Raw genomic sequence first — 114,414 nt, 5'->3', positions numbered from 1 at the left:
ATGCTAATCATTTGCTATGGTAGCATTAGCCTTCAGATAGCAGACGAAAGGCTAAGCTATGTGGTTGTTTTGAATACACAACTAGTAATTCTCTGTTTTATGTTTAGTGTGACAGTAAACTTCAAGTGAGAGTGGCAATGAACGGCTTGAAGCCTGTTTGAACTTTGCGCTCGCAAGTCAAAGCAAAGAAAACCCCAAAAAACTGCCAAACTACGGCTCGTATCTGGAAAACCACGTTAAGTGGGGTCCCGCATATCTCAAGGCCCCACTGTGTCAGGTCCAGCTGCACAATGTCCATCCGGTTCCTTTCTGATATTTTTACACATTTGTTTTTCGAGATACCAACCGTCACGCTGTCTGTTGTGCCCGTCACATTCAAATTACGATGTATCTGAAGAGAAGTGGGGAGATAATGAAACACGGTGACACAATCAGCAAGCTCCCCGAGCTTTTGTCAACACAGCTTTTGATGGAAACAAAGGTCCTCTTAAATGATCAAATATTATGAAGAGACCAATTTCATTCTTACATTTGATCCACTCAAGGTTGTTATGTTTGTTGAATTTCCATTGCAGCCTTGAAGAAAATACTTTAATTAACATCTGTGTCAGTCGAAGAGTTTTCCAATTAATTCCCCCCCCCAACTCTTCATGTCTTTAATTACACAGTGTTCCTAGTGCATGGATAGACACAAACACAAGCCAGCCTCACTGTTTACAAAAGTGTAACAGCAATGTAAGAAATCAATACATTTCATTTATTACTCAACTCTCCAAATCAATTCTACAGTCAAACGTTAGAAAAATCAATGCAATTTATTATTTCGCAACAACAACCTAGCAAAAAAGAGAACTGTATCTGTTAAAAAACGTAATTATTTAAATCACGAATCAATTATGAACACTACAATTTGTAGTTGTATGTATTTCCATTTTCTATACTTTTTTTCCCCCCCATAAGGACTGCATTCATTTATCCTAAAATTGCTTGTTGAAGTTGTATTTATTCATTAATGTTAAGAAGTAATTGCTTAATGGATTGTAATACAATAATACATATGGGCTTTTCCATCGAATCGGTTTCATGTTTGTTTATCGCTCAAAAATAAACTTTTTTTCGTTTTATTTTTTCAACTCTAAATCCGATAATGCACATATTGAACGACTCAATATGTGTGTTGGCCCATCTCAGGCAAATGTATTATTATTTAGATTTTTTTTATGTCTTTGGGGTGAGACTCGTCTGAACTGAAACTCCTCTTTTGAGTGACAGGACTGAAAGTAACACAAGTGAGTTTTTAGCATATTCGCATTAGCAAATTCATGAACTCTAGCCACATGGCATTCAGGCTAGTAGCATGCTGACACTAAACATATTACAGTGACTTAACAAAAGCAAAATATTTAAAAAATAGACAAATGAAATCAATAATTTAAGTAACGGGACTGCGGAGATTTTAACCCCCCACTCCCAGTTGAAATATCCTCAAAGAAACAGAAAAATCAAGAAACAAATCCCTTATTTACAACTGACCTCTTTCTGTTTTAAAATTCAAATGTGGCCCCTGAGCACAAAAGTTTGCACACCCCTGCTCGAAACCTTAGCACATGTCAAGACTGCGTCCTACTAAATGAAGATGAATTGCGTCATAAAAATAATAAGCAGCTGTTGTACTGAGAGCCGCCTCGCAGCAAATTCTCTCCACTTCAGGTAACTATGCAAAAAGGAGCAATATTATTCTAGTCATGAAGCGATACCTTGAAGGTTGGAATAAAACAAGACCAAAAGCAGTGATGAAGTAATGACCTTTTACACTCTGTTCTCTTACCGTTTGTACTGTGACTTAAAACAACATTGGTTTGATCAGAAAGAAACAAAATAAATTCTGAAAAAGAAGCGAACAACAACCAAAAAAAAAAAAAAGAACTATATGAAAGCCACGCAGCAATAAAACATTCGACCTTCGTTTTAATGACGAAAGACAAACAAAAAGAAGCACCGCTGAAAAGACACCCTCTCTGGCTGAGGCAATGACTAATGCACTATGGCTTCATTCAATATGTGGCTTTTGTTATATATGGCAGCTGCAAGATGAAGTCAAACAAAGTCTTTTTTAGATGTGTCACAAGGGTGACACGATGCACAGCGCATGACTAATGGCCAAAGTGGTTTTGATCCCTTTTAAGATGCTACACACACACACACACGAGACTAATTAGAACTCCCCTTTCTTCCTCTGCTCCTGATCGTATTCAATCAAAAAATGCACAGCAATCGCCATACATGAAACTCACCTTTGGTTCCTTTGCATACTTTTTGTTTATGCCCCCCACCCCTACACTGCCAGCTCACAAGTTTGCCATCAGAGAGACGAGCTGTGGGAGGAGCACGCAGTTTGTATTCAGAGTGTGTGACAGGCGGCAAAGCAGCAATCTTGTCTTAGGAGGGAGACAATGATTCCACAGCTGCCATGTTGTGCACACAAATGTGCTGCAGGCATTAGTCCGGAAATCTGTCACCTTGCGATGAAGTGACTAAAAGTGCGAGAAGGATAAAATAAAGCAGATCCTGCAGTGGGTATTTGAATTTTTTAATGCATACGACATGCATCTAAAAGTCTGCTTGTGCTTCATCTCCCCCCATGATGCGACCGCAAGACAGACAGAACTCTAAATCACCACCCAAAGAGGTTGTGCCCACCTGATTATGTATTTAATCATTTGATGCTGTCATGACAAAACTTGCCTTCCCTGTATGACAGTCATAACTCTGAATCATATTTGCTTGCGTTGTCTTTTCAAGCTGTCTCTGCTGGATTATGTCATTTCTCATCATTCCAAATTATGGATATGATGCAGTAAGAAGCACTCAGAAGTTCTTGAAAATCAAACAAACAAAACGCAGAAATATTGTAAAGGAAAATTTGGTTTTAACAAATTGATGTCATTTTGGATAGTAAGAACTCAACAACGGAGATGTTAATTTGGGAAATAGCTTTGTTCGAGAATACTTGCAGACTATTACATATATTATACGATCATTTTGACAAACACACATTTGAGAGTTAAAAAAGTACTGACACCAAATATAAAGTGAAATAAAATAATAAATAATACGATGTAAAGAATGCTTACCGTTGTAACTATATAAAAAGCATAAACTGATAATACATTGCTTTCCCTTAAAGGATTATAATAAGTATAATTTAATATATTTAAATACTGCTACTACTACTAACATTAACAAATGACATCGACTTGCAGGACACTTTGCTGAAAGACTCACATAAGAGATCAAAAAATGTCTTGTAAATTTGACACACCACATAGAAGAGTATCGCTAACAAGCCGGACAATTCATGAATGAATCCAAAAAATTGGAAAGGATGTGAAATCAGACATGGTCGAGAATAGACGCATCGTTTCAGCTTCCGGGCGTGTTGATGAATGCGCTGAAAACCCCCTTCCTCCCTCAGCTGTCAATCAAATATGCGCACACTTTCTTATTGCACACGCTCTCATGCGCTGCAGAGCAACCCCGGCGTAATGACCAGCAGCAGGAAGATTTTTTTTTTTTTGCCCCTCCTCGTACGTAAAAAACACATTACACATCAGGGAAGATGTATTTTTTCGAGTTGTGGGCATAATTTAATGGCTAACTGCACACTATATTTCTAGAACTGGGTCGTTCCTTATGAATAAGGAAGTGGCAATTCCGCCGAATGGCCACTGCATGGAATAAGGGCGCTTGGTGTTTACATATTGGGGGCGGGCCGACTCATGCCGATGTCTCGTGACGTCAACGCGACCCCGTTTTATCGCCACCCAAAAATTTTACAAAATATAGAAGGTGAAAAACAGTTTGAAGCTGTACCTCAACAATTCAGCACGAAGTTGTTCGCAGTCTTTGCACACATTTTCATCATCGGCCTTCACACACATTTAAAGTATTTAGAAACAAAACACGCACATGACATGGGTTCATCTGGAGTGTAAAATGTATTTTATAATAAATTTTTTGGGGTGAATTTATAGATTTTATTTCCTGGGGAAGCGATTGCCACTGATTCATATTTCATTTTTAAAATGTATTTTCATTTGCACACACCAGGAGCAGCAGCACAATGTCTACCGAACTGAAGCAAAAAAATGTGGCAAAACTTAATTTACATTGTATTTAATTACGTCAATACTGTATATTTGTAGAAAGTATTATTTTTCTTGTTAAAAACAAATTACAAAAATTTTTGTTGTTTTTTTGGGGGGAGGCTGGAATGGGTTAATGGTGTTTGCGTTCATTAAAAAAAAATCGTGAAAATAATTGAATTAAAATCGTACCTCAAGGCGCCACTGTTTTATTATTATTATTATTATTATTAGTGTTTTATGTCTGAGTTGATGTACGGGACTTTGTTTCAGCCATGGTAGTTCTTTTTTTTTTTTTTTTTTTTTTTTAAAGTGCACTATAAATGAATAAAGTTGAGTTGCGTTACCATAGGGAGTCAGATTATCAAAACAGGTCACACACGTGCACAACCATCCATGTCTAAGCTACAGCGACAGGCCAGACAGAAAGCCATCATGACCACCACAGGGTAAAAACACACGTAAAAAGTCATTATTTCCTGCACGCCATCATCTCCATTTTAATGGGCGAGCTCCGCCCCAGCGCCGCATCTCAGTCAAGACTCAAGCTTTTTAGCTCGGTGTTCTCCGTGATTAAAATTCCAAGTCAGCCATCAATCTGCATTATAGACTGGTTTCCCCTTGTCTGGTGCGGGCTAACTGAAACAGATTGAGACAGCTCGTGCTCGCTGCATCGCTAATGGCTGCCAGTGAAAGGCGTCTCTGTGCTGTTGACCCCGAATGCGGATCGGGATCAGCGGTGGGAGGAACACGACTCAATATGAGGAGTCTCTTCGGCATCGCTCACCAGTCAACAGCATCCTCTATTGACTTTACGTTGCCCAGAAGTAGAATCTAATCGCTCGATGCAAACGGGCCACACTTCTCCTAATGGTTTAACATTATGTGCCTGGAACCCAGCCCAAAGTCGAGAAATATGACAGCACACGCCCAGGCGGGTATATTGTTTGGCCATAATGACGTCCCAATTATCTTCGGCGGTGGGGCCGACGCCGGGATGTTTTACACAGCGACGCCGCAGCGAGCTTACGGCTCACCTTTGACTTCTCGTTATTTTATGTCGGGTAATAACCTGAGAAGAGGGCGCAAAAACAAGGAGTCCTTTTCAGATGAGGTGTGGAAAAATGCAAAAGTAACAATCCATTAAATGTGACCCAGTCCATTCGCAGACTAATGCACTCCCAAGCAACAAGATGACGCTATCATCCGAATAACCCCCGCGAGCTATTTCTGACAATCCGAAACCCGAAGAAAAACATGTCCAGAAAAGGAGCAATAACAATAATGGAGGATTGAGGAATCATATGCATGAAGCGATGGACTTACCCCTGAATATCACACTTGAACCTAAAGTTATCCAAATGATACAAGTAGAGTAATGCAGAGGTGGAAAAAGTACTCACGCTCACACGCCTCCAGAAAACTCAAGTGGATGTTTTTTTAAAACCAGTGGTGGGAAGTATAAATACTTTGTTTACTGTACTTAAGTTGATTTTTATTTATTTATTTATTTTATTTCAATTTTAAGGTATCTGAGTACTGCGTCACCCAAAAAGTGATCATAATTCCACCCATCCATTTCAATCATTTGCTGTGCGCTTGCTGGCACATTCATTGCAGATGCCCCCATGCAGTCTCACAAAAACAAAAATTTCCGACATAACATTTATTGTTACAGTAACCCTCCGCTACTAAAAAGTGGCTCTTCTGCGGTAACGGCACAGAACGAGGCTGTTTGGGTTTGTGCCCGCAATGACTGCGCGCGGCAAATGATTGACACCTCGCGATTTACGCTTTTTGCCTCCGATTGGTTGTTTTTTCCTCAGGCGTGGTGGTTTCTTGCATATCGAATTAGAGGCACAAGAATGGGGCCAGATTTCTCATGTACATCTGTCAAGTCATAATGACATGCCATGTTTTTTTTTTTTTTTAATCAAATATCCTTTTACCCAAGTCTTATTGTCATGATGATGATGATTATTACACATCTGGACCTCTACGTAAGTATAGAGCTATGTAGTACTAAGTACTATGCCACCTAAATGGACAACTAAGTAAATAAATAAATGAGCCTGGCTGATGCAGGATCCAGCCTCCAGCTCCTCCTTTCCCACATCAGGAGGGGAACACTTGCTGCCTGTACCGCCCCTCCGCACATTCACCGGCTCCACTCCACCAGGTGGATGACACACAAACGCACCACTGCAGCCCACCCCCTCCACCCCCACCCCCCCAAAAAATGATGAAGCCTTTCTAACCCCGTTTTAGCATGGAGCCGCGCTTCGCTTTTTGCCTCTTGTTTTTGTTCTCCTCCGAGTGGACGCTTGCCTTCTCCGCCTCAACTTGCACGCCGGACGTAAGGTGCAGTTCCTCCGGTCATTTGGCGCACATCAGCGCACCCCGCCGGGAGCTCCGTCCCCAGGATTTGGCGCATTCGGGAGCGCTTCAAACCGGGGACTTTTTCGGATATACCGGAGGCGAAGCGAGCTCCGAAGTCACTGCTGAGATCACAGAAAGTTCAACAAAAGTCGAGCCCCCCTCCGGGTGGGTGGAAGACGCATGTTGCCCCCAAGAGGAGGCGACGGACGGCCGCTCCAAACTTTCCCTCCCTGATTACCAAAGCGATGCGGGTAGCCAGGAAAATTGGGATGATGCGGATTCTAACGCGGATGACGCCCGGAGGAGGAGAAGCGCGAGGGGAGCAGAGACTTGGGTCGATTTGGGAGGCGAGGGCGCGCACGAAGCTTCGTATCCCGACCCGGTTGAGGTCCAGCTGGCCAGCACCACCTTCGCCCTGGCCGGGGACACCGCGCACAACCAGGCGATGGTGCACTGGTCCGGCCAGAACAGCAGCGTGAGTGTCTGCGTTCGAAACGCGCTCGAAATTTACGCACGGATGTGTTTTGGCGCAGTGGAGGCGCTCATTTTTGGGGGGTTAACTGACACACAAGCATTCATAGTAGTCAGAATAATGAATTACATGTGCAGATTTAACCGGAATGTATATAAGATGTCAGCACCTTCGTTGTGGCACACTTTGTTCACTACGCCAGTGTTTCCCTACCTTCATTATCTCAAGGAAAATGACAGTATTGTATATGGGGGGGAATAAATAAAAATCTTACATGAAATAATATCTTGAAACTCTGCAAGACAAAAATGTCACAAAAAGTGGACACACGACACAGATAATTGAATTGTTCCGCTTGTTCCTATAAGTCGCTGGCATAGATAGATGAATAAAGATACATTGTTTGTAGTAAATAAATAAACATGTTTCAGACCAATGAAGTGACATCGGACAATTTCCCGTGGCCCACCTGATGATCTCTTGGGGCTTTACTTCAAGTTGAAAAAAAAACAACAACCAACCTTTACAAAAATAACAACGATCTGCTTCATCAGATATTAAGATTTTTGTAAAAAAACAACCATAAAATTACAAATTATTGTTGCGGTTGTAGTGCACTGCATCACGCTGCGAGCTCAATGACAGAAATCAAAATATCAGAAACAGCCCTGAGTGCAAACCAAAACCGCATTAATAAATACCTTTCTGACAGTGTCCATCAAATCGGAGTGTTCTTGAATGCAGGTGTACCTAATGGTATGGCCCATGAGTGCAAATGAAGTGCTCTTCAATAAATCCGTTTCATTGGGTCCGTGTGATTATGTGCTTTTAATAATTCAACAGGCCACTTGAGAGAGAGAGAGAGAGAGAGAGAGAGAGAGAGAGAGAGAGAGAGAGGCGCTCCAGTGATGTTGATTGCACAAAAAAAGATGCCACATAGCCTCTTGGAGATTTCCACACCAGCAGGAGGGGCTCAGTTCAAATCAATTCTATAGCTTACGGGCACTGTGTGCGACGTTCAGGCTCAGAGGAATATGTTGCCTTTTTCTTTCTTTCTTCTGTAAAGAAACCAAGCAGCAGACTCAGGGCAGCCGGTCCCGGTAATCCCATTAATAGGGTTTTTCGTGCGGACCGGTGAAAAGGGCACTAGTTTATCCCGGGCCTCTTCAAATATGCATGAAAATGTTTTAAGGCATTTTCTTGCTCGCTTACGACTGACGTGGCCTTGCTATAAAGGAGATGCGCCAGGATGGTTTCAAAGCGGAATCGGAATGGAAGCCAATGCGGCATCCCAGACACCTGTCAATCATCTAGCTAGCGGTTCTCAAAACTTTTACACCGAGTACCGCCTCAAAAAATACTTAGCTCTACAAGTACCGCCACAACGGCCAACATTAAAATATAGTACAGCACAGTAGTAGGCCTAAGTACGGCATTCATCAAAAATGAGGCAGCGGTTTATGCACATAAATTCGAAAAAACAAACGGCTCTTAAAGATTCAATGGAAAATGCATTGCCCTTCAGTTAAATACAAGTGAAATTTACTTCATCAATGTACTGTATAAAAGATAAAAAGGTATACTGTAACATTACGCACACTTTAAACATTTAATTCAGTGATTCTTTTGTGTACCACGAAGGGAGCCCATTAGAGAATCACTGATCTAGCTAAAATTCACATACCACAAAGATGGCGTATCTTCCCCCTAGTGGCCATTGCTAACTTTCTTTGAAGCATTTTACGATTAAACTTTTAGTAGAAAGCCCCGCAGGTGTTTAGAATTTATTAAAAAAATTCTTGGGATGCTTGCAAAGTTAACGCAGTGAACCTTCGCTATGTCAAAGATTTTTAAGCTATCGTTTTCTTTGGGTTTTTGCAGTACAGTGTTCACCAATGGACGTCTCCCCACCCAAAAGATTTATAATTGCCTATATATGCCACACGATGGTGGCAAAACGTTGCACGAAGCGCCTCAACCAACTTCAACATAGTTTCGTATCACCAAGATTCCACAAGATGACTCCAAAGTAATACCTTCATGTTAGACAAAGCACAAACCTAAGTTTTTCAGCAAATAATGGAGGATAGCTTAAAAAAACAAAAAATGTGAATACGTGCATCCGCGAGTAGCCAATTGCAATTATGCGGCAGATAACTGACTACAGCCAAGTCGAAATTTAGAGTTGCGCACCTTCAGTGTGGTACCATGTTGTGCTGGAGCATGCCAGGCAGCACTTTGGATGTACTGCAGATGCGCCATAGTTAAGAGCAAGAACAAAAGGCAGGGAAGGTCCCCAACTAAGCTCCTGTAATAGTCATGGTTCCCACAGAGAGAATGTACTGTATGCCTGTGAGTATGCTCTGTATGTAGCAATTGTTTAGAGGTTTGTAATTAGCATAATATCCATGCTAAATTCCATGAGCCCGTCTATGGTGTTTCACATTATATGTTAGCATCAAGCTAGCGGACTTTAGTTAGACAATGTTTTATGGTTTGGTTGAACATTGTGGTGTTTGTATGTATTGCCTCTCCGTTTGTGTTAAAGTAGCAGTTGTTTTAAGGTTTATTATTACAGTACCATCTATGCCAATTTCTGTTAGCCCTTCTATGGCATTTTGCACGATATGTTATTCGTAAAATAAACAGCTTTAAGCAAGCACACTTAGGTTCTGATTTGGAGAACTGTGCGAGCGAGAGAACATTTTTTGTTTCCTTAAAGTGAATTTTTTTTATACAACTTCACATGCGCTCTCAATAGAGTGTGCATGTATCTGGCAATTACAGCGGTGGAAGCTTAGTCGCTTGTGTATTAAAATGCAATTTGTGTACGCGAGTGCAAATTTCACCTCGCTGAAGGGCTCATCGCTCTTGATTTAAAATGTTCCTGATCATTTCAAGGTAGCGTTGCATGTGCACATCTATCTCGATGCTCGGTCGGTCTGTCGTGTCTGTTTCCATTTAGTTGCACCCCATTTGTTCATAGTCGCTGCACTAAGCAAACGGCATGCTTCGAGGTTTCACAAGTGAGCCCGCAGAACACTGAGAAGACGTGTTTGAGTGTTTTCTTTATTCGGGAGTAAAATGTAAGTTTAATTGAGGTGGGGGGGGGGGGGGGGGTGGATCTGGCACCACCTTAAGCTTAAATGATTTGCCAACAGCAGCGTGTTTCATTGCTCCAACTTGCCAAAAGGGCGAATATTGAGCTGATCCCAAAAGCTTGTGGCTTCTTAAAAACTTTCATGTCGGCATACTGTGATTGGTTTATCCATCTTTTGGCTTCCTTATCTTGGGTTAAAAAAATATATATCTTTTTGCCTGCCTCGAGCTGCCCTGGAGGAACCTAAGGCCAGATTTTTAATAAGCTGCCTTGATCTCCCAGCCTTAAACATTCACGACCAGTTCTGCTCCTCAATTACAGCGTTGAATTTTAAATTCCTCTGTTTTTAACCAATCTTGCCGGTTTGCTTCTCATCACTTCTTGACATTATTTGATGGATGGAACATCACAAAGTATAACACTAACAAGTCATAGCCTCCTAATCTTCTCTTTTTACTACCAACTGGCTGCATTTTTAATGCCTTGAAGCCCCATTTTCCTCCAGTAAAGTTTTGTATAATCGTCCATTTGTGGCCGTTTCATCATCAGAAGCCGCAAAATCTACCAAAATAATGTATCTTTTTTACTTTATAGGACCACTCCGTAAGAGTATGTTTACATTGCATTATGACTCACGTTTCTGTTCTACCACCACCTTTTAGCTATGGTCGCTCTTTTCTCAATAAATCGGATGTTGTTTACGCTATCGATATATTTTGTTGAAGCGATCGTTTTTTTATCATTCATTTATTATTCCACTTATCACAAGTTCCGTCATCGAGTACCGCATTGTCTGGTAACTATATATATTTTTTTAGTTTTTCATTCTAGTCTGATTCAGTATAAAAGTCAAAAATGTCAATGCAAAAGTAGGCCTTTTTCGAGTCAAATTTATATTAGCGGGGTGTATCTCGTATAGGCGGAACGCTACATGCAAAACACGTCATATCTTGACTTTAAATCATTTGAAAGGCCAAATGTTAAGCGATTGATTCACGTGGCTCAGCAGCAAAGTTAACAGCACTGTCCAACAAGGATGAATGATCACTTAAAGGGTATGTGGAAGGAGGGGGCGGGGGGGGGGTTCAGAGCGGATGCAAATGTCATGCAGCGGTTTACCTCGATGCTGAACTCTCCGCACGTCGGGAACATTTGACTCTTCAAGAACATGCTTGAGAGGATGTCGAAAAGCAATCAGCTGGGTTGGGTGATATACGGCAGCGCGTGAACTTTAGTCTTACAGCATCTTGGGGAGCCAACTTTGGTCTAATAAGGACTGACATGGAGGAGAGTGACACTTTGCATACATACTGTTTTAGAAGAAGAGCATTCTGCAGCAGGTTTGCAGGTGTATAAGAGTTGCTAGACGAAGTAGCATCCACTTTCCACGTATTGAGCCGACCCGCTCACAGCGTTGGTGAGTGGAGACAACAGTTAGATTTTTCAGGAATTTCAGGCCTCATTTTGTATAGCGGTACTTGGGGATATCTTTCAAATTTGGCAGGGTGGTTAACAACACTCTTTTCTGTGGTGTGTCCACTCAATAAGACTTATTTTCATCTTCCAAGTAAAGATTCTGAAATGTACTTACAGTAAGTACAAAAGTAAATACCTGTTCAGACCCACACCCCGTGGCAAAAACTCAAAAGGTTTGCAATCTAGCGTCTCTCCATCTGTCTTTTCTACGCGGTTCAAAATTGGTAACGATTGGATAACCAGTCCGAGGAGGAGTTGAAGTACCACCACTTGAAATGGCTAAACTTATCTCAAATTGGCTACTTCAACCCATAATTGCTGACCTCTTCATTTCGCAGCATGGATTTGATGGACTTTTTTTTATTTACATTTTTTCCCCCTCTCTTTGCGTCACAATAGACATCGCTACAATTTTAGCAAAACTATTGTCGGAAGCCATTTGAACAGCCATAATAATAATATTAATAATGTGCAAATTTTGTGCAAAGCCAGATTGAATTTTAGGCAAACAAAATCAGTGGGAATGTAAGGTATGTAAAATAGACGACAAGCCTTGAAATGAATAAGGCCGCCTGTGCTTTGTTATTTCTGATCCCTTTGCAGCTCCCGCCTGAGACAGCAGTGCGCATAAATGTTTATAGATAGAGTGACAATGTTATACGGGCGGCACTGTGCCTTAGACAAAGAAAAATACTACATGCGGAATATGATTAGTGCTAAACATATGCGCTGCTAAGTAGATTTAAAGCACAATAAAGCGCAAGGGTCTAATAAAAATGTCTTAGCAGTGTGCAAAGAATATTTGCAATGATACTGTACAGAAATGTGCTTGCAAAATAAAAGTAGTGCCATATTCTTTTCGCATTAGCCCATTAATTAGCCATGCATGTTTTGGGGATGTGGGAGGAAACCCGAGTGCCCGGAGAAAACCCACGCAGCCACGGGGTGAACATGCAAACTCCACACAGGCGGGGCCGGGGATTGAACCCCGGTCCTCAGAACTGTGTGGCAGAGGCTCTAACCACTCGTCCACCGTGCTGCAATTCTTAATCAGCTTTGTACTATTTAATGCTTGCTGCCTTCCCCACTGTGAGCAGACCCCTCAGACAAGTGGAAGCTTATGGATATGTGGACAGGCCCTCCAGGTGTCTCTGTGATGGACAGGCTGTAGAGGGTTACAACAGGGTTTAGCATCAAAGACACCAAAAGGAACAAGTGCATTCATTGAATTCTCCAAGGCAGCTAATACAACTCTTCGACTGCGGCATAGACAACCTGAGAATAAAAGATGTGCTTTTCTTGACAAGTACCTGTTTTGTATGAAATAAAAAGGGCTGTTTTAGGAACAGCGGTCGGTTGAGTTCAGCTCTGCAAATCCACCACGCCTTCCTGCGGTGAAGTTCCCGAACGCCTCGCCATCCTGCAGTGTGTGCTGTTTATTGGCAAGTTTTCTTCCGTTCAAGGGCTCTCTCGCTTCTTCGCTGAAGGCTGAGCAGAAAAATTCCATAAAATCAGGTTATGATGATTTGGATGGCGTGTTGTATCAACTTTGTGCTGCAGTGCTACACTCTGTCTCAACCAAACCTGTTCTCATTACGTCTGATTTTAATGATGCTCTGTTGTGCAATGCTCCCCAACGTTTATTGAGCCACAGCACGTACAGTGGTGCCTTGAGATACGAATGAAATTGTAAATTAAAAAAAAATAAACCTCAAATCATCTTTCCCATTTGAATAGAATGGAAATGCCATTAATTTGTTCCAGCCTCCCAAATAAACCCAAATCTTTGTAATGTGTTTTTGAATAAGAAAGATATCACTACAATATTGTACTTTATACAAATACACAGTAATGGCACAATTAAATAGAATGTAAAGAATGAAACAGCTTTTTGCTACCTTTTTGCGTTAATTAAATGGACATTGTGGTGCTCATTCTGGTTGCAGTATAGTGCAGATAAAGGGACAGACACAATGAGTTAAAAAACTGACTGAGTAGTTTGCAGTGATATTATTTTTTGAAAAGGATAATGAATATAAGCCTGTGAGTATTATATTGTCGGTCTACATGTGTTACTCTACAGTTTGTGTTCAAAATATCCATTGCTCAAAGGGTGATATCACCGCAACGCTGATATTTGTTTACCCTTCTATGGCATTTTATATATATATATATATATATATATATATATATATATATATATATATATATATATATTTTTTTTTTTTTTTTGGGGGGGATATTAAGCTCAACAGACTATCGTAAAGTAAAGCTTCAGTGGTCGTTTTAAATTCAGATGTAATTATTTTTGTGTTCAGTGTGACAGTAAATTTCAACTGGGAATGGCAACAAACAGCTTGAAGCCTCTTTTTAAACAATTCACTATCTGCCAAACTGCTGCTTGTTCCAAAGTGAGTTGAGCTCACTGCCACCATATAGTGCTTGTATATAAAATTTTTGCTCTCAAGTCAAAGCAAAAAATTTACCAAAGATTACAAACTCTTAGTTTAATTCTCACTACACTAAACAAGTGTGTCCCTGCATATTTATGAGTATCTACGTGCGAATTCACTTCGTTACTGTTTTTTTTTATTTTTGTTTTATTTTTTTAATAACCTATCCTCTGTTATTGCCTGAAAAACTCCCCTATTTGCTGTTTTGTGTCAAGGAAGTATGTTGAAGTGATACGTCTTGACTGTTCTAAGATCTTTGTATTTCAGGGAGAATGTAAGATTAGCCTGGGTTGTTAGCGTGGAGTCTTGGCCGCATGTGTATGTTTTTGCTCTGTGAGTGGCTATTAAAAGGCTCAAGCATCTGCAAGGCATTTTTTTTTTGGGTAATACAATATGAACTTGAGATTATGTTAGGATGTTAGTTTTTTGGGGGATCATAGTTTGCTATATTTACGATTTAAACCATTAATATAGGCAATTATAAGAAAAACATTTTGGTGGCCTCAATTTTTTTTTGGGGGGGGGATTACTGTATACTGAAATAACAAGGCACACATCTCAATTTACTCCACCAAATTTTCTTACTGTGTTAAGAAATGAGTAGAACTTTCGGCTGATAAACTTACAGATAACCATGATTTAGTCTTTGGTGGGTGTGGCAACAGGTGGACACACTGCTTAATTGTACCTTCTCGCATTTAATGGAAGAGCATTTAATTGCTCAGCCATTCACTGGCATAGATAGATCAACTAAGATTCATTTTCAGTCAACATGTAAGTGCTGCAATGGGTCTAATGGACATTGGGTAGATGTGCTCGCAGTGTAATTACCGTCATTAAAGCAACTACTGTATGTCGAAAATAAAAAGGGACAGAGTTATTTTTATGGTACATTGGCTCGTCATTTAATGATGTGCATTTTTATCATTACCGTGGCAGCTATGGGGAAATGTATTTTGTTTCATCTGCTATGTAGGCGGTCCAGCCAATTTACTGCAATGTTACTATGATAGTTTTATTTAATGCTGTTGTAAGGAAATTCATCAGATCCTTAACAAAATCCTCTCTATCCAACGTCCAGATGCCTCCAATTTTGTAAGAAGCAATTTCCATCCAGCTGACTTTGCAAACATGTTTTAGTATACGCAGTGGGCGCCACTGTACGGTTTGACTGTCTAATCTGGCCTGAACTGATCAACCTTCCCTCGAGCAGGATAAAGGCTCCACTCTCAGCAGGTTGCTTCATCAGCTCGACCTCATTTAAAAGTGAGAAGCAAACTGTTTCGGATGGCTTCTCAAGCATGTTTGCGTTCAGGGATGCTGCCCTCACTTCATTCGCCCACTGAAGCCAGACTATCGGTCACAAGCAGCTGTAGTAGTGTCGACTTGTATTGCTGCTCATTATCTTGTTTGTGTGCAACCCACCGTGTGTGGTTTGTGGTACAATCCCTCCAGAAGTATTGGAACAGTGAAGCCAATTCGTTTACTTTTGCTGCAGACTGAAAAACATTTGGGTTTGACACCAAGCAACGTGAAGCGAGAAGTCGACAGAAACATTTTGCCTGCCAATTTAAAGGCCAATGCAGCCACCCTGCAGCCCGATAACACAAAACACACTCCCAAAACGTCTTTCACCAGGAGAATAAGTGGAATGTTTTAGACTTGCCCAATGTAATCTCCAAATTTAAAGCCTATAGAGCATGCATATTAGTTGCTAAAGATGAGAATGAAAGGAGTAGCCCCCCCCCCCAAACAACAATTATGACCACCCCAAATATTTCCAGCAAAAATAAAGGAATAGGCCTCAATGTTTAAATACAGTGGTGCCCTTCAGATGCAAGCGCTGTATGTGCTCAATTGAACTCGCTTCACAATAAGCAGCAGGTTGGCATATCGTGAACAATTCATAAAAAAAGGTTTCAAGCTGCTTCACGCCACCTCCAGTTGAAGTTTACTGTCCAACTAAACATCAAACAAAGAGAATTACATGTTGTGTATTTAAAACAACCCAACAATTTTGCCTTAAGAATTGCCCGCCAGCTTAATGGTGGCATACTGTATAATGAAACACACCATTGACATGCTAATGGTTTGCACTGATAGTTGCGGTTTTAGAACACTTTAAGCAATGGACTTATACACAAACAGTGAAGCAACACATGTAGACAGATAATAAAAACAATACTCGCATGCAAATATTCTTTATCCTCTAGAAAAAATATTTTAGCATTTTAAAGAGTCACAGTAGTTGCAGATGAAGACGTACCATTTTTCTTTGATTGTGTCTGCATAACTATATTATACTGCTTACTGGTGGCCAAGAAAGGAAAACCAGGAGGACCAGCACAATGAATTGAATTGCAGCAGGGAAGGTCACACATTACCCCCCTAACGCAAATGGGGAAGGAGAGCCACAGTTGCCCATGCACTTTCCGCTGTTTATTGAACGTGACAAGGAGTCAACACATACAAATACAAAATGAAAACACTGGCAAGGACCTCCTGTAGGCCACAGCTCACGCCCAGACACTCATGATGAACTAATCGGGGTCAGTGCACCGTTCAGTACTTATACAACTGACATCACTCAATAGGCCACACCCCTTTCAGGCACACATCCAACACACACTGATACTACAGTATGTACAGTAACTTCAATTGGGGGGGAAAAGGACAGCCACAGTCGGCAGGGAACCTTTTCAGCCATTTATTGAAGGGAACAAGCAGTCGAACACCTACATACAAAATGAACGCACTCCTAAGGAGCATGGAGAGGCGTTACCCGCTTGGAAAATGGCTTAACATTAGCTGAGTGCGCCTTAGGTCACTCATAGCCGCACCCCCCTTAAAGGCACACACACGACATGAACTTCATAAACCAACCCTGAAAACGCTTATTGGAAATTTATTTCCACTTTTTTTTTCCAGATTTTTATAGGTAAAATATATATAAGATATCCATCCATCCATCCATTTTCTGAGCCGCTTCTCCACACTAGGGTCGCGGGCGTGCTGGAGCCTATCCCAGCTATCATCGGGCAGGAGGCGCGGGGTACACCCTGCACTGGTCGCCAGCCAATCACAGGGCACATATCAACAAACAACCATTTGCACTCACATTCACACCTATGGGCAGTTTAGAGTTTTCAATTAACCTACATCAGTCGACCCCCATGCAGCCCATATATATATTTTCAATGCAATTATAATGGCCGTCATTTATCCGCTGATTTTCCTAATTCGCAGTCCGGCTCGTTCCCTAGCTCCTGCGAATAGCGGGGATCCACTGTACTAGTAAGTTGGGAATTCATTCAACTCGTAAGTAAACGCACCCCTGCATTCGGATTTACTGTAGGTTGCAAGTGTAGATCGGCGCTTCCGATAGTGTCGAGGCCAGCATAGAAGAGTTGCAGGTCCTGACTGCATATTCCACCAAATTCTGGAGGGTTGAAGGATGGCCCAAGGAAAAAGCCATCAAATGGTGTATAGGATCCAGATGCAGCACTGTTGATTCATTAAATAATGAACACTTCTGGAGCCTGTATTTCCCATGTTGGGTGCGGACAGCTTGCCTAGTCCAGGGTCGCAGCGGTGGTAGCGCGTATACACGCGTTGGACCCGATAAATATTTCTTATTTATTAATATTCCCATCATCAATGCCTGCTCTGATTGCTTTCATAGAGTCATCCATCTGTTTAATTTCAGTTGCCTAAAGCAATGACACTTTTATTGATGAGCCAACTTCATTCCAATGGCTGATAGGAGCGGATCAGCGGCTTACTGGGCGTTGTGGTGAATTTTAATGCGTTCGGCTTCTCTGCTCTCATTTGTCACAGGTGTTCGTTCATACTTGACTAATAGAAGCGAGACCCCCACTACCCACCGGTATCCCCTCAACAAAACACCCACCCCTTATGCTTTATTGATAACCGTATGTCGTTCATTCTTTTCCCCGTGCAACACCTTCGTTTGGCGCGAGTCATCTCTCAAGCCTAATCCCTTTAAACCTCCATTAAGCCTCTATTCATTCCTGCATAATGACTGCACGCATCCCAGTCCATTTAACCTCCAAGGTTTAAGATTTACAAAGGATTACAGATCGGAGAATCTATTTGCTTGCTCTTGTATGTTCGGTAATCCATCGGATATGTTGATGGTACTGCACTTGAATGGGCGGCGCAGTGACAGGGTCGCTCACATTAAATATGACACCTTTGTTGCAAGGCAAAGGGGAAATATGTGCTTATAAATAAGACATCGGGTTTGAATTCAGTGCCATGCCCGCTGTGTTGTGTGATTTAATGTTGTGTTTGTCGAGCTGCTTCAAACACCTGCTTCTCTCAGAAACATCTACAAAGTGAATAATGTATCGACGCATTGATGTGTTTAAAATTCCCCCGCCCCCGGAAAGTTTCTGCAAATGACGCACGCAAGTGAGATTCGGATTAATTGCGCCCAAATAACTGCAGTAAAATGACTGACACACTCAGGGGGTGGGTGTTTGAACGATATGTCCTCACGCGGGACTTTTTTTTTTGTCGTGTTTTGCAATGAGTGTGTCATGTCCATCAGGGAGCAGCACATGGAGGATGCAACGGGCATTTTATTGGAAGTGGGTTCCAACGGATTTTGATGTGTTGCGCCCAAGCTTGGAAAGTGCTCCAGTTTCAAAAAAAAAAATGTTTTTTTTTTTTATATAGTGCTTGACAAATTCTAACGATAGTGCCATACAGAGATAAATAATTATACTATTGATTATAGCATCATTTTAGGTTAATACAAAGTATGTCATAAAAATTCCAGGACTCCTGTCAAAATAGGAGTATGCCCATCAGTCCAGTGCTTTTCTGATACACCTTGCATGGTTTATATTACTTACCCCAAAAGACTACATGCTGTAAGTAAAGAAAAATCAAATCACATCAATACCTTATTCATTTATTTATTTTTACTATTTATTCTTTCTTGTTTCTTTTAAAATGTTTACTCTGTGATACTGTGTTATCGATCCCCCTGGGGCTGAAATAAAGAAAAAAGTAAGTAAGGCATGCAAAAGGTAATGTAAAAATGTATTGTTTGAGATCTAAATTTATATCCGCATGCATGTTATTTATAGGAATAAATAAATAAAGACTACACAGTCAAGTGTGTCTATACAGCACATGCCAGAGATGATTCTTTAAAATTTGAGCTTGGTGAAGTAAATAAAAATGAGTTACCAGCCTGTTTCTTTCCACAATGAGTCATTGGTCTCTCGTGGGGCATCACACACCCTCCAAACAGTCGTAACAATTGATAATCAGAAGATGGAAAGAAAAAAAAAAGAAGCAGAGGAAGCACAATGGAAGCGAACACAGGAGAGCGATGCCATCAGCAGATTTTATGATTGCTCCGTGCGGGACGCGTCCCCACTCGAGATGTTAATTTGTACGTAAAGGTGAAGGGCACAGCGTTGACGCACTGCCTCTGTGTTACTTTTGAGGTCTGGTAAGGACTCGCGGAGGGAAACGAACTCTTGTGATGTCACCATATTAAAACTCACCTACTTTTAGCCTGTTTCTCTCAAAGCATCCAAGACAAAATAAGATCTGCTGTTTGCAGTTTATTCACCTTAATACCGTAAGTCACGAACAAGAAAATGGACAGTTTTACATGCCCATACAGTAAAGGCATGTGCATCCTGTGACAGCTTTTATGATGGCCTACTTGAAAAGATGTCCCTGATATTTACGAGGCCCACTGTCCGTGCCAGTTGAATGATGGCGTCATTGCTGTGACAATGTGAATATATGACATGGTTGCATGTATTTTTAGATATAAAGAGAATAGATTCAAAGTGAAGATCAACTCAATATAGTAATATGTGTGCTGTGTTTCCTAGGTGATCCTCATGTTGACCAAATACTACGACTTCAGCTCAGGCAGAGTGACGGAGAGTTCTTTGTGGAGGTAAGATCCTCTCCAAACAAATAGACGGAAATAAAACTTTGCAATCGGACCACATCCTGTTTGAAGATGGATGTGTAAACTCTTAATGCTGTAATTGTCTCTAATAAATCGAGTCTTGTATCTGAGCGGCTTTGAACAAATGACGTCCCAAGTAAGCTAAGAAAATCCCTCCATCCATCCATTTGCTATAGCGCTTGGTCTCATTATGGTGGTGGGTGAGAGGCGGGGTACACCCTTTTTCTTTTTTTTTTAATGAAGTGCAACATTATACATTTTGAAGCATCAACAATGTTAGAAGTCAAAAAGTGGGTGGCCCCAAGCATCAACACTAATAATAATAATAGTAATAATAATAATACAAACCCATCCCCTCACTATGCATGCTACACGGGATATTCCTGTTTATTTTGATAATTAGAGAAATCTCCATTCATCTAGCAAATTGCCTCCTGACTTCTGCTGTTGCAATTTTCCGCCTGCCTGACATGCGTAATGATACCATCAGCATCCTAACCGCTAGGTGTTGCTCCGTTCTCTCCCCTTCACCGTATCCCTAATTGAATTTTAGATCCACCGATTACGGCACCACCTACGAGAAACTTAATGAGAAAGTGGGGCCCAAAACCATCCTGAGCTACTTGTACGTCAGTCCCAACAACAAGCGCAAGGTAAGTATTCCCGCTCTTGTGAAGGGAAGAAAAAAAAAATATCTCCCCTGTCAGAGCTCATCATAACTGTGTGCGAGTTGCTATCATTTTCACTGCAAAGCAGCCCCGCGGGATGCTGCGGCATGAGTGTGTATGTATGTGTGTGAGTGAGAACAGCACACTGCACGAGCGCAACCAAGCCCTGCAGCGTGGTAGCTGTCAGGTTGGGCCGCTGATCCCCGCCGTCTCCTTTCTCCTCTCATTTCAGATCATGCTACTGACCGACCCGGAGGTGGAGAGCAGCCTGCTCATTAGCCTTGACGAGGGGGCGTCCTATCAGAAACACAGCTTAGCCTTTGATATCCTCAGTCTTCTTTTCCACCCCGAGCAGGAGGACTGGATCCTGGCTTACAGCCACGACCAAAAGGTAACACCGAAAGCTGTCGGAATGTGTCAAACCAGGGGGGGGAAAAAAAAAGCAAGAGTTAACGCAATGTCTGGATGGGAGCAAAAGGTGATGCTGATCGTGCGCTTGTTAGTTCAGTCAGATTTTAAATCACGTGTCCCACAAGGGCAACGGATACAGCGGTGCCTTGAGATACGAGTGACCCGGCATGCGAGTTTTTTGTCCGATTTTATTTCATTTATTTATTTTGTTTTGACTTGCGAGCGCAAACTTGATATACGAGCGCTGTATGGCGGCAATGAACTCAACTCACTTCACAATAAGCAGCACTTTGACAACAACAATTCTTCAAAAAAAAAAAGAGGCGTCAAGCTGCCACTCCCAGTTGAAGTTTGCCATCAAACTAAACACACTGTAAAACGAGGAGTATTACACATTGTGTATTTAAAACAAACACATAGCTTAGCCTATTGTCCGCTTACTTAATGCTATTCCATAGCTTAATGTTAATGCTCATTTTGCCTGTGCTATGCTGGCACCACTTTGCGTGCTGGTTTGTGCCCGCCTTTCAGACGCGCTATTTAAAGACACAAAATCAGCCCACCGCACTTCAGCTCAGGTTTGAGAAATCACATTGCTAAATTCATCTACAGGTATTTGCATCTACTCCTCTAGTAATACATAAAATGAACAGCGCAGAAATTTAGAGCATTTGATAGACACAATCCAGGTTGAGCACGGTTGCTATATCAGCTTCCAAATCTGTTTGTGTGAGCAATCGAGTTTTTTTTTTTTTTTTTTTTCCTTCACAAAATCAGGCCTCAAAAGTATTCTTTTTGTCATTGCATTCCGTGGTTCTGGATCTTCCACTGACATAGCTGCCAGATAGCCCATTGAATATTTAACACCCCACCTAAGAAGGTTTATAATTGCCTATAGATGCTACGAGATGGTAACAAAGCACAACTTGAAGCTCTCCAACTGACTTCAACATAGTTCTTCGGCACCAAAACAACACTTTTATTGCTATGACCTGAGTATGAAAGGTTGTTCAGTGCATAACAGAGGATAGGTTCCCAAAACAAAAATCTGCGAATAGGCAATTTTGGTTATTTCATTTTCCCCTTGATGGGTGGGCAGGCACTCCAGAGACCCAACTATTTGTATGCAAGCCATTAAAAAGTCAATTTTCCATTTTTTTCATTTAAATTTAACCGCTTGAGCGCAGTTAACATGCACTAATGGTCACATTCTCGAGGCATGTTCTCATATTTTCACAACACGTCACAAAGACTCACATTCGCTTTGTTTCCATTAACCCCAATAATAATCTCAAATCAGGTCTTCATGCTAAAATGTAACCGCTGGTGACATCACAGCCAGAATAAATGAGGGCGGGGTTACCACGTTGTGACCTTGCAAACGACTTTATGTGATATTGATGCACGCACGCACACAGGCAAACACAAACACGAACGCGCATGCAGCCTTCATTAGTTGGCGAGAAGCCCACTGTCTGCTTCGCTCAACACCGCAGACATCAAACCGTGGCCCCCCCAGCCGGCTGTTGTACGACTTGATATGGAGAGAGCCAAGCAGGCGAGGGGTGAGAAGTGAGATAAATGGTGCGGTGAGGAGATGAAAGCCACATGGACAAACCATCCACCGCCCCAATAAAGATGCACTTGACAAGTTTTCCCCCGCGGTCATTCCGTATGTCTTTGTGAAGCCCAATTTCAGCGTTTCTTTCATCACTCCCGGGGCGCGATTACTCTTGGATTGGTTTCATTTTCCATTTATCGATTGTCTTGTCTTTTAAAAATTGCAAGTGCTGCGATGAGACCAAAATGATGTGAATCCTCGTTACAGCCTTTTGCCGCTTACAGGCAAACTGTCTGAATAGTTAAACGGGCGCTTTCACAATCCCTTTGGTTAGTTTTCGTTTTCGGCGAGAAAGCCTAATTGGACTTTGATCTGAGCCACATCGCAAATGAACCAATTAGGGTTGTCCCTATAGCATCATGCTGATGATGTAACCGCATGTAAATTGTCAGACCCTTAATTCACCAAACACATGTGGTTTGCTTAGCATCTCTTAAATGAGTGAAGGAGAATCATTTGCTTCTGAAAAAATGACCTGCATCGGCCCCGCAGTAGAAGGGGGCCGGTTGGGCGGTGTCTCATTTGCACGAGACAGAACCGCCCCCTTGAAACAGCCTAATTTAAATGAGACTAGAACCAACGTAAAGTCTGTTTAGACTTCCCGCATGCTTTAAGCCTATTAAAATTCACGGGAACTTTTTAAAACACACTTTTCAATACATTGTAAATGTATTTGAACCACAACTACATAGCTTCATCTTAGCTTCATGCTACAGTAACCCTTTCAGCAATAGATATTTGAACTCAAATGGTGAAACAGCACACGTAAACAGAAATATAGTCTTTATCCTCTGCGAAGAGCGACTAATATTACTCTGGCTTACTGAGAAATGAAATGTTCATTGAATTGAGCCACAAAATGTGACAAAAATGTTGACATTCTATTTAAGTGTGTCATTACTGTTTGTTTTTATAAGTTGTTATGAATATCATTTTAATGAAAGTTAATCAAGAAATCTCAATTTTACTGTTTATGAGCTCTCGCAACTGCACTAATGCTTCTTTCTTTTGACTTTGTTATGACCGTTAAGAGAAGGGACGGTTTGTTGAAATGCATTTTGGTAGCCATCGACTGATTTGTAACGGAAAACTGCAACTGTAAAAGCGCCAGAAAGCTCGGCATGCACTGTTCGAATGAAACCCGTTTCAAGGTTGATTTTGAATCACCTGGATGACTTTTGAATTTGGGTCGATTTCAAGCCGCATTGTGCAGTGTACTTGAGGGGACGAAGAGTGATTGGCGGCACAGGACCGGCCGTTTGAGAATGGGCTGAAATTCAGATGCGTCAGAAACCCGGTAAACCTTGACGACGTGTGCCTGCTTCAGAGGTGTGACAATAGAGCCCGTATTTTTTTTCTGACTGCGGCTTTCAGACAGAACTCACTGACGGGGGTCAATGATGTGCCAGAAGTGTGATTTCATATGCCCGTATATGTATATGTGTCTTACTTTTGGGTTTTCAGCACAGATCGAGACCTTGTTGGATTAGCTGATGGTGGAAGCGTCGTCTTGATTTGTTTTGAGAGTCTTTCAGGATAAAACACACGTTTCTGACTCTCATGTTGTACAGTGGTGTCTTGAGTGACTCAACTCAAAATTAATCTCAAGGCACTATACTGTAACAGCTGATGGTTAAAACGTCTTGATCTGGACAGTATTTATGTAGCAAACACACATTACTGACACCTACAGGGATTAAGTAGAATAGCAACAATGACAACGTACAGTACATCGTCAAGTCGTGACTCTCTTACTGTGCCAGCCGTCGGCTATGACTTTCTGTCGCGCAGCGTGGGATGGAATTTAAAAACATATTTTTTTTTTATCGACCGTTTATCCTTTTAGGCGTCGCCGGGAAATTGGAGCCTATCCCAGCCGACTGGAGGCAAAATGCAGACTACACCATGGATTGGTCACCAGTTTGGCAACCATTCACAAGCACAGACCCTGAGTGGGAATGTACCCCACTGCACTATAGGTGACCTCGGAATTGAAAAAGAACAGTCCTAAAAATAGAACGGTGTGCAAATTCTGAGAGCCAGGAAAAAAAAAAAAAAGGCATCTCGTGGCTCAGCAAGGAGGAGCGAAAAAAAAAAGTTTACAATGACAGAAAAATAATGTATTCCCGCTTGCCAATTAATAAGCTGGAAGGCCGCTGAGTCAGTGGAGGAAGACTTTATAAACACAGAAGCAGATTTGCATATCAAAAAAAGCGCCGCCTTTCTGCAGAGCATTTCATCTTTCGCGTTCAATTCGCACTACCGGACTATTTTTCATCTTCTCGCATCACTTTCCTAAACACATCGAATCGAACAAATCCGTTTTTTTTTTCTTTTTTTTTTTGCAGCGCGAGTTGGCCGTGATCATCCTGTGAATGCCATCTTTGAATGTGCTCCTTTCTTTCCAGCTGTATGTCTCCGTGGAATTTGGGAGGAGGTGGCAGCTTGTGCACGACAACGTTGTCCCGAACAGATTCTACTGGTGAGCCTAAAAAATATGCACACGTAAAACGCATACAATGCAACACTACCGTCATTTACATGGACTCTCCCCCCAGCCCCCCTCCCTTTTTGGTTTACGCACACAGCATCAATACACTACAGAGGAACTAATTGTACTTACATGCTCCATAAATTGCGGAATGACTCATACTGCAGCATTGCGTACGCTCCGAATCGATGAATTTCGTTTAATCTGATGACATTTAGCTGTAAGAAATACAAATTGATTTAAATACCGTTTACAGTGGGTAATTGTACATAATAAGATTACAGAAGGCACTGAGAAGGAGTTTAGGGAAGGACTTCTTATTTTGGAAAATCATATATCTCTCCCTTCCTTTCTTTTATTATTATTTTTTTTGCATAATGTAATGAGCATCTACTTTACACACGAAGGTTAATATTTGATGCGGTAAAAACATTCACCTCATGAAATATCAAGTAATCATGTCCATACGCTGTCCATCCCGTCTTTTGGGTTTGGTAGCGGATGAATATTCATAACTGACCCGAGGCGTCTGCGCACGTCGGAGCGTTTTATCAGTGTAAATACGAGGATTAAAAGGGCCACGATGAATGTTTAATAGAAAATGCCTTTTTTTTTTAAATTTTATTGTCGGTTGGAGAATACTGAAGGGGAAGTGTTGAGGACTTGTGAATTTGATGCCCAGCTAAGCACAAAGACAACGTGGAGCTAAATACTGCAGACGGCCGCAAACAACCCAATTACAGATTCGAAGAGAGGGAAGTATTAAAGTAGGTCATGGTTAAGGTGTTAAAGCATTACTCTGCACTGGCACACTCTTCTTTAATGGCCATTTGCAGCTTTGTAAGGTAAATAAGGGAAAATAGGAGTCCTGTTTGCAATGCATCCTGGAAATTAGGGTTTCAAGTCAAGGTTGAGGGTTTCAAAGTAGGGTTTCATTTCAGGGGGAGGGTTTTAAATTAGGGTTTCGAGCCAGGGTTCCATGTCAGTGTTAGGGTTTCAAATTAAGGTTTCAAGCCTGGTTTAGGGTTTCAAGTTAGGATAGGGTTTGAAATTTGGGTTTCAAGCCTGTGTTATGGTTTTAAACAAGTGTTAGGTTATCAAAGTAGGCTTTTAAGCCTGTGTTATAATTTCAAAATAAGATGGAGTTCAGGTTTCAAATTTGGGTTTCAAGCCTGTGTTTAGGTTTTAAACAAGGTTTAGGCTTTCACGTGAGGGTTTCCAGCCAGAGTTAGGGTTTCTAGCTCGTGTTAGGATTTGAATCAAGGGTTAAATTATCCAGCCTGTGGTAATGTTTTAAGCAAGGGTTAGGTTTTGAAATACTGGTTTTAATGCCAGGGTTCAGGTTTCAAGTTTTAACCCTGTTTTAGGGTTTCAAATTAAGGTTTTAAGCTGAGGTCTGAGTTTCAAATTTGAGTTTTAAAACCAGGTTTAGGGTTTCCAATCTGGGTTTCACACCCATGTTAGTGTTTCAAATAAGGGTCGGGGGTTTCAAGCCTGGGTTAGGGTTTTAAAAAAGGCTTAGGGTTTCAAATTGGGGTGTCAAGCCAATGTTAGGGTTTCAAACCTCAATTGGTTAGAGTTTTAAACTAGGGTTAGGGTTTCAAATGAGGAATTCACACACATGTAAGGGTTTCAGACAAGGGTTAGAGTTTGGAAATAAGGTTTCTAGACATGGTTAGGAATTGAAGTCAGGCTTTGGAATTCAAACATTTGTTGCTCTTTGGTATTGCATCGTGAAGTCAAGCATGACGAACGGCCTCGTTTTTATGTCATATTTGATTTCTCCTCAGGAAGTAAATTCAACGGGAACATTCCCATAAATTCTCTTTAACATTGAGGTCTCTATGAAGGAATTACGTTGTTGCATCCCTGCATCCCCCTTTTGTGTGTGTGTGTGTGTGTCTGCGTGGACACGTCCTTTGTATGTGTGTATTAGTTATGGGCCGGTGGGCAGTTTAACATCGCCGGGTTTCCACCTCGGAGCAAGGGGCTGCTGTTTGCTGATAGAATAGGATGAAGTATTGGACAGAAAGTCCATTAAAAGAGATGGAGCTGGGAAGCAATTACAGAGTGCTGAGGGAGGCAGGACGCCGGCTTGTTATATTAGAGTCCGGGCGCGCTATGGAAAATGAGAAGAAGCCCGCCGGTGTGTCAAAACAGCCGCTATTAATACAACAAGTGGTCACTGCCGCCAGTCTGCGCATTAGTGCCGGCTTGAAAAACCTCCCCCAAAAGCCCTGTGAAATGGACAAATACACCTTCGCCATAAAGCACACTTCAGCTCACAAGTCCATCACTTTTATACATGAGCCGCTTTGTATTAGTGCTCCCGCAAGGACACTCATTATCACATAGATTCATCAAATAGGACAGCTAAATATGGATTGCATAGACATTTCAGACATTTATCCAACAATGACAGATTATTATTTATTATTTACCTGCATTTTTATTACAACCCACTGATGCATGTTTCATTTAAGGAGTGAAAAAAACTGGTACTGGACACTTCATTAGGTACACCTCCACACCTCCATAATATTAATGAATATATATCTTTTATTATTATTTTTTTGTACTGTATTTGTGAATGTTTAATACAGCTCTTCTGTTGGAACTAATTATAAGTTGTACCTAATGAATTGTCTGTTTCCCGCTGCTTAAATTTGGTGTCTTATATTTAAACTTGAAATCAGATTTTTTTTATATTGATTGCATCTGGCCAATACTTTCTTTTTAATGAAATGCATACAAGTCTAGAGCGCCAGAAAATTATTCAGCTGTCACCTTTCTCTCCGTGGACTTGCTTACGGTCCGGTCATTTCGGACAGCTCCTGGTTGCTACGGTAACACTGTTGTATGTATTGCATGTTCCCCATCTGGCATGACTTGCCTTATTGATTTGCTGTAATTCAGCTACTTCACTTAAATATGAGATGGATCCAATAATGGATGCTCTCAGCCTCTATTTGAGTTAGACATGAAGTGTTATGCGGGCAGAGGGAAAGACAGGAGCAGACTTCACTCCGTCAACTGTGTCATCTTTGCTCACAATTGTGACACACACTTTCTCCTACCTACCTAGCTGTTTATACCATACATATACTGTGCGTACTCTGTTCAAGTGTGAGCTGCCAAAACTTGTCCATCCTCCGTGTTGTCATTCCTCTCTCTCAAAATCAATGTGACAATTCTGAGATTGACCCCCTAATTGTTAGCTTCTACTCAAAAGCTGTGTTGATCACAAATCCATACGCCGCCATCTGCAGGACTCTGTTTTCGACATTATGGTGGTTTTCAAACCTGAATTTCAAATCTACTAATTAACACATTCACTGCCATTGACGGCTTTAGAAGTCAAATATCCATGTTAACTGGGAAGGCTGGCAGTGAATGAGTTAATTACTAATTAATGACTTACTTCGTTAATTACTAGTTAGTTTTCCTGTGTTTTTTTTGTTTGTTTCAGGTCCAGATTGGGATTGGACAAGGAGCAAGGAATGATCCACCTGGAGATCAGCGTCTCTGATGGACGTCAGTAATTGGTCTACCATCTCTCTTAATGTGTCCATAAACCTTCTTTTTCAATGCCCTTAAAAATTGGACTCTCTCCCTCGACTGAAATGGCAGCTCTTTGGTTGGATTTATCTTTATTAATTTATTTTTCAAAGGCCAGGCTGCCACTTGGCTCTTTTCTCGGCCGTGGTGCAGAGAGAAGGGCACTCCTCTAAAGCCCAGTGTGTTAATGTCGTGTCCCCGGAGATGTCTCGTTAGGCTGATGCTAACAACCCGGGACAGCTCTCGCCACTTTATTCGTGAGAGCCAGTCGCGACCGCCAAACTTTTCGCCACTTAAAGCATCAGCATTAGCATAGCTAAAACCTTGATCGTGGCCCACACGAGTTTGTTTGTTTTCTCTTTCCCCCCTTTGTTGTATTTTTAGCACTCTTGTCTCGCTTTGCCCACAGGGTCGCAGTACATCACTTGCAAACTTCAAAATTGTTCCGAGGGAAACAAGGGCAAGCCTTTCCCCGGGTTTATCATCCCCAACTCCCTGGTGGTTCAGGATGAATACGTTTTTATCCAGGTGGGTTTTTTATTGCAAGGTCTGGCTTCATTAAAAGTCAATTAAAAGCCGTAAAAAGCGTCACATCTAATTGCGTCTTAATGCACAGTCATGTTTTTCATTAAGTCAAAGGGGGGCATTATCCTGGGAGGGGAGGGCGTGAGATTGGAAATGTCTGTTTTGCTTGTTAAAGCTCATCTCCCTTACAATGCGCCACGTCCTAATCGGGCACTTTTTAGCACAGTGTGACTTGTTTGACACACGCTGTGAACATTCAAGGGTGCGCGGTGAAGTTTGTCAACACTTGGCTCAAATGTGATTACCTGTGTTCCTTTTTCTAGGTGCTGACAGGAGGGCAGTCCGTCCATTATGTGTCCTATCGAAGGCACTCGTTCTACCCAGTCAAGCTTCCAAAGTACACGCTGCCGAAAGTAAGATGACACGACGCGGCGTTTGCCCATCGAGCCTTACTGTATTTCTGGATGGTTTGATGTTTGCACTCTTGCAGAGACGACACTACAAAGGATTTGAACTAAATCCGCCAAATCCGTTGAGGTTTCTTGTCTACTTGTTAAGATTCTCAAAAGGGATGGGTTCCCGCCGTGGGTTCCCGCCCCTACGTTGAGGCATAAACAATAGCAGCGGCAGCCGAGACAAGACACACGGGGGTAGATGAGTCGATAGCTCAACCCAGGATTACTTCTGTGCCAAGACCTCTTCTGATTTGACATGCTGTCCGACACTAAATCGGTCAAAATGCTTCGTGTTCATTTTCAGTGCTTTACCAAGCAGGGGCAGACTGACCATTAGGCAAACACAGGCAATTTCCTGGGGCCCCCAAACATCTCATAAAAACTGGTTAATAAAATGTTCTTCTATTTAAAACGGTTATTATTGTTTTAGTCTTAATTCACATGCTGAAAAAAAAACTAATTCTAATGTATAATCTATCATGATCTTTTCAACTGCTCCCCCCTCCCTTTTCATGCAATGGGCTATTCCAGCTTCTTACTGAGCGTGTGCAGACTTGATTCAGGAAGAGGGGTTGCAATTCGCAAAAATTCAAACTACCAAAGGTTTCAACTTTTGTTTCACAGTTGCACCGAACCTGCGTAAACCTACAACAGCAAGAGCCAGGAACTCTTTCCGGTAGTAGTAGCGCTGCGGTTAGTGTCAGCCGAGGAGGATGCAAAATAGAGATGAAGTGGAGCGTGACACGAGTGACACAATTCATCATGAAGCTGCGAGTTTCGAGGCAGTTGAAATGTTAAATTATATTAAGTCTTGATTAATGTTCTTATCAATTACATTTAATGTGTTGAGATCATTTACTTGTAAGATAATATCATGAAGAAGGATTTCAAGGACGATCCGCCTCAGGAAATAGGAGAATTTTCCCAATTTCACTTTTTAGTTTACGACATACATTCATTTTCAAAATGTTTGCAGTGCATGGATGGAGAGGGATAGTTGTTGCATTACTTTCCTATATAAAAGCCCAAACCTGCTTGTTTTAAAATAATATCTTTAATGTTGTTATTTATCGAACAACATCAAAAATGGAAATATAAATATATCATAATTACCAGAAATGCTTATTGTTAAAGATGTGTTTTTCTAGTTGAATTTGACTTGCTCTTATTAACCAATCAAAGGACAGAAAAATGCTGACGTTATTGATGGCCAGGTTGGAGGGCTTGGGAGGAGGAATTTGAAATGCGGTTAAAGAGCAGTTTAATTGCTCATCCAGTTTGTTACGTGGGCCAGGACTACTGATTCTGAAGGCCCTGGGCAAATGAGACTGTCATGGAAACTCATAGAGGCTGAAATCTGATCGAGGAGGGAAAAAAAGACCCACATCCACGTGTTGGAACCAATGCAGCCAAAAGAAATGCTACGAAATGATGATAATAGAATGTTGGACTTTCAGACTTACTGGCCTGACTGCCTGCCACTGGTTCAGATTAATAACCCTACTGAGTTTGAATTATGTCACTCTGGTCCAATATACTTTAAGTACTAAAGTCATATTGGATATTTTTTTGTTTTCTTCCAAATTCTCTAGTCCTCAAAACTACAGGATGCATAATTTACCTGCATGGTGGCGGTCCTCTTACAATTTTCTTAAATTCATTCAGACTTGAATGGTTCTGTGTGTGTATGCTCCCCCACATGCCCAAAGGAGACTTTTGAAGCTGAAAAGCCCATTTGCATTCGAACTGTGTTCTTACACCATTTAGTGCGGAATCATGTAGTGCATTAAGATGGTGGGTGTGAGACGGGGTGGGGGGGTCGAGAGAGTTGCAGCATAACATTGCACATATTCATCCATCTTTGTCACAAACCCGAGGACGCTCATCACCGGACATTGTTATTTTCGATGACTGTCAATTATCATTATCTGACTGTCAATTATCAAGTGAAAAATCACAAGCATGTTCCACTGTGCACTACGTCTTTTGACTCCAGGGCTTTGTTACTTTGCAACACCTTTTCCCGTTTAGGACTTGCAGATCATAAGCACGGACGACAACCAGGTGGTGGCGGCCATTCAAGACTGGCACCAGAACGACTCGTACAACCTGTACATGTCCGAGTCCAGGGGTCTGTTCTTCACGCTGATGCTGGAGAACGTGGTGAGCAGCGGAGGACCGGAAGGCAACATCATGATCGACCTTTATGAGGTGGGTGGCCGCTGTGATGAATTCATCTTATTCTGGCGCTCGGTCTACTGTGATCGCTCACGTTTTACAGTACAATTGAAAGATGTCACAACGTGTATCATGACACACGTCTTCTTTCAATGCTGCCTTGAGATACGAGTGACCCAACATTTGGGTTTTTCGAGATACCAGCTGTTTAGCCGATTTTCTTTGCTTTGACTTGACAAGCGCTGTATGGTGGTAGGGGACTTACCGTAATTTCTTGTGTATAATTCACGTCCCCCCTAAATTGTCAATAGTGCGCATTATACATAGGTATAGGGGAAAATGAAAAAGACTTTCACATTTTATAAATGTATGCCGACATCGAGAGGTTATGAAAAAGCTATACACTTTCATTCCAATATGCCACCGCCCCCTAGAGGTTATGAAAAAGTTGTACACTTTCATTCTAGTATGCCACCCAGAGGTTATGAAAAAGGTGTCGCCTACACTTTCATTCCAATATGACAGGGGTGCATATGACTGCATATATGTACAATTGTGCTCATAAGTATACATACCCAGGCACAATTTGTGAAATAATATTTGTATGTATTTATTTAGTTTTTAAAATACGACTGATGACTGAACAACAACCATTATTTCTTTATGGTTATGTTTTGTTTAATGATTATGCTTTTCTGAAATGCTACACAGTTTAATTAGAATTTATTTTAATGGGATTCAATGTGTTTCGCCTGGTCCTTCATGTTTTCTTTCAAGAATTGTACACATCACGCATTACACGCGCGAAATTACGGTAAGTGAATTTAAAACTACCATATTGCGTTGATCTAGGAAAGTGTGCTGAACTTAATGCTAATAAACAATGCAAGACGCAATAGACAGGCTAAAGAATAGCATCAGTGTCGCAGTGTTTTAACCTTTTAAGGAAGGATATTTTAACGCAAATGATGGCGCAACACATGTAGACATATAACAATATTCACAGGTGTGTATTCTTTATCCTCTGTGAAGAACGACTAATATTACTATTACTGGGAAGGCAAATAACAGGAGGAGAAAATAACTTTCCTAAAATACGTTCCGGTTGATCACGCAACAAAAAACAAGAATCTGCCTTTGACAAGCACAGAGCATCAACAGGGCATCACAAGCGTCTTCACTTATTCTGCTGTGTTTTCGCTATAATGGAACAGATGCTGATGGACTGCAAGTTTTGACTGTGCCAGCTCCTCTTATATAAGGAACAAGTAGGTTTGTGTCAGCGAGCAAGCACCAGCAGAAGCAGCAGCGCTTGTAGCCACCAGGCCTGCAAACTGCATTTTCTGTGGATGTGTGTTGACAGATGTCAAGTGAGGTCACACATAACTGCGTACTCTTGTTTGTGTGTAACAGGCCTGATTAATCCCTGTTTGCAATTTAACACTCAAGCAGCTCGGCTGGCGAGTGCGTCATTCATTGACCACTCCGCCCGCAATTATTTAGCTGCTGTGACTCAGCAGCATGAGAGTGTTTAAAAAAATAAATAATAATAATAATAATGTGATGACGCTTCATTCAGTGCAAGGGGTGTCACACTCATTTGCATCGTAGGCCACATCTTGATACACTGCGTGAGGCAAATGGTGGTCACACCAGTCACAGATAGGGACTCCAATCGTGTTCTGACCGCCCCCTCCCCTACATCGAAATAGTCTTAGAGCTTGGAATTCAGGTCAGGAAAAATGACAGCAAAAGCAAAACTGTTGCATTTATATTTTTATTCAGTGCGGTTTTGAAATCAGAAATCTAGGAACGTAGTTTGACACCGGTGCTCTCTTGTGAGTCGCCATCTCTTTGCACGTGAATTATAATAATAATAAAATCATGTCTAAATATCTTAGGGCTACGCCAGATGTTGGTTTGATTCCGCACAGTCCTACAGATGGTCCGAAATAGTGCTCCCTGTCAGGGAAACATCTCATCTCGTTCTGACGTCTTTCTCCCCAAACCAGAGCTCCAGTTGTCTTTAGTTTGAATAATATATGCTTTTTTTTTTTTGTATTTCTTCCCCTGCCCCAAAGCACCTTTTTTTTTTTTTTTTTTTTTGTATGTTATTTTTTTTCTCCACTCCGCTCTTGTGTTTGTTTTGCAGGTTGCCGGGATTAAAGGGGTTTTTCTGTCAAATAAAGTTGTCGAGAACCAAGTGAAAACTTACATCACATACAATAAAGGCAGAGACTGGCGGCTTTTGCGGGCCCCGGCAACGGATCTCCAAGGAAAGTGGGTCGATTGTGAGCAAGTAAGTGGGCCGCTGCCAGTAAAATTCTACTCTGTCTTTAATCTGCTAACAAGACAATGGACATAAAACCGAACCCAAGAGTGTAGTTTGCCTTGGGCGTGATGATATGTGCGTTTTCTTACAGCCGTACTGCTCCTTACATCTGCACCTTCACGTATCTGAGAACCCGTACACCTCTGGAAACATCGTGAGCAAAGAGACAGCACCTGGAATTATCATCGCGTCAGGTGAGGATATTATTCTTCTTATCCTAAGACTCGCAAATGTTAGAGATATTCAGCTTTTCCGCCCGTTTTTCTTTGGGTGAAAAATAAAACAGACAACCCGATTGTTGTCCTGTTGTTGTAACATTTCCTTCTTGCATAATAATCAACTCTACCTTTTTGGTTTACAGGTGTGGTCGGACCCGAGCTCTCCACCACTAATGTCAGCGTCTTCATCACATCTGATGCTGGCAACACGTGGAAAGAGGTATAGAATGATGCGTGTCGAAAAATGGTCAAGCTTGCTGGCCTGTTAACTCAAGTAAAAGGGAGACACACACACCAAGGTGGATGTTTACTACAGCTTGAATCGATGTACGCACTGCGGTAATTTAGCCCGACAGAATAGCCAGTCGTTAAAAATAAAAGCCATCTGCACACAGCATATAAAGGAAACAACGTAAATATGCATTAAGTACAGATAGACCAATATATGACAGAAATCTGAACAGGAAGTCGGCCATTTTGGCTTAAAGCCGCCATTTGGAGAAAATGTTAGGCCTCTTACTTCCGAAAGAAATCAACCAAATGAGCCCCAACTGGAGTCAAGTATACAAGACGGATGGGCAACGCTAAATTGTGAAGCCTTTTGGCGTTATATAATGCGGGTGGAGCACGGCGTCAAAGTTTGATGATCATTTTGAAAAGAAAAAAGTGCATGACGGCTCAGTCAGCACTGCAGCTTTAATTATCTTCATTTCTTTATTTACTCTCATGATACGGTGCCTAATGAATTGTCCCGTGAGTGTAGATGAAATGTATTCCATCGCCAACTATGACTCATGTGAGAGTGCTCATAAACGATGGCTGATCCCCTATTAAACTGGCAGTCGGTATTAAAGGAGAAATTGAATGCAACTTCATCACTGTTTGCTTTCTCGTTTCCCAAATAAAAAGAATATGGAGCTTTCAAAAGCGAACAAATAAAACGGAGTGAGCGAGCAGATTTTCTTTTTTGCCGAGGGCCTGATTCTCTGTAAAGTCAACCCAACTCGATGAGCTCTTTAGTTCAAACAACCGAAGATGAGTCGGTGTCTTGTTGTTTCTTCCATTTAAGTATGCACGTTTGTTAGGTCGTCGCCAGCTGCTGCGAGAATTTAGAAGTAAAAAAAAAACCAAACAAACAAACAAAACAACCCTAAAATAAAGCTGTCTGTGTATGTGTACAGGTTTTTCAGGAAGAGTACAGCGTGTTCTTTCTGAATCAAGGAGGATCTCTGGTGGCCATCCGACACACACCTCTGCCTATTAGACACATTTGGTAAGCATCCCAGTCTGCTACCACGCCGACCATCAATCTTCACACGAGACTGCAGCTCTTTTTGTGGCTGGGCTGTTAGTGATCCATCCATCGTTCTCTCTTCACTCTTCTCTCCCCCCCCAGGCTGAGTTTTGACGAGGGCAGAAACTGGGACAAATTTAGCTTCACCTCCTTGCCGCTGTATGTGGACGGGGTGCTGGGGGAGCCCGGAGAGGACACCCTCATCATGACGTAAGAGATGAAGAGAGCACAACTAATTGACGTGTTGCCGCACTGTTAATTGAGGCACAATGACAAATCAGCCTTTGAAGACTTTTCCACTCCGTGTCCCTTCGAATGCGTGTAATTTCGCCCTAGATATGTCTTTTTTCGTTTCCATCCGCCTGCAATTGATTAAAGCCTGTCTGTTGGCCAAAATAATAATTGTTTTAATCTTCCGTGCACCAAAAGTTCTGACCTAGTTCCCCCCCCCACACTCCTCTTTTGACTTCTTATGTGCAGAATCTTTGGTCACTTCAGTCACCGATCCGAGTGGCAACTTGTCAAAATTGATTTCCGGTCCATTTTTCAACACCGCTGCACTTCCGAAGATTACGTGACATGGCAGTTGGACGACGAGGTAAGTCACTCTTCAGGGCTCTGAACCGTCGATAGGCGATGCTTCCTTTTACTGGGCGGCGCCGTGAACACGAGCTGCGAGGAAGACAAAGACAGGAGAAGAAGAAGAAGAAGAAGAAGCCTGTGAAATGGTTATGATCCATTATTCATTGCAGGGAGAAGTGTGCATCATGGGAATGAAGAGAATCTTCCAGAAACTGCGAGTAAACGCTAGATGTGTCAAGGCGAGAGAACAGTACATCTCTCAGATGTCAGACTCCTGCCCATGCACAGAGGCCGATTTTGAGTGGTGAGTCTCCTACTCCTCCTTCGCAGCGTCTCTTCAATGGAAACACATTTTCTCTCAACTGTAACACATAATAACAACATAGAGAAGCCTTTGAAACGTTGGACGTCGTGCTCAAGCCTCTGATTTCTTTGTGTCTAGTTTAAAATGATCACTGCTGATACTTTATCTCAGTTGTAGCAATAGACTTCCATCTCTTTTCAAGCTTAGCCGTTTGTTTAATTTGTGCCTCCAATGCCCGCCGGTTTATAACGCTTAATCACAAATGCTAAAAGCACAAGTGCAGTGTGTATGTGAATAACGGGCTTTTGCATGTTTCGGTAGAGCAGATGGATTATTGAATTAGTTGTTGACAGAAAATTAATATCAAATATGAAACACACCATGCTGTCTCAGTACTTTTGCACAAAGGGCAGCCGGTTGAGGAAAAAGGCCTCACAAAGGCTTTGATGGGCGGTGTAAAATGAGCTACTGATTATGAAAACAATATATCTGTTCAATATGCGCTGATATGACTTTCTGTTATATTGAGGTTTCAGCATCAAAAATTCAAATAATACAGTTTTCAGTGGAGACCAGTTAAAAATTAAGACTGGAAAAAAAAAGGTCATGAATAAATGAACCTTTGACCTTAACTGCCTTAACCTGGGTTTGCAGACTTTCAGTTGAAAAAACTTTCACTTTTTTTTTTTTTTTTTTTTTTTAATTAAAAACATTTTGGGGTTCTTAAACTGAAATATACCAACAACTTTGCCTGACTGTTTAATGTGTGTCGTGTTTCTTTACAAAGTGACTTAAATTTTGCAGTCCTTACATTGCTCTGTTCTTGTTTTTCTTTTTTTTTTTTTTTTTTTTTTTTTGTGGCTTAGCTACAGAACGATAATCATCCTAAAATATTATCCTGACTGGTGGCCGGTTAAGAAGAAGTATGCAATCAGCGTATGGAAACGAGGAATCTACGCTGAACAATTTAAAGGAGATCATTTTAACATGACAAAAAAAAAAAAAAAAAATGATACAAAGAGCTCGTTTGACAGCTGTGTATTGTAACATCTCCTGACTTAATTAGGAGTTATTTCTCTTAACGGTTTAAGTATAATTCATCTGACAGGCTCACACGCATCAAGTGTTTGTCTCCGACAAGACTGTCTTGTACTTGCTTTTATCTCTCTGATCAAGAGCGAAATGAAAGGCACTTGTGTGCATATTTAGTGGTCCTTAACACCACTTTGTCAAATTCTGCGATGAAAAGAGCCTAAAATGTCTCTCTGACTTGGCATAGTCATAATTACGTCTTTTTTTTTTTTTTTTTTTTGTTTGTTTTTTTTTTTTTTTATAAAGAAGAAGAATCTACGCTTTGTTACGGTGGCCCCAAGTTTAACCATTTACGCATCAAACCTCAAGTACGGTCCGAGGCGAGATACTATGAATTCCGCTCTAGCTTGCTTAAGATCTGACTTTTGGATAAAGTGCATGGAAGCTTTCCTCAGACCCAGTGCGTCTTTGTGTTCCACATGCAACAGTGACTATGGATTTGAGAGGCAGGTCGATGGGAGCTGCACTCCGGCGTTCTGGTTTGTTCCGTTGGCCACATCCAGAGATTGCATCACTGGGGACAGCTTCCTCAATTCCACGGGGTACGCGCTCACTTCGTTTCACTGTAATGTCAAGTGTAGCGGGGAGCACAGATGGTAAAGATGTCTTTCTTGTCATCTTCAGTATGTATACAGTATTTAAAAAAACAAAAAAACAACAACAACCATAAAAGGTTGTATGGAATATATGGTATTAGGAAATGTAGTGGTCAAGGTCAGGGTAATGGTTAGGGGGTTAGGGCTATGGTTAATATTAGCGTTAGGGTAATGGTAAGGGGTAAGGGTTTGTGTTAGGGCAATGTTTATTGTCAGGGTATTAGGTTTAGGGGGTTGACGGTTAGTGTTAGGGTAATGTTTAGAGGGTTGGGATGAGGCTAATACAATTATTCTTTGGGTAAGTGTTAGTGGTAGCAGTTAGGTTAGCATCGTGGTTAAGGTTAGGTAAATGGTAAGGGTTGCAGCTTGGGTAATGGTTAGCCAAGCTCCAACGGGTTCACTGTTTTTTGGTAATTGTTACGGTGTAGGTTTTAGAGTTTGTGTCATGGTTAAGGATATGGCAAATGTAATGATTAGGGTTAGTGTTTGGGTAATGCTTAGGGGTTAGATTCGTTAATTGAGCAATCTTACTGGTCTAAGGGTTTTTTTCTTGGTGGAAAATATATTCTCACTCGTGTCTTCACTGGCTTCTATCGCAGATATCGCAGAGCTTTGTCGAACAACTGCACAGAGGGGACTCTGCTAAAATACAGCCCCAGGCGGCAGAAATGTCCCAGTCAAGTCCCCAAGGGCCTGCAGCTTTTCACCAGCGAAGGCATACTGGTCGCGACACTGTACAAGAACGTCACCTTTTTGGTGTTTCTCGAAGAGGTGCCGACTTCTCTAAAAGACGCAAGCGATGAGCATTACATGGTTGTGTTTTGTAAATCATCGTGTTTCCTTTCCCTGGTTTGAAGGGTCTGAGCTCTACGACGAGCATAACGGTGGACTTTGGCGACGGCACCGCGATATCCTACGTGAATATTAGCTCCATAGAGGATGGGGTCAAGCATGTCTACAGTAAAGTGGGCATCTACCACGTTTCTGCGATAGCGAGCAATGTTCTGGGCTTCGACAGGGTGACACTCTACCTCCACGTCACCTGTGAGTTACCAGCGTCAATTCTTGGATTCAGTATTATATTGAGTATAATCCCTGTCCTTGGGCTAAGAAACTGATGAAGCAATTTCTAATTTGGGCCTTAAAGAAGAGTTCAGTAATATGGTATTAAAAACAATAGTGTGATTATTAGCTTTCAAATGAATGTAACTGTATGCTGACTTTCCCTAAGGAGAATTTTGCATGTCTCAACTCTCATGCTGTGTTAGAACTAGCATCATTGTTAACTTTACTGTCTTTACTGGTGTAGCGCTTCTACAAACGTTTGACACGCTAAAATCATTTCACAGCAAAGGAGAGCAACACAGAAATCTCGTTGATATTTTTTGCCCCAACCCCCCGGATTCGTTCATCCAATCACATTGACACGCGCGCTCGTCCGTTCACATTCGGACCCCTATGTTGCCTTGTAGACGGTCATAAAATATAAAACTCGAGCTCATTAACTTGTGTTTCCTGCTCGCAGGTCAGCTGGAGCAGGTCCAGCTCTCCGCTCCGTCCGTGGCCCTGAAGAACAAAGCCGTAAACTTCACGACGACGTTGCGCCCTGTCGCCGTGGGGACGGTCACGTACTACTGGTGGTTTGACAACAAAACCGAGGTAATTTACCTCCCTGTTGTTCAATTAAGATGAGTGGCACCGTTCATACGCCACATCCTTGGTCTTTCAGCCTTTGCTGAGTCTGGATGGAGGGATGTCCTTCACCTTCTCCCAGGAGGGAAGTCACATGGTCACCGTTCAGGCTTCAGTCGGGAACACGGTTCATCAGGACCACATGACGGTGGCAGTTTATGGTAAACTCTGCGTTATGTTTGATTTCTTTTTCACACCATAATGAAACCATCTCTGCCACTTATGGTCAAGGTCAGCAGTGAGCTGGGGCCTCTTCCAGCTGACTGCAGCCAGGAGGCGGGGCTACACCCTGGACTGGCCGTAGTTCATGTAGACAAATAACCATTCACACCTATGGGCAATTTACAAGTCTGCAATTAACCGGACAAGCAATGTTTTTGGAATGTAGAACACCCACGCAAGCATGGTCTGCAGCAAGGCCCGAGCCCAGCTTCGAACTCAATACCTTGCGTATGGTAGCATTTTATTGTCCGACCTATATATATATATATATATATATATATATGTGGAACATACAGAGGACCAAAATTACTTTTCCAAGACGTGCTGACCCTAACAGTTTTCCATCAAATATGTTTGAATTTTTGTCTCCCTTTTTTTTGGGTCAATTGTTGTCAATTGTTGCATTTTTCCAAACATTTGTGTATTTTTCATCTCGTATTAAGTCTTTTTGTCCATTTGTTTGTGTTGTTTTCCAACATTTTGGTCATAATACCTCTGCTGACAAGTGACCCCATGTATGAGTTATCTCTTGGTCGAATTTTTCTTTTTTTTTCTTTTTCTTTTTTATTATTGCGTTTGAGCGAAGATTTGAGTTGCTAGCATTAAATGGTGGCCGCATATATATACACGTCACAATAAAATAGCCAAACTGAGATTCAAACCTGAAACATCTGACTGTGAGGCAGACGCGCAAACCACGTGACGTTAAGATGTTAATGGCACTAGCTTTGGGTGCCGCGCTGCAGTGAAAGATATGACGACTCTTGATAACATACATTAAAAAGTATGTTATTTCTTTGCTTTTCAGATTATTTCCAGTCGCATATTTTGTCTTTTTCCTCTAATCTGGATGACGCCAATCCCGGCCTCTCTGAGTGGCGCTCGGACATCGGGAGGGCGGTGAAGCGCTCCGTGGTCCAGGTCAGAAATCTTACAAATATCACTTACTTTAGCGTTTGTGCGACAGTGACAAGTTTAACTGCTTTTTCAAAATGCCCACAGAAGAATAACCATTTTCTTAGCTCAAAAGGAAGCATATTTAAGAGCAATGGACTCTTATCACCTTATGATACTAATGCACCACAATTGACATCATGTTTAATTGTATATGCTTTCACTGTAGTTTAGTTCACAGCGGGTGTATTTTAATGTTTTTATTTGTGCTGTTTGGGCAGACGCGGGTGTGTATACGTCACCAATTAGTGACCCGTATTTCGATCACGTCATGCTGGCATTGACAGGGTATATCCGATCTACTGTATGTGTTTACTCATTCGACTTAATCCATCTCTTAAATAGTGCCACAATCACGTCACGTTACAGAAACCCTAAATACAATACAAAACCGGACTATAACAGCAGGCAGCTGTGCCACGTACATCATCTGGAGCAGTTCCCGATCAATATTTATCTCAGAATATGACAAAAAGAAAAACAAAAGACATCCCAAATGTGTGACTTGAATCTTGGCGGTGTAAATCCCGGCCTTGAACGTCAAGGTCGGCATAATTTCACGGCGGTGTTATTAGCACCCCAGATTTTCCGAAGCTACACAAAAGGGCAGTTAAATCCGTGTCGTGACACTTGCCGTTTGCTCTCGACATCACTGACCGTGCGCCAAGAGCGCAGAGCGCAACGGAACCTTCGATGTCGCTTGTACAAAAGGCGACCGGTTATCTAAAAGACCTGGATAGTGAGCTCTAAATATATCCCCGTGTATAAAACATTCACTTTGACCTTCTGTCTTGTCAGAACGTGGAATACTCTGACAGCAGACCCGTGGTTACGGCATAAATGCACTAAAAGCTGCGTTGTTTTTTTCTTCTTCTACCAAAGACTGTCAGATTGAACGTGCACATTTGTGGTGATTTGTGCATTCTGACTTGACAGCGAATCCTACTTAGGCAAATGATACTGGCAGCACAAAGCCAGCAGTCATTTTTTACAGTTGTATCAGATTTGGATGAATTTATTGGGATTGTTGTCGTTTTACTGAAGGTCACCGGGATCAGTGAGGATCGGCTGCTGGTCACCGTGCTTCCCGGTCTGCCAACCACAGCCGAGATCTTTATTGTTCCCGAGAAGAGGCACAGAGGAGGCGCCGTGGGTGCAAAGCGGCAAGACCTAGAACAACAGGTATCGTGTTCTTCGAGGGACTGGGTGTGGAATGTAAAAAGTGTCATTTGTTTTTAAATAAGTAATTCTCTGTGAGCTTTTGCTTCTAAACATAGAAACCCAATTTGGATTGGGATCATCTGCATTGCTTTGTAACTTGCACCGACAATGTGCTTCATTGCAGAACAAATTAGCGGGTAAACACCAAATTCCACTGTGGTTGGTAAAACAAGAGGGAAACATCTGAATAGTAGTTTAATCGACAAGCAATTCATCCTAAATTATTACCACTTAATGCTCATTCATCCACGCAGTATTATCTAAATTGCATGATTAGTTACAATGAATCTTGTCAATTTGTCTCCACCACGTCATTAGGTACACATTCACTCTGAAATGAGCTCTAACACTGCATACTCTATAACTCTATAAAAAAAAAAAAAACACACTCAGCATTTTAAGAGCATAATCTTTAATCTTTTTTTTTTTAAATCATTGCCAGAGCCGGTGCAATACATTTCCTTCTGTTTGTTAATTGTGTGGTGTTGAAAGTAAATAATTGCATGTAACGAGATTACATAATTGAAGTAATATTAATCCATGACGTTACTGGGAGAAGGTGTAGTTAAATTACAGTTGCTTTTGGAGATTTCCATGATTACAATTTGTTCCATTTGAAGAATAGCTGCAACGGCTCAGTTTTTGTTTTCATATCACTTCCTCCTAAAGCCGAAGCTTGTGATTGGCTCTCTATGGTCATGTGCTATAGTCTCGCGCGTAACATATTTGTACAAAGATGACCTCAAAGCGCCACCTTGTGGTGTAATCTATTAGTTTATCTGAGATTTTGTAAAGGTTGAGTCATAGTTACAATTTTGAACACATAACAGAGCATTAAACATTTTTTTCAACAGTTTCATCTTCATAATTTTGTGGAATATTCACTCATCTGTTTTGAAGCAGTATTGTCTAAATTGTGTCCATTTGTCATTAAGTCAACATGGTACTACCGTGTTTTCATCATCCTATACACATTGTGTATATCTAGATATAAAAATATATGTATAAATATGTATTTACAATTCATCATGTTTTTGTTCTCAGTTTATTATTTGTGTAAAGAACTAACGTGGTTAATTCTAAAAATAAGGATCTATGGTTTTAATCCGCTTTTTATTTTTTATTTTTTTAAATAGAGGAAACATACTGGGGTCCTGTTGATGCATTCATGCAAAATTTTAAAATGTAATCAACATGTAATTAGTTATTATTAGTTTGAGAACATAATTGAACTAGTTACACTACTATAAAAAAAAGTTTTACATGATTGTAAACAACTACATTTCCAAAGTAATCTTCCCAAAACTGGGAGTATATTTCAATTGACAGTAGATGTAGAGGAGCGGGTGTGCCTAATATTGTGACCTGATAGTGAGCATTTGACTGTAATGCACCAGCTCACCACAAGAGGGCAGTGTCGTCACACTTAAGTGGAGAAGCACATCGGCAGCCACTAGTGCGTCCCGATTCTGTCCTGCATACTAGAGTGTACAGGGGTAGAATTAGTGTACATCATGACGGGTGTTTGACGTTTTTTAGTCATTTTAGACTGCAACTTGACATAACAATTATGATATTTATTTCTAATTTATTGTTCACACTGTGAAAGAGTGGTTAGCACATCTGCCTCACAGTTCAGAGGTTGTGGGGTTGAATCCGGGCGCCGGCCTTCCTGTGTGGACTACTCCGAGTTCCAAAAACATCCATGTCCGGTTTATTTAAGACTCTAAATTTCCCTTAGGTGTGATTGGTTGTTTGCCTATGTGTGCCCTGTGATGGGCTGGCAACCAGTCCGGGGTACGCCCTGCGTCTTGCCCAAAGTCAGTTGGGATAGGCTGCAGATCACCCGTGACCCTAATGAGGACAATCACCACAGAAAATGGACGGTTGTATCGTTCCAAAAATGCTAATTCTAATCTTCTACATATGTCCTCTGTTAAAAAAAACGATCGATAAAAAAGCGAGGCCAGCTAATTCCCCCCCCCGCCCCCCGCGAGCGAATACACCTCAGCGTGGCCTGAGTAAACACGACTCTTCGGGCTCACGCTCAGTCTTGAACAAAAGTTAATCGGTATTTAATTACATTGATGCATCGAATAATTGGCAGTAAACGAGGAGACAAACTGGGGCAGGAGGCCTGGATTGGGAATTGAAGTGATGCATTTATCTAAAGCCTGTCTGATTACCTGGCAGAAACTACCCGGACAATAGGGTAATAAATCTTTAGTTCACTGAGCCCCCCCCCCCCCCCCCCCCCCCCAAAACACACACACACACACACACAATCATGCTTGGAGTGCATGTGTGCAGCGGGCTTATTAAAATGTGTAATAGATTTACTGACCCTGATATGCCACTAGAACAAAAAAGTAATTATTCATACTGCGTGGAGCGCTCTAATTTTAACTTGTGGAAAGATTTTAGATGGAGTGAGATGGATTTATTGAGGCATAAGCTGACAACTCGGATGGCTTCGCTTGTTGTATGATGGCCTCGTGTAGGCTTCTGTAGTCCGTTCAAAGCAGTGGCGGGGCCTGTGGGTTCGATACCTGGGCCATCATCTGGAAGAGTTTTCGAAACCCTTTTTATATAATAACCTGAATAAATAAATAAATAAAATATATCATACTCTCCAAAGATGCTGATTATTGATTACTGTACTTTGGAGTCAGCCAGTCTTGAACTACATTCCACTCGTTACTTTTGTTTTTGTCTATTTTGTGAGTTTTAACAAAGCCATTTTAAGACAATTTCTTGTGGCAGAATTATCCTTAATTTATGTTATTTTATGAAGATAACATTTGTTATTGTTTCAGTTAAAGTGATATTGTCGGCCAATATCTGAATTTGCACATTACCGTTTTATATTTTTGTCTAATTAACAATTATGCTTTGATTAAAAAAAAACCAACTAAATAAATAGATTATCCACCAGTTACTCATTATTTGAGTCGTTTTTTTCCCCCTGACTACTTAGTTACTCTTATTCGAGTAACTATTTGGAAGACTACCTTTTACTTGTACTTAATAGTTATGTTATTTTAAAGTAATAGTACTCTTTTCATGACTTGGCTTAAATGCGTTTCAAAAGAGAAAGCACATCTGTCATGATGGAAGACAAAGCAAATATATATTTATTTTCAAATGTCACAGACTCACCAAAGCAAAACGGCCTTTACCTGACAGGGCTTCCATCAGCATCAAAAGCGTGCTGGCTGCTTGCGATTTGTTTTTGTTTTTTTCCTCCCTGTGCCACATTTGCTCCTTTTCAGAAGGAGAAGAAAAATTCATAATTCAAGCGGCTAAAGGAAAATGACTAGGGCTGAAATATTGATGGCGGCGGCGGTGGCGCCGTTGCCGCTAACCGTTTTCCACTCCTCCGTTCTCGCAGCTCTCTCAGGTGCTGCTGAGTGCTCTAAACCAGGACCTCGTCCAGTTCACACTCAAAGCGGGAGTGCAGGTGAACGTCTACGCCAGTAGACTGTCGCCAGGTGAGTGCACATGCACACCTCGGGGACACACAGGTTCAATTCAGGTGACCGCACAAAAATAACAACATATTTTTTATTCATGTGTTTGTGTTCTTGTAATTAATTGCATTTTTGGCTCTTTCTCCTCTGATCTTTTGAAGCTCCTCTGGTGGACAGCAGCGATAGCAGCCACAGCAGCACTGCAATTATAATGCTCGTGTCGGTGGCCCTGATGGGTCTGGTTGTCTTTGCCATATTTAAATTCAAAAGGTACAGTACAAACAACACAACAAAATATGCCAGTAAGGTTAATTGACGACTCTAAATTGCCCGTAGGTGTGAATGTGAGTGCGAATGGTTGTTTGTTTGTATGTGGCCCGCGATTGGCTGGCGACCAGTTCAGGGTGTACCCCGCCTCCTGCCCGATGACGGCTGGGATACGTTCCGGCACAAAAATCTGTAACATTTCGAAACGATTACATTTATTATATATTATCCTGTACAGTGCAATGACAATAAGGACTCTAATTCTAAAGTCTAATTTTAGGAAGTGGGGATAGGCAACAAATGCTACTTTTTCCTGTGTTCAAGGTCCCGGTAGTTTAAAGTAATCTTTGAAATTGTATTCATGACATTTTTTCAGTTTTCACTTTGCAGTACACTGTTTAACTTAAATATATATATATATATATATATATATATATATATATATATATATATATATATATATGCTTCATTCGTGTGTTTCTACAAAAAAATTCCTGGGGACGCAAATGTCACTGATTGAGTGTAACGGCCCCTAAACAATGGTACCTGGATTTGCAAGTGCCCCCGCTTACGAGTTTTTCAGTTTACAAGCTGTCGCTTGGTCAATTTTTCTTTGCGTTGAGAGCCAAAATTTTAGTTACGAGCACTTCTGCTACTCCTCCACTGGAGTGAAAAGTGGAGCAGCTAAGGCACTGTAATGCCCTGGCATGTGGGCAAGGAGAGTCACAGTCGCTGATGCACTTTGTCGTTTATTGAATGGAATGAAAAGTCAAACGCACAAATACAAAATGAGAACAATCGCAAGGAGGTGCTGTAGGCCACAACTCACGCCCAGACGCTCACGCGCACGCTAACCGATTCCAGCTGCTGATGTCACTCATTATGCCACGCCTCTCAATGGCACACATCTTGTGCTCCACTTTTACAGTACATTGAATATACTTTATGAAACCAGTTTATTGTTATCAGCTACATTTTCTTTTATTGTTTTTTTTTATTTTTTATATGAACTACACGGCTATTTTTCTTAATTAAAAATGTAACAAAAATTATGTTTTTTCGGGGGGGGGGGGGGGGGGTTTAGTTCATCTCAATGGAGAAAATTGAATGAATTAAACTTGTAATTTAAAGTACCACTCGCTGTATGTATAGCCAATTAAATTCGGGCATTGTCTATTATGCCATGGGTGATGTTTTTTTTTTTTTTACACTTGATCTAACATGCTTACTGCATACTGTTTATAGAGCACAAAAAAACCTACTTTTTTTTTTTGCAAGGTTCCTTCTGAAAGATGTGTGTGTGTGTGTGCGTGCGCATATTTTGTCATAATTGCCACATTTAAATTCATCCCACCACCTAGCAGCAAGCACCTCACCGCTGAACTCCCTCAAAACTTCCCCACAAGTATTTAGCCGCCACATATCTCTGAGTTATGGACACCGGCGACACAATAATAGCTGCAAGAATAAGACAATTCCCCTCTGTCTCAATCTGCGCAATATTACAGCCAATGACAGCCTAATCAATTCTCCCCCACCCCAAGTGCCAAATGGGTGTCAGAGCCCCGCAGTTATCAATATTCATCTGTGTGACAATGTGAGGCTTGACCTTTAGGAAATGCTAAACAAGGTGACGCGTCGCACGCCGGAATGGCAGCAAAGGGTGACGAGATAAATCCTGAGACAACGTGGATTATACAGTCTGGGATGTACAGTAAGTAGCCTGCACCGCCGCATGGAGTCCCACAGAGACACACATCTGGGGAGACGTCCTTTAGTCACTGTAGGAATTTGGAATTATGGAATTAGTACTTAGTGCAGTGGTACCTTGATTTACAAGTTCAATTTGTTAATCCGTGACCATGCCATAACTCAAATGACTCTTATCTCAAATCAACTATCCCCATTGAAATGAATGGAAATGCCATTAATCCTTTCCAGCTGTTGTAATTGTAAAATTGTAAGTTTATTTATAAGACAAATTGTACTCTTCAAAAGTAAGAAAAACAGATTTCTATACAAAATATGATTTAGTATTATGGCAATTCTCAAAATTCAGCTTGAATTACAGCATTCTTTAAACACTCACCGGAAACGAGTCCGACTTACTGCCGGTTAAACACTCACCGGAAACGAGTCCGACTTACTGCCGGATAAGCGGACCAAACTCTGACTCCGGTCGTACAGGGACCGAACAGCCCGTATCAGGGGGTTCGGTACCCCATCCTCCCGAAGCACCCCCGACAGGACCCCCCTGAGGGATACGGTCGAACGCCTTCTCCAAGTCCACAAAACACATGTAGACTGGTTGGGCGAACTCCCATGCACCCTCGAGGACTCTGTCGAGGGTGTAGAACTGGTCCACTGTTCCTCGGCCAGGACGAAAGCCACACTGCTCCTCCTGATTCTGAGATTCGACTTCCCGACGGACCCTCCTCTCCAGCACCCCTGAATAGACCTGACCAGGGAGGTTGTGCAGTGTGATCCCGCTGTAGTTGGAACACACCCTCCGGTCCCTCTTCTTAAAAAGGGGGACCGCCACCCCAGTCTGCCAATCCAGAGGCACTGTCCCCGATGTCCACGCGATGTTGCAGAGGCGTGTCAACCGGGACAGCCCCACAACATCCAGAGCCTTGAGGAACTCCGTGCGAATCTCATCCACCCCCGGGGCCTTGCCACCGAGGAGCTTTTTAACCGTCTCGGTGACCTCAACCCCAGAGATAGGAGAGCCCGCCTCAGAGAACCCAGACTCTGCTTCCTCATGGGAAGGCGTGTCAGTGGGAATGAGGAGGTCTTCGAAGTATTCTCCCCACCGACTCACAACGAGTAATTGTTGCCCACCTAAATAGGTTAATAATTGTATAGCTTCCATAAGATGGCGGCAAAGCACTACTCTTCTATTAGACAGAGCTATGGCCAGAGTACAAAAACAGCGAATAGGTACTGTATAATGAACAATTGCATCTATGCACTGAGACAATTAGTCAGGCTTACTATCTCTTACTGGATGACGCACCCTGTGACTATTTGGGGTATGGCGTCTATTAAAAGGACGGCCACTATTTGAGGAAATACGGCACTTCATCGGTATGCTCTTTTATTAGGCATTCAACTGAAAATGCGAACAAACATGCAATGGGAGTCTGTGAAATGCAGGAAAAAAAAAAAAGAAAAGTTTGAGGCAGAACGGTGGTGTGCGTCTGAGGGGATGAAAAATTGATTGAAGACGGGAGGTGAACAATGCGAAAGTGCAAGTGCGATGCCCAGTGGAACGCAAAGTGCCCCAGTTCCCCCGCTTTCAAGCAATCCTCCGGCGTCCTTAAAAATAGAGTGCGACGCATTATGTTTAGTGGAAGCATTAGCGCGGTGCACTTGATGGCAGCTCTCCATTAACTTGATTTTTTTTTTTCTTCAATCTTATTATTTTTTTAAAGGAGACTTACATTAGTCACAAGAAGTTAGGGATATTGGCCTTTCAGATGGAATTTCAGGATGGAAAATGGAAAATGGACTATAACCTACACAGATAAACTTAAATTGACTTTCTCTAAACCTTCGCTTCAATGTTTCAGTACCTTTTGCACAAGTTGCTGTTCGATAACAAGGAGCTGAATGACAGAATTCACAAGAGCTGTTTAGGGAATCCCATCTATGCCTTTCTGTGACTCCTTCAGTCTCTGTTTCTCTCACAATGGCGAGGTACTGTTAATCAATTGTTAGGCGTCAACTTGGTCTCATGAGGTCAAAATGTGAAGAGAATGACGGAGAGGAGTGTTTAAATACAAATTATAAATGAACCGGGAATTGTATAATTTTTAACAGTTTCGGAGTACTTTCACATTTTGTTATGACTGTAGAAAAAAAAAAAATGAAATCATATACTGTAAATGTATTATCACCATTTTATTACTGTGTTATTGCCAACAGCTTCTCAAAGTATCAACACTGCTTATTCCCGCCTGATTCCTCTACTTTTTGGCCAATTGGCGTCTTCCTTGACAATTGCGCCATGTTTTTGTGGTTTGATGAAAAAGGAATACAGTACAGTGTATTGTATGTTGAGCCTCAAAACTTAAAATAGTCACAATTTTTCCATTGCAGCACTTCGGTACATGTGCGGTGCTCGATTACTTGAGGCGGGGCAAAGAGTCGCCATTTTTCCGTGACGATCCACTTCAGTCACGTTCTGCTGTGTTGCTCGATGTGCGTCGCGCTTCGTATCCAGTATGACGACATGCCTCAAATTTACTTAAAGAAGGGATTTGGTGGAGATAAATGCTTGTAATATTTGTAATATGTGAGGAAAAATGCAACTTTGGTGCAGATTTTCTGCCCAAATCAAAAAACGGTATTCTGATGAGGACACCAAATTAAGGCACTTCATGGTGATACTGACCAACTTGATGGGTGGGAAGGCAAACCCGACTGTTTGTATGCAAGCCATTAAAAAGTCATTTTCCTATAAAATGTCCCCTTTGAAAATAACCTCCAGGAAGATCCCAGGCCTCAACACGTACACGGCGGAGCAGCCTGACAAAGAAAAGGAAGTTGTACCCACAGTGACCTCCATGGCGGACACGAAGCCCGAGGCGGACAAGACGACCTCACTGGATCGCGTGGATGTACAGCTGGATTCGAAGAGCAGAGGTATGTTTTTGTTTTCTGCGCGACATTACAAAAAAGAAGCTATTCACCACGCTTGACATCGGCGCTGACTTGACTACTAAAACTACAAAAAGGAGGCCAACAGGAAGGGCAATGAAAAGACTTCAAAGCGAGCTTTATCAGAGCGCGGCACGTGATTAATACGGGCGGACGAGATAGGATCATGACAAGAAACAAAACACCTTGCCATCTCTCGCGCTTAATGGCCTCGCTTCTTTATTACTCGCATGCATAACTTAACCTTTGACTAAACAGAGAAGCCGTTGATTCCTTTGAAAATTGAAGGTAATATTGCCCCAGTTTGTGACATTTTAAAAGCTTGATTCAAAGTCATTTGATGAAAAGAAATAATTTCACTTTATCAAGCTATCAAAAGAGACTGTTTGGAAAAAGGAATCCACTCAGTCCTCAATTGTTTCTTGTTCCGACAGAACTGATGATCTTAGCACCATGGTGATCTTTAAAAATAAAAGCCAATTGAAAAAAACATCACGTTACACTTATGTTAACAAACTGCAGCATAAGGATGAAGACAGTGGAACCTCTATGGTAAAACACGATCTGTTAGAATAAACAATATTTCCAATAGGAAAGAATGGAAATGGAATCTGTCCTTGGTTGAAACTCTGCCATTATAAAACCGTTATTTTCTGTTCAGCCAATGTTTTACTAGTGTGGCGAATTGCAGACTAGATAGCTGCGATGCTGGCTAGAAGAGAATCGAATGCCTTGATTGTCATTGTACAGCGCGGATACAACGGAATTTGAGTGCAAGTCCAAAATTGTGTTTCGAGAATGAAAAATAAATGAATAAATAGAATCACCAAATAAATAATGTGGAAAAAAATACAAATAAATAAATTTAATGCAGTTAATTGAAGTTGACACTGAAAATGCATTTACACAGATACACCTCCATTCACCGGAGTCGTCCTGTATTCTTCTGAGTTAACGCAGCGAGTAGTTTATGGTGTCGGCCGTCGTGTGCGTCCGCAGGTAAAGCGAAGACGCTCGTCTGGGGGGGGGGCGTAGCGTCGAGCGACACGAGTTATTTGTCCCAATAAAATAATTAGTGCGCAGGGAGCACACCGAAGAGGGTGAAAGCATTTTCATCAAGGAACATCCTCACGGCCCTCGCTTGATTTACTCGCACCTGCCGCAGCTTAACAGTTGACCCGTCCAAGATAAATGTGTTTGCGTGTACACATACACACACGGAGGGAAACAACAACAACAACAACAACAACAAGGCTCCTTATGCAAATAGAAACATAAAACTCCTCCTGTCTCTCTTGTCCCTCGCCAGGCTACCTGCCATCGCACACAGACATCAAGCTCTCTGATGAAGCGCCCCATGTGTTTTAATGTAGAGCGTCTATGACCGGCGCCAAAGCAATACATCTTCCCTGGCAGTTACTTCCAGCGCGGTCACGATGAATGCTCTCGAGTGTTTTGCTACCCATGCATGGATGGATCGGCTCACACTGTGCCGCGTGCGCCTAATCTCTCTGAGGAGACTGTACAGATTTATACTCGCCGACTCTCCAAATTGGACTTTTTTTTTTTTTGACTGGAGATACTTGTATTTTTGCAAGGACCTTGATCTTTTTATGTAAATAGTGTACAGTGCAGTCAGAATGGAAGAAATGTGTTGGTCTCCCAAAATGGCCGACAGAGGTTTGGACACGCGCGCCTCTCTAAAAAGTATTGGAACAAGTGAGGCCAATTGCGTTATTGCTTTTTGCTCTTCTTTCTGTAGACTGAAAACATTTGAGTCCATCAAAAGAGGAATATGGGACAAGAGTATTTACATCTGGATCGGATACGCAACAGCACAGGTGTCAAACTCGAGGCCTGGGGGGCCAGATCAGGCCTGACACGTAATTCTATGTGGCCCACAAAGTGCATCTTCCACAGTTTCTTGCTAGACAGATTTGTACTTTTACTTTTGGCAGAAAATACACCAAAATGTTACTCTTTGCATATTACAAGCATTTCCCCCCACTACATTCCTTTAAATTAACAAAAGTTGCATACAGTGATGTCTTAAGATATAAATTGAATTTGTTCCGTGACCCACTAAATTCCTTTAAATTAACAAAAGCTGCATACAGTGATGTCTTAAGATGTAAATTGAATTTGTTCCGTGACCAGGCTCAAAACAAATCTTCTTTCCCCATTGAAATTGATGCAAATCCCATTAATCCGTTCCAACCCCCCTCCCCCCCAAAAAATATGAAAGTGTGTAATGTTTTCCAAGACAAATAGTGCTCTGCAAACTTGTACTTCATAAATAGAATGTAAATAAATTACAATGTTTTTGCCAAAGTTTTTGTTTCAGCTCCATCTGGTGTACGCGCCTTGGCCACCTGGGGGCAGTATAATACAGACATATGGATATACTGTACATGAAGCCAATCTCAGCTCCTCAGTAAGCCGGAGTTCTTCGCAGAGGATAAAGAATATATGCCTCTCAGTATTGTTGTCGGTATTGTCTGTCTACATACAAACAACACTTTTGTTTAAATATGCATTGCTTAAAAGGTAACTCACTCATGATGACATTGATGTAATTTCTCAACCCATCTATGGATTTTTCCATTATGTGTTAGCATTAAGCTAGTGGACTTTAAGGCAAAGTTATGTTGGTGATTTAAATGTGTAATACACTTTGTTTTATGTTTAGTTTGAGAGTAAACTTCAACCGGGAGTGGCATTAAAGAGCTTTAAGCCTCTTTTTTTTTTGGAAGAATTATTCACTATCCGCCAAAGTGCTGCTTGCTGTGAACTGAGTGGAGTTCAGCGCTCGTAACACAAGTTTGCGCTCATATCTCGAAAAATCCGAACGTCAGGTCACTTGTATCACAAGGCTGGATTTCAACCCTCGTTTATATTTTACACAATGCGGTGCTGTTTTTCTTTTTTAGTTGTTTTTTGGATTAATGGCATTTCAATTAACTTCAGTGGGGAAAATCGATTTGATTTACAGTTAAATTGATATATAGTTATTACACTGGTAATTCACTACCAGTCAGTATCACCGTGTTCACGTTTTTAAGTCAAATTCAATTGTAATCGGTCTACAGCAAAAATAAAGGAATTGGCCTCACTGTTCAAATACTTTCAGAGAGGGTGTGTCTAAATATGTTTCCGTTTCCCCGCACTTTTCTCGAGTTTGTTTACTTTGACGTGGAAGCAGCTTATCGCTACTCCAAGACAGTGAAGAGAACCGGATTCATTAAGCTCGCCGCAATCAGGAAAATCTTATCGCCGAGATTGTCATCAAATGAAGGCTGGCAATATCCAGTAGAGGAAGGCTGGCCGCCACTTCCACATTTGTGCGTTCCATCACGGCCGTCTTCGCGGCTGACGCTCAAATTGTTCTGCGTGTCATAACAAAAGTGCGAGCGGAATGGAAGATTAAAGCCAAACTCTACTTTGGGATGAGACATCTGTCTTGTTGAGTGGACTCACAAAATTCTTGATTGCAAAACTCAACATTACACCTCTTCAAAAAGACATTAGTGTTGCACAAGTGGATCTTTTTACAGCCAATTTGACATGTAAAACAAGGCAACCTGTAATTTTCCCTACAGAGGGAACAGTCTCATATATTGTCAGCAAGACAGCCAAAGTGCATCATATTATTTGCCGTAGTGCAGCACAAACGGCTCCAGTGATGGTTTTTATCGCCATTAGGAATTCAATTAATTTGACACGGTTTCTTGTGTTTACCTTGAACTCACTCACCTTGAAAGCTTAAAACTTCCACGGGTCCACCAAGCGGTGCAGTCCACTTTGTCACAGTAAGGATTTTGTTGTAACACACTGAACTTCTGCATAGTCGCAGTTCGGAATCGACAAATTCGCCTCTTAGTGGGTGTTATTTTTTGTTTTTTTAAAAAAAAGCTACTTTCTGTTATTCACTGAAAAAGTCACTTTTTGCGCTTAGGCCAGAGCAATAAAAATGTGGCCAATTTTTGCCGAGGAACTATGTTGAACTGAGTTGAGGACCTTCATGTCGTGCTTTGCTGCCATCTTGTGACATGTATGAAAAAAGCGCCTGCCAAAAAGGTTTAGAATGACATATTTTCTTATGCACGAAACTGAAAGGAATCGTACGATGGTTTTTGAGCCAAACAAAACAATAAATGTGAAAGTAAAGCCATGGTTTGAGGAATGTCTTGAAACATTTCACATGTCACGAGGCTTCGTTTTCTTGAGCTTTTTAGTAGTTTCTTGAACTTTGTAGTTGGCTCATTTTTGAAGAACAAATTGAATGTGAAATCAGTAGTCATGGAAAATAGTGACAACCATATATTTAAATATACAACCATATTTTAATTATACAATTGATGTCAATAAGGGATTTTGAGGGGGAAAAAATGCTTGTAATATCTGTAAAAAGTTAATACAAATTGCAATTTTGGAAGAAGAATTGCCGTCCCCCTTATGGCCTGTAGATAACAAAGATTGATGCCAAAGCACTACTTTTATTTTTGACTAGGATTTGGCGCCGTCTTGTGGCATCTTTGGGTATTTCAGAAAAGGCAAAAAAAAAGAGATTTAGATTCCCCAAAATGGATTTTCTGTCAAAATGAAAAGAACAAATCCATTTACCAAAAAACATGAAGTAAACAATTTGCTTTTGTGGGCCACATAAAAATGATGAGTCTAACACCTTTGACCGTTTCAGTGGATCATCATTTTACCATAACTATAATAAATGACACTTCAAAACTGTAGGGGGAGCCCTGGTTCCCAAAACCACCAATTCCATTTATTCGTTGTTGCTATAAAGGATCTATATTAAATGCATTCTACTTTGTCGCAATGAAAACTATTGATCATGGCAACATACCAGCATGGAAATGGTGGCGTTGCCTAAGTTTACATCCATGCAAAGAATCCTGCCGTCTACTCAAGGTCGGCTCTCGGGGAGTCGGCGGAGAAAAGGTTGCAAATTTGTCCACCTACGTCGCCGCGAGGGCGGCTTACACGGAGAAGACGTATCTCCTGTCAACCGAGCGCAGCCTACGCGGCGGCCGAGCGTGGTTTGCTACCATCTCTTTGGGATGAATGCTGGAATTCTATCAAGCTTTTTTTTTGTTCCTGTTCTTAGTGTTGTCAGCTTTATGTGTCAGTAAGACAAATGGACGAAAGAGTTTTTTTGGAACTTCGCATCCTGCGGTCGAGCCCCGAGAACTTGAAACAAACGTGCTCGTCGCGGAATGAAAGCCATCACTGAAGACTTTTCGGCTTGTTTATTTTCATGTGAATACACTTACTTGTTGACTTATTTGCATGATGTTTAGTTCCCTGCTGCTTTGTACATTTTTATATATTGTTAAAAAAAAAAAAGAATGTAAATTGCAGTATGTTCAGTTTTCAGTGACTCATTCAGTTTAAGTGACGTGATTATTCAGTGCGTTGTTGGTGTTTATTTTTTGCAGAATAAAGCCAAAACATCACATCGTGTATTTCTCTTCAATCTGCTGAAAGCTTTAGTACTTGATTGCTTTGTTTGACCCTGACATCACCTCAACTAAACCGGTGATTCTTAAAGTGTGGTACATGAAAAATCACTGAAATAAGTGTTAAAACTGTGCAAACTGTTAGTGGCTACAACTTTTTTTTTTTTTTTTTTTTTAAATCCAGTAAAAATCCATAAATTTTAAACTATTTTAAAAAAAATTTAAATCCATAAATTCATAAATTTAAATCCATTTGTTAAGTACATTTTCAGTTGAATTTAACTTTTAAATAAAACCCCACTTCCAATGAAGTTGGGACGTTGTGTTAAACATAAATAAAAACAGAATACAATGATTTCCAAATCATGTTCAACCTATATTTAATTGAATACACTACAAAGACAAGATATTTAATGTTCAAACTTTATTGTTTTTAGCAAATAATCATTAACTTAGGATTTTATGGCTGCAACACGTTCCAAAAAAGCTGGGACAGGGTCATGTTGACCACTGTGTTACATCACCTTTTCTTTGAACAACATTCAATAAACGTTTGGGAACTGAGGACACTAATTGTTGAAGCTTTGTAGGTGGTATTCTTTCCCATTCTAGCTTGATGTACAGCTTCAGCTGTTCAACAGTCTGGGGTCTCGTATTTTACGCTTCATAATGCGCCACACATTTTCAATGGGAGACAGGTCTGGACTGCAGGCAGGCCAGTCTAGTACCCGCACTCTTTTACTACGAAGGCAGGCTGTTGTAACACGTGCAGAGGGTGGTTTTGCATTGTCTTGCTGAAATAAGCAGAATATGAAAAAGACGTTTGGATGGTAGCCTATGTCTCTCCAAAACCTGTATGTACCTTTCAGCATTAATGGTGCCTTCACAGATGTGTAAGTTACCCATGCCATTGGCACTAACACAGCCCCATACCATCACAGCTGCTGGCTTTTCAACTTTGCGTCCATAACAGTCCGGATGGTTCTTTTCCTCTTTGGCCCCGAGGACACGACGTCCACAATTTCCAAAAGCAGTCTGAAACGTGGACTCATCGGACCACAGAACACTTTTCCACTTTGCATCAGTCCTTCTTAGATGAGCTCGAGCCCAGAGAAGCCGGCGGCGTTTCTGGATGTTGTTGATAAATGGCTTTTGCTTTGCATAGTAGAGTTTCAAGTTGCACTTACGGATGTAGCGCCGAACTGGATTTACTGACATTGGTTTTCTGGAGTCTTTCTGAGCCCATGTGGTGATATCCTTTCCACATTGATGTCGGTTTTTGATGCAGTGCCGCCTGAGGGCTCGAAGGTCACGGGCATTCACTTTTGGTTTTCGGCCTTGCCGCTTACGTGCAGTGATTTCTCCAGATTCTCTGAACCTTTTGATGATATTATGGACCGTAGATGATGAAATCCCTAAATGTCTTGCAATTGTAAATTGAGGAACACTGTCCTTAAACTGTTTGACTATTTTCTCACGCACTTGTTCACAAAGAGGTGAACCTTGCCCCATCTTTGCTTGTGAATGACTGAGCAATTCAAGGAAGCTCCTTTTCTACCCAATCATGGCACCCACCTGTTCCCAATTAGCCTGTTCATCTGCGGGATGTTCCAAATGTTTGATGAGCATTCCTCAACTTTCTCAGTCTTTTTTGCCACCTGACCCAGCTTTTCTGGAACGTGTTGCAGCCATAAAGTTCTAAGTTAATGATTATTTGCTAAAAACAATCAAGTCTGTCAGTTTGAACGTTAAATAGCTTGTCTTTGTAGTGTATTCAATTAAATATAGGTTGAACATGATTTGCAAATCATTGTATTCTGTTTTTATTTATGTTGAACACAACGTCCCAACTTCATTGTTCATTTGCAAATGTGTCCTTTCAGGGTCACAGTAGTGGCCCTTGATGACATCAGCATTTATCAGTCCTGTGATTGGTTGGTCGGAGCAAAACTGCGACAGCAAAATACATCTGTAGCAATCGGCACATGTTAATAAATTTACCAATCAGCATCTCTGGTGAGTATGATGTATTTGATTTGAATTTTGTATTGTTTGTCATGTTGTTAGATAAATATTGATTCTGAACCATTCCAGTTGTACGTTATATTTCAATTTTGTTCAATATTGATGGTCTGTATTGTATTGTGATATGATGTGAAAGTAGTGGTATTAAGTCCCCACTGAAGGCCCAGGTACCAAATGCACCGCCCGACACGAATTCTTATGTCTCCTCTATGTCACAAGGGCGAAAACAGTGGGAATTGGAGACTAACTTTGCTTTATCTCTCAACAAAAGTTGCAAAAGGTTCCACGGTTGTCCGATGACATCTGAGGACAATTAGCAGCACGTAGCGGCGGGAATCAAATGGGCCAATTCCACCGACTCTCCCGCTGCGCGACAAATTAATTATCTCTTTCCCGGGGGAAGAAACTGGGGAGAAAGTCAGGGAGTCGCACCTTGAATGAGTAATGTTCAAGGCACAATAACCTGCAGCAATCGCCGGGCGCCACAATGCGGAATTGATGAGCGCGTTTCCTTTCATCGAGTGCGACATTACGACGGCAGAGCATCCATTAGCGATTGTTGTCGCCGTTCAATTAGATTGGACTCTGGCAGCACATCCCAGAGCAGTTAGAGAGAGAGAGAGAGAAGATAGAGCGTGGGCACCTCCAAGAAGGCTCCCAGGGTGCGCATGGCAAACGGGAGGGATGAAGATTGGTGTGAGATGTTTGGAGTAGCAAAACGATAAAAGGCTGCAGCAGGTCAATTGGGGTGGAAGTTAATTTGGCCTCTTTGACGCGCCGAGAATATTTTGATTATGCTCTTCGTATACAGAAGTCGCTCAGGGATTGCGCCAATTTAAGTAGAAAGCATTGTTCACTGGAAATATGAAGGAAAGCTCACTTTTGCAAAGTTGACGCACTTTGAGTCCGAGTTGATGACTAAACTGATCAAGTTGACATTGACAGCTGTGACGTACAAGTGAAATTATTCAAAACCCGGGCCAAATTTTGATTTGTGTCTTTTAGCCGGAAATTACACGAGAAAGTGACAAAAGACTGAAGAAGGAAGTTAGAGAAGGTGGAAGGAATCATGAACTGTTTGAAATAGCAGCCCGTGTTAGCACAAAACATTAAGGCTTCTGCTCGAATCTTTTTTAAAAAGGGCAGCAAAAGCCTACTAGAACAGAACTTTGGTTAATCAGTGGCACTTTAAATGATGGTAGGTGACTAATGCCTACCAATTATCAAGAGTTTGAATGTGATTGTTTTATCCCAATTATAAGAGGGTGTGCACACTTATAGAACCACATTATTTCATTTGATTATTTTTAGTTGCAGTCTCAAAAATACAGTATTTTTAGAACATTTCTATTGAGTCGTACAGGTTATACAGTAGTTCACGTTAATGGTGGCAAATTTTGAAATGGCTGATCTTGGTCTCATTTTTTGCAAAAACCTGACATTTTTTAGCTTTTTTTGTTCTTGTTATTCTTTAACATTTAATTTTTTCTTCATTTTCCTATCTTTTTCAATACTTATACAGAGCCAAGACAGTATATAAATTCATTAAAATGCTAGATTATCTTCCAAAGTTACATTTAAAGCCTTTAACAATTTAAACATCACATTTTCTTATATATATATATATATATATATATATATATATATATATATATATATATATATATATTATGTTATATAATATTACAATTTTTTTGCCACTGTCTCAAGACAGTACCGAGAGACCAGATACATATTCAATGACAACAACAAAATTTGGCTTGTGAAAATTTTGTCTTATGTGCTGTATGTGTTACACAACAGTGCAACATGTGACACATAACAGAGAAAAAAAACATAAGGTCATATAAAAATACATTTATTCTGAACAGTTTTAAAATGTACTCACAGTAAGAAAAAAGACAAACACAAAAAGTAATCAGTAATAATAGAGATCATGCACATTGCTTGGCCATATCACAAGTTCACTATAGAACAAGGTGTTTTATTTATGTTTATTATTTATGTCCCAAGAAAGGCTTTAAAATCAATATGACAGAGAACAATTGCTCACCCTAATGTAGTCTTAAATGTATAATTTTTTTTTTTTTACAATTAATTAGGGCATGCTAGCGTAAAAATGCTGACAGTAGTTCATAGTGAGACATTATTAAACATGGAAACATTGTTCAGAAGTTTACAATGAGTTGAAATGAAGCTATAGAGATTTAAGTTCCTTCCCTTTATTCTATGTACACCTCTCCAGTTACAAAATGTCTGCCGATAGTGGCCTGACTCCGCATTCAGACTCATCTTGCAGTGTTTAATCATGAGAATTTAGTTGGATTTTGCACTAAACCTGATTGAGACGTAATTAGTAGAAAATTGGCACACTATTGGGCTTTTCCAAGTCCAGTGAACCCACCGCTATAGCACGGTTCGGCGTTTTTCTTCAGCGATTGTTCTTAGGAGTTTTTACTCATAAAACACCTTCAGTGGAGTACCACTTTATATGCCATTTTATCATTCGTTGTTCCCGCCGAGCAGACAGAATAGAATATATGCCTGTGTGTATTGTTGTATGCTGTTTGTATGTGTTGCTGCTCCATGCGTATTAAAGCTACGTTTACCAGGCCCGCCGTGATCTCAAAATTGTCAAGATATTTTCCACGGCAATCACGGTGCGCAACTAAACCTGACGGTACGTCATAGGGTGGACCACAACTTGGAGGCGGGGCCATAGTGTGACAGGAAGCATTGCATCACACACACGCAACTCTTCTAAAGGTGTTTAATTTACCCACAATGCTTGCTGTGACACACCTGTTTTTTATCGCTTAAAATGTTGAATGTGTGTGTGTGTGTGAGAGAGAGAGCACTGTGCAGTATGCATCTGAATAACGGCATAGCTCAGCTATGGCGTTTTGTATTTTATGTTAGCATTAAGCTAGTGGGCTTTCGCTAGTTGAAATTATGATTTGTTTGAACATTTTGGTGTTTAAACATACAGGGCTCTAGTTTTGTGACTGCCAGAAAAGTTGAAACAAGTGCGAAGGAATACTTTAAAAAAAAAATTTTTTTTTTTTTATTCAAATACATTTGTGAACTTGTCAGTTGAAATGTGTTTAATCCGTTTCAGAGGGTTAAAACTGTATATTTTATACTGTTTGTGTATATCACAGATTTTTACCAATTGTGGGTGGATCCGAAACGTATCCCCCCGCGATAAATGGCGATACAACTGCTTTTCGGCACAATAAAGGTTTTGACATTGCCGTTATTTGTAGAGTTGTTGAGTTTAAAACACAATCTCGAGCTTCATCTTTTGTACCATTTCCTACTAAATCGCTCATGTTTTTCTGAAACATTTCCTTCAGTCTCGCTTGGCATATGAATCGTTCTGCTTAAGTACTATAAAGTAGATACTCAACTCTATTCGTTAAGAGTGTGAAAACATTACTCGGAACGATAGCGACGATCGGCATGAAATAACTATTATTAAAAAGATAAGCCAACAAAGTCAACAATTGCAGCACAACTGAAACACAACATTGTGTACTTACTGGGTAACAGTGTGCGTGTCTTTAGACGTTAGTACAGTTTGGATATTCCCTCGTTACAATTCTATCCATATTCCTCGCCATTGATCCTGGAAAGCAACAAGACAAACAATAATTACTTGCTCACAATCCAATTTGGGCAACTTCTCCGCACATCAAGCAGACAAATGGAAGCACTGAGGGGGCGTGGCATATCGCCAAGTTGCTGATGGCGAGCTGATGAGGTCGGAATAAACGTAAACGTACGGACGCCGGCTTGTTTGAAAGGTGAAACTTGACAATCTCACAGTAGTGGGCACACGTTAAGGTCAGTATGAAGATTTATAAACTGAATTTAACAATAAATGGCACAACAGGAGGGACACCAGAGTAGGAAAAAAAACAAAAAACGAACATTGGGCCATCACATGAGCGCATAGTGACAAAATAACCACAGATCTTGAGAGCCCGCATCAAAACCTTTAGTTTGTGGTTTGTTGCAAATACATTTCTGACCTTATTACTGAACTTAATCCAAAACGTGTTTTTTGGTCATTACATCATCCCTTGGTGCAATAACTGGATTTTGTTGCTTAGACAATAGTACAAAGATCCAAAACCATAAAACCTCTGTGGTGATCGTTAAGTGTCTTCGTGCTGACTAATGAGTGAGAGGGAGAGTGAAAATGTCTATGCAGTGAACAGACATTTAAAACAAATGTTTAAACATTTTTTTGCATCTTAATACAGTCCTAAATGGTTAACTTGTAGTTACTACGCAGCAGAAGCCAGCATTATTGTTTTTCATTGGATTTTATATTTTCTGTGTATTTTTACATTGTATTGTTTTTTTGTTTTTTCTGCATTTTTATTCAAAAGTTTTTTTCTTTTGTATTTATTTGTCTTGTCATTATTTCATTGTATTATTTTATTTTTTCTGCATGTTTTTAGATACCATTTTCAAAAATATATTTTATTGGATTATTTTTCTTTTTATTGATTTTTTTTACTTATTCATTTGTCTGCATATTCGTAAACCATTTTTTCTGCATTTTAATTTTTTTGTTAATCCTCACGTAAGGGTCGACCCTACAACAGTGAGAGATCTGACGCTTGTTGCGCAACGGATTGGAAACACTGCCATCTCGAAAGAAGACTCAAAGTGAGACTTGAGGAATTTGATGAGAAAAAAAAGGTAAATGACTTTCACCCTGCGAGACTGAAAAAAAAAAAAAATCTCTCGTCAACAAGCGTCGCTTGTTTCACACCGGCGACTATTTGGAAAGAAAGAAATAGCAGAAGAAGAAAACGTGCAAAAAAAAAAAAAAAAAGTCTGCAGCAATCGTCTCCTGTGTGGGGAAGGAAATGAATACCTGTGTCAATCAAAAGTGAGTATTCTTATCTGTGAAAAGGCTGACGTGTTTATGTATTTAATCTCATTATAGGACAGCACGGTTTTGTAGTGGTTAGCAGGTCTGGCTCACTGTTAAGCGAGAACTCTGGCTTCCGTTTTTGATTATTTGTATTTATGTTGATGTCATTTGATTGATTTGAGTTTTTTTCTTGTATTAACTGTATAAGGTACAATGTTGTGATTCTCCCCTATTTAAAATGTATTTCCAATTGAGTTGTACAGGTTATAGATCACATTAATGGTGTAAAGAAAAGTTTTGAAATGATTGAACGGGGCGGGTTTTAGACTTTTTATGTTCGCAGCCATATTGTTAGTGTAACCAGTCCACATCAGCTAGCGACAGTGGATAAATATTGAATTTAATGAAAAAAAAAAATTTTTGGTTAGGTTCCTTTTTATCAAACAGTACATGAATATTTAGGTTGAACTATTAAATAATATATACTAATAATTCCGATGACATTTAGGGTGCATTTGGCAGTTATATTTAATTGCTGTTCGGATTATGGTGTGGACTAGGGAAAAACAATTTCAAGTTTGAGCACTCCTGCTTAAGAGTAAGCAGGTGTACCATAAACTGTGGACAGTGAGTGAGCATGCTTTAAATAAATGACATTCATAAGCCTCTTGCGGTGACAGCCACACTTTAAATCCCATATTAACGTGTCACAAATAGTCCTGTGCTCCATTTCATGCTGCCCTTTGTCAAGTGACTGCATTAAAAAAAAAAAGTGTACCTCCTTTCCTGGGCTCCTGCTCCTTTTCCATGAAGTCCTTGCCCGAGGGAAAGTCACGGAGGTTCACTTTGGACATGTTGTCGTTCTGACTGACCGTGCTGATCACCTCCGATTCCTTCTCCCGACTGTCCTCGGTCTCCACGTGGATCCAAGGGATTTTCCTTTTTTTGGACGGGCAGAGAGCAGGACAACCATGTGAGGATTTGATAACAAGAGAAAAGAGGATGAGCTTTCTAAATTGTGGGGACCTCACCTTTTGAACTTGTAGATGAAGAACGCCACCAAACCGAGAAACACCACGGAGATGAGCACCAACATGGCCGACCCACTGTGGAGGGCGCTCGAATCCACGAGTGGTGCTAAAAAAACAAAAAAATGCAGGAAGAATAGAAGAGTAACATGGTGTTCCACAAGGTTCCGTATTAAGTCTCAAGTTATTTATACTTCATAAAAATGATATATGTATAGTATCTAACATTCTGAAATGTGTTCTGTTCGCAGATGACACCAATTTTTTGGTCAAAAATAGTTGCAAAAACGTCCTTCTTTTCCTGGTTACTTTGTTTTGATACGTATTTTCTGCTGCCCATTTAGACAGCAAAATAGTTGGGCCTAAAAGGTTATTATTATTTGGTACAAAATGATATCAATAATCACTTCCTGTTTGTGTTTTGACATGTTCTGAGAGGAAAACTGTTTGGGCCGAATGTATCATTGTCATGTAGAACAGAATAGTTGCAAAACCTTCACTCTCTCCTCGTTTACTTTGTGTTTTGATACTGTTTGCAACCCGTTTAGGCAGAAAACCAGTTGGACCAAGAAGGTCATTATTATTTGGTTCAAAATGATCCAAAAAATATCTCAATCTCTTACAGGTTACTTTGCGTTTGGACACGTTCTGCAACCAGTTAGGCAGCAAGCTTGCTGGGCTTAATTCCTCATTATCATTTGTTACAAAATTATCGTAACAACGTCAATGTCTTCCTGTTCACTTGGTGTTTTGATATTTTCTACAGCCCGTTGAGGCAGCAGACTATGTTTAATTAATTGTGCTCTCTGCTGGTTAATGTGAAGTCGTAAAATCCATTATTCCACAATTGTTTCAAGGTGTAGCTTCATACAACCCAAATAGTAGATTGATCATTTTCTAAATGAACGACTGAACTCTGAACAATTAAGAATGGATATATCAATTTATCACATCTATCACTATGAGGCAGACACTATTTGACCTCCTCGGGGTACTGAAGGAACATCTAGGAGGGCCGCAGGCTTTCCCTGGGGTCTGTCATGTACAAGTCCATTTTGCACCATCATGGCTTTTTAAATGCTGAGATGCAATATTCAAAGTTTGTCACCCCCGCCCCCGTCTCCTTCAGAAAGGAAAGACTATGAAGCTTGTGACCTTTTCAGGATCATCTTAAAAGGCAATGCGGGCCTCTGTACGGCGACACAAATGAAGACAGATCCCTCGGTGGATGAAAAGGGTAAAGCCACGTAGGACCCCTTTGACACGCTTTCGCGATATGCTAACGACGACGTGACCCTGGCGGTCTTGGACGCCTTCCTGTCGATCACGTCATCGATCGACGACTTTTAAGAGCAGTGCGCAGTGATGCACAGTTTCAGAGAGGACGTCCATTTTGTCAGCTGAATAGTCAAGGGTGTGAAACTCCAATCAGAAACGAACATACCTAGAGTTTGCTGAGTGATGTAGACGGTGATGCGAGTGTCAACCTTCAGCTCAAAGTGGACCAGGTCTTGGTTGAGGATGGTGACGAAAACATCAGATATCTGTTTAGAATTAATAATAATAAAACAAACACATATAAAGTTAAAAACTGTTTATAGCAGGGGATACGGTTCTTCCTACCATCTGCAGTTCCTCCGGTGTTTGCCTCTTGTGCTCATTTGGCAAGATGAAGAGTTCCGCCGTGGTTGGAAGTCCAGGATACAAACACACCAGCAGCTGATGGGAGGGAACGCCAGAAACCTGACAACAAAACATGAACCAGGATGTAATGCGGGCTTCTTGTATCGTGGGTTCCAAGAACCTTGAGAAGATACCAGTTTGAGTTGTCAATGATAAAGATAATGACAGCTGCTACACTCCACAGTAACCACTTTGCGGCAGGGGCACTTGGATAAAATGTGTCTCCTTATCATAGAATGCGGTTTGTTATTATGTGTTACAAAATAGTTTGAAAACTTTTTTTATACTCTTTATGTTTTGGATATCACAGCCTGCTAAGACAGCAAACGAGACTAGCCAGAATTGATTTCAACCTCAGCTGTTTGCTGACCCTTTCTTGTCACATGAGTCGATTTTCTTGCAGCCCTCAGTCTCCTCTCGGATAAAAATTGTCACGTTCTTATCATGTAGTCCAAAATAATGACAAAAACTGCCATTTTGATTTTGCGTTTTGATATCTGCTGCTGCCTGTTCAGGCTGCGAAGTAGTTGACCCTCTGGCAGAGCTGTTGTCACAGTGCTTGCTGCCCTCAGTCTCCTCAGGGATAAAATGTGTCTCCTTACTAAAGAATGTCCTTTTGTGTTTCAAAATAGTCACACTAACCTGACTTTCTTCCTTGTTTACATTGCATTTCGATCCCTACTGCAGCCCGTTAAGGCAGCAAAATTGTCGAGCCTCCAAGCAAACACTGTAAAGCTCTTATCACAGTTTTCCAGCTGCCCTCAGTCTCCTTTTGAATAAAGGAAGGGTCAGAGTCAAGATTGGAACCCCAAACCTCAGAACTAAGAGGGGGCATGTTAGCCATTCGACAACAAACAGAACAGTCACAAAAACTTAAATCTCTTCGTCTTTTCCTTGCAATTTGACGTTTTCCGCAGCCCAGACAGCAAACTAGTCTTGCCTCTGGCAGACAATTATTGATGTCACAGTGGTCTGTTTTTGCTGCCCTCAGTCTCTTCTTTGATGAAATTCATCACCTTGCTGAATAATGCATTTTTGTGGTAGAATGTAGTCACAAAAACTTCACTCTCTGGCTCTTGCTCCTCTTCCGGTGTGTTTTGATATGTTCTGCAGCATGTTCAGACAGCAAATGAGTCTAGCCTCCGGCTTACACCGAATAAAAAGTTGTCACAGTGGGAGGTCATGTTGCTGCCCTCAGTCTCTTCTTCAAAATTTTTTTTTAATAAAGGACACCCTCAATCTGCGAGCATGTCTTCATTCTGACAAATGTGTTCAAGTCTGCATTTCTTACCCCCCAAACCTTTTCACTCGTTACTACTTTAAAGGTGGGGGAACGATTGTAATAGAGCTGAACCGAGCCGAAACTCAACTTTACTGAACTTTACAATGACAACCATTGAAATGTACCCAATGTCTCCTTGCTGTCATCACATATAAAGTAAGAAAAAAAAAAAATAGGCAACATTTCCGTCACGGTCCATAAAACATGACAAGCGCTGTACAGGTAGTGCACAATGGTATGAAAGAGTAATGACCGAGAGAGGTGTCGGTGGTCCGGCGCAATGCGGTAGGGAGTTGAGGTACCTGTGACAGGGCTGTCTGGGCCACGCGGCCTATGTCCTCCCGCCACTCGGGGATGTCAGGATTGTGCTCGTCAAGCGTCGGCGAAAAGGACAGCGGGAGCGACCTGAAAAACTCTGGCAAACAAAAACAAGAAGTAACAGTTTTTTTTCCCGCACTGGACTCATATCCCCAAAAGTCGGAATTAATTGGCGTCAAGATTTTCCGTGTTCGCTCGCTGTGACATTTCATCCACGTCGGCGAGCACGGACCACATGTTGCATATTCATGTCACCAATTAAAGTTGCACGCTAACCTTTAACTGTTATATCCCTGGAATCCTGCATCACCGTGCTCCCAGAAGCCACCTGGACCGTGACCTTATTTGTTCCTTCCTTCTGGAACATGTACGAGATACTCCCATCCAACGTTATAATAGGCTGCATTGGAAAAGAGAGAGCAGAAAGGGACTCATACATTCCTCCATAAACAAGACCCAAAATATCTGCTTCAAACTAAAATGGAACACTTCCTGTTCAATTAAGGACCTGGGTCCTTGAGCCTTTTTTTGTGTGTCGTCTTATGATGGACATGTCCACCCACCCAGTTTTGTGATTTTCATTGTGATTGCTCAAAATGATCATGGAACTTTGATGTCAAGCTCAGCCCACATTAGACAGCGCGGGTGAGAAATCTAATCTGTTTAGCATACCTGCTTCTGATGGGGACTCCATCCATCCATCCATCCATTTTCTGAGCCACTTCTCCTCACTAGGGTCGCGGGCGTGCTGGAGCCTATCCCAGCTATCATCGGGCAGGAGGCGGGGTACACCCTGCACTGGTCGCCAGCCAATTGCAGGGCGCATACAAACAAACAACCATTCGCACGGACATTCACACCTACGGGCAATTTAGAGTTGTCACTTAACCGACCGTGCATGTTTTTGGGATGTGGGAGGAAACCCACGCAGGCACGGGGAGAACATGCAAACTCCACACAGGCGGGGCCTGGGATTCAACCCCGGTCCTCAGAACTGCGAGGCAGATGCTCTAACCAGTCGTCCACCGTGCCTTCCTGATGGGGACTCATTTGGGCTAAATTCTTCGTAGAGTACGTAAAGTACGAAGACTGGAAATCATTCGAAATAGTTGCTTCAAACCAAAATGGCTGACTTGCTGTTCAATGTCAAACGGATCCTTGAGACTTTTTTTGTGAGTCTTGTTATGATAGACACATCCACCCAATTTTGTGTCGATCAGTGAAACTCATGTTGGGGGTTATTTTTTTCAAACCTTCGGAGGCGAGTTAGTTTTTTTTAATGGTAAATGGAAATAATCATCAAACCTGCTCTGCCTACATTAGAGGACATAGGCTAAAAATAATCGCCTATCTGTCTAGAATATCTGCTGTGGCTTCCAACTGGGAAACATTCGGGTGAATTCCATAGTCGGAGTCCTTCGAGCTACAAACTCTGGAGTTCGCCCAAAATGCCCCCTTCAAACTAAAATGGTTGACTTCTTGTTCAATATCCTGCATTGGGTCCTTGAGACTTTTCCCTGCTTCCTGTTATGATAGACATGTCCACCCAATGTCGTGTTGTTCTGTAAAACCGATGTCAGGGGCAAATTTTTTTCAAACATCCACCGTCAAACTAAGGCTGCTCCACAAACGTGACCTCATACAAAATTCATGTGCAGTGTGTGGACGCCAAGGGGAGGAGACGCGGAGAAACAGGGACCCGAGATGCATTTGCAGAAGGAGAACGAGGCGGAGCTTGTCACCTCGGAGCTGTTGGTGATCCACCAGAAGAACGTCATCATCCTGACTTGACTCGGCCAAACCACCGCCGTCAGGTTGGTCTCCTTCCCCCTGACGGTCACCAGAGGAGCCGAGAGGTACACGCGCTCCACTGGACCTGTGGTAGGCAACGCACATGCAAATTAGTTCAAACATATATAATGAAGTATTATTTGATTGAAGATTGGATTTACGCGGATTCATCCGTCTCCCGCATTCACTGATTTATCTTAATTTGTGCAGAAGATTCCTCATCATTGTTTTATACTGAAGGCTCACATGAATTTATTTATTTAACATTTTGAAATTACTATGAGTTTAACATATGTCCTAATTGACACCTCTCGTTTCATATCGCGGGTCCAAAACCTGCGACATTTTACCATCTCACAGAGCACCATAGATACTTCCAAGGTCCTAAAAGTACGACATGAATAAGTGAAAAGCAGAAGAGACAATGTGTGATTATTGGGTCTACGCGTACTGGTGATGTGCAGGTAGAGGACGGTGCTGTCAGATCCCTGGCTGTTCTCGACCGCCGCCGTCAAGCGGTAAATCCCCGTCGCTCGGTAGACGTGCTGGATGCCGTCGTCGGTGCGGCTCAGGTTTGAATAAGTAATCCGGATGCCGTCGCCGAAGTCGAGCTGGACGCTGGTCCTCGGCGAGTCTCCCTGAGGACGGGAGGGGGGGTGGAAAACAACACCTGTCAGCGCGGCTCAGCCTCGTAATGGAGCACGTCCACGCACTGCGACGCTAAAGTGTGCGGCCTGAGCCGTCCTGTCGGGTGTGTCACAAAGGCTTTGTCGCCGGTTACACACTGACGATGACAGGCAATCGAGTGAGAAAATACAACTCGAGATCATAAAAAAAAAGAAAAGTGTTCTCAAAGTATCTCGAGGTAGAGGGCTTTATTATCTGCTGCACTCTTTTACGATTATATCACCAGGAGCATGGAAATAATTTCACATTTTAACATGTTTTCACCTTTAATCGCAGTAAGTACTTAATGATGCAAGCAGCATTGAACGGGCCCCAAAAACCCCTGATGAAACCGAATCAAGGCAAAAATGCTCGGTAAATGAGTCTCACCCAGCTGTCTCGTATACCTGCTTCCAGTTGTGGCTCATTTGAATTACATTTTTTGTATTTATTATTATTTTTTTTTAAGTACAGCATTAATCTTGAAGTTTGCCCAAATGGCTGCTTCAAACCAAAATGTCCGACTTCCTGTTTTAATTTCGGTCATGGGTCCTTGAGACTTTTTCATACATGCTATTATGATAGACATCTTCACCCAATTTTGTGTCGATCTGTAAAACTGGCATTGGGGGCTCACTTATTCAAACTTTCCAGAGGTCCCCTGCTTTTTTTTATGGTGAATACTTGAAATGACTTAAAATATACTTGGTGAATACTTAAAAATATAAAAGCTGGATATACTCGCAAAGAAGACGCAAGAACACATTGGCTGCTGCCAAATGCTTTTCCACGAGAGGCCACACAAAGACTTGCTAAGAGCAACACTACTGCATTAATCATTATTAGTAGTAGAAGTACTAATATAAGCAATCAGTTCATTAAAGTTACATCACTCTGGCGTTAGCATTTAGGCCCTCTGTTAATTATAATTTCGGGCCTCAACATGCCTGAAAACTCGGAAAGGTTTGCATCCTGGTAGGGCTAGGGGAGAAAAAAATCTAATCGAATAACTAAGCTAGTAACATAATAAGAATAAGAATAAGCTAATAACTAAATAACTAAGTCGACTTCAAAAATAGGTTGACACAAAATTTCTGCTTCAAAGCTCCGCAGGGACACCCCAAAAAAAATGTCACACTGCATGCTCTGGCCCTAATATTTTCAGAAAAAAATACAATATTCTAATGCATAAAAATATCTTATAGCTAATGTTTACTCATAAAAGATAGACCCGTGTGCCGGTGTGTTTTCACTTTAATTACACTTCATCAATCCACGCTGACCTTCACTGAGAATTACTACTAAGCCGCTCTCATTTACAATCATCCTGTATATGCTTCAAGGGACTGAACTTTTCCATCTTTTCATCTCTCGATGAAGACAAGATTTATTCGGGAGTATTCACACGTGACGGCATTAATGTTCTTCACATGTATGTTTAAGAGTCATAATTGGTCCTGTATAGTGGATCAAATATTGCCAACCTTACATCAGCAAAAACACACACGAGCTATAAATGCACCTGTAACCATTCACGTGTCTATTTAGATGTCTTTTTCCACTAGTCATACAAGTTATGTTGCTTTCAGGTTGGTTCTGATTTGACCTGATTAACTCAAGCCTTCTCATTCTGAGCTGCGCTGTCCATAGGGCTAATTAGCGATGCTAATCGCAGCTACTAATTAGCTTGCACGTGGTAATTAGAACTTATCAGCAAGCGTGACGAACAGGGTGAACATGAGACAACACGCTACACATTGCTTCAGCTTTGCACATTTTAAATCGTGTGAAACTACGACTTACGTCTTGGAGATGCACCATGAACGTCACGTTGCTTCCGACGCGGGCGCTCAGCTCACCGCCATAGGTGGTCAAGCGGAGACCTCTGGGCGGTCTGGGGCGACAACCCTGGCGTCTGGGCGAGTACGCGTTCCTACCGACCTCTTTGCAGTTATTGGACAAAACCTTGCGATACCTAAGAAAGCAAACAAATGCCAAAGATGATCAACTTGCACCGAATGTGTGTCGTTTGTTCTTTCCATTTGCATTTGCCATGAAAAAAGTGACTCCTTTTATTTAAATTTTTTTAGCTGTGGCTGTGTGGTGGGGGTGACCGCGGCAGAATGAATGGGAAAAAGTTCAGCCAACACAGCGCGAAAGATGACAAGAGTCAGCTAGGTAGCTAGCAGTCTAAGCAGCTAGCGAGCTAGCGCCTGCAACCCGAATGAGGACAAGTATGGAAAGCCACTTGAGCATTTATTAAATATTCTTAAGCTCTATGTACTAGTATGAAATGTTTCCTCACTGGTAAGACAAGACAGTGTACTAGTACAACGACTGTGTCTTATTAGTAAATAAAAAAATCCACTAACTGCTGAACATTTTTTTTTTAATCTTTGGCATACTAATAGGACAACGACATGTTACTAGTGAGGAAACTTGTACTTCTACAAATTTGTGAAATTATACTCGTCAGAATCATCTATATTTGCCAAGTATGTCAAAAACACAAGGAATTTGTCTCCGCTCGTTGGAGCCGCACTAGTACGACAACAGACAGCTATTTGACAGAAAATACCTTTAAGACATAAAAACATAGTATGCAGGGTCGCTGACCAATGAAAGGTTGCCGGTAATGCTGATGTTTTTTTTTAACAATTGTTCAAATGATGCACAATTCTCTTCACTAGTAGTGCACATCACGAGTAACATGTATGTACCACTAGTATGCCAAAGTAATCGGAATAAGGATATCCAATAAATACTCTCATCGAGGTCTGAGCTACTGTATACTCCTCTTTCTGTGGTTACCAACATTGATTTAACATCCATTTTTTTCAGCCCTTGGAGGCACCACGAAGATGAAATGAGTATATCTCCAGTTGTCTATGTCGAACCTACAGTAACACATCAGCTGGCATGGAACCATATTGTTTTTTGATGGACTGAACGTCGGGGAACACTTACCCAGTGCTGTTGAGGAAGCTCAGGCCTGCACTGCAGCTTTTGGCCGCACCGTTTGGATCGAACCAAAAAGCAGGAGAACACTTCCCATCGGTGCGACGCTCCCAGCCGTAGTCGCTGCATGCAAAAAAAAAAAAGAAAGAAAGGAAAAAAAAAAAAGCACTTTTATCAAATTCGCCAAACTGGCAAAGTCAAATAATCCGAACTTTTTATAATGCCTTGCAAATGAGCATATTTTAACGCCATAAATAGCGATAAGCTTGTCAGACAAGCCTGATCAAACAGAATTTCTGACAGACATTTAAATTTAATTGAGCAATTCATTATTAATTGAATTCTAATAAGCGATTTGACATTATGCAAATTGCAGGGGAGTGATGAAAAGTTCTTGCTATAATTAGATTAAAAGAACACAGTCATATTTGCTACTCTAGGAAAGTGATACTGTATTAATGCATGCAAACAGATCCTTGTGTCTTTAATTAACGGCCACTTGATACTCAAGTCTTTGCAAACACATCAGAGAAGCGATTAGTCATAACTTTGGGAATTTTAGAAGTGTTTAATGGGGAAAAGAAGTGGTCACCATTCAAAGTCGTAGGCGGTGCACTGGCATGGCTCGGATGAATAGATTCTGGAATAGTCCTGGGACAACATGCAGCGGTTTCCAGGTCTGCGCTTCATGAAAATCTGCTTCTCACCCATCACGCAAAGCTCACCCTTTCAAGACAAGACAAACAAACAAAGGTGTTGACAGTGACAAAACAAAAGAGATTACTTTTTAGTTCCATTTCGTAGGATTTTGTACAATAATGAATGCATTGTTAGTAGCACGCATACACCTTTTTTGCATGAGTTAAAAAACACATTAGTTAGTAGGGTTCCAAAGGGGTGGAAAATATATGGTGAATTTGTGTAAAGCTTCTGGTAAATTTCCATGGAAAGTTAATCTGCGGAATTTTGAAAATATCCCAGTTGGGGTCTTATTTGTGCGTGCGATGTTGTGGGGCTGTCCTGACTGTCAAGCCTTTGCAACATTGCGTGGACATCGGGGACAGTGTGTCTGGATTGGCAGACTGGGGTGGTGGCCCCCCTTTTTAAGAAGGGTGTGTTCCCACTACAGGGGGATCACGCTTGTCAGCCTCCCTGGTAAGGTCTATTCAGGGGTGCTGGAGAGGGGGGGTCCGTCAGGAAGTCGAATATCAGATTCAGGAGGAGCAGTTTGGTTTTCGTCCTGGCTGTGGAACAGTGGACCAGCTCTACACCCTTGACAGGGTCGTCGAGGGTGCATGGGAATTCGCCCACCCACTCAAAGTGTGCTTTGTGGACTTGGTTCTCCAAGTCCACAAAGCAAGTCCGCTGCTCCTCCGCATCAAGAAGAGCCGTATGAGGTGGCTAAGGCATCTGGTTAGGATGCCCCCGGACGCCTTCCTGATGAGGTATTCTGGGCATGTCCCACCAGGAGGAGAAACCAGGGTCGACCCAGGACACATTGAAGAGACCATGTCTCCCGGCTGGCAGGGGAACGCCTCGGGATCCCCCCGGAAGAGCCGGACGAAGTGGCTGGGGAGAGGGAAGTCTGGGCTTCCCTGCCGAAGCTGCTGCCCCAGTGAGCCGACCCCAGACAAGCAGATGTAAAGGGATGGATGGATCTATGCGAGAGTGAGAACTGAGGAAAACTAAAGTGTTTTAAGAACACGACGAGAGAAGAATTCTTCCTGTTACCTTGTTGTGCAGGGACCATGTCTGATAGTCTCCATCCATGCACCTCTGACTGAAAAGGCCCTTGTAGTCGATCTTCATCAGCTGCCACTCTGACCGATGGCTGAAGTGTCCAAAGAAACTACAGGATGACATGCAAAATGCGTTTCAAATACGGAAGAGAAATTGTTTCAAAACGTTACAAATGCACAGTATTGGTCAGATTGTCTTTCCTGCTCACGCCAAACATTAACTTGGTTGCTTGTTGCTTGGCACAGTTCGTAGGGCTTAGTCATAACTGCCCCAAAACAGGAAGTCAGACAGACACTGTGGCTACAATTTCATGACAACTAGCTACTGAAAATACAGGAAAAAAATGTAAAACTGAAATGCTTGTAATATCCATTACACTTCATACAGTATGTAGGACATTTTTTTTTTGCAGACAATGTTCTTTGTTTAAGCATCTAGATGGAAACAGTAATGTTATCATTTTCAAAAATTTATAGTTTGAGACATTTTTTATAAGTGTCATATTCTTCTAATTATGTTTCAGTCAAATAGGCTCTTGTGCCCAAAGTACTCCATTAGTGGCATAAAGTCTGTTCCTTGCTGTCTGATAGGTGCTTAATTCCCAGAGACATGACTTCCCGTTACTTACGTGATAATGTGATTATCCGATTCCGACTCCATCAGGACTCCGTCCACGTAGAGAGGTGCCAGGGAGAAAGTGTGACGGTCCCACTTCTTGCCTTCGTCTAGACTGATCCTTCATGTGACACAATAGAGTGTGACGTTCAGGTGTAGAACATTAAACAACAAGAGAAATGAGAGGGGGAAGTGAAATATGATAAACGTTTTTTGTTTTGCAAAAAAAAAAAAAAAATAAAGCGCTTTGGATGCTCCTCAAGGTGAGAACATTTCAAGACAGCCAAAAAACAAAAGGATAAATGTTCCCACCACATGCAAGTGACAAAACGCTCGCAAAGAGAGATATGACTCAGGCTGTAGCACTCGGAATAGATTTGGGCCGCCGCGGAAATCACCTCTTGAGCAGCTTAATCACTTTTGACAGGGGGGCTGGCGAGTGCGGGGACGCCAAAGTAGACGGCGTTACAAAGCTGCCGCAATGCGAGCGAGCGAGGAGGCCGTTTTCCGCCTCACATTTCCACCTTGTTGTACGTCGGATTTACATAAAAGCACTCGTCGCATCCCGGCGCGGGCATCCGGCTGTAACTGACTCTTCTCTGCTGGAAATGATTGTGACAGTTGAGGAGCAGCGAAAGGGGAAGTTGTTTGAGCATTTATTCCACATCCTTGATGGCCGTTTTTAGGTTGGTCTACTAGTACGCTGCAGTATTTGTCCTCACTAGTAAGACAATTTGGCACACAAGTAAAACGATTGTGTCTAACTCGTAATGTTTTTTTCCACTACATGTGACTTGTCTCCACGTTATTTGGACAACTCTACCATAGTAGTAGGACAACTACATGTTACTAGTGAGGCAAAACTGCACACTAGTGGACATCTGCTCGCTGAGAGTACTACTAGTAAAGCAGTAGATGTTAACTACCAGAACGATATAATGTTATTAGCAGTACTGGTAGCACGCAGTTGCTGTTTTGCCTTACTAGTAACGTAGTTGCCCTATTAGTGTGCCCAAGTTGTCATACTAGTGTACAGAATGTCCTACGAGTTGTGTGTAACCATTTGAGCATTAAATATAGAAAGCCGTATGAGTATTTATTCGATATCCTTGATATTCAGCTTAAGGTCCATGCATTCGTAGTAATCTTCACTAGTAAGACAACACAGCGCACGAGAAGAACGACTGTCTTATCAATAAAAAAAAAAATTCCCGATACTAGTGCCACATCTAGCCTTTTATTATGCAATTACACCTGAACTTGTAGTTGTCCAACTAGTATGCCAAAGTTGTCCTACTAGTGTGCATAAATGTCAAAAAATTTAACCAAGAGAACATACAGTAGTTGTTGCACTGTACTTATGGGGCCTAGTCATTCTACTAGTGCACTGAATTGTCTTTCTAATGAGGACAAAGAGGACTTTGAGCTAGTTATTATGGATATTGAATATATGTGTTTCCATACAGCGGGGCTCTAACTCAAACTTGGAATAAAACAAAAAAAAAGAACTTTATAATATATATTTAGCTGTACGCACCATAAGTGTCGAATAGGCGTTGGCACGTGCAGCACAGCCAGCAAAGCTCCTCCGTTGTCCAGGAACCAAATGTTGTGCTCTTCATCAAATATCTTTGCGCAGAGAAGGGAAAACAACAGTTGTGCTAATGACACCATTTTTGTATTTTTTTTCCCCCTTAAGTGCTGTGCGCATTTGTGTGCACACGCCCACCTGTCGCCAGCTATTTCCTGCGTCAGACGTTATGAACATGCCAAGGTTGGCAGAGGACAATTCCGTTCCAATATTCCCTAGTTGAAAGGTGAGGGAGAAAAAAAAAAAATCATTTCACACTGGAAAAAAAAAAAGACAATAGACCTAAATGTAGCATCAACAGATAAAATATTGAGTTATTTGGTGAATCTTTGTACACCCTCATTCTCCAACAGAGGACACATTAATACAACTTTTTGTTGTCAACTGAGATTCAAGCTTGGAGGCATGTGATAAAAACTGCTTTTTAAAGCCGCATACAGTACACACATATTGACAATCGGACCAAATGTGACCAAATCGTTCCGCTCAAAGGCCCGATTGTCGCATGGAACGGGCTCCAGCTCACCCGTGACCCGAATGAGGACAAGCGCTAAAGAACTGATGTCCATTTTATTTCTCTCAGGTGTCCTTAGTTATTAAATAATTGCAGTTATTAATCCTTCTACCTCTTTAAACAGCAACCGTTTTATGGTTTCATTGGTAAAATGAAGAGATGAGATGCAATAAACATGTCAATCGATTTTAGTTATTTAAAAAAAAAAATTAAATATAGTTTTTACACTTTGTCAAATTATGTTTCTTTTTTTTTGTTTAAATTTGAGATTTTATTTTGGCCATAATGTAAAGTGTAAGTAGAAAGTATTTTTTGGGATTAGTTTTTCATCAAAATGTGGATTGTCAACAGAATAGGTGAACAAAACCAAATATGATGAATAAAAACAGTAGACATATATAATATGTTACTAATCCATAAATGTCAATGACAAAAATATCGTACCTGTTGCCACAATGATTCCCGGTACTGACTTTTTGCTGGTGATGGGTCCGGATGTGTAGGGATTCTCAGACATCTCCAGGTGAAGATGCAACGAACAAAAAGGCTGTCAACAAAAAAAAAAAAAATAATAAAAAAAAAAGATTCTTAATATAATCATATCACATAAGGACATAATTATGTATCATCAATCGGAAGCGGTCCTGTCTGCAACACTAGAGCAAAAGTGCTCTCGTTTTTAGGGAGGAAGCAAAAGACATTTGTTGTCTCCCAGAAAAAACAATGAGGAAATTGAGTGCTTTTAATTTTTCCCTTTTTTCTTCTTCTTTTGAATGCAAACAAGCGTGTAATTAAAGACTCCCAGGATGCGACGCTAAGAAACGGAAAATAATTTCCACTCCTAATCATTTCCACAGCATATTGGAAAACATCAATAAGGCCACCGTGGTTAAGGCAGGTGGTGCAATGGAGCTTGGGAGGGGTCAGAGGTTAGGATTGGGGTCATCTCTGCAACAAAATGAAATATTGCCGTAGGTGAGTTACAGCGTATAGTTGAATTTCACTGGGAAGCCTGTAATCTATTGTGGCCGTGCTATTTGTCTTTTTGGAGGGGGGTACAAATCTGTTGTGGGAGTCCCCTTTATAACGCGGCCACTGATTTTTCTTCTTTTTTTTTTTAATGGGAACATAAATATTGCACAGTATTGAAAATATTATTGATTAAAATGCAATAAAAGGTCAAAATGTATACAAAATAATAAACATTTAAGCTGTTTCACAGGATTTGCATTTTTCGTATTTTCGATAGGCCGATTATTTTTCAAGTATGTTTACAAATGTTTAAAAGTTAAGTTAAAATATTGCTACGCCGCACCCTGAAAGTCAGACTGGCCAATTACAGTGGAGTACAGAACAGAGGGCTGACATTTTTCTGGCAAGTTTCCGTTGATGATACATTTAGGATTTTTTTTAAGTTTTAAATGTATTTTGATGTGGTCGTAGTGTGTGGTCAGGCATGCTCAGTTTCCGCCGTATTTACTCTTTTTTTATGTGGTTGTTTTATATTTATGTTTTATATTTATATACTACGGCGCATTCGGACTTACAGTATGTACAAATACTGATTATGTCGCCACTATAGGAATGGAACTCCGTAAACCAAAACAATTTGACAGTAAAATCTCCAGTGTGAACCTACGGTATCGGACACCAGTAGCACTGTGTGGTTCAGTACCGCGGTTTATTATTTGAGCCCCCAATGTGCTGTGTTTTTAAAGAGCTATTATATATACTTTGTTTTCACAGTATACGGTTATTACTAACATTAATGCCCTCAGATGTGGGGAAAGGAGAGCCATTTATGGAACACCAGGAGATGAGTAAAACATTAACCCAGTGAGCACACTGGATGCAGGAGCTGCTCTTGGCCACTGCTCACACCGAGACACTCACACGCAGACTTGCAGACGTCACATGTCACTCCCCCAGACTTGATGATGTTTTTTTTTTTTTTTTTTCTGATACATTTACGATATGTTTAAGAAGTGTGTTTTTAAAAGGTTAAAGTTAGAACTATAAAAAAATATATATATTTGGTTATTCAGATTTAGATTTCTGGAACGTGTATCCCCAGCGATAAACGGGGGATCACTATAGATATAATACAACTCCTATGTAACATTATTGTCATCTAGTGTTGTTATCGCATCAAGGTTCTCTGTTGTTTTTGTTCTGTTCTCTTTTTTCTCTCCGCCTGTCCCTTAAAGCTCGTTTTGTTTGACCACATTTCCCAAAATATAAATCACAATACGAATAACAACAAACCCCGCGTTCTTCACAGCAAAACTGTTACGGCATAAAAAGGTATACAAATCCACTGTACTGTATGACCTAGCAGCCGAACAGGATGGGGGTGGTGGTGGGGGGACCAAAACAAACAAACAAAAAAACAACAACATATGGTGTCTGATATATAGTGAAAAAATAAGTCGCAATCTCACCTGCTGACTCGCTGGCAACACTGCTATGTAATATAATTCAGTGTAATCTAACATTCATTAGCCCGGCGTGACTACATTTGGTGAATTGAAGTCACGCAGGTTAATGGAAAGTCTGTACTCCTGAAACGACACCTAATGACACGGCGTGACTTACACGGATAATAAAACTATTCCACTGCCCGAGCCTCCCCATTGGTTATTTAGGGAGGCTGGGAACTGCGAACCAAACGCGCCCGCCACGGCCGAACTCGCGCACATTTGGTTCGAAACTTGTGCCGCACAATATGTGGCATAAGCGTCGTTTCCCGTGAGCGAGAGCATCGTTGGCTCACCGTCACGCAGTGGATGTTATTCCCGGCCACGTCGGCGGCGGGCGCCGGCAGCAGGGCCCACGTTTGTCCTTTGTTGTAGGTGATGAACGTCTTGACACGGTAGTCCACCAGCTTGTTAGCCAGATACATGCCGTTTATCCCCTCGACCTGGACAGTCACAAAATGTTCTAATGTACATACAAGGGATTATTTGGAAGAGGCTTTCCCGCAGGGTGGAAATCTAATAAAAAGTTCAAACACAAAAGCACACATTTGGATGCAGCTCGTCTGTTTTAAAGCTCATAGTGGCTCTCGGGATGTGTGTGCGTGATCTTTCAGGTGATTGAACAAATTGTTTGTGTTGCTGCTGTTTTGTAAACCTTCCGTCACAGACTCGGTACCTTGCCGTAACTTTATTGAGTGGTGTTAAATTGCACCACGCTTCGTTTTGTTTTCTTTTTTTTGTTTTTTTTGTGCACCATGTTTGCCCATTTGGCGTCACGTCGCATGTTTCGCAAGGACCAGTGTAAGACACTGCCGTGTATGGGCCTGTATCAGCACATTGTGGTTGACGTAAATTATCCAGGACAGTTGAAAGTGATCCATGCACCCCAAATTCTTATTTGTTAGTTAATATTGATATTTGTTTCAGGAAATCGATGCCAAATGAGCAGCCCACCGCAGTATCGACACGCCCACCTATAATTGCGACGTGATAGTGGTGGATTGAGTGTCGATCGATTATCACAGAGGACGAAAAATATTAAGCAGGCAACGTGGCTACCTTGTAGAAGTCGACCAGCAGGTTTCCAGTGGGTCCCCTGGTGGTCCTCAAATTTTCCAGCGAGAGGGTGAAGTAGACGCCAGGCGAGTCCGAGATGTATAGGCTGTACGTGTGGTTCTGGTTCCACTCCTGGACCGCGGCAAACACCTGCTTTTCGTCTGTGCTGATTATATGCATGTCCTACACGAGAAGGCCACAAAGGTGATGGGACGCACGTACTGTAGCATTTGCTCACAAAGTCTGTAAAATTCCAAAGGGCTTATTGATGTATTTAAACTGGGGCTGGGACTTTAATGTATTCATTGGGACTGATTGTAGAAGAAAAGTATGTGGTTAAAAAAATAATAATATTTTTTTTCTTCAGCACTCCATGTGGAATTGGAATTTGATAATACTTTTTTTTGCTGACGATACTGGGTGCACACAGAGCTACACCCCCTTCACACTCTCTCTCACTTGCCTCTTACCTCACACATGCACAAGACAAATTATTGGTGTTTTAAAAAAAAATAAAAATGTTTTTAACCATATTAAACCGTAGAAAAAGTACTTTATATGAAACTCGAAGCCTGTTTACTTTTGTTCGAGGATATATGAGCATTTCCACTGTTTTGGAATGTAATACAAATCTGTTTTAAGGACCCTGAAGGAGGTTGAAGGAACAAAACATCCCTTAAAAGCTTGATTGTAGCGAACTGAATGTATAAGAGCCTTGTGAATATTGTCTGCTGAAAACACAGCTTAATAAAAATAGAATAACTTGGCAAAGTCGACTTCAAAAGTAGGTGGACACAAAATTTGTGTTTGCGCCTCCAGACCCATGTTTCACACGGACATTTATTGCTGACGGACGCATTGTTGGGCCAATGAAAAACTTAGCCAAAAACGACAAAGGAGGGCCTGTAAATGATTTTAAAGACACTGTCAGATGTGTTGTACAAACAGTATAACATGATAAGTATGAGTGAGCTGCATGGTATTCAATACTAAAAAGATTTGATAGTGACAGTCCTATTCAGATATGTCCATTAATTTGACTTTGGAAAAACTTTGCTTCAAGTAAATTTTTTTTTAAAATAGGATTTAAAAGTGATGAATTACCAGTATAATGCCTCAAATTACTCTAACACGTTTAATTAAAATGTTAAAACCAATTCGAACCTTTCTATTAGGGGGACATTTAACAGAAAATAAATCATTACAGGATTGTCCAGCATGTACAGTATCTGTTGGTTAGTGGCACTTACCTTGGGCAGACAATATTTGGGTAATTGCATGCGTTTGAATGGTTCTCTCATGTAGGACACAAAGTAGCTGGCTCGTCCCGACTTGGTTACCTTGGTAATGAAAAACAAACAAGCGTGCGTCACTTTACCATCGCACCACCAATCACTTATCTGTTTGATTGGAAGGGAAGCTGTTCTGCTAATAATTTGATGTTAAACCACAAAAGATAAAATGGCGAGGCAGTTTATAGTTAACATTTCAAAAAGGGCAGAAAATCAGGCAGCAAATGTGGCATAAAAGATGAATAAATGAAGGTCAAACAGCCTCTTGGGAAGGACTGTGTTGAAATGGCGACACGAGAGGGAGATTTTTTAAATCGGAAATATTATGGAGATTTTACATCTTTAATGGCTTGTATGTGACTGGTTGAGTGCGCACACATCAAGTGTGATATTAACCAAGTGTATCTTCTCTGCCTCCGTCCCATTGTCACGTACTGAAGCACCCACATCTATGTAGTACTCGTGGAGATATAACGTCGTCGTTGCAGCGTAGAAAAGCCCTGTGACGACTCGGTGGGATATATTCCAGCCACCGGGGGGCTTTAAGTGGATATATCTTTAAAGTTCAAACATGTAGATGAAGTAGTATAATTTTTTTCAGGTCAAAGTACTGGTATTTGATTGACAGATAAACTGGACGTGGTCAGCGTGGACAGCATTCGAGAGAGAACTCATTTTATATACTTAAATCAGTCACATTTGGCATTTAAGCTTTTTAAACACTCATGTTCTTGTCTGTTGAACATCAGAACGCGGTTCTGGCCCCAGGAAAGCATTCTATTGTCGATATTTCCGCATGAAGCCATACAGTGCGCAGCAAAGAAGAGAGTGCAAGGAAAGTCACATTTTCAGCGAGTATGCTTCTGCGAGGTTCCTGGAGGAAAGTGACAAACCCCGTCGGCAAAGCGCAACGAGGGTTCAGAAAGTGTTTTTGAGTCTGGGAGAGACTTGCAGGTTTGACAGGTAGAGTAGCAGAAGAAGCGGGAGACCTCGCTGCAATGGCTAAATGAGACACACATGCTTTCAACGTGTCAATAACAACTGGGGCAACTGTAGCATTGCTAAACTTTTGACAGCAACACTCTTTATGGCTTCACTGGGTAACCTGACATAACATGAGGACGACTTTGTATTTATTTCTATGGAGGCTGTCTGATAAAGATAAAAAAAAAAAAAGCAGAAAAGAAATGGGACGTGCGTCGCTTTTTTCCCCCCTCTTCTCCCTGAGACATATGTGAGAGAATTTTCAGGCACCCCAGATCCTGCAAAACAAGGACGCCGAGTCCAAGGCATCTCCTGAAGGAAGTGTACTGTATTTATTTCAAAGTTTATGACTGCCGCTCCAAAACCCTCCGTGCGGTGTCGAGAGCATGCCGAAATGCAAGCACAACAGAAACGCTCGTCATTATCTCAATTAGTCCTAAGCTAAGAGGAGCTGGAAATGATGTTGACTTTATCTACAACGCATCTGGAGGACCTTAATGCACTCGCATTTTCCCATCCATTTAGAGGCCCAGGGCAACGCGAGCTTGCTTATTTTCCAATCAAGTAGAAAGATGGTGTTTGTCCCCCTACATACTACATTAGGGCTCTAATGGAATAATCTATCGAAAATCAATGAGTTGCCTTTTATAAGGCCACATTTTTTGAGGATGTTGCACTCGACCATTCCTTCTTTTCCCGTGGGACCGTAGAGGTGTTGAAGACTGCTTATTCCGTTGTAGCCCCAATCGATAACCTCATTACTCTTTGTCAAGTTAAATCCAACTGCCCCTGGCAATGAAAGTCACCGGAAAGTCGTCGGTGGGCGCCCGCGAGTCCCGCGTTGCGCTCGCAATCTCACCTTTGCTAAATGCAATTTTGTTGAATGACTATCTCTCTCTCTCTCTCTGTCTATGTGTATATATATATATATATATATATATATATATATATATATATATATATATATATATATATATATATATCCATCCATCCATTTTCTGAGCCGCTTCTCCTCACTAGGGTCACGGGCGTGCTGGAGCCTATCCCAGCTATCATCGGGCAGGAGGCGGGGTACACCCTGAACTGGTTGCCAGCCAATCGCAGGGCACATACAAACAAACAACCATTCACACCTACGGGCAATTTCGAGTCTCCAATTGATGCATCCCCCCCCCTCCCTCAGTCTTAGGATGCAGACATTCCAATCAAGTCTACGAATGAAGTGAAACTGGGTCACTGCTAGTACTGGTGTTGGTTCTGCAACATCATTTTAAATTAAAAGATTACATCTGTAACTAAATAATTAAATGAAAATACAACACAATACAATTATATTCAATTATTTAAAAAGTAAACATATTGAAATGGGGTGTAAATGCCAAATCTCGGAACCCAAAGCTGACTAAATGGAGTAGTAATTTCACAGTTTATTCAACCAATGGAGCACGATAGCGTGAGAATCAAATAAAGTTAACAAACGGTCGACACGAAAAAATTGTTGTAATGGTCATTTGAAACATTTCAAAGCTTCTTTATAAACTGTGACACACATGACAGCCCACTTTTGGGGGTGCTATCTTGTCTCATGCAAACGAGCCACTGCTCGCCTGCCTCCCCCAAGTGGAACTTGGAGGAATGGAATCTTTTCATTGCCATGATGACGAGTGATGGAATTGCTTTCAGCCCCGAATCTGAATTTTAGTTTCCAAAAAGAGTAACCCGAGACCCCATAAACACGCATACTGACAATCGGTCTTGTGATCAAAGTCAGCAAAGCCAGATTCTCAGATGTATCTGAAAATTATCTTGTGTTAAGAGTGATTCCTCCCCGAGCTGCTCAGTAAACAATATGAGCCTACAATCGTAAATGTTAAACCTGTTCAATATTTACGATAGCAAATCCTTGTCTGTGTAGTGACTTGAAACGAAACATTAGCGAATTAGGAAGCCCGAACACAAATACACAGCCTAGAAGACCCCTCTGGCACCATGTTGCCTCTCACAGGGATGTCTTGGTACAATCGTAAATGTTAAACCTGTTAAATATTTACGATGGCAGGGCCCTATGTGTGTGGTCAACGCAAGTTTGGCTGAGCCAAAAGTATGACTTCTCTTTCTTCTTCTATTTTCTGGCACACTGGATCCCCTGTGGCACCATGCCGCTTCTCGCGGGACAGTCTTGGTACTACACCAGCCATCTGGTTTGGGGGAGGAGCCTCAGGATTGTCACTGTTACTGTATGTGTGGTGTGCTAGGCTGGTCATCGAGTACACTGCACACTAAGAATGGTAAGAAAACACTTGCCATTTTTTCCTCATTGTGTGGGGAGCACTCGCATATCAAAAATGGGTTAAGATGTTAAAAATTGATGTGTGTGTACCAATTTTCTGACATAAGGCAGCTCACAAAAATTTTTACTCAGTTGTGTAATTTCACTCTTAATAGGTGGGCCTGCTGAACCAAGGTATTACTTCTATTAAAGTCCATGTTAAGCGAAAATGAATATGCAGTGTAGATTTGACACACCACGGAGAAATGTTGAAAACAACCCTGCCAAATTTGAATGATTAAAAAAATAAAAAATCAAGCATGTATATAAAATGACTTTAAATGAGGCTTTGAAATCGTCAAAAATCAAGCCATTGTCTCCGCTCTCAAATGCTGTGGGTGTGTCTGCTGAACGCTACTTCATCGAGCATCTTTCTTATGCCTACACATCCCATCGCCAAAGTGCATCAGGGGGCACCGTATTAGCCATGGAAAAAAACAAAACAACAAAAAAAACAAAACACAAAAAACAAACACAAATAATTCAGCAATTATCGTCAACCATGTATAATGTATTTAGAAACAAATCTCTGAATTCACGTTACAGTGCTTTCAAAGCGGGCTACGACTTAATGGCCGTGGTAAAAATGGAGGTCTCGGGTTGACCAGGTGAGAAGCTCTGCCCTAAAATATACAAAAACGCTGCACTGGATCCTTATATTGCTCACTCTTAAGTTCAGCATAACATGCGTGACTAAATGCAGCAGGGCTGCAAACAGGAGGAGAACGGCTCACCGGTGGATGGAGATCAATGAGACCGGAGGTCATTTGGAAATTTCATTACTAATAACGGCAATGACGGCTGCTGTCTAATTGGAGTCGAACGCTAAGTGAATGGCATTAAGGACAACAAGCGTTTTATTTTATTCACAGCTCATTTTCCACCTTCTATCTCATTTTAGAAACACTTTTTTATTTTTTATTTTTTTATGTGTGTGTCCGTGTGTGGAAACACAGAGTGCGCCTTGATGATGAAGATGAGATGAAACATAATCACAAAGCACATTGGGGAACAGGTGTGTTTCAGGAAGCCATTATAAGAATTTTGATGGAAAACCATGAATTGGATGTAGAGTGAACAGAAAAACAAGAGGCGGGAAACAAAAAAAAGAAAAGATGACCTCAATAGTGCAATAAAAAGGACAAAGTAAGCTATTGCGACACAGACCTGAGTGAAAACGTATTCATCCTGCACAACCAAGGAGTTGGTGTCCACGTGTCCCAGGAAGAGGTACTGCCTGTTGGCCTCCTTGCACCGTTGGGCTCTGCACTTCACGTACTGAGCGCCTGGGAAGACGACAGCAAAGGAAATCAATTGGGAGTAAATTACGAGGGTTTAGCCTGAGGTCGCGCTTGTGCGCACTGGAGACGCCATGCAAAATGAGCTTGTAGGTCATCAAATCTTTCAAAGGATCTTTCAACTGTACAGTTGAAGGGAAATATTATAACACCGGGCCTCACAGTTCGGAGGTTCTAAGTCAGAATCTCGGCTCGGACTTTCCTGTGTGAAGTTTGCAATGTATGTTCTTCCCGGGATTAAGTGTTATTTTTCAAAAACATGCTCAGATTTATTGAAAACTCTAAATTTTTTATAGGTGTGAATGTGAGTGTCGTTGGTTGTTTTGCGCAAATCACCAACGCACCATGCTGGTGCCCCCAAAACAATTGATGATTATGTGAAAAAAACGGTTTATTCCCAAACATTCTTTTATCTGTCAGCATGAGCGAAACAACCTTACTCATCATTAACTATATACTAGTTATCTTGCTGATGTAAAAATAGTTACACATACTGTATATTTGGAAATGTTTTTACTTCAATATATATATTTTTTTGTCTTCAAAGAAAGTAGTGTGGTGGGACGGCGCGGTAGCCCATATATTGTCCAACCGCCACTGCATTCCGTGCTATTTTGCTTCATTTAAAACGTTTTTAAAAAATGGTGGTGTTTATTTGGATTGTTGAATTAATTAATGGCATTTCAATTCATTTAAATGGGGAAAAAACTCTTAAGTCAAGGTACCACGGTCATAGCGGGCAATCTTACGATGTGGCCCGCCACCAAATTGAGTTTGACACCCCTGCTAACATAAAATGTGAAAAAAGTGAAGCGCTGTAAATACTTTCTGGATGCACTCAGTGTCCAGGTCCAGCCCTGGATGTTCATTAAAAACTCAGTACGGTGAAAGATTCCACAGCGACTCACACAATAAACATTAAAGCCACATGTGGATTGCGAGCGCCATCCCTCCAATGAAGACAAAGCTTCCGATCGCACTGACTGCGCATTAGAGCGGCGTGCGGATTTGAAAGGGCGACACGTGGCAGACGCGTTAATTAGAAGAAACATCCGTCAACAGCCCTAAAACTCTCTTCGCCTACCCCCCCTCCGTCATTTTTGTCAGCTGCACCTATTCTGCTTTACTGCACTTCAGCGAGAGCGATGTGAAGGAGCAGGCCCGCGACCTCGCTCCGAATAAAAGGCGAGGCGGTCCTCGGCGTGGAGCACTCACGGCCTTTGGCGACCCGCGTCTCGATGTGGACCGCGTCCGACTCTCTGTCCAGCCCCATTACGGCCCTGGCGAGAGGAAAAGAAGATGGGAGAGTCTTATAATCTGAAAGTCATAACAGCATATTTCTGAACCGCTAAATGAACGCCTATTACATTTCAATTCACCAGAGTGGGAGACAAACAAAGGAAAAGGAGAATAAACAGCAGGTGACGTAAGCCTTGCACGTAACAGTTGAAAATGATTGCAATATTGTTTGGCGTGCAACAAAAATACATGCTGTTCTCTGTGGTACAACTGCAAAGTATTACAATGAAAGTGCTCATGAGCATAGGTCAAATTGTCACTCGAACTATTGCCTTTCAAATCCAGCCACGGCGGCAACATGCGTGACAAAACATACTATAGTAAAAAGGAATCGAGGCTGGCATCAATATTCACTGGCTTGTGCCAGAGCAGTTCGACGAAATGACAGCGACGGCAAAAGCAGCATCTTGTGTTTGTGCTCAAAAGGAGGGGGGAAAAAAACAAAGAGGACAGTCGTGCTTCAAGTGGACATGACGAGCGTTTGTTCTACTTTGCACGAAGGCGTATTAGTGCCACCCCGAAAAGACAACACAAATCATCACGCTTCAAGATTAAAGTCTCAATATTACGAGAATGAAACGAAATAGTTAAAAATTGGAGGTTAAAAAGTATATATCACTTTTTTCCCAAAAATATATGGCATTTAATCTCAATAATAAATCACTTTATTGTAAGATTTCTGGAAAATATACAATTTACAGCATAATATACAGGTAATGGCTTTAATCTTGAAAATATATGAATCATTACCTAAAAAATATGAGATTTTAACTCAAACACTTTAAAACGTTTTTTTCAAAATTACACAACTTTATTCTCGTAATAACACTGTCAACTTTTTTTCCTTGTTACAACTTTAATCTAAAAAAATATATATTTTTAAATTCTCAAAACATTCTCGAAATATTACGACTTTATTTTAAATAAACATGAGACGTTATTTGTAATATTACAACTTCATTTTTTAATCTGAAAAAAGTACCACTTTTTATCCCCAAAAAGAATACTTTTTTCCCCTCAATGTTATGACTAATTTGAAAATGTTAGGACTTTATTCAAAAAAAGTAACCTTTTTCTCAATAAGATCTGTCTATTCTCGCAATAATTACGACTTTGATCTAAAAAAAAAATGTTATCTAAAAAATATACATTGTTTTAAAAATGAACAACTTTAACCACACATTATTATGACTTAATACTTTTTACCTTGAAAATACAAAACTTCTTGAAAATAAATAAATTCTCTTTATATATACGACTAATCTAGAAAATATAAGAGTTATCTAAACATTATTACTTGACTTGAAAATACAGTTTTCGTTTTTGAATCTTTTCTACTTTTTCCCATCAAAAAATGTACAACTTAATTCTTTGAAGATGACAAAATCAGTTTCATTGTGTATCTTTATTATTCTTCTCAGCATGGCTCTAACACTCCTGTCTGTGTGCGTGTATGTTTGCGTGTGTATTCGTACCAGTAGAATCGACCCGGCATCACGTTGTCGTGCACAAGCTGCCACTTCTTCCCGAAGTCCATGGAGCTGTACAGCTGCAAGATAATAGCTATGGTAACAACAGCGAGGAAGTCGATAGCGAGCAACCACCACCGCAATCAAGGCATCTACAGTACATGACAATCCAAACAATTTCGCCAGCGGATCGACTCTTAAAAGCCACCTTGCTGCCGTGGCTGTAGGCCAGGATCCAGTTCTCCTGCGCCGGATGGAAGAGAAGGCTGAGGACGTTGAAGCTAATGGGATACTTCTCGAAGCTCGCCCCCTCGTCCGAGCTGATCAGAACGGCGCTCTCCACCTCCGGGTCGCTCAGCATCATTATCTGAAGTACAGACCAGGGATGCGGCGTTACAGCGACAGTCGTCTCACAGCAATTGAGCAACTGACAACTAGAGTGGGCTAACTCCATTTCTGTCATTTCGTTGGCCTGCTAGCATAATTGCCTGAGTCATTTTTGAACAGTTTCAGAAAACAAGTACAAAAAACTAACAAGAAGAGTCAGGTTGCCTCGATTCAACGTTTGCGGATTACCATGACGAGTAAATTCAAAATGACTTGGGCGTTTATACTAATATGCTAACAATTTTTTAATTAAGTGCAGTAAGGAATCGAGAAAAGGCATATCTTCCAGATGAATGTTGGTAAATCAAAGTTCCATATTTGACATATAGAGGGCAGTCCATTATTTTTATCATTTTGTCATTTCGTTAGCTTATTAGCATAATTGCCAAAGGAAAGAAAACATCTTAACAAATTAAAAAAAAAAAAACAAGAGTCCAGTGATCTCAATTCTACCTTTACGGATTAACATGACATAAATGTAAATCTATGTGATAAATGTACATGTAAATAACAAAAAGAACAAACTATTTTGAGCACTTTTTGAATTGATACTGTGACAGCAAGTTAAAAGTATCTTATTGATACTGATACTGATACTGTGATACTGTGACAGCAAGTTAAAAATTACTTTGAATGTCAATTTTGCTAAAATGCTAACGGTTTTAAAGTTTAGTTGAGTCCAGATGAATACTGGCCAAAATCAAGTTTAAGTTCTAATTTTTACATATAGGGGCCAGTCCATAATTGTTGTCATTTGGTTAGCCTAATAGCATCATTGCCTGTAATTTTTTTTCCACATTTTTGGAAAACAATAATTTTTTTTTAACAAACATGAATAATAATGACTACTGGTTGAAATTATTTACTAAGTTCCAATTTTGACATATAGGGGGCCGTCCATTATTGCACTCAGCCCTTTTCCTGATTGATCAGTGCAACACGTGGCCGACTCCCGTTTCCAAGATGGCCGCGCCCATGAAACCAGGTCTCACCTCCCGCAAAAACATCCCAGAAAGTGGGCTTCAGAGGTCAAAAGAAGACTCAGAAAGTAAGTAGTGCTTTTGTTTGGGTCACAGTGCATCTGCATGTTAGTATAAGAGAATGATATTTATTATCTTTCATGTAATATTGATAGTTTTGAACCACAATATGTGCAAAAACAGGTATCCAGAAGTAGTTATTGTCATATAAATCACCAAGCTATAACTCCCTCAGATTGTAGGGCAGTCATAAAATAAAAAAATACTCTTCTGCAAAATAAGGGGTGACAATGGAATTAGCCCACTCTTGTTCTCAGTGGCTCAATTGTTAAAGAGATTAAAAAAAGAAAAACAAAAAGCAATGTCAGGATGTGACGACCTTCTGTTTGTTGGTGGGGCACACGTAAAGATAGCTCAGCACGGTCCTCGAGCCCACTTTGTCATTGAGTTTAGTGTAGGTGCTCCCATAGTCGCTGGATCTGCACACAAAAACACACGGTGCAGGTAAATAAGAGCATATAGATTCAAAATGTGTTACTTCTGAGGATATTTCAACACAGTCAGGCCATTGCAGTCAACTGAGGGCCAGTACAAGGTTTGTATTTTGAAATTATTATTTAGTAGCATGTCGACCTTGATCGCGTCCAGGTTCACAGGAGAACACGCATGACAATGATACAACCATTTTCCATTCTGGAGAAGAGGAATCTAATATCAAAGAGCTGAAATGTGGATATGAAATATGCCATAACTAGCTCATTGATTTTCTTCACTTTGACATTCAGAGCACTGGGCAGAAATCACATTGCATCAACACCCGCCGCAGGCCTTCGCGATGCTTTGTTTTAATTAAACAGTCGGATTCCCCCGGTCTATCTATTCTATCTATTTTTTTCATGTAATAATTGTTTTGATATACTGTACAGTGGTGCCTTGAGATAGGAGTTATATTCTTTCCATGACCATGCTTGTCACGCAAAACACCCATATATCAAATCCATCCATCCATTTTCTGAGCCGCTTCTCCTCACATGGGTCGCGGGCGTGCTGGAGCCCATCCCAGCTATCATGGGGCAGAAGGCGGGGTACAACCTGAACTGGTTGCCAGCCAATCGCAGGGCACATAGAAACAAACATCCATTCGCACTCCCATTCACACCTACGGGCAATTTAGAGTGTTCAATTAACATGCATGTTTTTGGGATGTGGGAGGAAACCGGAGTGCCCGGAGAAAACCCACGCAGGCACGGGGAGAACATGCAAACTCCACACGGGCGGGGCCGGGATTGAACCCCGCTCCTCAGAACTGTGAGGCTGACGCTCTAACCAGTCGACCACCGTGCCGCCCCATACAGTGCTCATTTCTCAAATTTTTGCAACGAAGTCACAGCAACAACAACAACAAAAAATCAGCCAATTGTTGACTCGTATCTTGAAAAACTCCATCTTCCATCTGCGTTTGCCTGAACAGATAATAAAAAATGTTTGGATGGTGACAGTTGCAAAGAGGTTCATCAACCTCCAACGTGTCCATCCTCAAGGTTCCATTGTACACTACACTGCTTCTTGATTTATATTGGTGACATCATGAAAGTATTCCGTGTGAAACCTAGCAAATTATCTCCTGGGCTTCGTTCAGTCACATGTTGCTGTCACTTGTCCATGTCCCTTCCTTGTGCACGCATCCATGACAAGGGTAAATGCGCTTGTCATCCCAATCCTCATAACCGCCCCCCCCCCCTCCCCATAGCACCACCACCAATCCGCACTCTCCGTTCTACCTGAGTGCCTGCAAATATAATTTCACAACATAATTGGATAGATACCCGAGCAATGTCTGCTATCATTGTCTGTGCATTAATCTGAAGTGTCCCATTTGCCGTTGACATTGTTTTCAGACTAACCCCCTAAACACATTTGTGCGGCCTAAGTGGTGCTTTCAGCTGCCACATCGGAATGAGGTGGGGTTGGGATACGTCTTATGTGATGTTATTGCATGGTGATGTTGATTTAGCAGAAAAGAGGCAGTCATCTGAAAACACAAGATGACTTCTCCGAGTTGCCACATCGATCCAAACATCACATATGTTGCCACCGACTGTGACTGGAAGCTATTGTGACCGTTAATCATTTATACTCTTATCACAGAAAACATGCATGCACACTTCTTTTCATAACATTTATCTGCACTAAGCGCCTTAGGTGCGCACTAAATTACTTAGGGGTACGGCAATGTGATGCATGATGGAAGACCTCTGGTATATGGGGATTTCAAAAACGCGTCAAGTTGAGTGTAAATCTCGCAGTGCCTCTGGTGAAACAGACATTAATTTGAAACTCTATGGACTGGTGTGTTTCACAGTGAAATGAGTTCTCTTCAGTCTGTGAGAAGGCGAGGGTGGAAATAAGAAGTAACTCGTAAGAGACTGGATTGAGTTCTGTGGTATTATCCTTGATGAAATGAATTCTTATTTATGAGGCTGACAGGCGCACAGACAAAAATCTCTCCTTCAGTATAATTACCACATGACACAAGTACTATAGTGGCGACTCAATTACTTATGACGGTTGCTTCAGTGGGAAACTGTTTGGATGGCAAACCCGGCAGAATTAAGTTAGCGTGTGAACAAGATGGCGTCGGTTCGACCACTAATTAAAATTAAATCTGTGTAACAAGCGAGCTTCTGATATAAACCCCCGCTTGGGTGAAGTGGGGAAAAAAATGGAGTAGTGAATACTCACGGCCAGCCGTTTTCAGAGCAATTCCTCATATTGCCAGACGTTTTAGAGCATTTTTATTTTAAGACCCACGGAATGTTGCAGTCTGTGATAATGTAAGTACTGAACCTACCCCAAAAAAAGAGAAGCCTCTCTTCTTGTACCAGAAAAAACTTTTTTCTAGTAATCAGCAGTAGAACATACAGTAGGTTGGTTTTACCAAAAATACCCGTTTCTGACCAAGTAAATGGAGAAAACAAACTTTTTCTGGAAAGAGACATATCCAGCGGAAGTGACTCTGACACTAATATTTTAGTGTCAGAGACACTAAAGGTCTTTTGATAGCAAAATAATTTGTCTACTGTTTAGATGCGCACTGTTAGCGACTTTGACTCACCGCATGGCTTGAGTTGCACATTAGTGGCTTTTTTACATGCCGTTTGTCATTCACTCCAAGAAATGCATCATTTTTGCTCACGATTGTGACACACACTTTCTACCTAGTTTAAACTATACATATACACACTCAAACAGTGTGTATATGTATATGTATATATTGAGTGCCTAATGTTGTCTGACTTGTAAGGTCTTGGCATTTCTCTTCCTCATAATCGACGTGACAAGCCGAAATTCACCCCTTAATCTCCATCTTCTACTCAAAAACTGTGCTGATCTCAAATCCAAAGCGCTGCAACACTGCCATCTACAGGGACCATCATTACAGTCATTTAGAAACTTGATATCCACAGACAAGCTGCATGAGCCCATACTCCACACCAACAGGTTGAAAAATGTACTTCAAAGATAGACGTCCATAGCAGTGAACGGTTGCGTTCTAGTTGATGACTATATACGTCCATGGCAGTGAATGAGTTAAGGTACTGTAATGCCCTCGCATGTGGGCAAGGAGAACCACAGCCATGCACATTCAGACATTTATGGAACAGGTTAAGGAGTCAAACACACAAATACTAAATAAGAACACTCGCAAGGAGCTGCTGGAAGGCACAGCTCACGCCCAGACACTCACACGCAGACTAACCAGCCAATCCCAACTCCAGTACCTGACATCACTCACTAGGCCATGGCCCTTAAAGACAGAAATCCAACACACGAATATTACAGTATGCACAGTAAATTACAAATAAAAAAATTTAAAAAAAGATTAGCAACAGTTGCTGATGCACTTTTGGCCGTTGATTGAACGTCACTCACTTGGTCGTGCCACTTGAAAACAACTCAACGCTGTGTGTGTGTGTGTGTGCGCGTGTGTTTGACTTTCAGTTTAATTACACTTTATGAAACCAGTTAATTTCATTCTCTTATTATGTTTCATTATGTTTTTATATTTTGATTTTACAATGGAATGCTCTTCTGAATTAAAAACATAAAAAAAAAAATGGTGGTGTTTTTTGGGGGGCTGATTAAAGCATGTCACGTTACATGTTATCGAGACACCTGGGAACTGTTTTAAATTGTGACAAATAATGTTCCTTTAAATGAATATCTCCCTGAATAAATTTATGAAAACCACATCATTTGCATTGTAATTACTGAAATTATAATTGTACCTAATGTTGCAGCATGTCTTCCATATTAAAAGAGTTTAGCGTCGCCTCGCAGGGTCTCCTGCTGGACGGGCTCACCCTCCCTCGATGCGCCGGCACAGCAACTCCGTACACCAATTGACTAACATGCATGTGATAAAGTGTTCATTCACTAAAAAATTCGACAGAAACTATACACTTTAATTACTTGTGCCTAGGATCACTAATAACAACACAGATTATACTAACATATCAACTCACAGGTTCTTACAGGTGTTAAGACACTAAAAAAGAATCCCACCCCGCCACTCACCAGTAACACTGCCTTGCTCATTTTCCCACATCCTGTCCTGTCCTGTCCTTTTCTGTCCCCTCTTGTCTGGTTCTCTTGGTTAGTTATTGCATGTCTTCACCCTCTCCTCCTAATCTACAAATAACTGTTGTAATGTTACTTATGTTCAAATATCAAGACTGTCTCACTATTGTTCTGCTGTGGTTTTCACCCCATGGGCCCCTGTCCACTCTGTCCCTCTGTCTGTCCCCTCCTAAAACCCTTTTCTGTCTGGCTGTATTTTCAATAAACATCAGAATAATTAAAAAATAAACAGAGGGAGTATTTCACAGCCCCCTGTTGCACAGCGAAACGGTTCCAGCACAAAGGCATACAGATCAAACATTCTGCAAGGCCATGCAGCTGAACAGGACATGTTATTACAAATTTTTTTTTTTTTTTAAAAAGTATAGCTTTGTTTGCTCCAATACTGAGACTAGCATAGGTGATTTTTCACCACTTTCTACTCACAATCTTAAACCTTGGTGTTTATATTAGTTCATTTTTTAAACTGTCATTGAACACCAGCAGTGTTGCGCTTGCATGACTGAAATTAAATTTGAATGTTTTCTTTTGCGCGCGCGTGTGTCTGTGTGTGTGGTGAGAGGTGCTGGTAGCAGCAGGCAACGCGGTCACACTGTTGAGCACACACTTTTTTGTTAGTCCCGCTAGCAAAGTTAATGTGCAAATGGACAAAAGCTCTACTGCTATCCATCTGCTGCTGCTGCTTTACCATCTCCACGCAAACCTCATTTTTAGATGCTTATGACTCCTGACAGTTCACGATATTTCAAGTAGTTTATTTGGTCAACTGGAGAGAGTACCCGATGTCTCTCAGAGCTAAGGTGTTTTGAATAGGCAGAGGTGACAAAGGTACTCGCACTCTACTTATTACAAATGTACTGATACTTGCTAACGTAGAGAACCAAGTAAAAAAAATTATAAAATCAAAATTAGACAAAAATAAATAAGTAAAGTACACATACCTGAAAAATTTACTTATGTACAGTACACCACTGAGAATAGGTTGGCTTCACCGTGGGTGCTTTATTAAAACATACGTCATACGGGCTTCCAACGTATCATCATCCTTCATACTCTGGCGATCGCGCTATAAATCACACCGGATGCCGCTACTGCCTATGAATATATTTTCCTTTGCTTTGTGCTTTTGCATGTTTATCAAATTAGAGGCAGCGGTGCGCCGTCACCTCTCTGCGTATTTGATTCAAGGCAACGTACCTCCAAAGAGAGCTCTCGGTAACGGCGCCCAGGTTGAAGTCGTACAGCTTAGTCAGGATCAGGATCACCTGCAACATAAGAGCATCATTTTGTTAGATAGGAGGGGGAGATTCCGTGCTTTTTAACTTGTTAGAAAATGTACACCTGATGTTTTTAATAGGTACACCTGCATTATCTAATGCAATTCCATACAAAAGCTCTTTAAAAAGTCACTTTCTTCCCAGAATTTTTTGGGGAAAATTCCGTCCTCAAAGTCAGTTTCACTTCCCAACATGAAATTTGGTAGGAACGTCTATCATGAGTCAACCAACAAAACGTCTCATAAACGTATGTCCAAAAAGATTTTTTTTTTTTTCTAAGCCTCAATTCTTGTCATTTTGGCCATTCTCAGGCATCTTTCTAAAGCAAACTTGTCCTAGAGATTTTTTCCAAACGCTACAAATTAGGACGAATAAGGGATGCAACACTTTGATAAATTTTACTTTGTGTCATTTGTGTGGGCAGATTATGGCAGACAGGCGTGACCCCCAGAATTTTTTCCAACTTCACCACCTGAAATCAGTTTAACTTGTGAAAATGAAATTTGCTTGGCATGTCTACCATGAGTGGATTGATTTTAAAAAAGAAAAAAAGAAAAAAAGTTTCACGAACCCATGCCCAAAAAGTCTGCCATGTTAGTTCGAAGGATTATGGCATGTAATTACTAGGGCTATGTACCAATCGGTGGTGACTCCAATTGATATTCGAGGCTGCTGAAACGCCGAGTCTGAATTTTCGAAATCAAATGACAACAAATCAAAGGATAACATACTACTTACTTTATTGTGACAAGAGCTGCAACTGCTGCCACTCCACATTTACTTCAGAAAATACAAACTATTTCATGATTTTGACACCATTTGGACTTATTGCGCCCAGTTTCTGTGCAGACATGTATTGTAGCTACAGTGTAACCCTCCACAAAGTACTCAGCGGAAAGAGGCATCCATTAAGTTAGCCCCGAGGATATTCACTGCAGCGCCACAACCAAAAGTGAAAAGGAGCCATCGCCGAGGTGCACAACGACCACAGCAGGATGAATGGGAGAAAGTTGACCCAACACAGCGTGGTAGATAGGCAACAGGTTACGTAGCCCTGGCTAGGTACAAAGAAGGCAGCTGGTCCAAGGCAGCTAGGATTTACGACACCTACAAGTGCAAAACCAACGTGTACCTTTGGCCACGGTGCGGCGAGCGATACTGGTTAAAGTAAGCCATTTTAAACTAAAAAGAAACGTTTTCCGGAGAGCGAAGCAACAGCCAAAATGTGCCAGCGTACTCTCTTTACAGTTCAACTGAATAGTCTTCAAATAATCAAACTGGATTTTTCATTTGTTGGGCTATTATTTTGGAATAGTATAACGAGTCACAATTGGATTCTGATTCTTTAGTCATTTGTTACTCGCAATACAAATAGCGAATCAGGATTTTGAGGGTGAGCCCGAGCCTTAGAAATTATGCTAAAAGACACAAGTTTTACAGTTTTGTATTAGTGTGTTGACATGTGCCTTTATGGTGTGGAGTGGCCTATTGAGTCACATCATGAGCCTTGAGTGAGTCAAGTTGGTTTACCACATGGTTAGTGTGTGTGTTAGTGTCTGCTCCGTGCTCCTTGTGACGGTTTTCATATTGTATTTGTGTGTTTGGCTGGTTGTCATTTTCAATAAACGGCTTAAAGTATATCTGAAGCCTGCTTTTAAGTCAAATTTTGGCTCTCAACACAAAGCAAAAAACAATCCACCAAGTGAAGGCTAGATAATAGTGTCACACACTATCCTTGGAAAACATTACCTATAATCTACCTAAAATTTGCCACAACATTTGAAACCCTATTCCAATTAATTCTTCACGCCTGCCACACACCTAATAGGTATCATCTCAATGTGCATAACAATGACAAGGCAAGCTCGTGTTGTGACTTAACGTCAGTGTGCTGGCACGTTAACAGAAACCATGCAAGGGTTGTATGTATGTGAGTGTGTCTCTTTTGGAGTGACAGCAAAAAAAAAAGTCTGCACAAAACATAATTATTCAGTGAACAATGAAAATAGCTCTGCGTTGCTTTTTCATACACTTGTGTCTGTTAGCCGAACGTGATGATTTTGACTAAATGGAGGACGTCCAGTACATGCATGTTCTCTGGACAATGTGTTTCTGGGGAACCGGAATTGTGGCCCATAAAAGGCTGCCAAGGCACAGAGGGCGCAGTGAAATAGTGTGCAAACAAATTATTGTCACTCCAATAGTAATGGTATAAAAGACCACCCCATGGGGATGATCATAACTCAGCCTCGGAAGTAGTGGTGGGGTGGGGGGGGGGGGGTTTAACAGAGAGACTGGAGGGAAGGAGGGAGTTGGAATAACAATCAAGAACGAGAAACATGGCATATCAGGACTAAATTTCATAAAGCCTGGAAGATTGGTCACAAGCTCAATTACAGTTAGTTTAAACACATTAACCTTGCGGGACCTGCCGAACGACTCATTAAAGTGAGGAAAAAGCCGCGTCGCATTCGGCGGAACAAAAGACGCGTCTTTAAGTCGCCTTTGAAGACGTTAAAAACCCAATTGACCCGCCGCGCAGCCTTCAAACACAGCCCGTGCGCTCGGCCGGGACTAGCCACATTACGGGTTAATTAACCAATCACACAGAGAGATAAGCATTTGCATAACTAAATGCATCATGTCTGCCAGGTCTGAGGGGCCTGAGTCGGAATCAATTTGGTGTAAAGATTTGCTTAAACAGCTGTGATGTCAGGCCTAAATGCCCGCTTTGAGAGAAGCGATACAAAGAGAAAAGATCTGTTGATCGTTTGTCTCCTCGCTGCGCAGCTACCACGAGCTAAAGCCAACCCAGAATTGATTTGATCCGAGCGTGGCAAACGGATGCAAACAAATTTATTGAGGTTTAACTGTAACGTTTATGGCTTTCGATTACGAGGATTTAATCGGATGTTGTGCAAAGTCGGTTGGGAGGGGGGGGGAAGTGAAAATAGCTTGACAAAAAGACTGAGGCGCTTTCTCGCTGTCTCTATCTGGCATCATGTTTGTGCGTCTGGCTCATTAACAAAAGGCGACCCTTTTAATTGGGTCAGCAAAGAGCTACCTCGGAGACCAACAAACTAGTGAGGCAGATGACTGTTTGCATGATTTGTCCCTGAGTGGATACATCAAGTGTACATCGCTGGAGACTGTTTCCACGTCTTCACTGTTATTGATAGGTTCTGTAACCGTGGATGCAGTCAATAGGGAGGCACTACTATATATGCAAATGGCAGCGGGGCCCATCACCAGTGCCACAAAATAACACTACAAATGAAGCCGAATTAGTCGCACAAATGCTACGCGTTTGTGTGGCGGGTTGGCTTTTTATGCAAATAAAGGGGAGCAAACAAGGCCAAAAATGGCTTCCGGTATAATTCCAAAAAGCTTCAAGGTAAACACCATTTCCATGCATCTCGTCGCTCACTTGCAAACATGAAATTAAGTAAGAACCCGGCGAGGGCAAAAGCAGTGCATTTATTCATGTTTATGTTTTATTGATGTGCGCAAAGGGAGCTTTTGCCCCGGGAAAGTCAACCAATCATTTCTTCAGATGGGCTCCCCATGCACCCTCCAAGGAGTTGGTTTTAACTCATCCGTTTATCCAAATCTTCTATTCTGGTCTGTCTCTTTTCTCTTTCTTTTCCAGCTTTTCTCACTTGCATCACAATTCCAATGAGGAATACACACACACACACACAGAAAACAGAAAACATTAAAGGCCTGTCAAAATCATGCGCACTTTGACCCCCGCGGGCTGAAAGCCTCCATGGCAACAAGCATGTCGCAGCCGCTCATGCGAGCGCTCTTACATAAACATTTCAGCATGGAGGCAGCGCATGCACTGCAGCACCACAATGACTCCTGGACCAAATCAAATCTTTCAACAAAAAAAAAGCAACCAAAAAAAAAACATCCAACATCAATCTATTTTTTATTTTTTTTCTGAAACAGAAATGCTCAAATTTTTAAAGTGCTTTCTGTGGGACGTGAGAGGCTTCTCAACACCACTTTTTTCCTACACGGCCCGCAATTTAGCTATGATTCATATTGTACATACTGCAATACAGCTATTAATAAAATGACACTGCACTTTCTCTAATAACTCTCTTCTAATGGAACCTGTTGCTAACTCACCCCCCCCCCCCCACACACACACACACCCTCCACCCCCAGTAAAGCCTCATTATGAACCCCCTTCAAATATTATTTCTCGCTAATTGGAGGGGAAAAAAAATAAGAGAAAACACCTTCTGATTGCGCTTTTGCCCTTTTCTCTGAGGATGGCAAGCAGGAAATACGTTGTGAGCAATGCCTCCACTTTCATGTGGATGTTTTCCAGCCGAACCGGAGGCGACAACTCAAGGTTCTAAATTAATTTCCAGTGACGCCCCACCCGCACCCCAACCGAGTTGATACGAGTGATTGACGCATGCGTCTTTGCTCTCAAAAAAATGCACTGATACTTTATTTACTGTACCTTTGGTGGCATCCACAAAAGTTCACAGCATTTACATTCTCATGAATACTGAAGCTTTCGTACAGTATACATATGAATATGACGGCTCAGAGTAAACATTTCATGCGGGAATCTCCCGGAAAGAACCTTCAGCTAAAAACCAGACAACTAACAAGTAACTCTAAAGGTGTCCGCGTGCGAACGTCGTAAGATCCAATCAAGCCAAACTCCCCTCCCTTGTCAGCTGACTTCTGGTTAGTTAAGGCAGTAGAGACGGACTGAATTAAACATGACTGCTTTCAAACGTGCATCTCTATCCATCACAGCAGGTTCAAAATGCAGTCACGCTAGAAATCACAGAGGAACCAAGACAAGACATGTTTTTCCCACAAAAAAATATGAGCTACCATACATCACCATGTCCGCACATCTACAGTATATATGTATCAATATATGTATATGTATGTCTATATCTGTGTGTACAGTCCCCTCCAAAAGTAATGCATGTGTCCATTATCAGACACCATAAACTGGCACAGAATCATCGCTCACCTCGCTGTTTTACCTTTCACTGGCCTTTTAGCGCCTGTGTTGCGAAAGTCGTTGAGTCGCAAGGAGCATTAAGTAATTCCCACGACCGCTGGCTATCATGAATTAACTAGCTAATTAACGTCATTTTCTCACACATTAAGAACATCACAGGAACTCACAGAATTTTCCAAATAAACCCATTTGCATGGATTTCATTAAAGCCTGGCAGAGGAAATAGTGGTGCTCTGAAACGTCAGGAGGAATCGAACCACAGCGTCTGACAGTCCACAAAACAAACGTCCTTTAAGAAAAATAGCGTGATCGAAGGGAGGCCAATTGGACCAAATTGATTATTTGTACTTTTCCAGGGTGAAGACATACACCAGTGAGGCGGTTTTTCATCAAATGAAACCTTGCACGCGTCCCGGGAGACGACACGTCGTCTGCTGTGCGTACGTTTGCTCATCCTCATGATTCCTGAGCGCCAATGCTTTGAGCATGAGAGGTTTCAGCAATCAATTCGGTCCATTATGTGGGGGGGGGGGTGTAAAATTCATGAAATGGTCCCAATGTAAGAGGGTTTTACTTCAAATACAGATCCATTGTGGGAATCCAATGCCGCAAAAACAACAACAGACAATAAAACCGCTGTCTGTCATTAAACAATGTGATTGCACTGCCTTGTGCGTTGGGGACAAACAGCGAGAAATTAGGTTTAATGGACACAATGCTCGGTTTGCGTTGCTTTTTCAACATTTGTAGAAAAGGGTGGGAAGACGAGGACAAATTTGAAGGCAAACCCATTTATGACGATATTTCACCATAGCGTCACACCTTCCGGGTTCTCTGATGGCACAACTAGTAACACACCCTTCGGTGTAATTAGGCAGAGAAGGCATAGAACTTGAGAAAACAGGGTAAATGGCTGGAATGAGGATTTTAGACGGTAGTTTGAACGTGTCATTCGATGATACGCGAGGTAAACCTCTTGGAAGGGATACCCATCACAAGCTGTAAATTGCTTTTCAACAGGTAGGTTGATTCCAAAATAGACTGTGGAAATTTAAGATAGTTATTACAGTTACGATCATTGAGGGACCGGCTATTTAATTCAGGAGATAGCAAGACAGTAAATTAAATTACCTTAACCTTGCTCATGGTATATGTGGCCTAAATGTTAGCAAACTAGAATAATTTGTAAATGAGCCAAGCCTACCCTTTCAGTGGTTCTTTTGGTGACAAATGCCGTTTGACTTACAATCTATTTGGCTATGGTAAAATCCCAATTCCAATGAAGTTGGGATGCGGTGTTAAACGTAAATAAAAACAGAATACAATGATTTGCAAATCATGTTCAACCTATATTTAATTGAATACACTACAAAGACTAGATATTTAATGTTCAAACTGATAAACTTTATTATTTTTAGCAAATAATCATTAACTTAGAATTTTATGGCTGCAACACGTTCCAAAAAAGCTGGGACAGGTGGCAAAAAAGACTGATAAAGTTGAGGAATAGTCGAACAGTTTAAGGACAATGTTCCTCAATGTACAATTGCAAGGAATTTAGGGATTTCATCATCTACGGTCCATAAAATTATCAAAAGGTTCAGAGAATCTGGAGAAATCACCGCATGTAAGCGGCAAGGCCGAAAACCAACATTGAATGCCCGTGACCTTTGATCCCTCAGGCGGCACTGCATCAAAAACCAATATCAATGTGTAAAGAATATCACCACACAGGCTCAGGAACACTTCAGAAAACCAATGTCAGTAAAGACAGTTCGGCGCTACATCCGTAAGTGCAACTTGAAACTCTACTATGCAAAGCAAAACCCATTTATCAACAACACCCAGAAACGCCGCCGGCTTCTCTGGGCCCGAGCTCATCTAAGATGGACTGATGCAGTGTAGAAAAGTGTCCTGTGGTCCGACGAGTCCACATTTCAAATTGTTTTTGGAAATTGTGGACGTCGTGTCCTCCGGGCCAAAGAGAAAAAGAACCATCCGGACTGTTATGGACGCAAACTTCAAAAGCCAGCATCTGTGATGGTATGGGGCTGTGTTAGTGCCAATGGCATGGGTAAATTACACCTCTGTGAAGGCACCATTAATGCTGAAAGGTACATAGAGGTTTTGGAGAAATATATGCTGCCATCCAAGCGATGTTCTTTTCACGGACGCCCCTGCTTATTTCAGCAAGACAATGCCAAACCACATTCTGCACGTGTTACAACAGCGTGGCTTCGTCGTAAAAGAGTGCGGGTACTAGAATGGCCTGCCTGCAGTCCAGATCTGTCTCCCATTGAAAATGTGTAGCGCATTATGAAGCGTAAAATACGACAACGGAGACCCCAGACTGTTGAACAGCTGAAGCTGTACATCAAGTTAGAATCAAATAAAATTCTAAGTTAATGATTATTTGCTAAAAACAATAAAGTTCATCAGTTTCAACATTAAATATCTTTGTAGTGAATTAAATTCAATATAAGTTGAACATGATTTGCAAATCATTGTATTCTGTTTTCATTTATGTTTAACACAACGTCCCAACTTCATTGGAATTGGGGTTGGAGATGGTCCATTTCCCTCTTATCCAACTTAGGAGGCTGTGATCGCTTGAGCCTGACTTTTCTGTTGCTCGGGTTAATGGCACAGATCTTTTGACACTGAAATGCATTGAATGCCTTAGAACTGCCTAAACTAGAGCTGATGTTAGCTAGCAGGCTAGGGTTGGTTATTATTCATATTAACAGCAGTCAAAAGGGGACTTATGGAAAAATGACTTGGGTCTCTGGTGTTAAACAACCAAGTAAATTTTTTATTAGCTTAATATTTCTGAAAATGTGTTTCCGAGTGAGTTGTTCTCAATTTCTGCAACACTGTTATGTAACGTATGTTGCAGTTCGCAGATTCCCGGCACATTTTAGGTACAGCCACCCCCGGTCGTCATGGTAACGAAATCCTTACGTGCTATTGGCCAAACAGTTATGTGGTTACCCTCTCAAGACAAGAAATTGTGTACTACAATTTTTGCGCCTTGGGGTGTTTAGAAAAAGAATGATAGATCTGTAAGTAGGACATCTAGTAACTGATTCAATTTGTGAAAACAAATCCATGTGTCTCCTTATCAACGATGATGTAACTCTTTAATGTGACTTTCCTGACAGTGGCATTACAAGGGATTATTTCCATTTCGAGGTACAAACTGCTTAGCATTTTGGAGACATTCAATAGAACTCAGTCAAAACTCTTCGCAGAGGCTTCGGAGGGCGTCAGAGCTGAAGCCAACGGGATTTGGTTTGTGTTTTTCTGGCTCACTTATTTGCATTATGCAAAGAGAAAACCGGCTTGACTCTAAAAAGGGTTAACCAACATGAAGTGTAATCTCATTTCGTCCAGCAAGTGTTTACTGTGGTGTTTTAGGAAGAACAGATCAATCACATTTGGCGCTTCCAAAATGTTGTTTTCGTATTTAAGTTCACAGGGTGTTGGTCACATTGCTTTATAATTCGGGGGGTTAGCAATTGTTTTGAGAAATGCTGACCTACTTTTTTTCTCCTAATTCATTACGTTACTTTCACCGTGGCTGTTTCATTTGACTAATTACATGAATACAACTGCAGAGAATCACGCAATTGCATCAGTCTGCAGCCAAACGACTAAAACAAGGCTCTTAAGGGTCCGATTGTCAAGGGAAAACCTTTTTTCTAGATCATCAATGACAGTTTGAGGGTAAAAATTGCCCATTTTTGTCCCATTTTGATGACAGAAACATACTTTGCGCTTTAATAAATGAATCGAGTGATTCAAAGTCATTTTACATGTCCGTTTAAACTTGGTTTGACATTTCATGCAAATCAAATCATATCAACTGAAAGATTTCATCAGTCAGTGTGTGTGGATTCTCATCCAAATTTAATGGGAGCATAATACAGGAGAGCACCAACTCATTAAAAGTCCAGGTTGATTTATTTAAAAATATCTAAAAAAAAAAAAAAAAAAAAAGGCAGAGAGAGGAAGTTACAAATAAAAATCTAAATGAAAAACTAATCTCCCTGGCGGATGGATTAAGGAAATGTAATAACCTTTACAGTCATGTATACCAGTCATAATTGCACAAATCATAGCGCTTGAACACGGTGACCCAACAAAACAGACACTTTCAGGAATAACAAATCAGTGGAAAGTGCACTCGACACATAAACACGCCTTTGGAGTATTAATATGGCACGGCTGTACAATCAAATGTTATATTATTTAATGACATGAAGTGGAACAATTTGGCATTCAACCAAAGACATCCGTCAAAATATGCCTCTGAAGTCAAATGGAAACTCGGAAGTTGAATGTTTATTGTGTGTGACGTCACACCAGACCTCAGTAAACACGAGCTGTTTCGCTTTGCTGCAAAAAAAGAAACATGGTAAAAAAAAAAATTTTTTTTAATAAAAAATATTGGAAACAAAATAAAAATACAAATCTGCGAATTGGTTAGTCCTCTAATTCACTTTACATTGCTCCTAAAACAAAAATCTTTTGGAAATCTTTGGACGTACCACTGTGTACCAAAAGTTACAATTGTGTGTAAAGTTCAAAACAATTTGATATGGTACGGTATTTAAACGGGGCTTATTCGTGTCACATCCCTATTGATGAAGATTCCCATTTACCCCAATAATCATTCATCAGGCTAATGTGTCTGTCATGTCGTTCGCCGACAAAGGGTTTGATTTACACATTGTCATCATATCTTAATAACCTTGGATCCATATTCATTCCCTCCTTTATGAACACTCGCTTGGTCTATAACGTTTTGCTTTTCAAAGCAAACGCAACCTGTCATTTTAAAGCATTTGCGCCGAAGAAAGCTATTGAGTGAAGTTTTGTGGGGGGGCTTTTAAACGTGTCACTTTGTGTTTGGAAGTGCTCCATCGTCATCATTTGATTTCGCCACAGCCTTGTGCGGCGCTTTAAGCTCGCACTTTTGTGGTGTATGAAAACAATCATTTTTTTCATGACAAAAAAAAAATTTTCATGACAAAAACAATTTTTTCATGACAACATTTTTTTTATTTTTGTCACGTCAAACTTGTGTGTGCCAGCGATCCGAGCCATGTTTAAACATGAATGCAAATCACACAAATAAAACTGGATTGCAAGGTTAAAATGACACAAATCTGAATTTTTGGCTCTCAAGTTGTAAAATTCGGATACACGTCATATCTAAGTCGGCTAACTTCACATCAGAATATGGCCTCCTCCAAATGTGGATCAAAAAATTTGATATATATTGAATAGCTATCACTGTCACTGCAGCCTAAATAGACAGAACGGATATACATTGTCAATGTCAGCTGGATGTCATCAAAATACAGTAATCAGTGACATATACACGTCTGCCCAAATAACACAAATAAACATTTAAAAAAGATCCACCTGAAATGTAAACTACAGAAAAGTATCGACAATTAAATATGGTCTTAATACACTACATTCGAGGCATGCCAACCCTTCAAAAAGTAAAATAATTGCCAGTGGAGTAATATGGAGGTTAGCCTCACTTTAATCAAAGGTGGAAAAGAGCCCAGCCCAACGAAACACAATGTAATGTTCAATATTTTTATTACGGTTCCCCCGTTACATCGCGCTTAATTGTTTGTGCATTATACAGACAAGTCAGTGTAGTGCCGCAACATGGCGGGCAGCAGTTACGTCTCCTGGAAGAGCGGCAGTGTAATTAAGAAGCAAGAAGAAGACGCAGAGAAGGGCCCGAACTGATCTCCATTAATATTTGTTTTATTTATTCCCACAGACGGGAGAGAATATATGACTGTGAGTTTTGTGGTATGGTGTTTGTATGTTTGTGCTCTGTGTATTAAAGTAGAAGTTGTTTGATTATTATTTTCCATTGATTTTCCATCTATGGCATTTTGCATTTTATGTTAGCATTAAGTTAGCGGAGTTTATAATATGGTTTGGTTTAATATTTTGGTGTTTAAATATACAGTGCTTAGTTCGCTTTAGTTTTAGGCGTCAATTCTACAGAAAACAAACAACGCAAACACACTTTGCCTCTTATTTGCAGTGAGAGCAAGAGTCTTCTTTTCATTTCCTAAAAGTTTGACAGCAAGAGAGTGACACTAGATGCTAACAAATACTTTAAAAAGTGTGTTTCAATAAGTTTATGTGCATTTTAATAAGTTTAAATGTGTTTAAAGCATGTGGGAGGGATCAAACTATAATAAAACTATAATAATAATAATAATAATTTAAAAAGATGTCTCTTGTAGATTTTCACATCGCGGGTGGGACTGGAATGTATCCCCCCACGATAAATGGAGTTTTACTGTTATAAAGGGGTCACTTGAAATGTATATGGAGATAAAAAGTCAAAAGAAAATATGTATATATATATATATATATAACCATTTAGTTGGAATTGGATACGGAAGTGTAAATCTAGCAAGGCAGAGAAGCACTCATCAAGCGTTAATCAAGTCATCTCCTGATGTGACTTTCAAACTCACAAGTTTCCCAATCAAAATAATGCATAAATTTGTTTTCACAACCTAATCACAGAGTTACCGCCGACCACCAATCGTTATTAAACTAATTAATCACATGCAAACTTGTCAAATAGGGTTCTACGCCCGCTTTGTGGCTTTGATTAATTAATTGAAGCGAAAGCGTGCGTGCCGAGGCAAATCAAGCAGCCAACATCAAATTGAAGGTAGACCTTGATATGCACTTTGGGGTAAAACTACAGTCTAAGTGCAGGCGACGCTGACGTGATGCATGCACGCAATCGCCAAGCACAAATGATTAATGGAAAAAAAGGGACAGCGCGCATGTGCTTTGAGGGGCATAATAAAGTGGTATTTCTTTGAATGATTTCTAGAGGGGCGGGTGGGGGCAAGGCAGGGTCACTGTAAACCCGAAGCCAACACCATCAAGGGAAAACGCAGCAGTTTGTCTCGGCAAACGCAGGAAAATGAAGCCCACCCCGGTTGCTTCTACTTGCCTGCGGTCACCTGCAGCGTCCCTCAAACTCGGGAAACCGTTTCCATCAGCGGCTTACAATCACATTCAGTGGGCAGCGAGGCCATGCCAGGCTCGACGACAGCTGGATTAATGAACACGTGCGCTGTGCTTCATAAAGTACAATATTATAGAAAGCTAATTTTCTTATAAAAAAAAACACTACAGAATCTTTTGTTGTTTTGTTTAATGGGAGGCTGGATGATTTGAGATAAGAGTGTTTTGTGGTAAGAGTGGTCCTGGAACGAATTAAACTCGCAATGTGAAGGGAGCAGCGTCATTGCTTTTCGTTGCCAATGGTTAACAGACTTGAATATTCGGCTACAACCGATTGCGCTGATGATGATGTGTCACCTGTGATGACCAACCACCGGGGAATTGTCACAGCACGCATACTGAGTGCTAGTATTCATTTTTAGTTTTTAATGTTACCATGTGACAGCACGGCGTGCTAGTGGTTAGCACATCTGCCTCACAGTTCTGAAGTTCGGGGTATGAATCTCGGCTCCAGGTCGCCTTTTTGTTTTGCTTTGGTACAACTATTTGCACTCATGTTCACTCCTCACGACAATTTGTCGTGTTCAGTGAACATAACATTTATGTTTTTGGAATGTGGGAGGAAGTTGGTCCCTCATCAATCGATCAATTATGATTTTCTCCAATACACAAGTGTGGAAAAGGACCGTTGGAGGAGTTAACACAATGTAATTGAAAACATGTTTCTATGGAATGATTAAGCCTTTAACATGAATGTCATAAATTTGTCAAGCATGATGACGATAGCATCGATGGTATCAGTCAACAAAAATTTATCCTTCTGATTTTGCGATGCTTGTCAATTTTACAATTTTGAGGAAATCTGAAGATGTCTGTTTTTGGGAAGTTATAGAAAAAAACCACTACACAATGTGAAAGAGGTGTCAAAATTAATCGATCATCAAATTAATCAACTACTATTTCGATGTAATAATCGATAGCTTAATCGATTCAAAAAATATTTGATAGTGACAACCATACAATGTATATTTTGTTAAATGAATACTTCTCTGAAAGTGTCTATAGACTGAGCATAGCTTACTTACTATATAACGTGATTATAGCCCCCACAACCCTGTGATGATGACAATCACAAATGCAATTTTCCAATACAGGATGCCACAGGAGGGAAATGTTAAAATATTCAAAGCGCTTGTCACTGATTCCCATCAACTATTCAGGATCCAAATCAGTTTTAGGTCAAAGCTATGTAAAAAGCGTGGTGAAATATTATCACTTTAGGCTGAAATTATATATTAAAAAAAAAAAAAAATACCATTAATGTCCAAAGATGAAAAACTGTGGTAAAAGGAGCACTTTCCCCCCCCCCCCTCAGCTATAACTGAAACCAGTGGCGTTCATTGCACTTTTCATCATCCATGTAACGAACTCAAAACTCCGGTCAAGCGCCTGTGTGAATTGGGAGCGCCTTCCATTTGATTTTACGGATCAAAGAGTCTCCGCGCAAGCAGGCCTGGCATGTTAAATGGAACGCGTCGTCTGTCTAATGAAGCGGCTTTAAACACAGGTGTCCTCCAGTGCCTTGCCATTTCCCCTCCTTTTATTGTCTATTCATAAGAATGTGATTACATGCAACAAATAACGGCCTGGCTCTGATATTAGGTATTGCTCATGTCGCCGCCACCCTAAAAGTCTGATCTGGACTCCAGCCAGAGGCGAGCGAAGAGACGACAGAGCTGACAGATTGATTTGACTCGCTTCACCTTTGGACAAAACGAGACATTTCGATGCACATGGCAAATAAAGACCCTCCATCTCAAAGATGTCTGGACATTCTTTAGTGCAACATAAAAAGTATAATTGCGGCAACAGAAGCAAGGGGAAGGGCAGGGCTATCAATAAGGCTCGGTGCTTATCTGCATCACGGCGTTCCCACTTTGCTCAGCTGTCTTTCCAGGAGTAACAGCGGCCAAGTCCCGTCAGGACCAGCAATTTACTCACATGCCAATAATATGTTGATTACCCAACTCTCAGCTGGTGTGACCGGGGGAGAGGGGGTTTGATGAGGAGGGTCAGCGAGGTCCCCGAGAGCCACATGAGCTGATGTGCTTAAAAATGAAAAAAACATAAAATAAGAAATCCACACGGTCATATCACAGCTCCTGAGCGTCGAAGTGAGGCGGAAGATTGAAATATTGATTCAGGCAGCAAGACATTTGCAGCCAAGTGCCACCTTTTTTTTGACACACTTAATGGCGCACATGAGCTCATATATATATATATATATATATATATATATATATATATATATATATATATATATATATATATATATATATATTTGATATATCCAGACCATGCTGTCAGCGCGCACACACAGGCCCACACACACACACACACAAGGGATAGCCACTCAATTCATAATCATTAACAATTTTGATGATAACATCAATCTGTGCTCAGGACCAAAACCAGAAACATATTTTCTCGCACATATTTACAAAAATGTGCAAAACAATGAGACATAGTTGATAAAAATATTCTTGAACAATCAGGTTATTCAGTTTCTCCATCGCCTAACTGATATAACATTAACTTAGAACAATAAAACAACAATGAACGTCGGCTTGATGATAACATTATACAACACAATGGGTGACCCAAAATGACATGGGGCCCAACATGGAGCCGTAGTGATTTTTGCTTTCATTTCAAATGGAGGCACTGTGACTGTCACTACTTGGCAGCTGGCAGCAGATGGCCCAAGTAGTTTGTTGCCTAAACGGGCTGTTGGGTAAAAATAATTTCCAGGTGTTGAGATGAAATTAGATGGATTTGATCTTTTCTACTTGGGCAGCACTGTGAACAAAGAAGCATGTGCTTAGCACATGTGACGTGTAGAGGTTCTATAGGCAGCTAGTTTGGGAGTCTTAAAATACAATATTGTACATACATTTTCATCAGCATTCATCCGCTTGCAAATATTGGTGCGTTTTCAGGCATGGTGAGAAGCATCAAAAGGTGATTCGTTCGTAGCAATAATATCATTAACAATACCAAGAGGGGCGTGAGACTGTGTGGTGTTCGGGCCCAAAATACATCACTGTTGTCTTAGGAGTCAAATGGCTTCTGGTATTGTTTGTGTTTCCCCAAGACTTGGCTCGAGAGCATGCACCATTTTGCCCTGCCAATGGCAGTATGGTAGAATGAGTAACCTCCAGGGTTGAATGATTGGCCCAATGGAGTCCATTATTGAAGACTGTACATTAAGAGACAGAAATGGACCCCTATTTGAGACCTCCTACCTGCAGTTAAGCATGAAGTCACAGGGGAGTTCATGATCAGTTTCCCCAATCAAGCCTGAATCAATGCAATTAAAGTCAGAGTGCTTTCATGTCATGTCAATCCCAGAAATCAAACAGCACTGGAAAGTCCGATTTGCACACTGATTGGTATCAAATCGGAACCGCTTTTTCCATTATATTGTCACCCCGCACACCCCGACCACCTCACCCATCCCCCGCTGTGAGCTATCACATCTTTGCTAACATCTAAGGCCCCCCCAAACTAGAGCACGGACCACTGCAATGAAGTCTTTTTCCTTTTAATGTCCCCCTTTAAGATTGGATATATTATCAGTAATTTACATCGGATGTAGCCCGATCGCCAACATCTAGTCGTAAAATGCCATCAATTTTCTCGCTGCAGCCTCGGGAGCACTTTTGGGACTGCGGGAAGGGTTCCGAGTGTATAAATCTAAAATTATGTGCGGGAGAGAGTGACAAGCCCATCAGTGATGATCCAATGAACAGTGTCCCGCAGTACAAAAAGGCCATCTTTGCTCAAGACGTCTCGTGACAGCCATGTATTTCACCGCGTCGCCCACTAATCAGATCACATCAGGTGCATTTTAGGATTTATTGACTGGAAATAATGCATCACCAGGAATATAAAAAGGACATAAACCTCAAAAGTGAATACAACCAGGATGGGTTTTAAGGATATCTCATTTCTGTGAAGTAATATTTGCATTTTGGGGATAACGCAGTGCTATTTTTACCGTTTCTAGGACACCAATATATTCAGATGTGGCCCCCTGATTAATGTTGCTGCCACGCACAATTGTGTCTAGTGAGCTTTGGCGACTACCTGAGGGGTGTTGGGGGGTGTTGGGGGGTGGTGGGGGGGGGGGGGGGGGGGGGGAAGCTCCCTTCCTTTTGTACAAGTGGCGTTTTAAATTGTTTATATAGGATTAGCACAACTCTCCATGAAGACATGCACTTGCAGAGAGTGCAAGAGTGGGCCATCAACTAAAGTGGAACTCACATGTGGACCAAGATGAATTCGCCCCCAAAGGTCAAAGTTTCTCATCTTGATTGGAGTTACAGTGAGAGATTGTTGCTTGATTGTTTCCATGCATAATTGATCGTGTGTGATTGCCTCCCAAACACCTGCCATCCCATAACTCTGGTGTCATAATTCACCGGCTGGGGTTAAATGGGCATTTTCAAGTCAAACTGCGTAAGAATAAATGATGGCACGACAGGTTGGAGGCGAAACCAATTTCCTTTCCGCACAGCAATCATCACCGTTTGGTAAGCACGTGCACGAAATGGTGCATCCAGGACAACAACACAACACGTGTTGCTCTTTTCAGGGCTGTATTGAACAGAAATGTAGCCATATTTGGAGCAGAAATGCGCTTTTACGTACAGAGACGTCCGTGCGTAAACATCCCACATGGATATAAATCAACGTTAAACTATTCAGTCCAGACTTCGAAATAATAAGCGCTCACTTGAGCGCAATGTGGAAACTCACGCTGCTGTTGTGTCCGGACCAGTGCACCATCGCCTGGTTGTGTGCAGAATCTCCCGACAGAGCAAAGGTAGAGGTGTCCAGGTAGGGATCGCTTTGCCTCGGGTAAGAACCTTTGGCTTCGTCGCCGGCGCGCCGGTATTCGGTTCTCGAGCTGGAAACCCCTTGGGCGCTCCTTTTACGCACATGTCTTATCTCAGAAAATGCGTTTTCTCGGATTGGTTCCGTTTTCGGCGCCTCGTTCCCAAGTCCTGCCTTTCCACCCCACTTTTGCTCGGAGTTAGCGTCCGAAACTTGGAACGAGACTCCCGCGCCCGTTTGACCAACGCGAGGCTCCAGCCGGTGAAACCTCCTGTCCGCTGCAGAACTTACACCCGCCTGAGCCCCGAACTTGGCGTGAAAGGCGTGCAGGAGGAGGGCAAACAAAAGAGAAAAAGTACCACACGACCCAAGTCCCATTGTGCTCGATTCTTCCACCCGGGGAGTCAGTCGCAACTTGTCAAATATTCACAGTCGCATCTGTGCGCGTAAAAAAAAAAAAAAAATAGGGGGAAAAAAAAGAGAGACAGAGAGAAAAGGAGCCAATCGACGAATGTGGGTGGGGTGGGAGGGAATCGCTCGATGTATAAACCCGGACTTGGTCAAAGTGACGGAGCGGTTGGGGAGGTGCGGCGGCTGCTGCTGCGCGTCAAGC

The 114,414-nt window shown here is 41.3% G+C and overlaps 2 protein-coding genes across 6 annotated transcripts; one reads left to right on the top strand and one right to left on the bottom strand.

Annotated features, from left to right (window-relative positions):
- Positions 1-6,387: 6,387 nt before the first annotated feature.
- LOC133409424 (VPS10 domain-containing receptor SorCS1-like) lies at positions 6,388-56,226 on the top strand. 4 transcript variants are annotated; one of them, XM_061689390.1, is made up of 27 exons: positions 6,388-6,999; positions 19,908-19,975; positions 20,544-20,643; positions 20,891-21,049; positions 25,099-25,172; positions 28,651-28,715; positions 29,149-29,267; positions 29,588-29,677; positions 31,751-31,930; positions 34,050-34,196; positions 34,321-34,423; positions 34,591-34,667; positions 35,629-35,720; positions 35,844-35,951; positions 36,222-36,339; positions 36,494-36,627; positions 38,148-38,261; positions 38,915-39,086; positions 39,173-39,359; positions 39,841-39,974; positions 40,045-40,168; positions 41,038-41,150; positions 42,228-42,365; positions 45,796-45,895; positions 46,036-46,144; positions 50,634-50,788; positions 52,566-56,226. In XM_061689390.1, exons 1-27 carry the CDS (start codon positions 6,415-6,417, stop codon positions 52,568-52,570), a joined length of 3,570 nt encoding a protein of 1,189 aa, XP_061545374.1. In that variant the 5' UTR covers positions 6,388-6,414; the 3' UTR covers positions 52,571-56,226. The 4 variants fall into 4 exon arrangements, 3 of the variants coding, with proteins under 3 accessions (XP_061545374.1, XP_061545373.1, XP_061545376.1); XM_061689389.1 differs by having other exon boundaries at positions 52,113-56,226; XR_009769406.1 differs by lacking the exon at positions 52,566-56,226 and having other exon boundaries at positions 45,796-45,939; positions 50,634-50,706.
- A 3,973-nt stretch (positions 56,227-60,199) lies between these two features.
- On the bottom strand, positions 60,200-114,205 carry sorcs3b (sortilin related VPS10 domain containing receptor 3b). 2 transcript variants are annotated; one of them, XM_061689393.1, is made up of 27 exons: positions 113,724-114,205; positions 96,792-96,859; positions 91,333-91,432; positions 89,795-89,953; positions 89,593-89,666; positions 88,034-88,098; positions 86,688-86,806; positions 82,166-82,255; positions 80,919-81,098; positions 80,156-80,302; positions 77,827-77,929; positions 77,007-77,083; positions 76,815-76,906; positions 75,291-75,398; positions 74,654-74,771; positions 73,515-73,648; positions 72,932-73,045; positions 71,768-71,939; positions 69,750-69,936; positions 69,250-69,383; positions 67,784-67,907; positions 67,492-67,604; positions 65,848-65,967; positions 65,669-65,768; positions 64,228-64,333; positions 63,975-64,135; positions 60,200-61,933 (listed from the first exon to the last, which is right to left on the bottom strand). In XM_061689393.1, the coding sequence occupies exons 1-27, from the start codon at positions 114,177-114,179 to the stop codon at positions 61,869-61,871; spliced, it is 3,486 nt and encodes a 1,161-aa protein (XP_061545377.1). In that variant the 5' UTR covers positions 114,180-114,205; the 3' UTR covers positions 60,200-61,868. The 2 variants fall into 2 exon arrangements, with proteins under 2 accessions (XP_061545377.1, XP_061545378.1); XM_061689394.1 differs by lacking the exon at positions 96,792-96,859 and having other exon boundaries at positions 113,724-113,970.
- Between the last annotated feature and the right edge of the window lie 209 nt (positions 114,206-114,414).

The sequence above is a fragment of the Phycodurus eques genome, chromosome 11 (genome assembly GCF_024500275.1).
Source record: "Phycodurus eques isolate BA_2022a chromosome 11, UOR_Pequ_1.1, whole genome shotgun sequence".
Classification (NCBI taxonomy): Eukaryota; Metazoa; Chordata; class Actinopteri; order Syngnathiformes; family Syngnathidae; genus Phycodurus; species Phycodurus eques.
The sequence above is the reverse complement of the archived record's forward strand: the minus strand, read 5'-3'. Positions and strand labels throughout refer to the sequence as shown.

Coding starts and splice junctions, on each gene's coding strand:
- sorcs3b (XM_061689393.1), bottom strand. CDS start 114,179: ATGGGACTTGGGTCGTGTGGTACTTTTTCTCTTTTGTTTGCCCTCCTC. Junction 74,772..75,290: donor TCGGATAATCACATTATCAC/GTAAGTAACGGG, acceptor GTCATCCTGTAG/TTTCTTTGGACACTTCAGCC. Junction 64,136..64,227: donor TTCATCTACAAGTTCAAAAG/GTGAGGTCCCCA, acceptor GTCCAAAAAAAG/GAAAATCCCTTGGATCCACG.
- LOC133409424 (XM_061689389.1), top strand. CDS start 6,415: ATGGAGCCGCGCTTCGCTTTTTGCCTCTTGTTTTTGTTCTCCTCCGAG. Junction 29,268..29,587: donor ATGAATACGTTTTTATCCAG/GTGGGTTTTTTA, acceptor TCCTTTTTCTAG/GTGCTGACAGGAGGGCAGTC. Junction 34,668..35,628: donor CTGGCAACACGTGGAAAGAG/GTATAGAATGAT, acceptor GTATGTGTACAG/GTTTTTCAGGAAGAGTACAG.